The sequence below is a fragment of the Nyctereutes procyonoides genome, unplaced genomic scaffold (genome assembly GCF_905146905.1).
Source record: "Nyctereutes procyonoides isolate TBG_1078 unplaced genomic scaffold, NYPRO_anot_genome, whole genome shotgun sequence".
Lineage (NCBI taxonomy): Eukaryota > Metazoa > Chordata > Mammalia > Carnivora > Canidae > Nyctereutes > Nyctereutes procyonoides.
In genome coordinates this window covers 38,863,055-39,007,233 of record NW_026575142.1, presented here as the reverse complement: position 1 = coordinate 39,007,233, position 144,179 = coordinate 38,863,055, and positions in this window count along the sequence as shown.

Genomic DNA, 144,179 nt, shown 5'->3' with positions numbered 1-144,179 from the left:
CAAGGTCAAACGGACAAACAGAAGAGCAGAGAGTCGTGTCCCAGGAGAGTCAGAAGCACAGAATTCGTGTGGGATGGAGCTTGAGCAGCGTCCATTCTAGCAAAGAACCAGCGAGCGCAGGGCGGAAAGGTCACCATCAGGGTCGACAGCTACAAGTCCCCCATGACTTCACTGGAGGGCCACTCCAGTGCCACAATGGAGTCAGAAGCTGGCCATGGACGGAGGAGGGCGCAGAGGTGCTGGGAAGAGAGAGAGAGATCTGACAATGGAGGAATGGGAACCAGGAGGAAAGACAGAAATGTACTTTCTATTAACTTGGCACTACATCACAGTGACATTTAATGGTGTCTTCTGTATCTTCCTGGTGGCTTCCCCTCCATGATCCTGAAGATTGGGTGGGGTAGACAGAGCCCAGGGCACTGTATGGATGAGCAGTGAAGTCTGAGGGTCAGCCGGGAGACAGAGACACCAGCAAACAGGGTTGCTTCTCCTTCTTTATCGCTGCCTGAGGTCAGATCCCCTAGGACAAGGGACTGTCATCTGGGTTGTCCCAAGGGCATCCCCTCCTCCACCCTACAAATCAGCGTTGGCTCATTTTTTTGTCTCTGGTTCTGGGGAGTGTGGATACCATCATTCGTGGTCAGCACCCTGCCAACACCTTGGATTCAGTTCTTACAGGCATCTTATGTTTATTCGGGGCTCTGCTTGAAATAAAAGTCCTTCCCTTCCTTTCTCGGGTTGACAGAGGCAGGGCAATCAAATCTGATTTTCAGTAAGACACTCAGATATAAAAAGTCAAAGGGGAACAGTCAGGTATTGTGCCAAAGCGGAAAATCAGAATCCCTGAGAAGATTTTGTGATAAAAGATATTATGTTTCGTACCACTTCATTTTTATACCACTGGAATCCAATTTTAATTCAGTAGTATTAGGATTTATGTGGGCTTTCACTGCACAAATTTAGAATAAGTGGGATCTAGATTTTCTTTCTTTAGGACATGATTAATTATAGTCCAGGCAAAATGAGGGATCAGTGGGTGTCCTGAAGCATCTCCTTTAGGAAGGCTTCATAAAGAAGGACGTCAGAGTCTGACTCGGTCCTCTAAAGCCCCAGGGACAATTCATTACCTCTTGATTCCCATTCCCCATCCCCAAGTCCACTCCTAGCCTCCCCTCTGCAACACAGGATGCATCAGGCATCCAAAGCATGGGTCTCTTGCCAGAGGTGGTGACAAATTGTTGTATGCATGCCCCGAAAGCAATAGCCTGTGGCACTTAGGAGAGCAAATTAATGCAAGAAGCAAATGATCGACCCCGTGGCGGAATCAGAATGTGATGCAATTTTCAAATGCTAATTCTAAGTGCAACAGAAGCCATCTATAAATTTCCCTTTATGACTTTTACATTCATAATTTATGTCCTGCCAGGAATCGGGTACCTGGCTATGTAGTTAGCATATAATGTAGAGGCTTCGAGAATGGAATTAAAAGGCAGAGTGCACATACTTGACTTTTCCACCTCCAGAGCCTTTGGGATTTGGAGATTCAGTTTATAGTTCCTGAGACCAGGAATTCCAGGCTCTGGGGTTAGCAATGGAAGCCCAGCAATGGCCCCTTCTAGAAGTGTTTTTAAGCGCATGTGTGGCCTAGTGTGTTCTATGTACTGAAGCTGACTGCTCCAGAGAGAGCAAGACGCCTAACAGGGAGCTCATTAGTTTTAGGTCCTGAGCCAGGAGCAGAGACGAGTAAGGGCAGCCCCTTGGGGACCCTACCTGCTGGTGGAGAAAGATAAGCATTTTTGGTAGAAGGAGACACTACCTGAGTGGCGTGTGACTTCCTTATTACAGTAAAACAAAGCAGCAGAAAGAGCAACCGCCAGTATTTGATGCTTGCTCCTGGCGGTGAGATGTGCAGAGCAGCAGCTCTAGCCTCTCCTGGGGGCTTGTGAGAGGCGCCCTCGGGCCGCAGCCCGGACTAACTGAATCACAGTCTGCATTTCAGAGGACTCACATGCATGTTAAACTTTGAGGAGCCCTTGGTCACAGAGTCTAAGACTGAGACCAGGGTCCCTTGTGACAGAGGCCAGCAGCCCTGGGTGACGCTCCCCTCCAGCCACCTCTTATGCCTGGTTTCTGTTTTTTTCACTAGCCTGCCTCAGTTTCTCCTTGTGGATCTCCCCTCCAAGCACTGGACTCATCCCCAGTTTCTTTCTTTCCCTTTGGTTGTTGGCACTGACTTCTCTTGCCAGTACAAAGTCCTGTGAAATCACGAGTACACTCGGGAGCTGATTTTGGCTGGAACTGTGTGAAGAAGCGTTGCATCACTGTTGGCTGTCATTAAACATAACTGAGCACTTCCCTGTACCAGCCCCTGTTCTAGATGCTTTCGCTGGGTCAGCATCTAAGTCACCCTTCAAGACAACCCCTTTATTTTCATCCCTTTACAAATTCTGAGCCTGTAGAAAAGAGAGGTTAAAAGGCCCGCTCAGGTCCAGTAGGTAGCATGTGGAGGAGGGAGGCATCAGAGCCATATTCCAGGACTCTGCGGCCTGTGCCAGAGCCACCAGACACCAGAGCGACCACACCGTCCTGTCTCCCCACAGGGAATCCCAGAGTGGCCTCCATCGCAGACCGCCAGGAGCCCCAGGCTCACCACACAGCTTTCTGACACACAGCTCAGGCACCTGACCCTATTCCCACCTGCCTGTCCCTCTCTCAAGGGACCCTGAAGCCATGCTTAACCATCCTCTTCCTCCCTTCCCCACTCCTACATCAAACATGTACTGCTTATTGCACTCCCTGTCGAGGTGCTTACAGGGGATCCCCTGTGTGTGTCCTCCCCTCCATTATGCTCCCACAGCCCTAGGCCAGCTCCATGTTTCATCACCAACCACTTCAATGGCTACTCATTTGTTCCGCATGTTTATAGTCTTATTTTCAAGTCCAGACAGAGCCACATAGTTAACACTGAGCCATCTCAAATGTGAATTAATGTAGTCCCTCACATGTCTAATGTAATACCATTTGCTACAAGGCAGGTCCAAGTTCAGCAATAACAGCCATTATGGGACTCTTGAGTGAACTTAACATACGTGCTTCCCATGGACACAGGCAAAGCTCCCCCTATATGCATACATCCCAGATGTCTATTGCCATACGTACAGACATATACACATACATGTACCCATGTAAACACATGTATACATCTCCAGTATCACACACCTATATCTCTATATACACACAGGCGTAGATTCCCATGTAGACACAGACTTATAACCCCGTGTATACGCATATGCATATCCCATATAGACACATGCATATATCTGCACATAGCATGTGCAGCCATAAAGTCCCAAATACATAAACATACGTATCTATATGATCTCTATCTCTATCTACACTTATATAAGCTATATTTAGATCTATATCATCTTTATGCAAATATTACCATATATACACATACATGTATCTTCATATATATGTGTGTGTGTATATATATATATAACTATGTTTCTATGTATACAGAGCCATACGTCCCAGTACATTCACAAGTTTCACTGTCTATAAAGCACATAAGTCACAATTTTGCACACATGTATATATCTGTTTACACACAGACATCCACTCTGATGTATTACGTACACATATGTATATCCTCCATATATGTACATGCACTTATCTCCATACATACGTGTATGTGTGTGAATATATATATATATATATATATATATGTCTATCAGAGAAGGACAAACATTATATGGTCTCATTCATTTGGGGAATATAAAAAATAGTGAAAGGGAATAAAGGGGAAAGGAGAGAAAATGAGTGGAAAATATCAGAGAGGGAGACAAACCATGAGAGACACCTAATTCTGGGAAACAAACAAGGGGTAGTGGAAGGGGAGGTGGGCGGGGGGATGAGGTAACTGGGTGACGGGCACTGAGGGGGGCACTTGACGGGATGGGCACTGGGTGTTATGCTATATGTTGGCAAATCAAACTCCAATAAAAAAATATACAAAAGAAATCATTTATGTATCCTCAGAGACTAGGGTGCTCTGGTTTGCTGGGCTAGATCCTAAAACGTCCAGGTGCATTCCTATGTTCCCAGAGAGGAGGCTCCTCTGGCCCTGGGGAAGGAGCCCCAGAACTGATCACCCCCTCCCCTCAGGAGGATGTCCCAGGTGTATAAAATCTGACATTTGCCTGGAAAAGTCAGTGGAAGAGAAGCCACAGCTTGTCCCTTATTGCTACAGTCCTAGAAACTTGAATGACCCTTTCTTTAGGCAGCCGCTTGTTGCCCACGACTCTGATTCATGGAAACAATCAGCAGGTTTAGAGAAGATCACCTGGGTAAGTCAACCTCAGGTAGGTCAGCAGTCCCCCCTCTCAGTGCTGACTGAAGGACAGGGTAATCCTTGCTTCTCACTCCTAGCATCTAAGCCCATTTGGTGCTCAGTAGTTTTGTTATGTAAAGCCTGTGAAATTCATGGAATAATGTATATATAAACAAATACAAGCTGTATATAGATTATATAAGTAAATGGCTTTTATTAATTCCTACGCTGGATACATACTTTGACCTTCAGAAAACATTATATGTGAACTATGTTTGGAAATCTTGGGGCTGAATTATCTACGTGTGTACATAGGATGCAATCACGGAAGGAACCTGCCCATCACCTGAGCCATATCCATGGTTAGGGTCAAGTCACAGGTCCCTCCCACACTCGAAGGGGGATTACACAAAGGTGTGAGCACCAGGAAACAGGGATCGGGGTCTCCCCAACACCACATTGCTCAATAAAGGGTAGCCATTGTTGTTGATATTTGTGTTATTAGTATTTCAAATGTCTGAGTTGATAGTGAACCATGCTATGCAGTTACCCAGTCACACATTATATAAGTGTGGCCAGGAAATGCGTCGCCAAGACTCACTGGCAAGATCTTTCAGAGAAAGGCTATGTGCGTGTAAACATGGGTCCAGTAAGTTATGCAACATATACAATTGTGTGGTGGTGTGTGTGTGTTTCGGCCTCACGTCATATGTTAGGACCCGTCTAAGGATGCTGTGCTTGCTGGGTCATGTCACCACCTTTCTGGAGGAAGCCGGGTTGTCCCCATTTTGAAGATGATCAGACTGAAACTCAGAGGTGCTCAGCAACTTGTCCAGGCCCTCGAAGCTGAGACATGATGAGGCATAAGCAGGGCTGGTGGGGCTCAGGCCTGGGAGCTTAGCTTCTGCTATCACCTCAGAATGGAGCTCTCTCTGTTTCATGCAGGTCTCCCTGGGGTTGCGTGAGTCTGTGCAGCTAATCCCACATTTATGCGGGGTGGAAGGTACCAGGACGTCTGGTTGTCCCAGCCACGTCCCTGCTTCAGCCCCTCAATCCACTGAAGTGCAAAGCTCCAGAGGGTGGTGCTGGGGTGTGGTGGGGGCCCCACAACTTCATGCTCTGTAACTGCCTGGTATTTTATTTACATCCTAAGTGGAGCAGTCCTTCTGTCTCCTAAAGCTCCTCTGTATCCGTGAGCCCATTTGTTCAAGGGAAGAATGAGACCTAGACTTTGGCAAAAATGAACCAAAATAAATATGAGTTCTCTGCATGTGAGAATCTAGCAGTTAATACCAGGGAATGATGAAGACGCAGAAGCTACATGCAGCATCAATGTCAAAGTCAAATATCTACCATTGTGTCCCTTGCCAAGTGCAGCAGCCACACCCTTCCAAATCACCACACTGCCCACTCCCCCGCTTTCCACCTGCCCACCCACACCAGTCTGGGCTGTGCTCTCCTGGCCAGAAACATTGAGTGGCCCCTGACATCCACAGCCAGGGCATGCTGCCTTGAACCTCTATTAACTCTTGAGGCAATTTTTTTTTTTTTTGCCTTTGTGTTGTTCAGATTACCTGAATCATGTAAGAATAGGAGAAAATGTAATGATTATGATGTGTGTCAAGGGCCCTTGGCCTAGCTTGTCTGTTTATGTAATTCGGGACAAAAACAACCTAGCTTTCAATTATAATGATCTGTGTCATGAAAGAGAGCAAATTTGGGAGGCCTCATTCTCAGATAATGCTATTTTGTTCCAAGGAAAAAATTAATACAGGACTCTCTTGTTTTTTTAAAACAAAACAGTATACTGAAGATACTGTTTTTTAAAAACTTTTTAAAAGATTTTATTTATTTATTTGAGAGGGAGAGAGCACAAACAAGATGAGGGATGGAGGGAGAAGCAGAGTCCCCCTGAGCAAGGAGCCCAATGTGGGACTCCATCCTAGGACCCTGGGATCATGACCCGCTGCTAAAGGTAGACGGTTCGCCAACTGAGCCACCGAGGCACTCCTGAAAATACTGTTTTGCTACAAGTCATCTTTCAGGGGTGTACAACCCAAGACTAAATATTTGAAATTTTAGCATAATGATAACTCTGAATACCAAGGTTTTAGAGAGGGGGTGGTAGGAACCTTGAGTGCATGATACAAGAAACATGCAGCTCTTCCAAACAGACTCCACAAATCCTTCAGGCTGGGCAGTGGAGAGACAGTGGCTCAGACACGGCAAAGAAGGAACAGTCTATGAATCCATGAAGAGTCCAGATTTTTATCCTCAGTGTAAATCAGAAGCTTGTACTTTCTTGACTACCCCATGCTCATTTTCTCCAAGTGATTTGCCGTCGACATATTATAATACAAAACACTCATGTAATAATTTTATTTTATTTTTCTTTTATGCATTCTTTATTCAACTTAGAAGCCTTGTAGGGATGCCTTGTAGTTCAAATAGATTATCTTGGCAAGTAAGCTGCTTTCAAGGAATAAAATGGTTCATTTTAGATCCTGGTGTCCCGTCAAGCACAGTTGTTTATTGCATTCTCAATAAATACTGGATGAAGGAGATGGTTGCTGAGTCTCACATATTTAAGAGCACAGAGCTGTCTTATACTTTTGTGCTCTGTTCCCTCTGCTCTCGTCTCTTGGACAGAACCCAGTCATGGACCACGTCTTACTGTACCCAAGTTGGAAGTTGTAGATGTGGTATATGCCACCAATGAAGATGGATCTTGGTGAACAGCAAGCAGCCACCACCACAGTTACCCATCTGAATATATGTTCAGGATTTGGGGAAGAAACAGAGCTCAGTATAAAATCATCCCAAGTCCTAGAAAGATGGCTCCAACTTCCAAGTCCTTCTGTGCGGTCTGAGGGGCATTGTATCTGAAACACTACAGGTGCTAGGTGATTATTACAAGTCCAGCTATTTCATTATGTCTCCAGCCAGATGACTGACTCTGGAGCTCAGAGATGAGGTCCAGACAGGACTTAGAAACATGAGATGATTGACAGGTGATATTTAAAGTCAGGGAGATAGATGAACTCGTTTAGGCAAGAATTGCAGAGACAAGATTAGAAGGTGGAGGGCAAACCCCAGAGGCATTTCAACATTTAGAAGCCTGGCAGGGGAGGAAAATTCAGCAAAAAATGGTTGTAAAGGAGCTGCCATTGAGGAAGAATGCAAAGTAAGGGTGTGTGTCTAAGAAGGAGACACTACTGTTCACTCAAGCCCAGTGCTGCAGGGGTTAAATAGTATGTGTGGATTTTGTGACTTGGAGACCATCGTTGACCTTGGAAAGGCTGCGAAGGAAACTTATTTGAAGTATGACCAGGAGTTGAGAAAGCTCTTCTTATTCCTATATAATAGATCTTGCTCTCAAGAGTCTACTTCATGATTCAATGGTAGTTCACCAGCTTATTCCCTCAAAACAGCAGTTGTATACTGGAAATTTCTTAAAAAGCTTTGTCACCCATGTGAGAGGTGGTCAGAACTTTTAAGTTCTGGAAGCCAACATTTGGCAGCTTTTCTTTATTCCCATCCTACATTACCATTTACACTAACCAAAACACTCATCTTGCCAGAGAAATAAATTGCCACTTTGGAACATGAAAAACAGGCAGACATATAAAAATGTGAATAATCATCATTAGGAGTGTGGTGAGTACTATGTGATTGGGTGAATAAGGCAATTTGCATCCTTTTATGCCTCCCTCTCTTTTGCTTTCCTAATTATCAAAACATTTTTTAGATTATTAACGCTGCCAAGTATAAATTAAAGTAAAAAACTCTACCAGTTGACATGGACTTTAGCTAATCCCTATATCCATGCTCCAAATCACAGAATTTTCTAGATGAAAATAGACTTTTTCTTTTTACTTTGCCCCTCAACTTTCTTTCAAGTTCATCCTAACTTCTATATATTCATAAATTCCACTAAATGCATATGTTTGAGACAAATAAACAAATTTAATTTACCCTGAATTCCTTGATTGTAGAGTAACTAAACATATTTCTTTCTTGGTGATAGTGCAAAATGATTCCAAAGATGGAAGATTACTACAATGATACGGGACTGACATACCATGTGATATTTGGATCATTTAAGGGTTCTTCTTCATTTTCATTAATAAACTGAGGATAATTTAGAGTCTCCTAGAAGACATCAGAGAGCTTCCTAGCCTTTGAAGACATCAGAACACAAGCTCAGAGAAAGGTGGAAAACACAGGAGTAACTCCCAACACTTGGGATTGTGTTCGCACCAAGATATTTGCCGACTAGTGAAAGTGGGCTGGTGATTTGAGCCCAAGGAACAGAAAAGCCAAATGGTGGGAAATAGTGGAAGGGCCCCAAAGTCGGCATTGTTTTAGGTGGCCCCCATGGCCAACAAGGACCCATGCTGGAGTTGGAGCTTGTCGAGGAGGAGCATCCTTGCCTAAAGCGCCCAGATCTTCAGTCGGGAATCTGAAGTGGTGTGGCTAAGGAGTAAGGGTGAAGCATAGTAGACCAATGTTTTCAAAGATCTAGGGAACAAACTAATATCAAGAAAGAAAAACTTGGCTTATCCCAAGGTTAAACAACAAAGCATTATAGTAATATTTTTTGCCCATTTAATATAAATTTTCAAGAGTATTTGCATATATTTTTAAATGTATAAGAAATAACACAAGAAGAAACAGAAATAAGAATAGTCTTCTATCATTTAATCCATAATTAAAACCTCTTCTCAAAAAGTTCAAGGCCCAGTTGACTTGATCAGTATATTCTAAAAGCATTACAAGTGTTAATAACACCAACTTTGAACAAAAAGAATCTTCCAGAGAAGAGGAAAAGAGGAAATGCTATCCAATCAATGTAGGAGGCTAGCCTAAACTTGATAATAAAATCTGAAAAGGACATTTCAAGAAAGGAGAATGACAGATCAATTATAAACATAGGCGAAAACCCCTCACATAGCTAGCTAACTAGTTGGATAGATATGAATAAGTAGAGAGATATATCAGATTAATGCATTAGAAAATTCAATATTAGAAAAACAGCAATTTTCTCCAAATTGATCTATAAATGTAATGGTCTCCCAATCAAAATCTTACAGACAAGACTTTTTGTATGTAGATTGACCCAATCTCTGGGACTGTGACTGGGCAGTGGAGGCAACATGGAGGACATGCCTGGGAACAGTTACTGCCTTGGTAAGTTCTCTGGATGGTCCCCAGCAGTGACCAGCCATCAGTTTATATTAATGGAAAAGAAATGTACTTGGCAATGAATGTAATGACTTTATGCCCTTTCCCAGCCTTTGGATCACAGGGACCCCTTCTAAAAGTGTCACATGAAGGGGGCTTTGATTATCCTGGGGCAAGAGAATTGGCCCATTTGGGGCTGCACTATCCAGTGGCCACTTCTACTTCAACCCCAGCCCTGCTGCAACTCCCCAGCCTCAGATAAGGAAGTGGCATCGCTGACTCCCCATCACCGAAGCAGCATGTGGGAGGGGCCATCCCATTCCTGGAGCTAGACTTAGTGAGCCTTCTGTCATCTGCTTCATTCTCTCTGGTTGTGTAGCTGGCCAGAGTCAGGCCCACCACATAGAGTCAAGGACTCCCTCTCAGATTGAATCCCTACTAAATCCAGCTATACTAAGCAAATCCAAAATAGATTCTATAGTATTTTAGCATATTTTTTTTAAGATTTTATTTTATTAACTCATGAGAGACACAGAGCGAGCGAGAGAGAGGCAGAGGGAGAAGCAGGCTCCACGCAGGGAGCCCGATGTGGGACTGGATCCCGGGTCTCCAGGATCAGGCCCTGGGCTGCAGGCAGCACTAAACCGCTGCGCCACCGGGGCTGCCCAGCATTTTAGCATATTTAAATCTTACTTCCTAGTACTTAAGGTAAAAAAAAAAAAAAAAAAAAAAAAAAAACTTGAAAAATGTGGAAATACATAGAAACTCCTCTCAATAAATAGTTCCTAAGCAAATCCCCTGCACAAAGTCTTGAAGATTCCATGTGGAATCAGACACATCCCTCTCTGAGGGAGATGTCCATAGGGAGGTCTGTTTGTTCTATATACACAGTAAATATTTACGTGAAAGTCACATGTATGTATATATAAATATGTGAATATGTATAATATTTATATATCGCCCCATTATTTCAATTATGCTATTTTTATAAGTTTCTGATCAGAATTTGGTCTCTGAACATGTAATCCTCATTCAACTCAATCCACCAGAAGCCTCTGGATGGGGATCCCTGGGTGGCTCAGTGGTTTGGTGTCTGCCTTCGGCCCAGGGCGTGGTCCTGAGGTCCCAGGATGGAGTCCCCCATCAGGCTCCCTGAATGGAGCCTGCTTCTCCCTCTGATTGTGTCTCTGCCTCTCTGTGTCTCTCATGAATAAATAAATAAATAAATAAATAAATAAATAAATAAATAAATAAATAAAACAGAAGCCTCTGGAAACATTCAAAACAAGACTGCTATTCTCTATTTTGTTTGTTTTAAATATATAGCATCAGAAAACTCTTAGCTTTATATGTTTAGAAGCCAAAATGCAACATTAACTTTCTTTTATAAATGCGTGATTTTTTTTAAAAAGAAGCATATACTGAATGCCATGAAAATCTATGAAATCGCCATTCTCACTAACCTATTTTTTATGCTTAGATGCTAGCTAAGATGCCATCCTGCTCATATCTCTCTGCATTTATCTCACTGTACTGCTGTATTACTTCAGAGTTGTGACTGCACTAGGCCTATCACTGCATTTTGTAAGGACTCCTGAATTACACAGGCGATGAGACACATGAGAATTACTGATGGATAAGAATAGACAGTGTTTTCTGATTTTTTTTTCCCAAGTGAAGGTGCTGAGTTAGTCAGTGGTCTCCAGAGAAACAACACAAATAAGATGTGTGTGTAATGTAATGTTATATGTAAATAACATATATTTTATATGTTATATGTAAAAAATGTATGTTATTTATATATAACATCTATAAATAATATAATTAATTAATTAGTTAGTTAGGATTTGGCTAATGTGATCATAGAGACTGGCAGATCCAAAATCTGCAGAATGAGCCAGCAGGCTAGAGACCCAGCAAAGCTGATACCAAAGTTCCAACTCAGTCTTATTGGCTGGAGACAGGAGATCCAAAGTTCTAGCTCTGGTCCAAAGGCAATCTGCTGTAGAACCAGGAAGAGCCAGTGTTGTAGATCAAGTCCAGAGGCATTCTGCTGGGTAATTCACTCTTGCCCAGGGGAGACCAATCTTTTCCTTCCATTCAGGCCTTCAACTGATCAGAGGAGGCCACTCACATTACGGACAGCAACCTACTTTACTCAAAGTTAATCTCAACCACAACACCCTCACAGACACTCCCAGAATAATGTTTGATAAATATTTGAGCATCCCATATCCCAGAGAAGCTGACAGGTAAAATCAAAAGTCAACAAGTACATAGCTTCATCTCCAATAGTTTTTAATATAAAAATCCTATGCATTATAGTTCTGCTGCATATTAGCCATGGTTTCCTGCCTATTAAAATGAAGAATGAAAGAGGAAAGCCATCAGAGAAAGCAAAGTTCTCCTCTCATATCTTACAAAAAGAAAAAAAAAAAAACTACAGTGGATTTAGGGAGATGAGCTTAGTACTTAACATTTAATCAAAATCCAGTGGTGAAATTAAACTATGTCTTCATGGAAAACTCTGTACAAAGTTGTTTCCTTAGTAAGAAATTCTATAATCATACAAAGACAGCACTTTGTTTGCCTTCACGGAAGGGTTGTTTGTGAAAGCGTGAATGTCACGTGAAAGATAAAATGGGTGTATCAGTTGACTCTAATTTTGAATCGCTGTGAACCGTCAACTGTTGTGACAAACACCACATTTTCAGTACAATACCGTAAGGCAAATATTATCATACACTTTATATATTTACAGATTGATAAATGACTAACTAGAAATCAAAGAACACCAGCCCCGGGGTCTGACTGAGGCCTGTTCTCCTCATTCATCTGAGCATCTCAGTTGAAGAACTGAGTCTCCACACAGCTGAAAGAAATAGAAAGAAACAACCAGGGTCACCTGGAAGCTCAATGGGTTCAGTGTCTGCCTTCGGCTCAGGTCATGATCCCAGGGTCCTAGGATCGAACCCTGCATTCGCCTCCCTTCTTAGCAGGGGGTCTGCCTCTGACCCTCCCCCCGGGTTCATTCCCTCTCTCTCTCTCTCTCTCTCTGCTCCCCCCCAATAAATAAATAAAATATTTTTAAAAATCAGTGGGATCAAGAATGGTAGGGAAACAGGACTTTGGGTTATTCCGCAAACCAGGCTAAGTCATCATACAGGGGTTAGGTTGACACATATCTCCCCGTGTCTTGAATCATACTTGAGGACAACAGACCATCTCTGAAGCTGCCCCCTGGTTATCCCTGGACCAAAGCTCTTCTAATAGGGAGCGGGTGGAGCTCATCAGCTGGAGTGAAAATACAGAGAAATTCAGTAACGTGTGCAAGATCACAGCACACAGCCAAAAATAAAATACGGTTCTTGAGTTTCACACCTCAGCGTGGTCCCCTCCACGTGATGTGGGCGTGGGTGCACCCGGGTGCTGCTGGACCTACCACCTTCCATCCAGCAAGAAACATTTATTTATTACCATCCTCCTGTGGCAGGGGACCCACTTCCTTCCTGTGCACTGAAAATGAGACTCCTGGCATTTCAGCAAATGCCTTTTGCCACCGTAGATAGCTCAGCCTTCCTCTGGCACTTCCTCAGCCTCACAAAACAGCCCTCCCTGGTCCCTTCCTAATCCTTAGCTGAGTGCAGCCTCCGAGCTCTACTACAAGATGGAGATGGTAGTGAGGAGAGAGGGAGCAGACTCCCCCCATGTTATTCATAATCCACTTTCCTCTGATGCAGCGTAAGTGGCTTTGAATTCTGAGTCCCATGTAGAATGACATTGATGGATAGCTAAGAAAGTTGACTATTGTTTTAGTGAAAAGTAAAACTCCAGGTTCCTTCATGTTTTCTGAAAAGTCATTTTAAGGGAGTGAGAGGTGAGGGGGTAATAGAATGACTTTTCAAATTACGTGCAAAGCTGGAAATGGCTTTGTACTGCCAAGATCCAGAAGTGATGTATGACACGGAAGGCATGAAGTCGAATTTTCCATGGTTTAAAGGTGGAAATATTCTCTGAGTGTCTCAGTTTCATAAAAGGGAATCGTACTTTTTGTAAGATAGACTATATTTTGAGGTTTTTTTTTATATTTGGTCTTTTGATCTAGCACTTTGCTGTTTAGAATTGCAATTGGACATGTGGTTGTGCAATATTGTTCTCCTTTTAAGGAGAGGAAGACTCCTCCCACTTTAGTTACATTCTCAAGGGTCCAAATAGCCTTCATGCTTATTAATCAATCATTGCAGCTCCTAGGATCAAAACACTGACAAAAAGGTTAATGCCTGGGGAAGAATATCAATCCTAGAAGGACAGAGCCCTACGGAATAGAATGACTTTCCAAGCAAGGAAATAGGGTGAGCAAAGAGAAGAGGGTCATGGAGACAAAGTCCTTCTGCCATGACACATCCTGGCGTCTGGATGAGAAGCGGAAAGTTGACAGGATTCTGCTGAATGAATGCTGCCCAGGGTGGGTGAAGACGGACGTGGGTGGGCCTTACGGCCCCAGGACTGTGGAGGAGGGAGCCGAGACCCCTGTCTACTTGGCTCTCCTGCCTCCATATGCTACTGAGCCTCATGGCCAGCTAGTCCATGACAAAGTCGTCCTAAACTGGTGAATGTCTGCTTTGGTGCTCAAAGCTTAATAAATGTTTGTGGGCTGAATGAATGAATGAATGAAAAAAAAATACTCTGGTTGAGTACCCCAGACTATTTCAGTAAGAGGACCAAGGCTGTTTGATGGGAAAGGAACCCAACCAGATACACTGGGTCACAGGCCAACAAGCAATCCATGTCAGCAAAAGGACAGAAGGGGACATGCAAGTGACAGGTGCTCTGATCCTCGCTGGGACTCAGAGGGAAGAAGTGTGAAGCCTATCCTGAGTGCTTGGCATTGTGGGCACCTCAAGGGACTCCAGCGATTTCCCAAAACACCCACTACAGGTAAGAGAGGAAATGAGGGCACACCTGAGATCTCAAAATTGTGCATTTGCCCTTTGACCTTGGCCTGACTCTGGGCCTTTGTCAGTAGGACTAGAGGAGACAGGACAGGGGTGAAGGAATCATACAGGGAGTTGGCAGGACCGGGAATATTTTTGTTGAACTTGCCCTGGAACTTAGCCAATCATTGTACTTGTAGACAACCGTTCTTGAAGAATCTGTCTGTCCCAAAGCCCACACCCTAGTCACCATGTTCACGGTATCCTGGCCTACTGTTCAGGGGGGGCACCCGAGGCCCAGAGGAGCAAAGCACCTGCCTAGGCCAGGAGGGGTGAGGGGCAATCTGCAGGTGGGCACCATGCCCACCCCCCAAGCATTGTGAAACCCCAAATGCCCCCCAAGGAGCATCCGGAACACAGGGCCTCAGAAGGGCTCGAGCTACACCAGTCCCAGCATTTAGCTGTGCTCCCCAAAGGGATGCTGACTTCGAAGTCAGAGAAGACAGGCCAGCAGCAGGCCTCGGGGGCTGATGGAGATTCTGGGATGCTTCCTGGGATGTAGGATGAGAATGAGAAGAAATCCTCTCATATGACCACCAACTGTTTCACGAACATCCCCTCAATAATGCTTGCGCTTTGGTGGGGTGTGCATTTTCCTTACCCCTACTCAGTGGCAGGAAACCAAGGTGAGGCAGCTCTCCTGAGGTCACGCAGCTAGTCTGCAGAGCTCACCATCCCAGCCATGGCTGGACATGTCCCCGATGTCATCAGCAGCCGTGATGGGAAAACCACACTGTGAGTGTGTGTCGGGGGCACGCCTGCCCTATTGCGTTGGCTCTCTGAATGTCTTAGATTCTGATAATGATTTTTTTATATTATTCATTTTATGTTTACTTTTCATTATTGATTTTACTATTGTTCGAGTTATTATTAATTTGGTCCCATCTCTATTTGGCAGAGTATTTTTGTAAGCATTTGCTTATATTGGATTTTTACTCTTAACTTCCTTGGGGGGATATATGTTTTCGTTATAGGTCACATCCTGACTTATTGTCCCCTCAGACTGCTTTGGGTCCTGCATCTGAGACCACCAGGGATGTGCCCAACCACACCAGCTTCCTCCTCCTTCCCTCCTGCGGTCTTTGGGTGCAGAGGGGAGCTCTCACTACAGGTGGGACCCATTCTCCAGCCCACCCTCATGCAAATGCTTCCTATTTAGTGTCCTGGGAGTCCCTGGCACATGGGCATAGAGCAGTGCACAGTTTGCCATGAATGTCCAAGGTGAGAGAAGTCACCGTGTTTATACCACATGTAGCTGCACTCTGGAACCCAGGGAAAGGTGTCTGAGGAACAGAGGTGATGGATGGGTGGCTTCCTGGAGGAGGTATGGGGAGAAAGTAAGGTTTTCTGCAGCCTGTCTCACAGGAAGTCTCCAGGAGCTGTTTGCACACAGACTGTCATCAGAAGGAAGCATCCAGAAAGGTGCCTGGACCTTGCCCCTGCTTGCCCCTCCAGCCATGATTGCGTGTCTGGACCTCTCCCCTGGACCGGGGACCGCAGTGGGGCGGCGGATGGAGGCCCGTGAAATCCGGTGTCACATTTCAGGCATGTATTTCCCTAACAACAAACAAACATGAAAACAAAGTAATTTTTTTTTAAAGGAGACTATTTCTGCTGGAAACTGCTTTTCAACAATCGTGGGGAGAGGCTCCGGAGCTCGTGCCCGGCGTTTCTTCGCAGGGAGGGATGTGCGCTCCTGCCCGGCGGGCGGAAGGGCAACGGGCAGGTGCACCCGCCGGGAGCCGGGAGCCGGGAGCCGGGAGCTGCAGGCTGCTCAGAGGGGGCGAGGGCCCCCCAGTCGCCCCAGGAGCCGGGGTCTGGGCCCTGGGGCTCACAGGCGTGAAGACGCTGGCAGCAAGGCAGCCCAGGCGGGAGGTAGCCTAATGGATCTCCTGTCTTCGCTTCCACCCCACCGTCAGCGTGAAAAGGGCCTCTAGCTTCGAAGTGATTAGGATGTGAGCCTGGAGAAATTTCTTTTTCTGTTCTGTTGCTGGATTTAAAAAGCCAAGTAACCCTGCCTTGTGCCTGCAGGGTGTCAAGGCTTCCACCGCAACCTCCCTTCCCCTTCTGGATTGCTCTGCGCTTCCCTCTGTCCACCCTGTCCTGTCTCCTTTCCTCCGGCCTCCAGCAGGTCTGGTCCTCCTGCAGTAGGGGGTCTGTGCCCAGTGTGGGTCCCCCTCCCCCGGGGCGGGCCCCTGGCGGGCTCCTGCGCCCAAATCCTGCGTGCAGAGGACCACAGCCTGGGCGCCGCTTCGCTCCCCAGCTGTCCCCTGCCCTGCCTGCCCCCGCCCGGGTCTCTGCACTCCAGGTTGAAGCCGCTTTGTCACCCTGTGCTTCCTTGGGATGTTATTTGGCTTCTGGGACAGACGCCGGAACAGCTTCTCATGAACTGCAGACAGAGCTGCCTCGGAGAGCCTGTGGTCACTCCCCGGGGCCCAGTTCCTGCACCAGCCGGCCCGGTGCCCGGGGCCAGGCTGCTCTGCCTGCTGGACACACTGCACTCTGAGCTCCCAGCGTGGGGGGGGGGGGTCCTTCTGGGTCCTGCCCTTCCCCAGAGCAGAGTCTACAGTGTCAACAGCATGCAAGAAACATTTGCAAAGTGGCTGAACTAATAAGTCACCTTCTAGAGGAGGGCACCTCTGCCCACACGCCCTCAGCCACAGTGTTTGGTCGTTGGTGGTGTGGCTCTTGGAAGTGCTGAAAGTTTGGCTGGGATCTCAGAGTGTTCCAGAGGCTTCAGTGCCTTGTCTGTGGGTTTGGTGATTACCTGCTCCCCTCACGTGCCTTCCCAGGCACCACCTGGTGAGGGCGCCCTGCCCTCGCCACACAGTCTGCATGGACAGCGTTGGGCAGTGGTGTTTGGTGACTGTGTCCTGGACATGAATCTTGCTCTTGGCAATTGCATGAGGTTGAGCAAATTGTGTCATCACTAAGCCCCAACTGCAAACTGTAAAAAGGTACAACCATAAAATAGAGAGCATCATGGAACCGAGTAAGATAACCGCGTTAAAGCCGCAGAGCAGAGCCAGCACACGGTGCCCGCTCATGCTGCCTTGACTGATTTTATCACTGCTGCTGTAGTTGTTACCATTACTGTTACTCCGCCCTCCCCACTGCCATGAGCACATCTTATTCTTGCTCATGTGGACTTCGGTCTCCGGACAGGGTTGAACTTTGGGAGGGTGTGCCCACCCTTGTCCAGCCTTAACTTTGCAAGAGCTAAATGCAAACATAAGTAACTCAGACCTGCAAAAGAAAGCTCTGCCCTCTGAAAGTTCTGGACTGCGCACTCACCATCAGTCTCCCTACTGCATTCTCTTCACCCTTCAAGCATCATCTCAATATTAGGGGACACTGGGACCCACTTTAAGAGGACATCTACTCAGATCTTGCTCAAGCGAGGGGTGATGGGCCTCACAATGGCTTCACCTTGTCCTTTTGTAAAGGGATCACCTCTCTCATCCCTTTTCCTCCCTCTGGCTAACTCAGGCTTATCTCCTGAACTCGACTTCCCCCACCACTTCCCTCTGGTTGCCACCTGACCCCTAGGCTGACCAGGTGACCCCTGCCAGGCTCAACACCTCCATGCATTCTCCTGCCATGAATATCAGCTCATACCTATCTCCTTCCCAACTACTGAAAATCATACTTTCCCTGCAGTGAACACCTGTCATGTGTGAGTGCATGAGCCCACTCTACCTCGTTTGATTCTACAACCAAACAATTGATCACAGTATTGCTATCCCCCCAATTATTCACTCTTTACAGATTAAGAACCCTAAGAATGCATGGAATTCCCTTTCTATTATGCAGCTGAGAGGCACGGGGCAAAGTCTGAACCCAGGGCAAGATGACTCTCAAGATTTTGACAGCCTCTCACTGTGTACTATTGACTGCGAGCTCCTGAAGGTGAGAGACTACATTTTATTTGAATTTTAATTGTGAGTACCTAGCGCGATGCTCAGCGCAGAGCCTGGCATAAGGCGGGTTGTTAATTGCATTATTTAACAGCTATGCACAGATGCTCACTATTCTAGAAAATCAATAGGTGAAATAGGCAATCTCAGGCTCCCCATTTCTCCCATTTCTGCGGATGGCCTAGTGCCTGTACCCACAGATTGGGTGAACACAGGATGAGAGTCAAATTTAATTGAAATGGGTCCTGAAAAGAAGGATTAAGAGCTAGAAATTATAGGGACGCCTGGGTGGTTCAGTGGTTGAGTGTCTGCCTCTGGCTCAGGTCATGATCCGGAGGTCCTGGGATTAAGTCCCACATCCCATCCCCCCCCCCTCCCGCCAAGGAGCCTGCTTCTCCCTCTCCCTGGGTCTCTGCCTCTCTCTCTGTATCTCTCATGAATAAATAAATTAAATAAAATCTTTTTTTTTTAAAAAAAAGCTAGAAATTATTCAAGAAAAGTGAAAACCTAGTGATGGGTTTTAGAGTTTCCTTGCATTAAGGGAATTTGCAAAGGGAATAAAGTGCTGAAGCCCTGCCATAGACATGTGGGCTAATTTGAACCTCCTAGTGGGTCGTGAAATTTCAGGCTCCCCCCAGAGGAGATCATTTTAGAGAAGAGTGCCATCTGTTTCCTGCAGACTCTCATTGATGCAGCAACTGACAGAACCCCAAGACCTCAGTGACCTAACCCAAGAGGAGGTGATTCCCGCTCATGTGAAGTCCAATCACATGTTTCTGTGAGCTGGCACACAGCTTCCTTCTATCTGGGGCTCTGCCCTCCTTGGGGCACCTAGGGACAGAGATTTATGGGTGAGTCCTGGAAGTGGCACTTATACTTCCAGCACTCTATGGCCAGGACGTTGTCACCTGATCACACCTAAATGCAGTGGAGGCTGGAAACACAGTCTAGCTGGTGCCCTGGAGGCATGGAGAGAGGCTCCAGGAAGCATAAGGCAATCTCCCCTGATCAAAACTAACTTTTCCTGTCTTTTTCCTTCTTTCTTTCTTTCTTCTTTCTTTCTTTGTTTCTTTCTTTCTTTCTTTCTTTCTTTCTTTCTTTCTCTCTCTCTCTCTCTCTCTTTCTTTCTTTCTCTCTTTCTTTCTTTCTTTCTTTCTTTCTTTCTTTCTTCTTTCTTTTCTTTCTTCAAAGATTTTATTTATTTATTCATGAGGGACCCAAAGAGAGAGGCAGAGATATAGGCAGAGGGAGAAGCAGGCTCCTCCCTGTGAGGAGCCTGATGAGGGACTCGATCCCAGGACCCTGGGATCGTGACCCGAGCCAAAGGCAGATGCTCACCCACTGAGCCACCCAGGCGTCGCTCTCCTGACCCCTTCAAGACAGTAGACACATTTAATCAGTGCAAAAAAAAAAAAAGCATTTTTGCTGCAACGGACGATGTGCCCTTTCATGGTGCATCTGCATCCTGCAGGGTAAGTTTGGGGACATGGGGCGAAGAGGCACACGTGCCTGACAGTGAAGGCACACGTCTACACCCTGCTAGCCACAGAGACATTGTGATTCTAAATACACCCCACAACTCATCTGGCTGAGACCATAGAAGAGCAGGTGTCGGAGGGTAAGCTGATCTCCTGGAAGGGCGCCTTCAGCCGGTAGGACAGCCAAGGGGTCACAGGGTAGCTGTGGGTGCACCCATGTTTCTGCAGAGGGGTGGGGTGACATTTGACTGTGGAGGAGACTTTCTCATATTCCTTCTGTTTGTTTTTGGGTTTTGTTTTTCAGGGTTTGTTTCTTTTTTTTTAATGCAGAAGTTCTCCAAGAGCGGGAACACAAATTCTGCCCTTGGAAAGTGTGGCAGACACGGAGCCCAGAGAGCCAGAGAAGAGCACCAGGAAGAGATACATCATGTTAAATGGACTGTCACAACAGTTCAGAGGTGGAAGGACTGTGTGGCTCTTCCCCTGAGAAAGCTGTGGCCCTGGAAGTGTGGGGATTGGCCTGTCGCCCCCACATCTAAGGGAGGAGGTGGGAGAGGCAAGGTGGCCAGCTTTCCCCAGGCCTGGTGCATGGTAGCCATGCAGCCAATGCTTTCCAGGGCCCTCCCGTCCCCAGACTACACTCACACTGTGCACATCTGGATGCCCCAGAGCTCCTTCCAAATGGAGGGACAGTCACTCTGCACACAGACAGCAGAGTGCAAGGGATTAACATGCCTCAAATCATGGCTGCTAGGAATCCCTGGATACCCAGAAGGTCTCTTCCCCCTGCTGGGTGGGATCACCCCTGGCTGTCTGTTCCACAGCTTTTCCTGGGACACCTCCGTGGGGTTAAGTACGTTTGATGACGCACAGTTTGCTGAGTGGCTTCCTTTACCTCCTCTCAGTCGCCCAAGCGCTAGCAGTGATTCCTGCTTTGTTCAAATAGACTGTTCTGCTGGAATTCTTGACTCAAGCCCTGCCTCCAGGGAACTTAAAATAGAGCAAACGCCAACATCTTCTGGACATTTCTATATTTCACCATTTATTCTTACCATATAGCTCTTTTTTGGATACAGTACGTGTTTCTGGATAAGCCAGCAACCCCTTCTTCTTTTGTATGTTCTGTAACAGGTGCAGAACAAATACCTGTGAAGGTGATAAAGAACTGAATTGAAAAGACCCGATGCAATTGCAGGCCGAAGAATGAGAAGAGGAATTTGGGCCATTTGTCAATGAGATGATAATGAGCTAGGAAAGAAAGAAATGAAGGATTGCTTTTCTGAGCAGAGAAGTGGCAGCTGGGAAACAGTGCTAATAAAATCTGCTAGAGAACCTGAGCTTCGGGAATAAAGGGAAGGGCCACAGCATCCAGTGAAGAAGCTGCTGCAGGGGAAGGGAGCAACATCTAGAACTCGTCACCCCCAGGGGCCAGTGGGTCCACTGGGCAGGGATCAGGAGCCCCAAGTCCACTCTACATGGAAATTGGTGAACAGAAACCACAGCAGGAGAGAAAACTGGAAGCCCAGATCCTTTCGGGCACCCCAGGCTGGAATGAAATCATGCCTGTCAGTTGCTATCGTGAGATATCTAAGAGATTAGAATATTAACCTATTAACTGGTGTAAACGCCATCCCGCCTCCCAACATCCAGCGGTCCAGTTTTGGCTTTGGCACTGCCGTGTGCTCCAGGTTCTGTGGCCTCTTCCTCAGCACACCATGCTCGCCACTCTGTGCCCACTGGACTTTATCTCTTTGCATTCATTTATCAAAATGCTCCCAAGAAAATGAGTGTTCGGGTCATTTGCTGGGGATGTCACTGCAAAGGCCGAGTGTTGCCTTCCTGGGGCACCAGCGGCAGGGCCCTGGTTGAGAGGAGAATCTGAGGCATCAACCACCCCAGAGAAGGGAGGGCTAGGTTTCACTTACTCTTAGCACCCAAGGGATCCCTTCCTCCCCCCTATTTCTGACCTGGTAAGGCACTGCTTCTAGGGGTTCCTTGGGATCCTGCCCTCAGCTCTGTCATAGCTCTGAAGACACCTGCTGTCACCTGTGTGTTCCTCTAGACTGGGAACACCCAGAGGGCACGGGCTTATTTTTGTAACATGCATTTGTATTTTACTGCTTCATGCAATGTTCGGTGCTCAACAAGGCTGAGTGAGCGAATGAATCCATGGCTCGTTGTCCATCCGCAAACTCCAGCCATGTCGCCAGCAACCTACAAGCCTTTCTAGGTCCTCAGAGAAGGTCACTGTTGTATCCTGGATCCTTGGGTGACTTCTTGGTGTCCTTAACCCATCACACTTGGCTCTATTTGTCAATTATTTGATTGTTTATTTTTGAACTTCTTCTGTCTGTGTCCTCTTTCATGGCCAATTCTTCTCTCCCCAGGTCCCATCTCCTACCAGTTGCCAGACAGACTTTGCAAACCCTTTCCTGTTTCTCATATTTCAGAGCCCCGGTTGACATAGCAAAGACAGAAAGAATTATCTTCAACAGGCCTCATCTTGATCTTGACTTCTTTTGACAGGGTCTCGCACTATCTCAGTACTGCCTCTAAAATTTAATAAAACCCCAGCTCTTGGCTATGAGTTGGCTTATTAACTGACCCTCCGTTACTTACGCTAAAATCTTCTGTTAAATGCAATTAAAGTGATTTGATTCCAGCACAGAAACCTGCTGTGTAATCCTGTCGTCTCTGTCTCTCTCTCCCATCTGCATGTCTTGCACATCCCTCTGCAGATTTCCCCACAGGCTTGCCTTCCCTTTTCCAAAACTCACTTCTGTAAAGATTCAAAGATAGACCACGTCTCCCCCGCTGGATTCATTCTAAGCTCTGTCCCCAATTACTCTAAGTCCCTCCCACACTCATCCTTTGTCTTCTCCTCCTTCCAAGAGTTTGTCCTTGGGAAGATGTGTGTTGTTTCGTTTCTCTGAACAGACTCACAAGTGGGTTTCTGCCCTTTGGTTTTCTGGATTTTCCACTCCCTTTAACAAAGAAGCATGGATTTACCTCCTGTGGCAATTCCCTCAGAGCCTTCCAGAGTCATGTGCACACCCAGCGTGTGCTAGTGGGGAGGAGGAAATGATGACTGGATCTGTCTGATGGGCCTTTGAGGTCTCATTTGCCCACTGCGTCCACCTGCCCCACATGCAGGAAGATGTCCTTTGCCCAGGAAACATGACAATACTAAAAAATCCAAGTAGGTTTTACCCAAATACATACCAAAGTATCCAGGATGGCTTAAAAAATCAGCTATATGGGACAGCATAGTGATGTCATCAGGATTCACAGTAGTTCTTCACTGGGACATGTCTTATAGTTTAGTTGTGAAAGACACAGTGCAAATGCTCACTTATATGTGGAGCCTCCTGATGTGGGGGAGATGAAGCTCTTGAGGAAGGACAAGCCTTCTCTAAACCATCTCTTTGGGGTCTGCGGGGAGAAGAACCATCTCTCCTGTGGAATTGAAGTCCAAGTAGTTAACCTAAGAGAAATAGCACTCCTTGCTTTGGAAAGGAAATAATGACTCTGGGTGTGTGCACATGCATGTTTATTAGGGTGATATGGGGAGGATATCTCCCTAATCCCATAAAGTGTAAGATATATTGGTGTCACTTGAGGGCCTTGAGGAGAAATTGCTCTGGCCTGATTTTAGGGTCAGGATATAGTGCCCCTGTCCAAGCACCGTTTCCAAACCTTCTCAGAGCTCTCCATGGTCATTAGGGTGCTACTAGCACCCTAATCTGGGGGATTTCTGTGATTAATCAATTTGGGAAATGTTACATCTTTTTTCCATTTTCTTATTGTTATAAAATGCACATAACATAAAATTTACCATGTTAACCATTTTTAAATTCATAATGTTGTTACGATCATCACTGACATCTCTAAAACTCTTTCTTCCTTGTAAAGCTGAAACTGCACACCCGTTAAACAATAATTTCCCATTTCTCTCCACAGCCCCAATCAATCTATTTTCTGTATCCATGATTTTGGCTAATGCGGTTATGTCATGTAAGCAGGGTCATACAGTATTTGTCTGTTTGTGACTGGCTTATATCACCTGGCATAATGTCCTCAGTGTTCATGCATGTTGTAGCCTGTGCCAGAATCACCTTCATTTTAAGGCTGAATTATATTACACTGGATGTAGGTGGATACCATATTTTGCTTATCTAGTTGTCTGTCATTGGGCATTTGGGTTGCTTCCATATTTTAACTATTATAAATAGTACTATATGAACGTTGATGTATAAAAATCTCTTTGAAACCCAGCTGTCAATTCTTTGGGGTATATATCCAGAAGTAGAATTGCTGAATCATATGGTAATTCTATTTTTATTTTTTGAGGAAACATCGTACCATTTTCCACAGCAACTGGACCATTTTACATTCTCACCAACAGTCTGCAAGGGTACCAGCTCTTCCATATCCTGGCTGATACTTGCTACTTTGTGTTTCCTTTTTTCTGAGTGGTCATCCCAATGGATGCGAGGTGGCCTCTCATAGTATTTTTGATATGCATTTCCCTAGTGATTGGTGATGTCAAACATCTTTTCACAGGCTTATTTGTATATTTTCCACGGAGAAAGTTCTGTTCAAATTCTGTACCTACATTTGAATGAGGTAAAACACAGCTGTTGAAAGTACAAGGACAGACAAAGTTAAACCAAGTTTAACCAAAGCAAAGGAAATATTAAGCAAAGCAAATGTGTTAACATAGGACAGGGTAGACTTTGAGACAAAATTATCATCAAAGATAAAAATATCAATATAATGACAATAGTAAGTTTCTTGAGGAAATTCTAAATATCAACACATAAAATTCAATGTGCACATCCCTACGTCAGAGCTTTAGGACATACAAAGACAAAAATTGACAGAACTACAGGTGGAAAATTAAATTTTGGGAGATTATTGTGGGAGATTATTAAGACAATATCTTCCTATAATTGAGACATAAGTATTTAGAATATAAATAGGATATAGGCTAGCTTAATGTTGCAATTATAAAACATCATGACTTAATAAAACATCTATAGAACATTGACTAATACTGGAACCTTTGTTAATATTGATTTTGTTATCTACACCATAAAACAAATCACATCAGGCTTCACAGACTATTTCTTCTGACCACAGTGCAAGTATATTGTAATTTATTAAAACAATAATGCATGTTAGGGTATTTCAAAACAAATTTGGGCAGAACCTATGACTCAAAGGAAATGGTATAATAAAAATTAGACTATATCTAGAAATAATAATAAAAATATGACTTCTCAAAAAAAGCCTATACACTTAGAATTATACTAGCATTAACAAAGAAAATTGACAGAAAATACATTATCATTGAAATCAATACATTAGAGAAAAAAGCAAATGAATAAGCACCAATAAAGTAGAAGGAATAATATAAGATAGCAGCAATTAATAAAACAAATAACATTTTTTAAAAAGAGACAGAAACTCAGAAGATAGTTATTTGAGAAAAATAAGATAAAACATCTGGGGAAACATATAAAGCAGAAAGTTTTTAGAAAACATAAATTCTTAAGGCTTTTAAAAATGAAAAATTACAAGGTACTGTATGAAAACAAAATTTAAGGAAAGAAACCAAGAAGACAATGTCCGGACATAAAGCACAATTGTAACAGGGTAATTTAGGAGGGAGCAGAGCAACCTGAGTAGAAATATAACTGTCAATAAATAGAATAGAACCAGTATTTAAAATTTTTACCTAAAACCAAGGCCAATCAAAACAAAACAAAAAAAAAAGTCCTCAGATAAAAATTCTACCAATAATTAAAAACACAGATATTCTAACATTGTAGAAATTATCCCAAAGACTAGGGATACAAAAGCTGGGCTCAAATTTAATAATAAATTTGTTCAAAGGAAGGACAAGGACACTGTAAGAGAAGGATGTTGTAGACTAGTTTCACTCTTGATCATGGAAGCAATATTCAATATATTAGCAAACTAAATCCAGTGGTACGTTAAAAATATAATACATCATGAACATAGTGGTTTTATGTCAAGAGCACAAGGATAATAAACATTATAAAATCTATTGTGATTCAAAGCGTAGATGGAAAACAATTAATTTAAGACATACAGTAATTATACTTAATTAAATTCAATTATATTCAAAATAAAGCTTTTTTAAAATCTAAAAAGAAGAGAACTTTCCTTATTATAATAATAAGTATTTGCTAAAATCTACAGTGAATCTCATATTTGATTGTAAAATGATGACATAATTTTCTCTAATGTCAGGAACAAGAACAGAATGCCTATTCTCACTATTTTTTTTATTCTTTTTCTGGCTGTCCGAGACAAAATGATTAAGCAAGAATAAGGAAATAAACACTAAAGACCAGAAGAGTCAATATATTTATATTCATAGAAAATCCTAGAGCATCTAGAGCTAGATTATCAGAATTAAAGAAAATTCAGAAGATTGCTAGATGTAAAACCAATCTATGAAAATAGGTTGCATTCTAAATAACCATCAAACAAATGTAAAATCTAATTATATAAAATACTATCTACAAAACAACAAACACAAAGATTAAGTCTGGCAATAGATATGCAATAACTTCGCAGGTAAAAATATGAAACATTATTAAAAGATATAAAATAAGAAATAACTAGATGAAGAGAGAGAGTATGTCATGGCTAGAAACACTTAGATATCAAGTTTCTTTTATAAAATAAAAGTGACTGAGAGTGTGATGTTAGCACTGGGGTAGAAAAAGAGAGGAAGAGAGCATGATGGAGAGCCCAGAAATAGACCCTCACACACGTATAGAAAACTGGTATATGGCAGAGGCAGCTTTGCAAGTCAGTAGAGAAATGTTGGCATATTTGGTAAAAAGTATGAGGAAGAGTAGTCATCCAAAAAAAGAAAAAGTATATATAAAATTTAAATACTATATTATACCTTATACAAAGACCAGTGCTAAGTAGGACAAAAACTCTAAAGATAAAATATAAAACTAAAAATTTGCAAAGGAGTGTGGGCTTTCAACTGTATAAAGTTAACTGGTGTAGGATGTACCCATCCACCACAAACAACTAGAAATAAGAACTAGACAAAATACATCCAAGGTATTGGACCATGGGCAGCACAACTGTGAACCCTAACAGGAGGAAACAACCAAGAGATCCCTGTCATCGTTTTCTGCCTGCAGGAAACTTCTAGACTTGTCTGGGGAAAAGGGTCAAGCAGAACATCATAGTCTTACTGAGTTCAAGAGAGAGGGTTAGCACCTGAAGGAGGCAAAGTTCCTGGTATATGCAGGGTAAGTACCAGAGTAGAGGGAGAGAGTGTCCCCTTGAGTCTTTGGCTGAATCTCATCTCCTCAAGCAAGAGAAGAAACTCCATGTGGGGGGGTGGTGAAGAACTACCTCCAGGTTCAGATCAGTTCCAGGTAAGCTGAAGAATACCCATGCAGAGGCGAGAATTATTTGTGTCCCTACCAGCTGGTATGGAGCTCTCTTGTTGAATGCACTGGACATTTTGTAGAGATCCCAGAAAATCCGTAAACATACAAAAGTCACCCAAAGAGGAGTGGGGATAAAAAGGCCCTGGAGTTGGGACACCTGGGTGGCTCAGTGGTTTGGCACCTCCCTTCGGCCCAGGGCGTGATCCTGGAGACCGGGGATCGAGTCCCGCATCGGGTTCCCTGCATGGAGCCTGCTTCTCTCTCTGCCTATGTCTCTGCCTCTCTCTCTGTCTCTCATGAATAAATAAATAAAATATTTTTTAAAAAGGCCCTGGAGTGAAAGCTACTCTAGACATTTCCAAATAAATTCCTGAAACCAAGATTCAAAAAGTTCAAGCTGCCCCATAAGTTGTGAAGTGACTGGTTACATTCCTACTCAAGCCCAACACATGAAATGGTCCCACCCATTACCAGGAGACAAGTAAACCCAAAAGCAGACTCTGAAACAAGAGAGATTATAAATTCACAAAAAGACTTTAAAACAGTATTCATATTATGCTCAGAAAACATGAATACAATGAGAAGAACAATTGAGGCTATAAAGAAGAACAATTGAGGCTATAAAGAAGAACATCACATAACTTGTAGAAATGAGTACAAGTCATAGCCATGAAAAGTCCCATGTTTTAAAAAATTCTCTACTTTGAGTATTGGGAAAATTTCTTTGGGTGATATTAACAAAAAAGTAAACACTGTAAAAAAAAACAATGAATTTGAACATAAAAATAGTAACTATACAAAATGAAACATAAGGAAAAATAAAGTCTAGAAAAACACGAGCTTACTAAAATTTATTGATAACTTCCAAATCAATACTTACAGCACTCTTGTGGCTGAATAAGACAACATTCTGTCCTTGGTTTTAGCTTTCCTACTGACAACAGGTGTACTCTTTGTAACATATTTTGTGTCATGATTGTGATTTTGTGCTTTTTGTTGGTGATTTTGCTGTTTAAAATCACCCCCCAAGCATAATGCAGAAGTGCTGTCTGCACTCTTAAGCTCAAAGAGGCTGTGATGTGCCTGATGGAGAAAATACATACATTGGGTAGGCTTCATTCAGGCATGAGTTATGGTGTAGTTGGCCATGTTAATGTTAAAGAATCAACATTGTATATCAAATAAGAAGTCTTTATTAGAGACACAAAAGGATTGTGTATTGATTGATTGCTGAAAATATAGGCTCACAGGAACCTAACTCTATATGTGTCAAGGAAGCAGCATTCCATATTCACTAATTCAGTATTTATGGCCACTTCACAGAGTGTAACTATTGAGAACAATGAGAATTGACTGTATTTTTCATATTAATCCAATGGTTACATTTTTAAAATACAAGTATGATAGAAACTATATTAAGAAGATGTGCCAATCTTGGTTTCAGCTCAGGCCATGATCTCAAGGTCATGAGACCGAATCCTGCATCAGACTCTGTGCTGGGCATGGGGCCTACTTGGGATTCTGTGTCCTTATCCTCCTGCCTCTCTCCCCACTCATACAAGCTCTCTAAATAAATACATACATTCATATCTTCTAAAACATATATGCCTTCTCAATTCCTTCTTAGAACTCCTTCCTAAAGGACTTCCTTTCCAGTGAGAGCAATTATAAACTTTGTGTAAAATGTGATAGGCAACTTTTGAAAGCACTGGGAAGTGACTACAGGTTGACATAAACAGAGGGGATTTGACCCTTGGAAAAAGAAAACTACACTTAGTGAAATCCACACTCATGTCTTTCACTTCCAATAGGAAAGACAGAATAAACATCACTAGAAGAACCTTAAAAATAGAGGAGCACATCCTAAGATAACATTTGATGTCTGGGGAAGATTAGCTGCAGTCTGGTCTGTGGAAATAAGTTTAAAATATGATGCAGAGCACAATAAGCAATCATTGAAATCTTGCTAAGTATCTTTTATGAAGAAAAATTAAATTCCTGGCATAAAAGATTTTTAAAATTATAATTCGTCCCCTGAAGAGTTCTAGAAGAACAAGTAAGTAAATGGGGACAAGGTCAGATCCCAGCCATAAAGACTACTAGCCAAAACTAGTAGTCACTAGTTTTAGTAACTAATTAATAGTCATTAAAACTCAGAGGAGCAACCTCATATGTTGGCTTTTTGTTTTTTGGGTTTTGACAGGCTTGCTGGAATGGAATATCCTGAGAAAGCTGTTGATACACAGTGTCTTGACTTCAGCAAGGCATTTTGAACTCAGTGGATAAACAAAAGGATGAAACAGGAATAAACGTAAATCCCCGTGCACCCTACGGAGGCTCTGTCTGGAACCCTGTGCTAGTCTCTGGTGGACAAGAAGCAACTCCATCACATCCTCATTTTTGCTGAAGAGCTGATTGTCATCCCAAAGTACTCACGAGAACTCGAGAGTACACAAGGGCAGACGTTGCAGACGTGTTGTGTCATAGCCACTTTCGGAAGGAAAAGTGATCATCAGTAAACAGCAAGTATTTCTATTCTGCTGGGTTTAGGCTTTATTTGCTGTTCTTCTTCCAGCTCCTTTAGGTGTAAGGTTAGGTTGTGTATTTGAGATGGAATGGGAGAAGATATTTGCAAATGTCTTATCAGATAAAGGGCTGATATCCAAAACCTATAAGGAACTTATCAAACTCAACACCCAAAAAAGCAAAAATTCCAGTTAAGAAATGGGCAGAGGACATGAACAGACATTTCTCCAAAGAAGACAGACACATGGCCAACAAGCTCATGAAGAAATGCTCAACATCACTTGGCCTCAGGGAAATACAAATCAAAACCACAATGAGATCCCACCTCACACCTGTCAGAATGGCTAAATTTAACAAGTCAGGAAACAACAGATGTTGGTAAGCATGTAAAGAAAGGGACACCCTCTTGCACTGTTGGGAATGCAAACTAGTGCAGCCACTCTGGAAAACAGTATGGAAGCTCTTCAAAAAGTTAAAAATACAGCTACCCTACTATCCAGCAGTTGTCCTACTAGGTATTTATCTAAAGGATAAAAACATAGTGATTGAAAGGGCACTTGCACTCTAATGTTTATAGCAGCAATGTCCACAATAGCCAAACTATGGAAAGAGCCCAGATGTCCATTGACGGATGGATAAAAAAGATAGGGTGTACACACACACACACACACACACACACACATGCACACATGCACAGTGGAATATTACTCAGCCATCATAAAGAATGAAATTTTGCCATTTTCAATGACATGGATGAAACTAGAGGATATTATGCTAAGTGAAATAAATCAGTCAGAAAAAAATATCATATGATTTCACTCATATGTGGAATTTAAGAAACAAAACAGATGAACATAGGGAAAGAAAAAGAAACACAAAATAAGATAAAAACAGAGAGAGAGATAAACCATAAGAGTCTCTTGACTGTAGGAACCAAACGAGGGTTGCTGGAGGGGAGATGGGTGGGGTAACCGGGTGATGGGCATTAAGGAGGCATATGATGTGATGAGCACTGGGTGTTACACGCAGCTGATGATGAATCACTAAATTCTATCCTTGAAACTAGTATATTATATGTTATTATAATAGCCTAATTATTATATAATATATTATATGTTAATTAAATTGGATTTAAATTTAAAAATAAACAAGTGTACTCCTTTCATTTTTAAACTTGAATATGCTTTCGTTTTTAAAATTGAATTTCTGAAATTACATTTTCCAAGGAAATCTAAGTAGCATATCTCCATCTCTATAATATGAGGTTTATTTTTGTTTGCTTTCAATTTTTATTTTAAAAAATAATTATGAAAAGTTGGATTTACAGAAATAGGGGATGTGATCCACACCTTCATGATATCTAAGTTCTGGTTAAAAGATGAACAGGAAGTGTTAACACTATGTCCTTTTCATATAACTATATTGATGCACGTGGTGCACATCCATGGTACACATGAAGGAATAAAAAAAAAAGGTCAGATGTAAAAATGTAAAAGTGTCCCCACCAGTCCAGGAGATTTGTGGTAAGAGGTTTCATTGACTGGGCTGTCTTCACTTTCCAGAAATAGCTGCTAGGTCTTGTTATCCAAGAACCAGATGGGACTGTGCTGTGCACAGGCTGCCTTCTCTCTGAGGCTGCCACTGCTCGCAAGCTAACCATGTGACAGATTCTCCAGCTCCTCCCTTGCACATCGAGGGCTCAGGTCACAGCACAGCAGGGCCCTCCAGTGCTACTTGTTTGAGCTTCTGCTTTGCTTTAGATGTTCCAATTCTGTAAGCAAAGGGATGAAGGAGCTAGAGCATCTTGAACACAAGGTTACAAAAATTAACATCCTAGGAAACATTGTTAAAGAGCACTTTTAATAGCCATAAAGATAATATAAATGTATTTTAGAAAATGTGAATTACAGAAATAATTATTTATTGCTTGTGGTAATAGTCAAAATTATCTAACATTCGTTAAGTACTTATCACAATCTGGAAACTAAGTACTTCTTATACATTTAAAATTTATCTCTCCCCAAGCCTCATGAATTAAATAATATTATATAAGTTACATTATATAGATGAGTAAAATGAGGATTCGAGATTTTTATTTATACAACCATAATATGATTGCACAAGTAGTAAGTGGGAGTCAATCTCAGACCAACTGATAAAGGATAATTTTTCTTACCATTGTAAAAATCTCATCAAGTACTAATTACTCTTTTCCTTCATTTTTTTTTCTTTGTATAGATTTATATTTTAAAAAGAAATTGAGATAACACTACATATATTGGTCAGTTTGTGTTATTAGAAATACTGTGAATATCTCTCCATATCATAGAATAATCTTATGAAATATTGTTTTCAGTAGCTTCATGGCATTCTGTTGAGTGGAATGTTGTAAAATTTATCAGTTATCTATTGGAGTATCACAAATTATTCTTAAAAAAATAGAGCTTAAAACAAATATTTACTATCTCACACAGTTTCTGAAAATTAAGACTCTGAGAGTAGCTTTGCTGAGTGATTCTGGCTTATAATCTCCATAGAGGAGATGGAATATTGCAGTCACATTGCAGATGGGGGCAATGGTCATGAAGACTTGATTGAGCCTGGAGAATCCATTTCTAAGAGAGCTCCTTTACATGGCTTAGCATATAGACCTCTCATCATAATATGACAGGCAACTTCCTGCAAAGTGAGAGATCTAGTAGAGAAAGCAAAGAGTAAGCAAGAAGTAAGTCTCAGTGACTTTGATGTTACAGTTTCCAAAGTCACACTGATGACATTGATATACCAAGTGCAAATGACTCATTAGACCCATGACACACTCAAAGGAAGGGGCATTAGGTTCCATCTCTGGTAAGGAAGAGCATCAAAGAGATTGTAGGAATAGAATACTTAGGCTACAACATAAAATAACTATATTTTCATTTATATGTTTTCTAATTGATTTCTGTAACCATTGTAAATCTATGAGTCTTTTGGTCTTAATTCCTTTAGGATACTATCCAAGTGAGATGATTGAAAGAAAGGATATAAATAGGTATTTTTGAGTTTGGGGGTATATATTGCCTTATAGAAGGAGAATATCTCTTGAGGCTTTATGGCAGACTGTATTTTCCAAAGATGATCAACAAAATATACCACGTTCCACATAGTATTCCTACAAGATTTTGACTATAATCCCATTGACTATAGGATCTAAGTCCTAGCCCTCCTATCCTTGAACCTGGGTGAAACTGTGACTGTCTCAACCAATAGAGTATGGTAGAAATGACACTATGTGATTTCTGAGTAGGTCATAAAAATACCATACACTTGTGCCTTAACCTCCTGAATGCTTGTTACTGGAACCAGCCAGCATGTTGTGAGGAAGCATCCTTAAGGAGACACCACACATAAGTGTTCTGGACATCAGCTGCAGCTAAGGTCCAGGATACCAGCCAAAGTCACCCACCAGATAAAAAGTGAGCCAATGAGCCTTCTGATGATGTCAGCCCCGAGACGCAAGGCAATCCAGGTTTCAGGATGTCCCAGCTGACACTGCATGGAGCAGAGCTGAGCTTGCAGACTGAACCGGGTCCAAATTGGAGATTCATGAGCAAAATAAGACTGTTAATTCCATTCCAATGCATTTACCTGAGAAAAAAAATGAAAGCCTATGTCCATGGGAAGATTTATATAAAAATTAGCTACAAAAATTGGAGGAAGAAGCCCATATGCCCATTGACATAAAAACAGATAACCAATTGTGCTATACCCATAAAATGGAGATGCAGTAATAATATATGTGCAACAATTGACAAATCTCACAAAAAAAGACATACTGTCTTCAGAGGCATAATTTCACAGGCATGAAATACAAATTAACTTAAAAGCAAAATATGGTGATTAAAATAAGATTGTGGTTCTAGGGTACAACTGAGAAGGAGGTCACCTGGGAAGGAGTACAGTGGAATTTTCTGGAAAGATGGAGATATTGTGTATCTTGTTTTGGATATACTTAGGTGTATGCAGTTGTCAAAATTCACCACACTGAGCCCTTGAAATCTGTCTATTTTAGTGGGTACTGATCATATCTCACTTTTTAAAGATGCTACCTGTATACCAGGTCTATCTACTAATGTACTTTTGTTCGGTCTGTCCAACCAGCACATTTAATAACATAGGGCAGGAGGCAACAGGAAGCACTTCTCATTAAAGTACAAGAGGATGGAAAATGAGAAACCATATTTATTGGAGGTCATTTTCCCCAGCGGAGGTTTCATTAATTCAAAATGGGGCAGAGGATGCCAACAAGTAAAGCTAACTGCTTGGTGAAAAATGGGATCTGAAGATAGGAACTCAAGCATTAAAAATTCTAGGAGATGAAGATTGAGTTGGGCACTCCTGCTGCTAATAGTCCCACATGAATTTATTAAGAGGAAATTAGCACAGGCATTGGACTTATTACCTAGCCAACACTACTTTTGACAAGTTGTAAGAAATAATTTTGGTAGAAGAATGGCTATATTAACACAATCAGTATTTGCATTCAAGGCCCTGAAATTCAGTTCTGATTGAGACAAAAGTAAAATCTTTGTTGTGTAGTGGTGCTTTTGAGGAGAGTTAATACTCAATCTTGAGTCAAGGGGAAATCATGAATGAAAATGAATCCTATAGTCTGTCATACCTTTGTCTAGAAAAGTTTAGAAATGGTGTGTGTCCTGCTCCAGGGGGAAACTGAGCAAATGCCCTCTCTACTTCCCTTATGTCCAGTCAGAATGAGAAACAGGACACTATATCTCAGAATGTATGAACATGGGTATAATACTGACCAGAACACTGAAGAGCTACCAGTGGTTCCTATGAGTCCTATGTCATTTCTGATGGTTTTATCAATTATATATTAGTAAGTTCAGAAAATGTGATTGTGGTACCAGTATCAGATAAAGATCACAGTTGGGGGTCATCCACCGAAATGCATTCAAAGTGAAACGTATGGCCCTGAGGAAGGTCCAGGGAGCAAGGTGAGCCATGGGGCATGAGAAGAAAATTTAAGAGCTCCTCTTTGCATTAAATTGCAGTTAGAAAGGAAGTAGGCACCCCTAATGTTTAATAACACTCTAATCAAGCCCTTGATCTGTGTACATGTCACTGCTGATGGACGTGCACATCCAGGGAAGAGCCACAACCAAACCATAGGCAATGTCACCTCACTCAGTTATCTGCTTTATTGTTGTGCTTCCAGCTTAAATAAGTAGATTTAAAAACTGTCTTACCTAATTTTACTTAGCTGTATTTTATAAAATAAGAAACTGGCTTCAAAAATCCATACACAGAATTGGATATCACTAGTTACCAGTCTGGAGAGAAGGACAGTCCTGTTCAGTGGGAAAGCAGGACTCCACACCTTACATCCACACTTCCCTAAGGACACAGGTTCCTGATCTCCACTTTTGGTCAATGTGGAATCAATCTCAGGGACTGAATACACCCTTTCCCTTGAAAGGAACTAAATGGATAAATTTTAGGAAATGATGATTTTCAAGACATGACTGGAAGTCAAGCAATGAAGGACAGTGAGCCTTGGTTGGCAGGAAACAAGCGAAGTGAGCCCTGCAGCAGCCACAGCTTACCAACTTGAGAGAGAAATAGGTGGAGCACAGCTAACAACCTCAAGTGAAAGACAGAGCAGGGAGTCTGGGGAAGAGGTCATAAGAATTTGCATGGAGAGGGATCCCTGGGTGGCGCAGCGGTTTGGCGCCTGCCTTTGGCTCAGGGCGCGATCCTGGAGACCCGGGATCAAATCCCATATCGGGCTCCCGGTGCATGGAGCCTGCTTCTCCCTCTGCCTGTGTCTCTGCCTCTCTCTCTCTCTCTCTCTCTGTGTGACTATCATAAATAAATAAAATTAAAAAAAAATTCCAATTTAAAAAAAAAAAAAAAAGAATTTGCATGGAGGAGAAAGGGACAGGATAGAGCTGTGGAAGAGACAGACCACAGAGGACATCCCTCAAATATTGGGCTGTGTACTGGTCAATTCACATGTCTGTCTGAGACAACTACCAATAACCAACAGGATTAGAAAACACTGCCCAGTGCTCACACGGAGTTGGGACAGTGCCCATTCCCACCAGCCAGACCAGAAACCCTCATGGTTCATGAGGTGCATGGTTTATGAGATGCTGAGTTGAGTACTCAGCTGGCTCATGTCTCCACAGACAGGATAATCCCTGAACTGACCACTGTTGCCTATCCTGCCTAACAAATATTAAAAGCAAGACCCAAAAGGATCAAACCATTTGTAAGTGGCTTAAGTATGCCTCAGAACAAAGCTCAAGAACACTTCTGGAAATGCAAAAATATCCAAGGACCAACAAAGTAGAATTCAAAATGCCTGTCATCCAGGAAAAGATTACGAGGCATGCAATGAATCAGGAAAATACCACCTTACCAAAAAATGGGAGAAAAAGATAAATCCACCATTATATTCAAGTATTGTAATATATCTCTCTCAATAATTGGTAAAGTGGACAGAAAAGCAGTTAGGCTATAAAAGATTTAAATACACTACCAACCAACTTGACCTCATTGGCATTTATAGAAAAACCCACCCCATAAAGAGGAGAATATATGCTTTTTCCAAGTGCCCACAAAATTTTTACCAGCATAAACTATATTGAATGCCATAAAACAAATCTCACTAAATTTAAAAGAATTGAAGTCCTACAAAGTATGTTCCCTGACTACAATTAATTAAATTAGAAATCAAAAACAGAGAGCTCTTTGGAAAATCCCTGGACATTTGGAAAGTGCATAATATGAATGCATCAGAGGAAAAATCAAAAGGAAAACTGGGGAACATTTTAAACTAGGGAAAAATAAATACACTCTATGATAAAATTTGTGGAATGCTGCCAAAGCAGCACTTGGAAGAGGACATATTTAGCTCTACATGTCAGTACCTGAAAAAATACATACTCTCAAATAAATGACTTAAGTTTCCACCTTGAGAAATGAAAAGGAAGAGCAAATGAAATATTCAAAAAAAGCATAAGAAAAGCAACAATAAAACGCCCACCTTTGGCCCAGGGCATGATCCTGGAGTCCTGGGATCGAGTCCCACATCAGGTTCTCTGCATGGAGCCTGCTTCTCCTCTGGCTGTGTCTCTGCCTCTCTCTCTCTCTCTCTCTCTCTCTCTCTCTCATGAATAAATAAATAAAATCTTAAAAAAAAAAAAGATCAGAGGAAAATTGTGGAAGTAGAAAACGTATAAGAAAGAAAGATAAAATCAATGAAATCAATAGCTAGTTCTTTGAGAATATCAGCAAAACTGATCAACTTGAAAGCAGATTGATTAAAGAATGAGAGAAAGTAGATTTTACCCGTAGCAGAAATTTATGGCAATGAGTTTGTAAACATAGATGAAATGGACAAATCCCTTGAAAAACATGGTGAGTGTTCACTCAAGAAGAAATCAGTCATCTGAATAGAGCTGTATCCATTATTTTTTTTTAATGTCTCATAAACTTGAGGTACCTGAGCGGCTCAGTTGGTTGGGTGTCCCACTCTTAGTTTTGGCTCAGGTCATGACCTTAGAGTACTGGAATCCAGCTCCCCATCAAGCTCCACAATCAGCACTGAGTCTGCTAATCCCTCTCTCTCTGCTCCTCTGCCAGCTCATGCTCTCCTTTCATTCTCTGTAAAATAAATAAAATCTTTTTAAATTTTTCTCATAAACCTTCACATAAAGGAAATTCTGGGTCTGGATGGTTTTATTGGTAAATTCCACCAAAAATGTATAGTACCAGTTCCACATAGACTCTTCCAGAAATTGAAAATGAGAGGTGTGTTCCCAAGTCATTTTATGAGGCCAGCATTCCCTTGACACTGAAACCAGACAACGACATCAGAAAAAAGAAAATTATAGACCAATACTCTCTCTGTGAACATAGTTGCATAATTCTAAATAGAATATTAGGGAAAAGAATCCAAATTACATATTAAACACTCATCATGACTAAGTTGGAGTTTTCTCAAGAAGGTGAAGTTGACTGGACATTCCAAAACCACTCAATATCATTTAGTCATATTAACAACCATAAAAAAAAAAGAAATCATTTGGGGGCACCTGGGTGGCTTAGTCAATTAAACGTCTGCCTTCGGCTCAGGTCATGATCCCGGGGTCCTGGGATTGAGTCCTGTGTTGGGCTCCCTGCTCATCGGGAAATTCTCCCTCTCCCCCTGTTCCTCTTCTGTTCATTCTCTCTCTCTCTCTCTTTCTCTCTAATAAATAAATAAAATCTTTTTAAAAAGTCATTTGATTTTCTAAACAAATACAGGAAAACATTTGATTAAATCCAGCAAACTTTTGATAAAAACTCTCAACACACTAAAATAAAAAGAAATTCCTTCTAACTGAAAAAGGTCACCCATGAAAAACTATGGTTAGCATCGTACTTGAAGGTAAAAGGCTGAAATCTTTCCTCCAAAGATCAGGAACAAGATGAGGGGATCACTGTCACCACTTCTGTTGAACTTTGTGTTGGAGGTTTTCACCAGTACGACCTTGTAAAGAAAATGTCTCTGTCTCAAATGATATGATCATCCATGTAGAAAATCCAAAAAATTCTTAAAACAAAAGAACCTACTAGAACCAGTAAGTAGTTTCACAAGTCTGCAGCATACAAATCAACATACTAAAGTCAACTGTATTTTTATCGATTTCCAACATATAACTGGAAATTGAAATTAAACTAGCAAAAACATTGGCAATAGCAACAAAAAATTGAAAAATTAAGAATAAATCTGTCCAAAGATACAAAAGAACAGCACACTGAAGATAACAAAACATTGCTGACATAAATTAAAGGAGAACTAAATAAATGGAGAGTTATATCATGCACAAGTTTAGAACACTCAATATTATGAAGATGTTGATTTGCCTGAAATTAAATCAAAGCAATCTTAATCAAAATACCAGCTGATTTTTGTCTATTCTTTTTTTTTTTTTTTGATTATTGACAAATTGATTCTAAAACTCTTACAGAAGGGGCATCTATGTGGCTCAGGTGGTTAAATGTCTGCCTTTGGCTCAGGTCATGATCCCAGGGTCCTGATATCAAGTCCATGTCTGGTTCTCTGCTCAGCGGACAGCCTGCTTCTCCCTCTCTCTTCCTGTGCCTTCCTCGTGCACATGTTCATGCTCATGCTTGTGCTCTCTATCTCTCTTTCTAAAATAAATACACTCTTAAAAAATAAAATAAAACTCGTATGGAAAAGCAAATGGCTAGAAGTGGACAAAATAACTTTAAAAAAGAATAGATCTGAAGGATTAATACTACCTGATTTCACGACTTCTTATAAAGCTGTAATAACCAAGAGAGTACAGTATTGGTATAAAAATAGACAAATTGATCAAGGAACAAAATAGAAGGCACACACATGTAGATGTACAATTGATGTGAAAATGGTACAAATGCAATTAATGGATAAAGAGCAGTCTTTCTACAACTAGTGCTGAAGCATTTGAATATCTAAGTAGTAAAAAAAAAGACATTAAAACTATACACTTTTCACAATGTACAGAAATGAACTCAAAACGGACTATAGACCTAAGTGTAAAACTGAAAACTCAGAAACTTCTGCAAGACAATGGGAAGAGCAAATTTTCACAACCTTGAGTTAGGCAAGGATTTTTTAATACAGCATCAAAAATACAACTCACAGAGGAAACTCTTGCTAAGTTGGGCTTCATCAAAATGAACAATGTGTGCTTTGGGGAAGACTGTTTAGAGAACGAAAAGACAAGCCCCAGTCTGTGAGAAAATCACATACCTGAAAAAGGACATCTGTCCAGGATTCATAAAGAGCACTCAGAACTAATGGTGAGTGTCTTGGTCTGTTCAGGCTGCTATAACAAGATAGCACAGAAGACGTGGCTCATAAACAACAGAAATTCATTTCTCAGTTTGAAGCCTGGGAGACCAAGATGAAGACACTGGGGGACTTTGTGGTCTGTGATGCTGCTTCCTGGCTCAGAGGTGGTCGTGTTCTTGCTGTGTCCTCACCTGGTGGAAGGCGTGAGAGAGCTCCCTGGGGCCTCTTTTATGGTGGAATTAATCGCATCCAAGAGGCTCCACTCTTATGACTTCAACACCAACCGAAGTTCCCAGCTACTATTACCATCTCCTTTGAGGGTTGTGAATTTTGAGGAGACACGAGCATTCAGGTCATAATGAGAAATATACAAACAAACCAATTAAAAAGTTGGCAGAAGATTCGAACACCTCATTTGGTCAAAGTTTGACCAAAAAAGAAATATTGGTGGCCAGCAAGCACTTTTGATTATTGACAAATTGATTCTAAAACTCTTGAATTTTGATTCAATAATCAAAAGATGCTTAGCATCACCATTCCTGGGAGTAATGTACATTAAACTCACCATGAGATACTGCTAATAAATGCTGATCATTTTAAAAGCTGCCCATAACAAGTGTTGGGGAATGTGGGGGGCGGGGGGTGCTGAAACCGCACAACATCCAGGCACAAAGCCACCTTGGGAAACCCTGGTAGATCTCTTAAGAAATTAAACTTACAGCTCTCACATTCAGCATGGCAGCCCTAGGTAGTTCCCCCAAAGAAGTGAGCACATAAGTTAACAGGAACAATGAACAGAACCGATGCTTACTCTTAAAGTGAGACTTTTGTCACGTGAGCTCTTCTGTAAAAATCTTATGCACTAACTGTTCTCTCTCTGCCCCAAAGCCTCGTCAACTGCCTGTCTGCATAGTTCCATCTGTCCTGGCCCCTGACACTAGACACAAATACCACCCTCTTATTGAAACCTTCCCTGGCACAATTAACTAGAAGAACACCTTATTCCTTTACATCTTACACACCTCTTAGTTGTGTACAATTTGCAACACGGATGCAGTTCTCTGCCCTTATAGAACCTACTTTTAACTGAGAGAAGACAATCATTAAACAAATATTCACTGAGGGACACCTGGGTGGCTCAGTGGTAGAGCATCCGCCTTTGGCTCTGACCATGATACCCAGGGTCCTGGGATCCAGTCCCACATGGGGCTCCCTGCAGGGAGCCTGCTTCTCCCTCTGTCTGTGTCTCTGCCTCTCTCTGTGTATCTCTCATGAATGAAAGAAAGAAAAAAAGAAAGAAAGAAAGAAAGAAAGAAAGAAAGAAAGAAAGAAAGAATAAATACTCATTGAATTAAATAACCTAACCACCTATACAGCTGCAATGTTGACCAAAGCATTTGAATTTATCAAGAAGTCTATTTTAAAAGTGAATTTCTTGGGATCCCTGGGTGGCGCAGCGGTTTGGCGCCTGCCTTTGGCCCAGGGCACGATCCTGGAGACCCAGGATTGAATCCCACATCGGGCTCCCAGTGCATGGAGCCTGCTTCTCCCTCTGCCTATGTCTCTGCGTCTCTCTCTCTCTCTCTCTCTCTCTATCATAAATAAATAAAAATTAAAAAAAAAAATAAATAAAAGTGAATTTCTTTCCAATATTGTTAATTAATGACCCTGCTCAGAGTCTATATACTGCCTTAAAACTGATGACAGTGCAATGGATTAGAAACCCTAAGTTCATGAATATACCTACACGTGGCACGTGTTCAGAAATGCAGAGTTGAAGAAATGTGCCATCATAGAGGTTCATAGACCACTGATCCTGGTTGAGGCCACATGTGGGAGTGGGGGTATCTAGTGAGCCATCTTCCCACCTCAAGGAGAGGGAGAAACTGACCCCCTCAAATGTTGGTTTGAAAGCTGGCTTAAAGAATGAGCTGATTTGTTTTAATATGTTTCTTTTCTTTTTTTAGATTTTATTTATTTGTTCATGAGTGACACACAGAGAGAAGCAGAGACACAGGCAGAGGGAGAAGCAGGCTCTCTGTGGGGAACCTGATGTGGGACTCCATCCCAGGACCCCAAGATCACAACCTGAGCTGAAGGCAGATGTTCAACCACTGAGCTACCCAGGCGCCCAACACTTGTTCTCCTGAAATATTTTGTTTGACAATCGTCCTGTGATAGGGAAAGGGAAGAGGAAGGAGGAAGAGCAACACCAATAATTTAAAAGCATCTCTGAGTGTCCCAGTGCTTCCTTCTGTGTTCAGACTCTGCTTTCCCAGCCACCTCTGAGCCTCAGCAGCAAGAATAGCCATGAATACAGAGTCTGGCTGAGTGCCCTGGCATGGGACTTTTTTCCCTTAAATTGCATACATCATTTACAGCCTGCCGCAGTCACAGCACAGAGCAGCACATCACCTCGAGACAGAGGAAAGTTGAAAGAACAGCGTGCCTATGCGTGGGCTCGGCTGCACTTTTGGCTGCAAAAAACCTGTGCTACCGGCCCATATATTCTCTACTAATAAAGGGAAAAAACATACCTGAATCAAGGACCTTCCTTTTTCTTCCTGGTTTTGTTTATTTCAGTATTTCAATAAGTTAACCGACTGTGGGAGTATGTTTAAATCTTTGCTTTATATCTAGACAAGGAAAATAATTTTCTTTTGATGTCAGTGATTGGCAGACACAAGCCTAAGGGAGACCTTGTCTTGTCAGCTTGCATAAAATTAGTTTTGATAAAAAAAATATATGCACATACACACACACACACACACACGCACATTGACAGTAGAATAGGGCCATCACATTTCCTTCTGAATTCCAGATTAGGGGGAAATAGAGGTCACATCAGATTAAGAAATGTCATTTTTTTCTTCTAAATCAACTGTTCTTCATCCTATATGGGTCACAGACCCCCTCTGATAATCTGAGAAAGTTATGGAAACCCTTTTGAGGATGTGAGTAGGATGGAGAACATAAACTATTTTCCATACAATTTCCAGGGACATATGGCCCCTGGAGGGGGGGGGGGGGGAATGCTTGCTCCACATCTGAAATTCGGTGTGTGCTTGCAATGCCCATTATTTATAATTCAACAGCAGAGACTATAGAAGAAAAGGGACCTTCATCCTTGAAACAAAAAGAGTGGTTGCTGCCTCACCTAGAAACTCCCCAAGGCCAGAGGCCCTTTCTTTGATTTCAGTTCTGTTTTCACATGGCCCGGAGCTATAACATCCCTACCTACAGCAGTCTCAGGAAATGAAAGGACTGAGCAGTAGTTTTAAGAACCTCCCGGGTTGTTCTTTGATGTAGGGCTGATTCTAACCTGGAGTCCAACCGGGAGGAAGTCACAGTGGGTGACCACCATCCACAGCTGCTCACACCACCTCTTGATGACTGTGGTCACCAAGCTCTCCATTCTTGTCTCTCTTCTGATGAGAGCAGCCTGGCCTCTTGGGCGCGATCCCAGACAGAAAATCTTTGATCTCTCAATAGATGCTTGGCAGCCTTCATTCTCCCCGCCAACTCTTACAAGGAGAGTTTAACATCATGTCCAACCCACCTTCCTCTAGGGAGGCAATGTGCACGAACATAAACCACATGTCCATGTTCACATGCCTCACTTCTTACCCACAAGCTATTGCTTGGATCCAAGCTCAAGAATGTGCAAATATTAAGCAGTGGTGAAGCCCATCTGGAAATTCCTAGCCATCGTGAGGATCATAAATCCCCATGGATAAAGTGTTTGCCATTATCTGACTGGGGTGTCCCTGTGAACGTTGATGCTGGGATGAGGCCACGTATCCCCTGTGCATCAGAAAACATGCTGGCCCCATGGGAGACAGTGAGATTATCTGCCTTCTCAGCAGTCAACTGAGCCCAGCCCCTTCATGGGCCTCATAAAGAGGGTGAAGGTGCCCATCCCTTCTGTCCATGCAGGTGGGATGGACATGAAGGACCCCACTCTCAGACTCCCAGTCTGCTCCATTTGACTTCCTGGGTGCTGACATTTACTTGTACATCTAAACTTGGCTTCTGATCCTTTTCCGTGAAGTCCTTCTAGTCTTCCCAGTGATAATTAACCATCTTCTCCTCTATATCCCCAGCATCCTTTTGTTGTTTTGTCTTTGTGTCTCCATTTAACATCATCTTTTGAAAAGGGTGCACAGAGGGCTTGGACAGCAGAGCCTGAGACAAAGGGGCTCGGTGTCACTACTTAATCACAAGTGCCAGAAAGCAGAAGCAGGGCGATATAAAGAGGTGTCATCAAACCAACCGCCATTTTTATTTATTAAATAGAGCCATTTACTGGAACTATGGGTCCATCCTCCCAGAGACTATATAAATGACTTATACTCAGAACATCTTTCTGGGGAAGAAAAGAGAGATAATACATTCTCCAGCTTGCTCCTTCATTGGTGACAAATTCTCTCCATAAGGCATTACTTACTCTGTACTTTCAGGTTGGGCACATGTGGCCACTCAGCACATCCCAGGAAATTCTGAGGTGGGAGGCAGATGAGACTATGTGGCCCTCACATGACGCATGGGACTACTGGGTTGTGTCCACAAGGAGCTGGCTGGAGACCACACAAGATGAAGCAGCATAGTGATAAGGGCCAGGATGAAACAACTGGCCAAGAGCCCTTGAACAGATCCGTGATGGCCTCATGTGGCACATAAGGAGTGTCTAATATTCACAGATGCACACATTCTCCCATCACATGAGTGGATGGGCTAGAAAAGTGTTCTATGTGGAAAATTCTTGAATCTTCAAGTTTGGGGGGAACTTAGGAGTCTAATCTATACCCTGCCCTGGAAGTCTCTTTTGCAGCATCCTTGGCAAGTTCATCTAAACCAGGTGTGAAGAATATGAGCTCTTCCTGAGACCAACTAGCTGCTGCTTGGTGCTGTAATCACAGGAATGCCCTCACCTACTGAGCCGAGAGCCATCTCCCCCAAGCCGCTCCATAGACCTGACTGCAGTTTACAGAACAGGGGATCCCATAGCTGTCCTTCAGGTGTTCGCAGTATTCTTTTCAAGGTTGAACATGTGCAGGTTTTAGAATAAATGAGCCACTACTACCCACAACAACAGGGTGAATCTGTAAACATGATGCTGACAACAAGAATCCAGATGCAAAAAAGTACAAACTGTGTGATGCCATTTGTTTTGAGCACACACAGCTACGGCTGCTGTACACTGAGAAGCCTCTGAGAGGGTCACAATGGGACACGCACAAGTGCAGGAAGGGGCTTCCAGCTGCTGGCAACGTCCCAATCCTGTTCCAGGTGCTTGTGTTCATTGCAAAATTCATCAAGCCATCTGCTTAAGCTGTGTGGTCTTTTCTGTACACATATTTCACTTCGATACTTTTCCTTATTGTCCAGTCTTGTTAACCTTTACTCTTATGAAAAGGTGTCCGGATCTCCTCTGGTCGCTGCGCCTTCTGTATATCTTTATTGCATGGTGCTTACCTGAAAGCAGGGCCTTCTGGGCAGCACCCAATACTGATGATGCTGTCTTATGAGGCCCAAACATTATTGTAAAATAATTTTCATGAACAGACACTCAGCTGCCATTAATAAAACGCTCAATGGCTTTGGAAGATCGACCATTTTTCAAAATGACAGGCTCCTAACTTTTGACAACTATTTTTTTCTAGTATTCCCCTAGAGTTATCAAGAAACTAAGCACGTGGTTAAAATTATTCTGTAAACAACAACCAGAAATTCCGTGGCTAATACACAAATATTTCAGGGTGATGTGAAATGGAGCACAAGGCCTCAAGCATCTGTGTCCACCTTAAAACTTTCTGATATAAGCATTATCTGTCCACCTCCACTGTACTCTAAAATGACAGATTAAATCTAAATACTCTCAGGTGATGGGATTTTAGCCAAGTGTTAAAATGACATGTGAAAAGTTTGCAATCCTAATAGCATATTCATGTCACTGAACACCGTGTGGAGTATGAAATCCTGCACGGACACAGACAAATGAGCAGGTGATTTCTCTATCGTGTTTGTTGCTGGGGGTAGGGGGGGGGTTTCATTCCGTGGGCTGGGAAGGTGGCACCTGACATGTTAGATGATGACCAGTCCAGGGAGGGGGCCCTAGGAGAGCCTGCTCTCACCTGTAGAAATCTCTGAAGGTAAAGGAGCAAAAGGAATTATTTCAAGGGATCTGGAAATGGGTTAAATGTGGGCAGGTGGAGAAGAAAGGCTGGGAAGAGAAGGGAGAGCCAATGCTTGAAGGCTGCGGGGCAGCAATGGAAAGCTGTTTGTAGAAGCATGTTTTCCATAGAACGTGCAGGGTGCACTGTTGCGGTGGCTGGAGAAGGCCAGGTGGAGGCAGAGAGGCCACTTGGGGAGACTCTGCAATACTCAGGGTGGAATCTGTGTCCACCCCACAGCTGCAGGTCTTGCTGAAACCTGGATGCCAGCACGACATGGTGCATGGTTCCTGCATTCTCTGGGCATCCCAGGAGCATGCTTGGGCCAGGGGACGTCAGAAGGTACCAGAAGGCTGTGTCACAGGCAAGAACTGCACTGATTGCAGGTACAGGTCTTACGGGTACAGGTGCTACAGGATGCGGAGCGTGGGCACCGCACATCCTGCTGGGGAAGGGGAGGGCCCTGTGTGCAGCTCTCTCCTCACCAGGCAACCCCAACAAAGCTCGCCACCATATGGGGTTTATATTAAATATGATAGAATTAATAGGGCTTTTAGCACAGTTTCTGGCATAGAATAATTTCTCATTACCTACCAGAATTATTATTTTAGCCTCTCTGCAGTTTATTCCAATTTTGCTTACCTGAAAGATTCAGTAATTTACTGTCCATTTCTCAGATGAAGGGACTGAGGTCTGGAGAGGCTGTGGGATTTTCTCAGCCCTCCTGAGAGTTCTGATGTGGTAGTGGACACGTGGTGTGCTCAATAAATAGTCATTGCAGTGAGTTAGTAGTTTAGCTGTTCAGCCAGTAAGTGGCAAACGAGGTGGGCAAGTCTTGACTCTGACTCCACGTTGAAGCTGCCTTAACTTCCTTCCTCCAATCCTACGTGGCTCCTCCTTTGACTCAGAATAAGACCTCGACCTCGGAAGGCCCTCTCAGCCCTGCTCTTGACCACCAAGATGGAGAGGAGTGGTGTGTATGATGCTTCACAATTTAAAACACAATATGGTCTTGCAGAAAATCTCACCAGTAACCATGATATGCTGTTGAGAAACACTAGAAAAGTACCAACCCTACCGAGCTCACCCTTTGCCACACACTTTCCTCCAATTTGTACTGCTCGGGCTCACAAGGGTCCTCCCCTTTTTTTAAGTAACCAAGAAAAGTGCCAGCTGCTATCCCTCATGGTACATCTCGTTGTGGAAACTTTCTCCTTTTTATAGCATGTGCTTCTCTCTGGTCCTCTTGCCAGCTGTCCTCTGCTCTTTATGTCATTGCATGCACTTTTAGCTTTTCAACTTTTGTTGGCTCTTAACCTTAAGCATCTGGGTCACAGCTAGTTAGTCTTCAGATCACTAGTACCCGTCCCCTAAAGCTCAGTCTTCTGTTTACATAATAGGAAGCTCCTGGCTTATTCCTTTTTGTGAAAATCAGGAGTCAAGGGTCTGCCTTCACCTCGAAAATAGCCCCAAACCATTGAACTATCTTAAAAGGCAAATGGGCAAAGCCAGGATGGCCATTTCAAGCTGCAGAAAGATTCCTCAGCAAACAGTTTGAGCTTCAAGAAAGTGTTTTCCCACACTATTGAGAATGAAGATTAAGTAGGAAGTTAATTTGCCTTTGTAAAGCTGTGTGGTTGCCTTCTGGCTACCTTGCATTTAAGTGATGCCCTTGTCACAGGGAAGTTTCCCTACCTCAGTTGGAAACCACAGGACCTTCCAGTGATACACCTGCTCCAAAGATTCTGTCTTTCACTGGTGTTTTTTTTCAAATTGTATCCTGAATTCTATCCCCATGTCAAATCCAAAGCTCTAACTGCATTGAGGTATAGAAATAAAGCAGAGATTCACCTCTGATATGTCAAAAAAAAATTCCATATTAAAGAACATTTGTATCCTATAACCAAACAATAGCTACGGGACATTCTACCCAAAGCAAAAAGCAGAGGAATTTTAAAAAGTGAAAAGAAAAAATAACATAATTGTTCAAGTTGAGACCAGTGTGTCCTTCAAGCTAGAGGTTTGAGAAGTCACCCTGCTGGTGGATTGCACACCTGTGTGTAGGTGTAAGCATGTGTACATGTGTGTAAGTCGATGATAGTCAGCAAGATCTCGTTAAAGAAATTAATGGAGAGTTTGAACTATTGAATGTTTTTAAAGAAATGTAAATTACACTGGTTGATATTTTAACAAAGAGCTTTGATTTATTTTTTAATTAGCATATATCAGTTGTTGACAAGCAATTGGGTAATTTGAATATGCTTGAGAGAGTCTGAAAAAAATTGCTATCTTAAGCCTGCAAATTTATATGCATAGTTATTTTGTTAGTAATGTCTTTCTTCCCTGGCAGTGCTTCCATTAATCCTGTTGAATAATCAAAAGTTATAAATTAGCATACAATGGCCAAGATGTTACTGCATTTGTGAAGATGTTAAAATTTCATCATATGACTGCATTATCTTTTTTTCAGCACAAGTAAAGTGTGTACGCATGTGTGCATGCATGCATCAGAGCCTAAACCTCTCTATGGCATCAAAAAAATTAAATGTAAACACAAAAGAGGATGAAGAGAAGTCAACACCTGCCTACACATTCCCTCTGCCAGCTCCAATATTCATCATCTCCTTCCTTCCTTGTATCATTTTCTAACTTTCTAATTCATGTCAAAATTCTCCTTTTTAATAAATGTTAATCAGCATCTATAATTATTCCTGGTAGGCATACAGTGTTTAGGATTCTTTTGAAAGTGGGAAGGCTGCACTGAATATATTGTTTCGTTTAAGCCTCAGAAAGCAAGGTTAGCCTGTCATTGTTTCATCACCAACACCGGGTGAGCTCCATGTCAGGCCTGGGAGCTGATAAGGGAAGAGGAGTATGTGGTGCAAGGAGCCCAGGTAAAGTGGTGCCGGCAAGTCACCTGTGCGCTGGGAGATCACACTGCCATGTCACCAGGGGCGGAGGGAGATGCAGTGTACTCAAACTGATCGAAAGGAGACGGGCACTGATTTAGCTTCCTTGAGAGCCCGGCCCCTTCGCTGCAAACTTCTCCTCCTCCTGATACGCATGGTGCTGGGTATCAGCCTCCAGACCCTTGGCTTTGGAGGTGTGGCTCATTTTACTGAATAAACTTTGTCTAGAAACCTTCTGGACAGTACCTGGGTGGCTCAGGGTTGAGCATCTGCCTTTGGCTCAAGCCCCACATCAGGCTCCCTGCAGGGAGCCTGCTTCTCCCTCTACTTATGTCTCTGCCTCTCTCTGTCTCTGTCTCTGTCTCTGATGAATACATAAATAAAATCTTAAAAAAAAAAGAAAGAAAGAAACCTTAGGACATGTGGCTCTGATACCATGCATGAGGAGGGTTGGTGTCGAAAGCAGCCTTGCAGGTAACGTTTTAATCCTGCGAGGACTCCACCCAGACTGCTGTTAGATGACAGGTTTTCTTAAAGCGAGGCCTCTGTGCCATTTACTGGGCTGGGTTCTCTTCCAGCTGGTACGAGTCGGGGCTCCCCGAGAACTGGACAGCACCAAGTCCCCGCCTTCCAGGGACTCAGGGGCGGACACCGTGCACTGTCCCATTGCTCACAGATGCTTCTAGCAGCCGGTTCGCTCATTCTGAATTCAATTTTCTCATCACTGATTTCCTTCAATTACTAAAAGCCACTCGGTGAGAGTCTGTTAGTGATCATTTCTCTGGATCATGACTTTTCTGGTTCCTAATGTGGCAGCTCCATGCCCTTCGCCCTTCATCACGGGTGAAGACCCTGAGGCCAGTTAAATCATCCTTCCCTTATATGCAATCTCTCCTTTTCTCTCTGTCCTGTGGGCTTTTCTCCTGACATCTGATGTCAAGAAATTGCAAAGTGACATGTTTATGTGTGTGTTCATTCCATTACTCTCCTTGGGATTTGGTATTGGTCCTCAACCTGCCCCCCTTCACGTCTGAAAATTTCTTTGCAACTACTCCTTGGAAAACGGACTCTGACACCAAACTCTGTTAGTAATGTGATAAACCTCCTTCTCCCATTAACTGGAGTTGTTTTCATAAAATATCCATCTCTCCTTCCCTCTGTGTCTAATTTGAGCTGATTTCTGTATATCTATTGTCCAATCAATTCCTATCACTTCAAGTATATCAAACATGCTGTTTGATAGTTCTTCATTTTCTTGGGTGGTCATATTTTTCATTTCTAGAAGTGTTGTTTATTTCCTCTTTAAAATCCTCTTTTTTTCCTTCATGGCCTGACCTTAAATCATGAACTGTGTATCTACTTTTCAAAATATCAGTAAATTTAAGCCTTTTATATTTTATAATCTCTTTCTGAAGGTGAAGTTCTTGGGATGTAGCTCTGCCGTTTGCTGTGTCTGTCTGTTCTGACTCATAGAGAACTGACTGTGTGGTTAATTTTATTTTCATCTTGAGTGCATTTCGAGTGCAGATTTTCTTCCAATTTTTATTCAAGTAGTGTTGAACTTACAAATCCTATTTACATTTTTCTGGCCTTAAATGTTGGTTCCATAAATGCATTTTATCCATGTCTGGCTTCCACCTCCTCCGTCTGACGAGGCCAGAGCCAGCTCATGCTGCTCTTTCTTCTCTGTTTCCATTGTCTCTCCCATGTAACCCTTCGCAAACTTCTTGCCAAATATGCATTGATTGCCTTGTTTTACTCAGCCAGAAGTACGTCATTGTTTCTCGCGTCTGAAGTTCTCTCATTGTATTGTATTTGCTTTGTATTTTGCTACAGTAAATTTTGAGGGACTCGTCCAGACAGGGTGTGTGGCTCGTGAAGCTTCTGCAGGTTTGTCTTATGCTCCAAAGTGCTTAGCTCTTACGCTGGAATGTGATTTTAGCAGGATGTAGGATTCTAAAATCAAAGTAATTATTCCCCAGGACTTTGAGGATCTTACTCTCATTACTCTAGCATCATCCTTGCTAGGAAAGTTTGGTGCTGATCTAATTTTACTCCTTCGTAAGCAACCCGGGTCTCACCATCTGAATCTTTCTTTTTGTCCCTGTCTGTGTTTCACAATTTTTTCAAAAATTTTCCCCTGAGACTTGTTATTCTAAAATGTCTATTATCTTATTTTTTAAAAAATGTCTATTATCTTTATATGTCTTCTTTAGGATAGACATCTTTTAGCATTTGATGACATTCAGTCATCATTAGGAGGTCAGTTTTTACAATGGTTCTATATGTGTTTGAAACAGTTATAAATGAGGACAGGATTTCATGTATATTTCATTCAATTAAACTAGTCCATCTTAATATATATAATTACCGTGTCATCCTTATAATTAAGAAGAGTGTTTAAATCTCCCATTATTTCTGTGAATTCATCCTCTGTTCTCCTTTTCTTCCTATTGTACTGATCAAATATTCTTTACCCCTCTTGACTCCTTTAATCATTACGAGTTTTGTGATCACATTTAAGATTTTACTACATATAACTGACTTAACCAAAAGAGTAAGGTTAATCGTGATCTCTATATTCTTTCTCATTCATGGTCTAATAACATTTTAGACCACTGCCCTCCGGTCTTAACTGTTCTTCATCATAATGCACAAATAATCAAGTCATTATTGTTTCTATTGCATTAGAATGATGAGGCTCATTTGGATTGACCACCTGACTATTCTCCCTGCAGCTTATTCTGGCTTTAGTTTTCTTGTTTCAAAAGTGTTTTTATCTTACTCTTTTATAGAGCTTTTGAGCACCAAAATTCCTCAAACTTTGAGAATAGCATTATCTAACACTCATTATTAAAGAATACTAATACTTTTAGGTGGATATAGAATTTTCTTTTAATACTTTATAGATTATTTCGTTATCATGTGATTTCTATTGTTAATATTGAACAGTCTTTTGTCAGGCATATGTTCACTCTGTAAGTAACTTCTTTCATTGGATACATTTAAGATTTTTTTTCTTTTTGGAGTTTGTAGCTTCTTTATGGTGTGTCTAGGTGTGTTCATCTTTTACTTACCACTTGGACTCACTGATATTTCTGCTTAGAAAAATTCAGATTTTCCTCTGATTTCTGAGAAATTTCCACCATTAGATTCTGATTTTCTTCTCTTTCATGCTCTCCTTTTTTCTCATTTTGGAGTCCTTTTGGAATATATAAGAAAGATTTGGTCTCCCATTTCTGCTAAGAAATCTTTATCTTTCCTTTTGGAAGTTATATACATAGTTATTATATGTCTTACATATAATACCAAATGTATATATAATTATACATAGTTACACACACGTATATATGTAAAATTCTATCTGATTATTTAGGAGTCTAATTAAAAGGAGTTATTCAGTGTTTATAATTTTTTAAGCATTTTGTAAATACCATTTCATTTGGTCTCTAAAACAAGCTTGAGATGATGTTGAGTAAATCCCTAGTGCAATTCTGTACTTCCCTATGTCTCCTGCTTTGTATAACCTCCCTTTTTCTACAATTTTCCATTTCAATTATTGGGTGATGTTCATGTCTGACCACTGTTCAGTTTTATCTTGTACCATCCTTACATGTTGAGTCCTTCTCATTGTGCCTTGGACTATGTTTAATGTTCTTGTCTACTAGGTTCTTCCTTGCAGTTTTCTCAACTTATGTTCTTGGATATCTTACGTGATCGACTGTCTTCTAACTCCTGTCACAGCAGGTTCTCCTTTGGTGTGCTGGTGTATGGATTCATCTTGGGTGGATGTTGGAGCTGGTAATTCTTGGTAGACTGGGTGGAAAATAAGGCCATAAAACCTGGTTTTAGTGCTTCCTTTTGGTTGTTGCTGGGGTAATCTGGCTATGTGCCACTTACATGCCAACTCATGACCTTCTAGATAGAGGTAGTGTAAATTTCAACTGGTAGCCTGGCGCACATTACATATTCTTTGAAGGCACTTTCATTCCTCTCAAAGCCCAGGTCAAGACAAGCAAGCTCACTTGTTTGCTTTCTGAACTAATCAGCAGGCTCTTCCTCCTCCACCTTTTACTGAATATGTGATTCTGTGAGGTTCCTAATTTGATGTCCTAGACCTCATGTAGATCCATGGCTTTTCTTACACACATTTGCCACTCCTACCCACAGCCTGGTCTCCTCATTTCTCATCGCTTCCAGAAGCCTTTAGCAACAGATGCTTCTTGTACCTTTCTTCTCAGGGCCCATACTTAGGCATTGCTGGAAATTTCTGTTGCTTTTCTGATAGCTTATGTACAGATTTCAACATGTATCACTATAGTATATCCAGCATTTCTACCTGCTTCCTAGTTGATTAGCAAGACAATATAACATAGCAGCTAACAGGGTGAACTCTGAAGCCTTATAGCCTTGGTTTCACCCCCAATCTCACCCCTTAGCAGAGGTAGAAAGCTTCAAAAGTTTGATCAATTCTCTGTATCAGTTACATCATTTGTAAACTGTGATTATGGCATTCCCTTTCTCATTTCATATGTAAGAAATGAGTAAGTTAGCTTATGCAAAGTATTTAGAGTTGTTTTTAGGCTCTCTGTAAGTGGCAACTATCATTATAATTGTTACATGTTTGGGTTTAGAAGATAAGATTGTCAGACATAAAAGTCCCCTTCAGTGCAATTTTAATATAATAGGTACTATTTTAATTGTGTCTAAAATAATTTTTCTTGATAAAAGTTTCATTTTACACTGGTTTATTATGTATATATATTTCTTATAATACCCTAGTGCCACCTAAGAGAGGCAAATAAAGAAAGTGGACACACAGTTACCTCACAGAGCCTCAGCAGAGATCAAGGATGCAAATCCCAGCCTCTACAGCCCTGCATTCCTTGGTTTTCCCACTTGTTTTGAAAACAGGTGTCCTTATCTTTAGCTACAGTGACAGTCTCTGATAATAATGTCATTTTTTGTACCATAAGACACTAGGCACGCCTCCCACAGTACTCTCTTCTCAGAGTACCTGACTTGCTGTGTACACGAAAGGGGAAAGGGGCTATATGAGTATGGAAATTGCAAACCTTAGCTTCTAACAAGATGCAAAATCTAATGCCCATGGGCAGGTGGATGGAATAGGCCGTGGTTTCAGGGGTAAGTGCGTAGGATGGAGAAAAGCGTAGGCAGGAGCAGAGATTGTTCTGTACCGTCTACTACCACACTCTGCCCTCCTGGTGTTCCTTGCCTTACCAGTATTTAATCAATGAACACCAATCTTTTCAACAGGCATCAGGAAAACCCAACCCAAAACTTCCTGCCTTGTCCCATGTCCCAATTCAGAGTGCCTTCAGGGAGAGAATTGGATTCACCCAGACAGCCAGCCCAGTGTTGGCTCAAACATACAGGTTTCCCTGCAAAACCCGGTCAAGAACGTATGTGTTCCTGGGCCTGGGCACAGAGCATTTCAAACACCATGCTAGAACAAGACACGGACCATTATTTCACCTGACTCAGCTATGATGTATTGATTTGTTTGGTTTCTGAATAAGTGGTCAACGCTCCTCACAAATGGCTTAAAATGAGGTTTTGGAATTCCATCTGTTTCTTTTTTCTTTTTTTCTTTTTTACATTTGTTTTTATTTAAGTTTGATTTGCCAACATACAGTATAACGCCCAGCGCTCATCCCATCAAATGCCCTCCTCATTCCATCCCTTTCTTTTTTTTTTTTTATTCCATCCCTTTCTGAGTTAGAACTGGTTGTATTAACATTTGTTTTGATTTGTTGCTCTGTTTTGTTCTGTGAGCCAAAAGCAATTGAGTATTTTCCTTTGAAGTCTTCTGTGAAGGAATACAAGTTAATTCCGTTTTGTTTGCGGGAATGTAAAGGTTCATTAAGAATTAATCACAGGATTGAAAAACATCTCACCATCTGTAAGCCCTCCTTCTTATTATTCCCCAAAGTTCTCGAGACTTCTATTTCTGGCCCTGTTCTCTCTCCTCAGCCACCGAAGAACTTCAGCCAAATTGGAGGGGTTCCTTGTCACAGGGAAGAATCCAGGGTTTGGTGCCTACTGAGGTGTGAAGCTGCCCCGCTGCCGGAGCCTGGGGGTGGGGGCGGCAAAGGCACAGATGGGAGGCAGCGTGTGGCCGAGGGGGCGATGCTTGTCAGACTGGAGACTGTGTGCGGGTGTATCCATTTGTGGCTTTTATGTTTGTCCTCGGGGCTTTTCTTAGAGAAAACTTTTTCTCTTTGAATAAAAATATCCAGGAAGGAGGTAAATGTGGTCCTGTCTGTGGGACCAGGAGTCATCTCGTTGCTAGGCCATCAACATCTCTCACCGAGGGCGTTTCCAGGGACCCAGCGAGCTCCAAGTGTCTTCCATGTGGCTCCGTCTTTGCTTCCTGTGCCCTGGTAGCTCGTTCTATTTTGCAGGAAATAGAACGTGTCGTATAGCATGCCCTTGAAATCACTGCTCAGCTTCAGGGCATGTCCCCCTTCCAGGTCTTAGCATGTCCCATGGTGCAGCGTTTTAGGGATGGGCTGTCAAGAGACGAGAGAAAGAAGCCATCCTTGGTAAGGGGGGCCCAGAGGAAGAGATTTTTGCACCTGTCTGGAACAACCTGGCTGACGGGAAGACAGCCTTTAAATCCTTGGAGGAGTCGGCTCTGACATGGTAGTGTACTCACAAGAGCCAGCTCTGATAAGCAGAGAAAACAAGAGCCTGCAAGCCCTTGCGCTTGGCGTCGTGGCTCTCGTTAGGGCAAATCAAGAGGAAAAATGCAGCAGAGAGCACAGAACCACCCAGCACCGATCCTGGGAGCCGGAGGCATCTGTGTTTCCTCTCTGGTTGTTTAAATATGCTGTCTAGACACATGTCTCTAATCTCATTTTTGCTGCTCTGCAGTATCACAAGCTGTGGCTCTTGCTGAGAAACTGTCTGCCATTGTCTCCATCCTGAATAGAGATTGGATAAGACACATGGAAAGTGATATGAAACACTGGGCTCTGCCACAGAGATATCGCCTTGCGGAAGATTCTGGAAACTGGTGTGTAAGGATTTGCATGGAGGTGGAGGGCAGTTAAATGGGGGCAGAGAGAAGAGGACGGTGGGCTGCTCCTCCCTCTCTCCATTGCCTTTGCTGATTCACGGCAGGCAGCAAGTAGGTCGCTGTGGGGAGGGGCACACAGGTGACCTGTCCTGGCCTCTGACACCTCCAGGCTCACCTCTCCTGACCCCCGCCTCCCTTCGGCTGTGATGCGCCCTCACAGCAAGTGAATTGCAGCTGCTTCAAGCCAAAGTGCAGAATTTAGCTGTGCAATCAATGCCACGCTGATGGGGACACTGCACTCTGCCTGTGTGACATCATTGTCCCCAGTGCCCCCGGGGCCACCTGCCCAGCCATCCCTGCAAGCCCAGGCTGACCCCCAAGGGGACCTGGGGACTTTGTGGCCCTACGGCCAGCACCCCTCCCCCAGCACCTTGAGATCAAAGCTTCAAAAGGAAGCTCTTATTTGAAAACTGTTTTGTGGGTTACAGCATGTGTAAATCTATAACCTGTCATTTTCGTCTTTACCTGAAAATCTTATCCAGTAACATGTTTTCCTGAAAAGGTTGAAAAAAAACCTCACGTTTATGTATCCATCTCCATCCTAAAGGCATAAGGGATTTTGAGTCAACAGTCTCCCGCTTGTTTGCCACACTACCTGGAGCTGAGTTTGTAAGGAGAAAGGAAAGAGAATGGATATAAAACAATATTTGTCCTCTATCCTTACAATGTTCTTCTGGAAAAAATAATCATGGCGGACAGCACTGAAACTTAGGAGTTTACCCTCAAACCCTCTGCAGAGCTGCGGCTTGGCTCCCCAGCCTGTGACCTGACATGGCTCTTCTCTTAGGGGTATACTCCTCCTGGAGATGCTCTCGGCCCCCAGCCCCAGCCTCCAGCCACTGTGACCTCAGAAAGGGCAGTGATGCTGTGCACCCCCTCCCGGGTCCTCCAGGCAAGACCACCTCCCCGCACCGGTAGCTGGGGCTACACCGGGCTTTCATTTTCAGGTGTGATTGACACACAGCAACATAAAAGTCATACTAGATGGGCTAAAATTGCAAATATAATCAACTTCGGAGTTTCCACATGTTCCTTGGAAAACAGCCTCCCCTCCACACATACTCCTTTCTTTATTGTATTTATTTTCTACAGTCCTGGGGGGATAAGAAACAAACGTTTGCAAAAGGAATGCAATTCTCTATGTGCAGAAAAGCACATGTAATATTGCCCTGGAACTGTCTGGATTTTCATCTCAGTGGACTTTCTTTTTTATTAGGCTTTAAGACAAAATCTCCCAGCCCTGCAGTGTTTTTGCGCTGGTCCCATTTCCAACACTGCCAATCTCCAGGGCTCCGGAGAGCCGGGCTCATGGGAAGCGATCCACTGTCCTCTGCGGTGTCAACTCAGAATCCAAGCCGGACCTCCTGACAATGGCTCGAAGGCTTTGAGGTGCCTGTTTCTGACTCTGAGGTGTGGAAATGTGCTGTTAATCTTTGTACATGAGACACTAACTCTGTGCACTGCTACCAAAGGACCAGGCAGGAAAAGGCCCAGATAGGACTCGTGTGCGGGCACCTGAGCTGGCAGTGGGCTTGCAGGGCAGGTGCCAACTCTGGAGCAGCTGGGAATCTAGTGGAGGAGGAAGGAATGAAAGCGGTCACCCCATTGGACAAGGGCCTGCATGGAGGGCTGTGGCCTCGGAGGAGTGAGTGCCTGCGAGCTGAGGTATGAGGGGGTATGGGGGCTCCAGGTGCCTGGGCCAGGCCGACTCAGCAATCCCAGAGTCCCATCTTCTTCTGCCAGCCGTGGGGAAGCAGCCAGCACCTGTGGCAGAGGCTCAAGCCATGTGGTAGTGGCCAAGGCCAAGGTCTGGTGAGGGCAGCAGTGTATGTGGCAGGAGGGAGAAGGGGCTACAAGGCAGGGCCAGCAGGGCTGAATGTGGTGCTGTCCCCACGTGGAGACTGGGACCTGGGGGGCTTCAGGGAGCATGATCCCATGCTGTAGGGTCTTTTGCTTCACCTGGAGTGCATGTCCAAGCTCTGAATCTTACGGACTGAATTTCTACCCTCCCACTTCATATGGGGAACCTCCAGGCCCCATGTGATGGTACCAGGAAGCAGGCTTTGGGGACATGTTAGGGTTAGATGAGCTCATGAGGGTGGGGGTACCATGGTGGGGTCAGTAAGAAGAGACTGGAGCCCTGGCTCCCTCCCTGTGCACACTCTCAGGAAAGGCCTAGGATGGCACCAGGAGAGAGCAGCCATCTGCAAGCCAGGAACAGGGTTTACACCTGCCGGGTGCCCTGATCTTGGACTTGCAGCCTCCAGGATGGTGAGATTAAGCCTCATGATGTGTGGTCTTTTGTGATGGGGGCCCCTGCCGACGAGGTAGGGCATTAGTGAGGGCAAGATAGGAGCAGGCAGGGAGGGGCAAGGACTGTTCAGGCATATTCCTTTTGATCTGCTTGGGAACCTTCAGGGAGACTTGCCAAGTTAGCAGGTGAATAAAGTCTGCAGCTGGCGAGGAAGGCTGGACGTAGACACACACTTTTGGTACGAGCTGCCTTCAAGGAGCTGCTCACTGCTCTCGGTGGTCTACCTACCCCGTGTCTATCGATCCCCGTCTCTATCGATCCCCATCTCTATCTATCACGGGGCCAGGCTGTGGCCATGGCCTGCCTCCAGCTCACAAAACCAGACAGCGAAGCTCGGGAAGTTATGTGATGTGCAGAGGCCAGGACCCCATCAGCCTCTGATTCAGAGCAGGGGAATGAATGGTCCACGTGGTCACCAGAGGACCCTTCAGCCTGGCCAGGGAGACAACCCGGGAGGAGGGAGGAGAGAGTCACCCGTGAAACCGTGCTACAGCCATCTGCCTGGCCAGGGGAGCTCCATGGGCTTCTCTACCTTTGTTTCGCTATTGATGTGAAGACAGGCACACCCTGGACCGCGGGGACCCCACCAGGCCCACAAGGGAAGGGCGTATGGAGGCCTTGCTGGAAATGATGGACGCATGCCTTGCACAAAAAGCATTAAACATTTGAGAAAATGTGGAACGCCAGGCAAATCCATCCTGTTACAGCTCTACCCATGCAAATTAAATTTGGAATTACTAATTCCCAGGCAGTTATGAAGAAAGAAGTCAAGAAACCTAGCTTATTGATGAAGCCAACCACACATCCTAGAAATGAAAAACCACCATAAGCAATATGATAATGAAGCCCTCCCGAGTGCAGGGTCCCCTCATGTGCCCGTCCCTCCGCCGCCCACTCCCGCCAGGGAAACACAGCTCACTGGGCACAAAAGGCCTCCCTTCCCCTTTCTTGCCTCCCCTTCCTGAGGCCTAATAGACTGTTTCCCAGCCAGTGGGCTGTGGGCTGGAGGCTTGCGGGGTGCCTGCGGCTGCACCTGCCCAGCGCTCTTCCCTAACAGGACCGACCAGCGTTTCCTGCCGCCCTGTGCGCACCTGTCGTCCTGGATGGAAGCCCCATGTCCAGCGCTGATCCTGGCTTTTGTTTTCATTTATCAACACGGATGTGCCTCTCTTGCACTCAGAATCACACCCGTGTTCACACTCCATGTTTTGCCCTTCACGCCATCACAGCATCTGAAATGTGGGCTCGGGACTGAGGGCACACACAGAGCCTGATGCTGGGAAGGGAGTTGGGAGGAGGAGCTGAGAAGGTGCCTCTGATGCTGGTGTGCTCCTCTGGTCCTGACAGCCTCCGAGGATGTGGTGGGCCCCCCGACGGATGCCCTGGCTGTCCCAGACTCGGGGGCAGTGCAGCTCACTCGGGGGCAGGAAGTGAGAAGGGATCTGCTCACTCTGGGCCTGCCAAGGCTTTGGGGGACCCGGCATCATGCTGCCAGCACTCACTCCCGGGAACACCTGAGACAGAAAGGAGTTGCCCCCTATGGCCTGCCCATACTCCCAGGGGATGTGTGCCTCCGACTGGGCTTTCCCAGTGAGAACAGGTGCTGGCTGGCAGCAGGAGGGAGAGGTACGGGGGTTCAGAAGGTCTGCTCCAATCCTGCACCTGCGGAGGCCCTGATTTCCATCTGCTACTCTACCCTCCTGAATTACATCTTGTTGCCTTTCGCAAGTGGCTCTGAAGGCAAATGAAGTGGGCATGGCCTGGTCACAGCAGCATCCTCAGTTCTCCAGCCCTTCCCTCCCCTCCCCCAGCTCTACACCACCTCAAGCACACAGGAAACTCCAAAGTAAAACTTTCATGCTAATGCATTCCAAGCTAGTACAAGTACAAGGCATAAATTCATTAGGGAGGATTTAGAAGTGATTTATTATGTGATAAAAACTCAAGGATATAATCTCTCTGGGCTACCTGTATTTTCAATTTGCATATTATATTCAAATTCAAATTGATTTGCAAATAAAATCAATATAAGCTTAAAGCCCTGGTACTTATTTATAAAAGGACACGTACCTCCCTTGTCCCTGACTTTACTAATTTTCTGAAACGTCATAAAATTACTATTTTGTGTATTTTGCTTATTATATTGAGATTCTTAGAAATTGAAACTGGCCCAAATATGTCTTTAATTAATCTGTCCAACTCAGTTTCAAAGTATAATTTTAACCATTCTCATTCTTCAACTTACGTCAGTGATCAAGGTCCACCACCTTGTAAAAGCTATCTTTAAAAAATATTTTTTTTCTTCTGGTTATAGAAGTTAAACATGTTTTCATAGAAGCTTTGGGGGAAGGAGAAGAAAATAAAACTTACTCCTCTTGATCCCATAATTCAAATGTAGACTCGAGAAAAACACACAAAACTGTTTACAGTTATAAGAGGCAGAAGGTGAGGCAGCTGGGTGGTTCAGTGGTTGAACATCTGCCTTCAGCTCCAGGCATGATCCTGGGGTCCTGGTATGGAGTCCTGCATTGGGCTCCCCACAGGGAGCCTGCTTCTCCCTCTGCCTGTGTCTCTGCCTCTCTGTGTGTGTCTCTCATGAATAAATAAATAACATATTTAAAAAAAATCAGAAAGTGAGCTGCCCACAGATTCACTGCCCCCGATGATGTGCAGATAATGGGCTGTGTTGTAGCTTGAAAGTCAATTTGTCCCAGAAAAGTAAGACAAACACAACTCAGCTCCCTTCCGGAATAGACATGGAGAAAAACACCTGGATTAATTGTTTAAAAGAGGCTATTACCTGCCTTTTTCTTGACTGGATTCTTTGGTTTTTGGGTGTTGAATTTGATAAGTTCTTTATAGATCTTGGACACTAGCCTTCTATCTGATGTGTCATTTGCAAATATCTTCTACCTTTCTGTAGGTTGCCTCTTAGTTTTGTTGACCATTTCCTTTGCTCTGCAGAAGCTTTTTATCTTAATGAAGTTCCAATAGTTTATTTTTATTTTTGTTGCCCTTGCCTTTGAAGATGTGTCCAGCAAGAAGTTGCTGAAGCTAAGGTCAAAGAGGTTGTTGTAGAGAAAGGGGAACCCTCTTACATTATTGGTGGGAATGCAAGCTGGTGCAGTCACTCTGGAAAACAGTTGGAGGTTCAAGAAGTTAAAAATAGAGCTGCCCTATGATTCAGCAATTGCACTACTGGGTATTCATCTCAAAGATACAGATGCAGTGATCTGAAGGGGCACCTGCACCCAATGTTCATAGCAGCAATGTCCACAATAGCCAAACTATGGAAAGAGCCCACATGTCCACTGACACATGAATGGATAAAGAAGATGCAGTGTATATACAATCGAATATAAATCAGCTATTAAAAAGGATGAAATCTTACTATTTACATCAATGTGGATGGAACTGGAGGGTATTATGCTGAGTGAAATAAACCAGTTGGAGAAAGACAATTATCATATGGCTTCATTCATATGAGGAATATAAGAAATAGCACAGAGGATCGTAGGGGAAGGGAGGGAAAACTGAAAGGGAAGAAATCAGAGAAGGAGACAAACCATGAGAGGCCCTTAACTCTGGGAAACACACTGAGGGTTGCTGAAGGGGAGGTGGGTAGGGGGATGGGATAACTAGGTGACGGGCATTAAGGAGGGTACGTGGTGTGACGAGCTCCAGGTGTTATACACAACTAATGAATTATTCATCTACATCTGAAACTAATGATAGACTATATGTTGGCTAATTGAATTTAAATGAATAAAAAATAAGTAAATAAATAAATAAAAGAGGCTATCACCTGTCTGATAGATGGGAAACTTGCAAATACACTCCTCATAGAAGTTTTTTTTTTTATCACCTGAAGAAATATTATAAAAGACTTGATCAAAAGGTAAGTTTCCTTATGAGGTTCAAGCTGCAAAGACATAAAATCATAAGTCTAAAAGAAGAAATAACAGCCCTTGAGAGGTGGCATTACTGGCCACTTTGTACCCGAAGCAGTCCTGAGCAGGGAAACCTTCTTTCCACAAGCACACAGTAGAGGCAGCTCATCAGACATGTGGGAAAACAATTTTCTTCTAAAGATGACTGTCAGTAGCTCCAGAGGTGAAAGTAGAGCGAGATTTAGTTCATGCTTAAAATAATAGGTATATTCAAATATTTGCTTTCTGCTCAAAATGGCTGAGCAGATAAAAGTGAAATAGGGTGTTTTGGATATTTAGTCTAATTGACACATGAACGGATTGCTACCTTTTTTACCTTACTGTGTGTTTGTCAGGTAGATACAACTCTACCCAGCCTTTTAGGGCATGAATCCCATGAGCATGAAAGCTTTGCAGCCCAGGAAGCTTGTGCATATATGTGATGAGCAGTTGGCAAATACCACAATGGTGCGTGCACACACCCACATGCAGACCCCTGAACCAGGCACTGTACCAGGCGCCCTGCAAGACGCATCGCTTATTCTTGTGAACAAGGTACTGTGACTCCCTTTTAATGAGTGAGGAACTCAGACAGAAGTTACGCCATTTCATTTAGAATCACACAATGGTGAAACTATGATTGGATGTGGCTCTGCTTCATTTTACAACTATTACACAGTACAGATTGCTTAAAATTTGTTGATGGACTATTAGCCCAATTGAGGAGAAAATGGAGGGGAGGTCTTCATGACATAGGGTTTGTCATCAGTTCCCAGTGTCAGGCTAAAAGCTCACAGAGCAACTGCAGTGTATGGACTCAATGTCTTAGAAGTAGAAGACGGTAAATCATGCACATTATTTTGCTCTTGTTTTGGCAAAATCACAGGATTTTTTAAAAAGCCCTCATTCATATGCTAAACAGATTTTTTGTTGCAGAGTAAGGATGCACAGGGCATTGGGATGAGCACTGAAAACCACCTTTGTGAAGATACAAATGTGTTCATCAATCTCATGTAGGCTAATGGGAAATAAACAAGTAATCATTAAAAATACTTTTCGTGAAATGGCACATAGATGCCAAGAATTTAAGGGCAGCAGATGTGTCTTTCCTCCAACCTAGAGTAGTACACACATCCTCCAAGTGCTTCACAAGGCTGGGCTGGCACGTGTGTCCTCACCTAGAGCGCTTGCTGTACAATGGGAGTCCGCGTCTCCTGCACGGGCTGCTGACTGCCTGTGATGGTTGCCATTCTATAACTGTGATTGTGGCAAAAGCCATCCCTCATCTGGCCCTCGTCATGAATATCTTTACACAGCTTCGTGGGAGTATGTTTTATATGAAAAGAAGTTTAGCCCATGTAAGTGCACAGTGAGACGAGTTGTAAGCACACAGGGGTAACTGGGTGGTTCATTCGGTTAAGCGACAGACTCTCCGTCTCAGCTCAGGTCTCCATCTCCTGGCTGTGAGTTCTAGTCCCACACAGGGCACAGTTATGCAACTACCTCAAAACCACACTTTCTAGCAGCCACATTATCCCCCCAAGTTCCCTCAGGTGCTTTTGCAGGAAAACATTTCACAGAATTCCTACTATTTGTGATGAAGACTCTCAGGAACTAAGGAATGGTGGAACTTCTTCAGCCCGAGAGAGAGCATCAACCATCAATGGAGAGCCTCCATCTCACCACATATTTGGTGGAGAAAGACTGGTGCTTTATTCTTACAACACACATAAGGCAGCAGTGTCTGCTTTCACCACTTCTTTCCAACATTGTGTAGAATGGGCAATACGGCAAGAAACTTTTGCCATGCATGCAGATTGGAAAGGAATAAATACACCTGTATTGGCAGCTACCATAATTCTGTACCTAAAGAGTCCAGAGGAGGGGAAAACTACTAAAAAGCTACTAAAACAAATAAGTGAGTTCAACAAGACTGTAGGACACAAGGCTGATATATAAAAGGTAATTATAGTTATCTGTACTAGTAGCTAACAAATCTAAAATTAAAATTAACAAAAATAATTGTATTTGCAGTAACATTAAAAAAATCCAAGAATAAATATAACAAGATTTGCAAAACCTCTTTACTAAAATCCATAAAACTGCTATCAGAAATGAAAAAAATAGAGATGTATTAATTTCTTTGATTGGAAGACTTTTCTCCAAGTTAATGTATACCTATGAGGTCATCACTACCAAAATCTCAGGAGCCATTTCATAGAAATTGACAACCTGATTCCAGACGTGTATGGAAATGCAAAAAAATAAAAATAAAAAAATAAAAAATAAAAATAAAACAAAAAAAACAGACAAAAAAAAACCCCACAACAACCTAGCATAACAAATAAAATAAAAGAAACAGTGAACCTGTATTACTTGATTTCAAAATTTGCTATATAATTACAGTGATCAAGCAAGTCAAGTATTAGCATAACAATAGACATATAGATCAATTCATGGAGACAGGATTTGTGACCCAGTTTAAGGTCTATCTGGAGAAAGTTCCAGTTGAACTTGACAAGTATGCACATACAGCTGTTTTGTACTTACAAAACAGTGTATTTATAGCATTTGGGGGCTGTTACAGTGTTTGAAAGTGCTGTTCAAGTCTACAAACTTAGGGATTTATTAAGGGAATGAGTTTGCTACAATCTCCAACTATGAACACTGATATTTCTATCTTTCAGTTGTGCCGGGTTTTGCTCTACATATTAAGATCCGTTGTGGGTTCATAAGTGTTTATAATTTTTATATGTTCTTTCTCTAGTTTCCCTTTTATTTTTTCTTTAGTTTTTGCCATAAGTATGTTTCTTCTGACAGTTAAATAGCCATTCTAGTTCCCTTAAAGTTAGTGTCTGCCAAGAATATATTTCTGCATCCTTTGCTTTCATACTAGCTATGTACTTGGGTTTAAAGTACATCTCTTTTAGGCAGCACACACTCATGCTATACTATCTCATTCAGTGTGATTCAATTGTTTGATTCAATTTGACTGAATTCAGTTTGATTCAATTGTTTATTCCCTTCATATTTAATGTAATTCTTGACACGGCTGAATTTATATCTGCCATTCTGTCCATATTTTCTTAGCTCCTTTGATTCATCTGTCTCTATTGCTAATTTCTTTTGTTTTAAACAAATATTTTTAGTATTATTCTAATGTTTCTTTTTACTTTTTATCTATTTTACTATATATGGTTTTTTAGTGGTTGTTCTAGGTATTACAGTATAAATCTTTACTTTTGCAAATTCTATTAAGTTAATTAATATTAACTTCTGGTTAAATATAGAAACTTAGCAACATTACAACTCCATACATCCTCTCCTCCTTGTCATAGGTATCTTATGCATTTATATTATAATTCCAAAAATACAATGTTTTGAGTTTACTTCAAACAACTGTTTCCAATCTTTTAAAGAAATTGAGAAGAAAAAAATTATATTTATTTTGCTTTGCCTACATATGTACTCTTTCTGGAATATTTTTTTTAATTTTATTTATTTATTTATTTATTCATGATAGACATAAAAAGAGAGAGGCAGAGACACAGGCAGAGGGAGAAGCAGGCCCCAGGCCAGGAGCCGGACAGGACTCGATCCCGGGACTCCAGGACCATGCCCTGGGCGGTCCGGGGCCAAAGGTAGGTGCCAAACCACTGAGCCACCCAGGGATCCCCAATATTTTGTTTTATCTTTCATATCTAAAATGTTCCTCATTATTCTCCACTTTTAGTCATTTCTCAGTACCCCGAAATTGTTGCTTTTAATATTTTGTCCAGTTTTGTTCTTTTTTTCTGCAGGGCAAATTTCCCACCCTCTTTGCACCATTATTACTGGAAGCTCCAAACTCACAATTCACAATAATTATCATGAGAAAAAAATCCTGATTATTGATAATTAATGTTTTCCACATCTTATCTTCCCATCACAAAAAGTAACAAATGTGTAATAAATTGAAATGATTCTCCCCCAAGGAATGGTCTAGCTTGGAATAATTATAGCTAAATGTAGAACTTGCATGTCAGTTAATGTTCTAAGTACTAGACACTTCATAACACTCAATCCCCATATAAGGAAACCAGATGAGAAAAACAGTATCGTGAGGCATAGAGATAGAAATTATTTTGACTAAAGCTATACAACTCGTGAGTAACGAGGCCAGCATTCAAATCAACAGATTCTGCACCCTGAGTCTATGCTTGAATCATTGAACACTTCCACCTCTTGAGTTCCTGAGATGCTTGCACGGGAAGACTCAGGGCTGGACCTCCGGGTACCCCACAGTGCTATACCCACACCTGCCCTCTGCCAGTGTCCTTCCCCATGCTGGCCTCTTCCCTGACCATGTCTTCAGGCCTAGCCTGATGTGACAAGGAATGAGAAGACTGTGGTTTTGTGCTGTTTATGATTTGCAATGTACTACATTTCAACTCTGAGAATGCAACAAAAATAATTATCTGTGTTAAGTGAAAGCATGACATCCATTCACGAGGTACAAAAAGAACCTCCCTACATGATAATGTCATGGAAATATCACATCTGAATTTTTTCGAGCAGTCCTTACACCAAGGCTCAGAACATCAGAGTAGATTCACTGAATCAGAAATGTGTCCCATTTGTGTCCATCCTACCTAGCATGGCTGCGAGACGTTGGCCAAGAGAGGGAAGGAGTGGGGGGTAGGAATGTGTGAGGTGTACTGGGGAGGTACAGGGAGAGCAGAGGATGAGACTGAATATTTTTAAACTAAAAGTAGACAAAGGGAACTTATTTATTCCACAATATTCAAATGCCCAATACTTTTGAAACAAATGGTCTCTCTAACCTGTGGTGTGATTACATCATATTTGTATTCAGATCATCTAAAATGTATCTAGTCAGTTTCTTAGGTCATTTTGAGAGTAGAGAGATGCTCTAAGATCACATACACTTAGCTGCCAACCTTCTTGCTCATTCATTTTGTGTAATGGATATTTTTCCCTGATGGGTTCATGCTTATGATTCAGTTATGTGTTTAATGAAGCTTATGAAATGTTTATCTATAGTGCTGATTTTTTTTTAAAACAGATCTGGATTTGTTTTCTTATTTCAGTTGTTTTTATTGTTTTGAACTGTATTATTTTTAACATCTTTTAAATTTATTGTTCCTTAATTTTTGTTGGTTTTTTTTTTTTTTTGCTTTTTCTCTTAATGGATTCAAATGAGCACAAGTATGCTTTATATATAGTTTTTCTTCTTGAATTATAATAGCAATCTTCATATAAAGCATTTATTTTGCTCCACAGCTTTTGATAGAATCCATGAGTTATCTAAGACAATGCTTCTCAGTAACTGACAGGTCAAAGGTTTTTGTTATCTCTTATCAATTATTCCTAACTTTCATTAGCTCAAATTCAGATTGTGAACTAAAAAAAGGAAAAAACAAAAGCAAAAATAAACAACAACAACAAAAAACTCTACCTTTAAAAATGAGTTTAGCTTTTGTAGCTAAGTCCATACCAATTTTTGTAAAAAATCCACAAAGCACTCTTTTAAAAAATGTACATCTCTCTATACATCTATTATTTATTTATACATTTACAAATTTTAATTCACTTTTAAAATTAACCTATGTTCTTATTTTTTTCTAGGGAAAATGTCTGATTGAGTGATATTTATAAAAGTCTTTCATCATACCATTAATGCTTGTGCATCTATCTTCACAGGTTAAAGATATTATGTTGTTGGGTGTATTAAGGTTTATTACCGATGCATTTTGTTCATAAGTTGGGACTTTTGATATACATGTAATATCCCTCTATATTTTTTAGAGTTTTCCACATTGAATTATGTCCTGTCTGATATTAATATTGCTTCAAGGGGCTCCTTGGGTGGCTCAGTTGGTTAAGCATGTGTCTTTGGCTCAGGTCATGATCTCTGGAATGGAGCCTCTACATCAGGATCCCAGCTCGGTAATGAGTCGGCTTCTCCCTCGGCCCTTCCCCGCTGCAAATGCTCTCTTTCTCTCTCTCAAATGAATAAATAAAAAAAATCTTTTAAAAAAATTGCTTCTGCAGCTTTCCTGTTTCCTGTTCTTGCTCTTTATATCATTGCCACTAGATGAAAGTTTGACAAAGAACAGGACCTGTTCGTGGTCCCAAAGCTTCTCTCTATGAGGGGCTTAATAACAATTGGAAAAATGATAATTTTGTGATGGAAAAACCTGGTGGACACAACTTTGATGAGATAATCAAGGATAATTTTATGAGCAAAGATACAAAGAAGCATCCCGTGGCTCATGATATGCTGCACAGAAAAGGATACAACATCACCGCTGTAATGTTGCTGTAGACACATAAATAATAAACTAAATTTGATGATTTATTTGCAGAAATATTAAGCAAACCCAAACTCTAGGTCTTTCTACAAACTACAAAACAACTGGTCTGCACTTACCCTCAGACTGACCCTCAGGCAGGGCTTCTTATCACCTTTCTTTTCTTTTCTTTTTTTTTTTTTTTTGATATATTTTTTTTCTTGGAGTTCGATTTGCCAACATACAGTATAACATCCAGTGCTCATCCCGTCAAGTGCCCCCCTCAGTGCCCGTCTTATCACCTTTCAGTCATTTCATTCACATTGAAAAATGGGACGAAAGGGGCTACTTTCTTTGTGTCCATAATATTTGTCTTCCTTTCAAAACAGTCACTTGAGGAAAAGATTACAACTGTTGTTCATGGCAAATACCAAGGCTGCTCAGTTAGGGTGGGGGCTGCAAAGAGACAACTGAAAAAGAACCTGGACTTGTGGGTTCTGCCAACAAGTTACCCCTACCAGGGAGAAAAAGAGAACTCTTTGAGAAAGAGCCCATGGATGAAGGCAGCCCACAGGATGAGTTTCATGAACATAACAAGTCAACAACAATTTCTGATACTTATTCCAGCATAGGCTTTGCTGAGCTTGTTGTATAACCTGGGGTATCTTTCAAACTCAAGTCAAAGAAAACAACAGATTCTATTTCAATAAATTAAATGGGATTAAAACAACAACAACAAAACACACAGAATGATATAGTGATTTCTAATTTGAGGGGATAAAGGAAGAAGGAGAGGGGGCATGTTCTTAATGGAACTCCTGATAGCCATTAAATGCAGGAAAAAGCCATTTCCATAAATTATGGAAATATGTGCTGGTCTCAAGTGCATCCCATTTTCATATTGTTTTTCTGCCTTAATGACAGAGGCTATTTTTGTAACATCTGTTTTTGGGGACCCTCCCTTTCTCCTGTGCTTCATTAGAAATTCAGTGGCTCTCTTTTATAATGAGTGTTGGTGTTGTCTGGAAATGGATTGTGTGTTACTCGTTATTATACGGGTCATTACGTCTGAGTTGAAATGGTTTGTCCATGGGACATGTGCTGATGTGACCCCGGAAAAATATCTGGAAGGTGTGACAGCAGATGCAATGTGTCACACAGATGGGCACACATTCGCAAAAGGCCAGAGCCTGGGGCCTGGCAAGGATTCCTGGGAGCAGGATCTGACCAGGTGAGGTAGACACTACATTAACTACCCCTAAATCCCAGTGTGAATTCAAATAGTCTGCCACGTGTTGCATGAAACTTTAAGACAAAATCTAAACTCATTACCCACAGCTATTAATACTGTGGTTTTGCCGGCTACTGCACATCCTGAAATGAAGCCCCAGCCATCAAATACTGAAGTTTGATCATCAGCTGTAGTGAATGACAAGCTTCTCTGTTCCAGCTGCCGTGAGGGTCAGGATACAGAGCTGCTCTTTATGACGCTAGCGGGGGTGCAGCTCCGCACTGGTCCTAGGCCGAAGGTGAGCAAGAAAAAGAGAAGGAGGAAGAGCAATGAGAGAGTTAGAGAGAAGGAAGCTGGGAGAGCAGCCCAGAGAGCAGGTGGAAAGTGCCACGGCCCTGGCCTCAGCTCTAACCTACACCAGGGCTGGCAAAGTCCCACAGTTACTCACCCTGGTCTCCCCTGCTCACAAGGAGCCCCAAAGACAAGAGCAAAGACGGATTCCTTTGGTGACAGAGCCCAGACTTGCTTGTGTTCTGCATCTCCTGGCTTCTTTTTTGCCAATTTGAGTTCTGCATTTTAGTATGAATTTTGTAAGTCTTCACATCCTTAAGTTATTTTTCCAGGATGTAATGGAAAGGAAAAAGATTGGAGGATCATAACATTTTTGTTTTTTGAGGAGGTGAGGCCCTCAGGTTACAAACTAGCCAGGCTGCTGGCTGTCAAACATCTAAAATAGACTGGGCCGGGGATGTGGGGAGCACTGGGTGTTATATAAGATTGATGAATTACTGACCTCGACCTCTGAGACCAACAACACATTATATGCTAATGAATTGAATTTAAGTAAAAATTTTAAAAATGAAAAAATGTATAGAAATCCTTGAATATTTGGATTGTTAGTTTCATTTTAAAAATGAGATAATATATAGCTTTTTAAAAAGATTTTATTTATTTATTGATGAGAGACACAGAGAGAGAGAGAGTCAGAGACATAGGCAGAGGGAGAAGCAGGCTTCACGCAGGGAGCCGGACGTGGGACTCGATCCCAGGACTCCAGAATCATGCCTCGGGCTGAAGGCAGGCGCTTAAGCGCTGAGCCACCCAGGGATCCCCAGCTTTATATATATATATATATATATATATATATATATATATATATATATATAATATATATATATAATAACTAAATAAATGGATAAATGAATAAACAAATCAATCAATTGCTTAGTGGTGAAAAAAATAAAAGAAAATAGACTGGGGATAAGTCTTTCATTTGCTTCGTTTCCTGACCCATCCTCTTTCCTGACCCGCCCCATCCCGACCCGCCTCCTGCTTTCCCCACACCCCTCCTCCGTCTCCAGCCTGTTCCCCTCCCCTGCGCACAGGGCGCACACGCTGGCACCTGTTCCCTCCCGGCCCTCCTGCCCCACGGGTCCCGGAGCCTCCCCTTCGCCAGGCTTCTCGGGTGGCCGGACTGGGGACTAATAATGTCGGAGGTTAACTTCCACAGCTTTGATTCTGGGCAGGTCATCTTGTCCCTCTGCCTTGGCCTGCAAATCTGTTTCTCCTTGGAGACCACCTGAACTGCAGCCCCCGGCAGCTCTGCAATGCGGCAGCGGCTTCCAGCCCGAGACAGAGACCAGAGCATGAACTGCGCCGCCGCCTCATTTAGCGCATTTTACCCGGACGCGCGGCCCAATTAAGCGACTCCGTCCGACTCCCCCGCCAGCTCAGCCAGAAAGGCCACTCAGGGCAGCAGCACAGGGGCGGCGGGAGTCTCGAGCCCCTGATGCAGTGGGTGACGGAGGAGGCGAGCTGACCCCCGCCCCCGTCCTGCTAAACAAGAACGGGGGTGCATGCCCCCGAGCTGGGAGCTGCACGCATCCGCATCCGCAGAGCCAGCACCGCGGCCAAAGGGCTGACCGGCGGGCTGCATCACAGGTAAGCGCCCCAGGGTCACAGAACCTGCTCTTCAGGGTATTTAAATGAGGAACGTGAAGGGCCCTGCCGAAGCCTGGCCGGCGAGCGAGGGACCACGCCTTCAATGGCCCAGGCCCTGTGCGCTGCGGGGCCTGCTCACCGCTCCTCTGACCCCTTGTCTGTCTTTAAATAACCTTCGGCTCACGTTTCCTCCCTAGGAGGTCTGTGCATCCCCTGGGGGCAGCCAGGTCTGAGCATCTCACCGTAGGACCTGCGTGCTGCGTCCGGGGACAGGAGGACCGTCCACACCACAGCCACGTCCACACCAGGGGCAGAGCCTTGGAAGAAGGGCAGCATCTAGCTCCCCGCACGAACCCCGGAGCCGTAATGGCTCTGCCATTTGGAGGCTACCTGGTTCAAAGGTGCCTTTCCAGTCTGGCTTCCTTCTTCACAGCCAAGATGCCCATGGGGCTGTCCTGAGGCGCCCGTGGGTCCCACCCCTACACTCAGCTATTGGAGATCGTCCATGCCGACCTGGTTCCCTCTGTGCAGTCCCTACTCCCAGCTTCCTCTCACTGCTCCTCCAAAAGCTCATGAGCCACAGAATAGTCCTCCTTGGGGAGTTCCAGGAAGCCGGGACTTTGAGGCTCCAGGCGCTTTTCCTCTGTTGTTAGGGTAGGGAAGGCAGCCCGGTTCCAAAGATTCGGACCCGCCTCAGCTCACTCGCTCCCTGGCCCATCTGAAGTACCCTGGTGATTGTGTGCATTACAGAAATCCTTCCTCAGCATCAGGTTTGGGACGAATTGGAAGGAATACAATGCAGACAGAAGAAATGGCCCTGGGCCTCTGCACTCAGCTCCAGACCCCTGCTGCCAACATCCCACCTTGGGGCACAGACTCCACTCATAACATTCCCTGTGGGTGTTTGCTCCTCGCACTAGTGGTTTCCACAACCTGAGATCGGCTTCATATTGGATGGCATAGGCCATGTGTAGGTCATCACCCAAGACAGTGAGGTGCGCATAGAGATTATTGACATAACTGTGAGTCCATGTAGGCGGCACACATGGTTTCTGTTGCTCCTAGCACCTCCTGGTTCCATGGCCTTGGTCACTTCCAGCCAGCTGTGCAGGGACTGAAGCTATGTGGTTGCCAGCTAGACTTGCAGGTGCAATCTGACCCCATTGCAGGTGACCCCACTTCCCTTATGCATAGCCCCTGCCCCTCTTCCCACCCCAGAATTTCCCCCTGTCAAACATGAACTGGAATTCCCAAGGGGAGAGCCTTTGAGATGTGAGATGGAGGCTAAAATCCCACTTCTCCAGGATGAGATCCCTGGAGACACAGTTGTATTATACAGGGAAAAATCAACCCTCAACATTGAGTGGCAGCCCCTCTCTGGCTCTCCTTCTGTCCTTATCTCACGCCACTCTGTCCTTCCCCTAGCAGTCCTATTAATGCCTTTGACCGTGCCTCCTGGACATAAGCCTGGTGGCAAAGTGGACAGTGTTGTCAGTATTACCTGCAGCCTTGACTTTGAGTCTTACCTCCAAGAAATCCATAACAAGATTATTCTACTACAAAATTCTTGGTTACTAAAAAGTCCTGCGCTTTATTTTCTAGAACACTTACAAGAGCTGAGAGCATGAGGTTCTCATACAGTCATTCTTACTTAATTCTCTTGGCGGAGTGTCTGACGTCTCGCACCCAAGGTGTCCAGATAGGAGCAAGTAGTACACAGGGAAGCACAGCGAGTTCTTTCCCTGGTTTGGGACTCCGACTTTGGTGAAAGTGGCACAGGACTGTGTTCAGCTTGAGGATGGACACGGTCCCCTGGATTCTTGTTGGTTGCTTATGTGCCTTGCTCTTTCCCCTACCTGTGCTTCTGTAGTTTTAGCTTCTTTGTTTGTACCTGTACATTTCAGTTTACTTGTTAATGCTTGCAATGACCAAATTATTCTGGAGTGGCTTTTATTATACCAACAAGCCCTTCTCCTATGGCCAGGGACCCGAGGAAAAGAAGGAACAGGAATGTTCCTCCTTCACTGCAGGTCTTTGCTCTGTAGTGTTTGTCACAGGTGTGGTGTTCCTCAGATGTACAAGAAGAGAAAGAAGGTTCACTAAACTATTTTAGAATTCTGCGTGTTGCTACCAATCACTATCAAAATGTGAAGATGTCTTGAGAGCTGAAAATTTCAAGCTGCGTTTATTTCTCTTATGAGTTCTTCACATCCATTAAGTCACCATTGCCCAATACCTTTATATAGTATTAATATAGTATTATATTTAATATAATTATAATATTATATTATAGATAATATAATATATATTATATATAATATATATAATTAATTAATAATATATAATATTATTATAATTATATAATATATTATATTATATATTAATATAATATCTTTAATTTTATTATATTTATATAGTATTTCTCTGGAGGATTTGCAAATTATGCAATCCCAGCAATCTTGGCTTATGTGTTGGAATAAGCCAAAGCAGGGGATATGTTTTACTAAAGCCCTTCTGGCCCAATCTGACTGGTACATCTACATAAGACATACATATGTATATGTAAGACATGTGCATATAGAACGTGTACATTCTATGCAAGATGTGTGCACACATATGCAGACACAATGTATGAGATGTATACATGTGTGTCTAAGACATGTATGGTATCTGCATGATTTGTATACATAAAGTGGGTGCACCTGCAGTGTGCACACTCCCTCAGTAGCTCCCTTGCATGTGGCATGCCCAAGGGTAACACCTGGCTGCATAGGTAGCCATAGAGGGGGTTTTCTGAATGAATGACCTCCATGAACCCAACCCCAAGATCAGCTGATCATGAATCCCAACAGATCCTCCCAGGAAAGCCCCTAGAATTTCAGAAGAGAGGAGCCATGCACAAGAGGAGCCAAGCATACTGCACAGAGGCTGTCTCTGTTCTAGTCTAGAATGCCTTCCACCTGCTGCTGTCAATGCCATCCACCTGAAAACGACTCCCCTTGGCAATCCTACTTACATCATAAAGTTGGAAGTAGGATGAATGTCTGAGCACTGAGATCAGGGTATTGTCAAAGACAAACTCACCAACCTGAGACCAAAGACAACAATTAGTGTGTTCTGCTAATTGTGTAAATAAATTTTACCTTATTTTACAAATAAGATAGAAGAGTTATTTCATAAAAATACCATTTTCGTTGAGTATTATCAGGAAATGAAAAGTGTCATGGGAATCAAATATTCAGTTAACTGAAGTGCACCACTTCCAGGACTAATCTTTCCTTTTATCTCTTTTTTATATTTCTCTCCAAAAAAGTAGTATTTTCCTGCCTTCTTAGCCAGCAGCTGTTAAACTGGCTTTAATCCCCTAATACTCCAAGTCCTGATGATGAAAATGTTCATGCAGCACCATGCCTGCTGTTAGGCCCCCTGGCCTCTCCTCCTCAGGCCAGTTGTCACTTATCCCTTCCTTGCTCATCCTCACACTTCAGGATTCCAGGGCATTGGTGCTTCCAGTCTGCTCTGAGCCAGGATTCCAGACCAAGTTGCATAGTAAGCATGGCATACTGAGTAAGATTTGATCAGAATCCAAGTGAGGACTCAGGCTTTTGGAAGCTGATTTAGGGACATCAGAGCTCTTTTTGATAACTTTTTAATAGTGAACATGTCCCACAGGGATGAGGCTGGGAAGATCTCTGGTTGACAGGATTAGTCTAAATGAGTTGCCATCAACCCGTTCACTATACATTTGAGAAACTTTTAAGAAATGCTTCAAGAAATAGCACCTTGCTGGGCACCTGGGTGGCTCAGTTGGTTAAGCGTCTGCCTTCAGCCCGAGTCATGGTTCTGGGGTCCTGAGATTGAGTCCCACAAATAAGACTCCCTGCTCAGCAGGCAGTCTATTTTTCCATCTCTCTCTACCTGCCACTCCCCCTGCTTGTGCTCTCTCTCTGTCTCTGTTAATAAATAAATAAAATCTTAAAAAAAAAAAGAAAGAAACACCACCTTGAATGATCATAATTTAATTAGTTTAAGATGCAACCTGAGAGCAGCACCTGGTTAGGGATTGAGCATCTGCCTTCAGCTCAGGTCATGATCCTGGGATCCTGCGATCAAGTCCCACATTGGGCTCCCTAAAGGGATCCTGCTTCTCCCTCTCCCTATGTCTTTGCCTCTCTCTCTTTGTCTCTCATGAAAAAATAAATAAAATCTTAAAAAAAAAAAAAAAAGATGCCACCTGAGAATCAAGACTTTTTAAAGCCCACCAGGCAAATGTAACATGCAGTCAATGTTGAGAACCTCATTTCTAAAACAGGTCTTCTGTGGAAAACAGGCTCTACTGATAGGGTCGATTTGGTCTGCGGTAGTGGTTGTTCTTCATAGGTATTATGAGCTGAACTGTGTCCCCGCCTCTACAAATACATAGAAATTTTTTAAAGAGATTTATTTATTTATTAATGAGACACACACACACACACACAGAGAGAGAGAGAGAGAGAGAGAGAGAGAGGCAGAGACACAGGCAGAGGGAGAAGCAGGTTCCATGCAGGGAGCCTGACATGGGACTTGATCCTGGGTCTCCAGGATCACACTCTGGGCTAAAGGCATCGTTAAACCACTGAGCCACCCGGGCTGCCCAAATATGTAGAAATTTTAACTCACTGCTTCAGAATGTGACCTTATTTGGACATGATGTATCTATAGATGTAGTTAAGATAAGGTTGTATTGGAGTAGATGGGCCTCTAACCCGATGACCTACATTCTTATATAAAGGGGAAATTTGGACACAGACACACAGAGAGAAAGAAAGGTGAGGATGAAGACAGAGATCAGAGTGATGCTTCCACAAGCTAAGGAAAGCCAAGGATGGCCAACAGACCTCAGAAGCCATGAGTGCTTGAGCCTGGAGCTGATTCTGTCTCACAGCCACAGAAGGAACCAGCACTACCAACTTAGCCTTGGCTCTTCTAGCCTCTAGAGCTGTGAGACAATAAATTTCTGTCATTGAGGGACCTGGTTTGTAGTATTTGCTTTGGTAACCCTAAAACCTAATACATTAGACATGACTATAAATCCTCAGAACTTACATCTTGAGTGTGCATGAAAAATACTCTTCCCAAGCATCTGCTATAGCTCAGACCCAATGAGGCATTGAGAGAAGATGCTGGGCATTCAGGAATGAGAGAGGAAGCTTGGCTCTTAAACCTACCTGGTAATTTTTATCTTACATAATCAAGTCAGATTGCTCTTCAGGAAGGCAGGCAACTCGCAGTGAGAGTGAGGGCCCCAAACACAGATCACTGTAGTAACATTCCTCCCTGATTTGCATGTGCAAATAGCATGGGGATCTGTGTGTTTAACTGATTCACAGGCATAAATGTAAAATGCACAAAAATTTGCATTGCAAAATATTCTTGCTCCAGATGCTGAGTTTACAAGAATTTCCCCTGCTTTATAAATTATACCACTGCAAAGATTTTATGAGATCAAATACTTTGGGGAATTTTAAAGGATCAATTCAAAACAGTATTTCTTATCTATGAAAGAAAGATAATTGCATGTAGTTTCTAATATAACCACTGGCCTTTAGTAAAATGTATTTTGCATGGATGCCTCTGCTTATTAATCTTTTCTGGAAGTCAGTATATAGATACAATTCTCAAGAGTCTTTGAAAACAGGAACTGCTTTGGGGAAATTAAAATAAAATATCTTTTCTCAAGAAAAGAAAAAAGATGACATTTCATAGGCAGTAATACTTTTACTATTTTCTCTAGACATTTTATGTTACTGATATAAAATAAACAAAATATGTTGCTGAAATACAAATGACTTTATTTTATAAAATTTGCTGCTCAAACTTTTCCAGATCATACATACCATTTGAATGAAGGAAGATCTTCAGCTTATTAAGAAAAGACAAGATGAGGAACTTTTTCATATATTGATCCCTGGGCTGGTCTCTGAAGGCTGAGACTGTCTGGACAGTGGGGACAGAAGAGAGGAAGGAGGAGATGGGGATGTGATGCTTTTGGACGTCACAAGGAATAGTCTGACTTCTTGTAAAGCAGAGAGAAGATGAATCCTTGGACATGGAGTCAGGTATCAGAGTGAAGTGGGCCATGTGGTGCCGTGGAGAAGAAGTGGACTTTGAGGTCTGACTCACCTGCTTTCAATAGCTGTCCCTACTACCACCTACCATGTCCATGTGAGCACGAATCTCTATTTGCTTCACTCATTAATTGGGATAAAAAAAAAAAAAAAAAAAAAACAAATACATATCCCCTGAGAGATAAGAAATGCCAACATGTTTTCTAGAGAGTAAATGCTCCGTGAATATTAGTTCCTATCTGTCCATCTGCCTTGCTTTATTTTCTTCCTTCTTTCAAGATTCATTTCTCCTCCCTTCTTACCTTTTCCTTCCCTCTTCCTCCTTCCTCAGAAAGGAAAGGTTTGGAACAGACACTGGTAGGAGTATCAGAGAGTCAGCATTCTCCTTTGTGTTTTCCTGCAAGCCCTGCCCTCCCAACCAAAGCCACACAAGCAACTGAGCTGTCCTGCCCGCCATTTCTTTATATTTCCCATGTATTTATCCACAGCCTTCCTGCTAGCTCAGCTTCGTAAATAAAATTCCAGAATCTAAAGGATACGTTAAGGATGCACTTTTGTACAAAAGCTTAACTATGCAACTGCAGGCACACCTTGTTGCCTTTGGGAAGACTCCCAATAAAATGTTCTAAGCAAATTAAAATCCATTCTCCTTTCAGAGACTTCCAGAAAATGTTAATTAAGAATGTATTCTGGTGTTTAATAACTTTGTGTGAAGAAATCTTCCCGGTAAATCCTCTAAATCCCGTGTGCTGAGGTGGGTGGGAGTGGGTCCTTCTGAGGAGCTTCTATTACCTAGATCATCTGCTTCTACCTACATCCCTTTAGCCAAGTGCTACCTATGAAATGTGTGACCAGGGCGCACATACCAAGTTCATGAGTCCTCTCCCGCATTTTGTTCCACCTCTTCGACAAACGAAAATGACACAGCATCCCACAAGGCATCCTCACGCTGTGCAGGTCTGCATGACATCTTGACACACACCTCAAACTCTGCACACTGTGGGGGACATTCCCCGAGCTTGTGGAGAGCAAGCGGCATCATTCAGCATGAAGAAAAGTCAAAATGCGAGTTTTTTAGATTCACTCAACCGATACCAATCTGCCAAGTCTTCCACTCTGCGGTAGGGCCTCCACCACCTATAAAGCAGTGACTGTAACAGGGGCATGAATCATTTCATAAAATGCCACCCAGCTTGTGGCAGCATCAGTTCTTAGCTCAGAAGGTGATGCATTAGAGGTATGTTTCTTTAACTTGATCAGTTATCTCAAGCTACCATCTGGGGGACCTGGGGACACAGGCCTAGTCTGTGATGAGTGCATCAGGATGAACTCCAACCAAATCTGGGGTTTTTGCTTGGGTCTTCCACAATGAGCACTGGGTTTGGGCTGACCAGGCTCGTATTGTAAAACATGTTTGGAAACACCAGCCACAGGCTTCCTTTGTTTGCTACATTCTGTAGCATTTTTGGAATGGCCACGGCAACAAGGTCCAAGTACAGAACCCCCCAACGTTTTCCTGAACATGCCCCATCTGCTGTGTGCCATGCAATCCTGCAGATGCTCACTTTTTAGCTCACTGCTGCCTGTGTGTGCGCTTGTCCCCACTGGCTTCACCTCTCTCTTCAGATTCTGCATTTCTTTTTCTTTATTATTTGGTACTAGGAAACATCTTAATAGAATTATTTACACTAGGAGACAAAGGGGAAAATTTTGAAATGATCAAAGGATTTCTTTTTCTGATGAACTCCCAGGTAATGACAATGCTAGCAGGCTTGACCCACATGCTGAATAGCAAGGCTCTAGACAAACAATTAGCCTAAGCAAAATGAAAAATGCATTTATGAATAGGCCCTTGAAACACATTTTAAGGGATACTGGACATGTTCATATAAAATTGGACTTTCATGCTGCAAAGTTAGCATCAAATAAACCATACGTATATGAACATCCAAGACCCCATAGGAAAGCTAGCTGACTGTTGCAGGCACCAGTAGCTGGGAGGAGAGAAAAGACTTGAAAATATGAATGCCCTGGGGCAGCCCGGGTGGCTCAGCTGTTTAGCACCGCCTTCAGCCCAGGGCCTGATCCTGGGGACCCCGGATTGGGTCCAGTGTTGGGCTCCCTGCATGGAGCCTGCTTCTCCCTCTGCCTATGTCTCTGCCCCCCCCCCTCGTGTGTGTGTATGTGTGTGTGTGTGTCTCATGAATAAAAAAATAAAATCTTAAAAAAAAAATACGGATGCCCTGGCCACACTCCTGGATGAATTCAGGTAGAGTATCTGGGGTGGGACACAGGCTTCAGCAGGTGTGACTCCCCAGGTGACCTCTGCGTGCCACCAAGCTGGGCACCACCTGGCACATGTTACCACTATACACTCCATGTGAGATAGTAAGACCAAAGCAACTTGCCAGTGCTAACTCCCCAAAACACTTAGGAATTGGAAAACTTTTTCTTAATAATTCCCAGTGGCCACTATTTCTGAAAACTCCATCTCCACTAACAGCCAAAGGTGGAGAAATCTTGCCTGGGAGTCCCAATATCTAGTTTTGGTCCCAAAGCATCAGATAAAATAAATAAATGGAGTTTCAATTTCCAGGCCTGCATCCTTATTTTAGTCTTGCAATTTCCTATTTCTTAACATGATTTGAATGTACTTTCCTCTACTTAGAAGACAGGCGCTCATTTTAAAAGGACCTCACTGGTAACAAGCTTGAGTCTATCCATCAAAGAACTTCTATAAGTGGTCCCAGGAGAAAGTCTGATGGATGACTAAGTGCATTGAGCCCTGCGATCTTCATGAGTTCAGCCAGTATCCTTTGGAAGTGAAATGTAGCCTAGACAAGTACAGTTCAAATGAGAGGGTGAGTCACCATTCAGCCACCAGGGCTTTGGAGCAAGAGCAACATTTTGCTTTTTTGATGCAGAAGGAACAAGGGGAGCCAGAGAAGTGGAGAGCTGATGGACAGAAGCTCACTATACCACTCCTATGCATACACCCCAGAGAAACAAAAGCCCAAGCACATGGACATGCACACTTATAACAGCACTTTTCACAAAAGCCAAAAGGTGGAAACACTCCAAATGTCCAGCAACTCATGAGTGAATAAACAAATTTTGGGCTCACCACACGATGGAATATCATTCAGCTTTACGAAGGAATAAAATCTTGGGCATGCTACAATGTGGATGAACCTCAAAACCATTATATTAAGTGAAAGAAACCAGAACCAAAAGCCATGTATGTATGGTCCCGTGCATATGAAATACCCAGAATAGAGGAACTCACAGAGATAGAATGTACCCTGGAGCTTGCCAGGAGCATGAGAGGAGGAGCAAATGGGGGAAAACTGCTTAACCGGGAAGGGGTCTTACTAGGAGTGACAAAAATGCTTTGAAACAAGATAGAGGTGGTGGTTGCACATTACGAGTGCGCTAAATGACACTGAATTGTTCATTGTAAAATGGTTGATTATGTGAATGTCGATAGGTTATTTTTTAAATATGGGAATTGTTTGGTTTATCTGAGGACAGTAGGGCTATGAAGACAAAAAAGCTGGAACATCAGGTGGAGAATGGTGGTGACGGTGACACTTTTAAGTGCAGTCACTGAGGAAGCACCTCTAAAACCTGGATTTGGACAGGTCCTAAGGGACAAGGGAATGAACCACATGGGCATGTCTGAAAAGACCAATCGAGGCAGGAAACCCCAGCAGAGGGCTCTAGAGTGTGGAATAGCAGGGCAACGGGCTGGCTGGGTGCACACACCTGGAGTCCAATCCTAGGAGCCTCAGGGGAGTTACCAGGGCTGCTGGGAACCCCAAGAAGTCCAGAAGGAATCAGACAGAGGCTGGAAACAGTGGGGAAATGAGAAATATAGCAAATCACATGCAAAGCATTAAACTTAAGACTGGTTTTTAAAAGCCTTGTTCTTTTTTTTTTAAATTTATTTTATTTATGATAGTCACACACACAGAGAGAGAGAGAGAGAGAGAGAGAGAGAGAGAGAGAGAGGCAGAGACATAGGCAGAGGGAGAAGCAGGCTCCATGCACCAGGAGCCTGACATGGGATTCGATCCCGGGTCTCCAGGATCGTGCCCTGGGCCAAAGGCAGGCGCCAAACCGCTGCGCCACCCAGGGATCCCTAAAAGCCTTGTTCTTAAGAGTGTGACAGTGCTTTCACCGCTGGATTAAAACTTATTACCTATTTTAGTAATGACCTAATAATTATAGAAACATCATAATTAGGTTAGAAGCACTTTATTCTATGTTGTTAACTTACTGTGTTTATTAGAAATCAATCTCTTCAGGTCCCGGCCACCCCTCTGGGCCGTGACAACCAGGAAGCCCAGACTCTGTGCAGCCAGCCCCGCAGAGGAGTGGCTCAGTGCACAATCCTGGGGTTGTGTGGCCAGGCTTTCTGAGAGAGGAGCCGGACAGGCCTCCCAGGGGAAGGGGGTATGCTTTGAAGCTAGGAGTCCAGGTTCAACAACGGGTGTGGCATCCACTACCTGTGCTGCCTTGGGCATGTGGCCACACCTCACTGAGCCCCAGATACCTTGTCTGTAAAATCAAGCCATGCTAAACCCCACGCATGCAGACTGAGTGTGCCCAGCAGCAAACCTCATGCACGGTGAGCACCGGCTTTTCCACTCCTGCTCCTTCCCTTACCTCAGCCCCTCTGCCAAGGTTATCCTCCGTCACTTCAGCACCTGCCTCTGCATCTCCTGCTCACTCCCCTCCTTGTCTCAGGTGCCCCCCACCCAGGTCCCCGGTCCTTCTTCCATTGACCTGTCCAGTTGTCCCAGCTGCTCCCTCTGCCGGGGGGCCAATTCTGGGTGGAGGCCATTCTCCCACTGCCCTGCCAGTTTGCAGACCCCTAGGAGCAGGTAGTGGGATGGCTGGAATGACGGGATGGCCCTACAACTGGTCTGATTCGACCCCAGATGGTCCAGATAGGTGAGGAGATGTATTTAGGGAACAGTTAGATTCAAGATAGCTTTAAAAATGGAACACTGGAATTTTGTTTTTTCAAAAACAAAACAAAAAGCTGATTAGATGGTAGTTCCCACTCTTAGCTAGACATTTTTGTTTTGTCTTAGAACTGTTTAATCACTTTGCATACTTTTCTCAGAACAATGCTTCCCCTGCTGCTCTGATGGTGAGCATGTGTAAGCTCTATGCCCACAGAGCTTCTGAGAGCCGGAGACACAAGGGGTTTACTAGGCTGATGTCCAGTCCTGGGGGCTTCTCATGTGTGGCTCAGCCTGGGGGGCTGGAGCAGAGTGGGTCTGCTGGCCTGTCGGTACAGACTGTCCTATGGCCCCAAATCCCAACCATAGGCTCACTCACCGGGCTTTGGTTACACAAAGAACCTTCCGATGAGCCTCCTAGAAACTTGCTCTTCATGACAACAGCAGCATCACAGAGCAACGTGCAGGAAGTTTCACATCGGCCTCCACCTTTGGAGGTGGTGAGCACACTTGCATCTCCTGCCCTGTCCACAGCCGGGAGTCCCCTTTCCGCAGCTCTCCCCAGGGCTCCTCCTTCGCTGCCCTCAGGCTCTGCTGGGAACAAATCTGGGCAGACTCATCCCACCCCTCTCACCCAGCCCTGCTCGGATCATAGCACTGGGCACCGCAGGACATGTCACGGCATCGGAGTCTGCTTGAACCTCCATCTGTGTGTGCGTCCAGGTCCTTGTCTGTGTGACTCATACACATGCATGTGCATTTACTACAGTAGACAGTAGACCCCTGAACAACATAGAGGTGAGGGGCACCGACCCCTCCACTCCCAGCACAGTCGAAAATCCACCTGCAATTTTGACTTCCCAAACTTAATCACTGTAAGGTAAAAAAATAAATAAAAAGAATACAGTAAAAAAAAGTATTATATTCTTTTTTTTTCATTCAAAATTTCATTTTTATGAGCCAATTATACTCATAGAGAGAAGCCTGAAAACTAGTCTAAAGAGTAGATAATAGATAACAATAGCCAGGGCAAAGCAAAACAAACCACACACAAAATATCTCTATTATATAATAAAATAGCATCTCATTGTTATCAGTCATTCACCTTGGTTCATCAAATTATTTCATGATTTTCTAGCAGATATTTTATTTTTTTAAAGTATTATATTCTTACAACAAAGTAAGCTACAGAAAAGAAAATGTTATTAAGAAAAATCATAAAGAAGAGAAATATATTTACAGCTCTGTACTGTATTTACTGGGAAAAGTCTGGATGGCTACTGGATCTGTGCAGTTCAAACCAGTGTTGTCAAGGATCGACTGTTGGACAATGTCATATAAGATGCATGTCATTTATATACATACATGGCCAGTTACTGTACTCTATGTCCCTACACATGAGGTTAAGGTAGGCACAAATATATGTGTACATGTGTACATATGTGTTTATTGCTTTTCTCCCGCCTTTAAATGCAAGTTCCCTGAGGAAACTTCTCTTTTGTTCATTGCCGAGCTCCCAGCACATAGAATAGGTCCTGAGACAGCAGACCTTCAGTCAATATTTGAAGAAAGAAACAGAAAGGAAGAAGGAGGATGGGAGAGAGAGAGAGAGATTTGTTCTTGTTTCCAGCCTGTGGTACTTCGGCTCCCCAGTGATTAGCACCAAAACGCATTTCTGTAATGTCAGAAAAAAAGATATCTCCGACAGACAGCCAAGATAAAAAGATACCTCAAATGGATAGCCAGGTTTCTAAATAGTGACAATTAGGGGGAAATGTTAGGAAGCAATTCAGAGGGGCTTTCAATTGGATGGGAGAGATTTTAGTTAGAACAGATGGATGTGAAATGTCTGAAGCTACAAACCACAGAAGACCAAGGGACAATTAGCAAGTGCATAAGTGGTAAATGGCTTGAATCCCCATGATAGACGTTCATAAATGGGCACGCGTGAAAACATAAAGAATGCCCTGTGAAGAGAGTGAAAACAGCTCCTTGCACCCGTCCTATTAAAAGCCATCACCCAAAGCCAGCGAGGATGCTGTTGTGTTAAGACAGGCGGCTGTAATTGCATTATTGTGTGCAGCCCATTGTAAAGCTTCCGGAGCAGAAGCAGGAGGCTAATTTGGAGCAGCGAATGGGTTAGCATTCATTTCAGAAAGTCCTCTCCCTGACACATGCTACGTCAAAATGGACAGCCTTGTTCTAGCCCCTCTATTCTATTAGATAAATTACCCGCATTTGCATGCGTCCTTTTTAGCTCCAGGCAGGGAAATATTTGCAAGTAGCACCTGGTGCCCTGAAAGACACACACTGCCTACTATATCTTACGAACTTTATATTTTCTTTGCCCCCAAGTTCAATTAAAACACTCTCCAATGAAGTTTCATTGATTTACTATAATATATGCCTAAAACTCAGCCAGGGCATAACTGATTTCTAAAGCACAATATCCCATCAATGAACAAAAGATGCCACAAAGTAACTGCCAGGTCTGCTGACAGATCATTTTCCACATGTTCTGGGGGACTTTTCTTTTTTGTGATCTTCTCCCCACGTGTCTTTAAGACTGCTGGTATTGTGGTGTAATCGATTATGTAATGTGTGCCATCAAAAGAATTGTGGGAAAATACATCCTTTTGAAAAATGGCATTGAAATTTAAAATCTGTACAGTTTTCCTTCAAAGAAACTAATACCTCTACCCTTCCAGGATAAAGTTCTTTCTGCAAGTTGTCAGGGTGGGAACGTGTCCTTTACAGATCTGGTCATATCAGTGAGGACATCAAAGATCCCCTCCTCTGACCCATGACTCCAGAACCATGGACAGAACCTCCACCTCCAGGGAGCCATGAGCCTTGATAGTCGGGCAGGTGAGGAACACCCGGCACCTGGGCGGTCACATCGAAACTCAGAACCCACAGCCGATACCTTATGGAGGTGTTTACAGTCAACACACCACATGGGCATTCCATCCAACCAACGGGAGGGATTTTCTTTTCTTTTAGAGAAATCAGAAAGTCAGAGGACTTTCAGGATGAATCCTGCACTAAGTGATTCTGAGAGCTTTGCACTGGTTCAGAGCCTTGCTGTGTGTTTGTTTTTGATTAGCAAGCACAGACACCAGCCTCAAAGAAAGGGCAACAACTCGCCCTGCAAGTTAGAAGTCGTCCAGCAAAGATTAGCCACCTACTGTGAATGTCAGGGGCACAGAAGGAAGGATGGCTCGCTCATAGAAAAAGCCCAAGAAGAAGCTTCTTGGGTCCCCATGGACAGACCCCTTCTCCTCCCTGGAGAGCTGGACCACATGGTCTTCTGACTAGCAAAATGTCCCCCAACTTTTCTCCACACTGCATGTATGTTTGCTCCATTCCATGATCTCGAAGGACTGTCATGCCGACTAACACAATAACCGGGTTGTGGGGTGTGGACTGTGTGAGGGAGCATGCACCACACAGGTCTCTAACACACCGTGCTTGTAGCGATCAGTGTGGGCATGGGGAGCAGACTGTCCCCTACTGAAGCAGGCTGTTCAGGCTGGTGGCAGGAGTGTGTGCACCCTCAGTTGGGCTCCCTGAGAGGCACCTAGTGAAAATGGTCAGCGACATTGTACATGCTTCTGCTGTGGCCACCCCAGCCTGGACCTCAGGTCCTGCCATCCCCGCTCTGTCCCTGACTGGGCTGGGAGGTCTAGAGGCTCCGGCAGGACTCGCTCTGCTGTTTTTTTGCGTGCGATCTCGCATCCCCCTTGGAAAACAAGCTCCTGCCTGCCCCAAGCCTCAAGCATCTCCTCGAGCCAGACTTGTTCTTTAGCTTCCATCTGCTCTGTGAGGCTGAATTTACAGTTCTGGGCAGGAGTGTTCTCCAGTTTCTTCCTCATCAGCTGGGGCTTGTCTGTGCATCACTGCTTACTCAATAGTGGGGGTCTCCAGCCCATCATCTGACACCCCTTCTCTGGAGCTGACCAGTAGCACCAGGCTCCCCTCCTCACTGTACCCTGGATTTGTCAGAATTGCCCACCACTATCCTATCTTGGACCCTCTCAGCTCACCAGGTGTGCACCCCATCATTGCCACCATGCTCCCCTGACCATCCATGAGTCTCCTGGCCCCTCTCTCATTCTTTTGGATAAACCTCACTGAGTTGAGCTTGCTCCAGCTACTTCCCACATAGCACACAAGACTCAAAACTCTTAGAATTTCTGTGTCCCATGTGAAAAAACAAAGCAAGCAAATAGAAATCGATAAAACAATCCAAATACTTGCCCTGGTGATCTTCTCATGGACAACGGGACCTGCTATATACAGATTGGGTTGGACTCTGTGGGCCATTTATGCCCTGGACGCTTTGCTCCCCCAGAGATAACCAAAAGCCTTTGCTGTTAGAATCACACTAGATAAAAAGTATATTATTTTTAATGTATTATATTTCATGAATAACCATTTATATTAACATTTTAATGTATGTTATATTTCGTCACAGATCTCATTTATTGTGGAATTATAAAAATCTCTCCTTGACCAAGTCCTTCACACAATGCATCCCTTTCCCAGCTCACTTGCACGCACACCCTTCCCTTGTCCTGTGCACTCCTGGTTCGTGACAAATGAGACATCCAGTGGGGCACATACACATGGCCTCTCTACCATGATAGATGTGACTTCGAGGAAACATCATAGCAACAAATGGTATGATCACAGAAAGGACACTGGACCAAAAAAGACAATTCAGTACAAGAAGGTAATGGAGAATAAAAATCCAACTCAGACACAACCCAGGAGTTACCAGGGGAGTAACACGAAGTGAACTCCCCAAAGAAAAGAAAGGATAATCATTTGGATTTTCACATGGACTCTACCATTCCACTGTCAACCTATGACCTCTGTGACACTATTTGCCTTGATCCTGTTCTCCAATGCCTGGTTTATCCAGTGTTTGATGTGAGAAGCATCTCTAACTTCAACAAAACCTGGTATCTATAGAAATATTCTATTGAAACTAAGACAGAGCATACATGTCCTTAATATATGGGCTGTCGTGTCTATAGGAAAATAAAAGAAGGAGAAAATAGTTGGGAACCATCCATGTAGCCAAGCTCAAAATTCAGAAAGCACACATGGGAGCTAAAAATTGGAACTACCCTACCCTAATGACCCTCTGTCCTCTGTGCCTGGGACTCTGAGCATCTTCTGGCAATGACAGTGCCATTGCCTGATCACAGGAAGTGATATCTCAGACATGGGACACTTGCTAAGGCATTAGACACTATTCCATCTGCTAGTACACTTGACTCTGTTCTACCCTCATCTTGCCCTCTGGGTGTGGAGTGAGCAAGGAGACACACCTCTTTCCAGAAACGGCTCTGGTGGGAACCATCGATGATTGATATTAATTAGCCTTCTTTCTCCACATCTGCATAGGGAAGAACTCACCCTTCCTTTCACCTCTATCCCCTTCACCTGTCTCCACAAAGGAGAGTGACCTGTCCAGTCAGCTGATCTGGAGTAGTTACCGCAACGCCTGGCCCTGTCATGTTAGCACAGACTTCTCTAGAGCTGTATGCCTGAGAGAGACTGGCATTCTCCTCTCCTTCTCCAGGAAGCCTCAGGATATGCCCTGCCTTGTTCTGAGAGACCTGCCTCCTCCAGCTGCTCAGTCGATAGCTGGCTGGGCCACAGCAATGGCCACAGCAAAAGAAGAGAGCAAACTCTGACCTTGAGCTCCAGGGTCATTCCACATTGTAGCTCTCAGCTCTACCTATGTGGATTTGTATGGGCCACTCACCTGTTCAAACCTGGATATATATCCACCTTGGCAAAATGGGTTCCGGAACTGTATCCACTCCATGCAGTGAGTGACTTCTCCATGCCCTGGTGTTCTCATCGGTAATATGGGGTCACGGACCATATCTAATTCATGGGATTGCTGCGATGTGGACATGAGTCTGTAAAGCCCTTTGAGGAATACCTGACCTTTGCAAGCTCTGCATAAGTATTTGCCATTATTATTGTCTTAAATAATGATGTATTCATTTCCTTTCTGGCTCCTGAGACTATTTATCAATAAGTTCATAACACAGAGGGGAAGGGACACTGTTGCTTAAGCCCCCTGCATCCAGCTGGCATGTCTAATAACCAGTCAAAGGGCATGTGAGCCCCATTGGGCAAGGAAGTCAATAAGGAGTAGCTGTAGTGTACACAGAGATGGGAAGGGACCAGGGTTCAAGAAGTTAAAACTGAAGGGTGAGTAGTTGCAACACTGTGTGGTTTGCAAAGCCTCAACTATTTACTGTCTGGCCCTTTGCAGAAAATGTTTGCTGATTCCCATTCTAATTAGGCAACACCTTGTAGGCCCCCGTACTCCTCAGAAGACTTCCCTCCCTGTCTACCGATAGAGATGTCCTCTCTTTCAATGCCTGGGGCTATCAGCCACCTTCTCTCTGAAGCCTTGGCTGCCTGCTGCCCCTTCTGTACCTAGCACACTGTCTGCCTGACCTCTACAAGGTCACGGTAAATGTCCGTGAGCTACCAAAAATGGATGAGTGAATGTACCACATTGGTCCATTGGTTCAGATCTTCATTCAAGTGGAACTCTCTGAAAGGTATTATCATTAGTATTAATGATCTAATTCCAGCTAGCATTTCAACGGAAATGTAAAAGAACAACAGTATGCCAACTCTTCGTTAGATGGGAAATCTGGTCACTCTTAGTGTGTGAATTGCCAGCCTTGTCTGTGCTGACCATGCTGATACAAGTGTGCATAAATGCTGTGCACTTCAGGGAAGCCTGGGAGAAAAAAATAAAAATAAATAAAAAAGAAGCCTGGGAGCATCTGACTCTTGGCTTTGTCTCAGGTCCTGATCTCAGTGGCTTGTGAGATCAAGCGTTGCAGCGTGCTCCAAACTCAATGGGAGTCAGCTTGGATATTCTCTCCCTCTGCCCCTTCCTTTGCTCGTGCTCTCTCTCTTTCTCTCTCAAACAAATAATATTTGTTATAAAATGGAGTGCACTACAGGTAGAACCTTCCTCAGCACTTCTATACTTAGTTACTGTCTCTATAGACCTGGTCCCTGAGAAGAATACTATATAGATTCCCAGATCTACTCACAAATGACCATAGCATACACAAATAAAATGGAATTTGGTAGTTCCCTATGTCAACTTTATCTGCAATCTACAGACAGACTTAAAAGCAAGTCGGTGGTAAACAAATTTAAATAAAAAATGGGACGAATCCGTGACAACAATAAAACAACAATAAACTACTCTGGGCACATTTCAAAGCCTTCACAAATTAGTGGGAGGAAAAGATTAACCCAGCTACGGATAATCCTTACAAGATCTGACTTCCATTTGTGACCTAAATGACAAGCTTCTTCTGAAAGTGACAGCAGACATTCCAAGACACCCTCAGTTCTCCTACTTGTTTTTCATTTTGATAATAAAAATGTGGTATTTAGTTAAAAATAATCCTTCTGTATCTAAAAGCTCTCCATTCAATGATACACCTGTCATTTTACCTTCTGTAAAGTGTACCCTGGTCTTCCCCTAAAGGCTTAATTCATCACTGTTTTCCCCGAATCCAAGTGATTACAAGTTGTGGTAGCTGATCTCCAAAGATGAAGCCAGACGAACCCAGATCAACCATTTTCCCTTCATTTACACCCTTGTGTAGCCTTCTCCCCGTGAATCTAGGCTGGCCTATAATGCATTTCATCCAAAATAAAGTTTTTGAAGTCGTGTCACAAATGTGTGCCTAAAATTTAGGGAGGCTTGGTGGCTTCTCCTTTATGCCTTTGGGAGTTCTGAACAGTCATAAAGGAGGGTTAACTCCTAGCTGGTGCTAGAGGTAGAGGTACCCTGGGCTGCATGGAGAGCTGAGAGGCCCATTAGTCTCAGCATCAGGGGTGAGTCTCCCTAAGATTCCAGCCCTGGCCACTACCAAACTGCAACTATAGGAAAGACCAAAGTGAGACCAGTGGTAAAACTATCCCCTAATCAACATGTACAACTACAAGAGATAATAAAAAATAGGTATAGTTTTAGTCTTTGCACTAAAAGTTTGTTACACAGCAATAAAAGAACAAAACAGCAGCAGGTGACCACAACAGTGTGGGTTGCACCTGACAAAGAATTTTGTTCCAGATTCTCTGAAAAAGAACATTCCTGAATGCTCCAGGAGAGCATAGCATTACTAACTACAGACACTTTTCTGCTTGTGAGAAGTAAGTTAAGAAAGACATCTAGTGAGCAATGAGTAAAGATAAAGTATCTACAGAGCTAGTAGCTGTGAAGGTGAAGGTTCTGGTTCTCTCAAGCCAACCCCTCAGGTACAGGTACCCCAGGGGGATCACCACTGCCCAGAGTTTGGTCCTCAGCTTTGACAGGCTGTCTTCCCAGCATCAAGGAATGTACAAAATCCCAAGTGTACCAGCAGTCACAGGATCAGAACACAGATCTAATGAACGTGAGTTGGATTTCATTCCATTTGCTACTCCTGTCTGTCACCACCCTGCCCTCACTTCCCTGGCCTACTGCCCTCATGCTGACTCGGTGTGGAATAGAGAAAGCAAGAAGAGCCTTCTCTTTCAAGAAACTGCTCTGTTCTGAGTAACCAGTTATTGAAACTATTGAGACCAGTTATTGAGACCAGTTAGTCTAATGGGGTTACTAATTAACCCCATTCCTTCTTGTCCATAGAAGGGAAAGAACTCACTGTCCCTTCCCAGGAGCACTGGGGTTTAGCATCCTGAAGCAAAGACATTCTTAGTGAAACTTATATGTGTTAGACTTTATCAAAATTAACAACTTTTGCACTTCAAGAAACACCATTAAGAAAACACAAAGCCACAGACCAGGAAAACACGTTTCAAAAGTATATATTCAGGCATACCCGGTAGCTCCATGGGTTAAGCACCTGAGTCTTAATTTCAGCTCAGGTCATGATTCTAGGGTTGTGAGATTGAGCCCTGTTGGGCTCCACAATGGGTGTGGAGCCTGCTTGGGATTGTCTCCCTGCCTCCCTCTCTGCCTCCTGCCTCCTTGCTTGCAGGCATGTGAGCTCTCTCTCTAAAATATATATTAGATATATTCAGTAAAGTAGTTCTATGCAGTTCTCTCTCTCTCTCTCTCTCTCTCTCTCTCTCTCTCTTCTTTCTCTTACTCTCATACACAATTCAAAAATTAGGGAGAAAATCTAATTTTTTAATTTGGGCAAAAGATTTGGACATTTTGCCAAAGAATGTATACAAATAGCAACTACATAGGTGAAAAAATTTCTATCATTTTGAATAATTAGGGAAATGCAAATTAAACTAGAGAATGGTTAAAATTTAAAACACTGACAATACCAAGTGATATCAAGGACTTGAAGCAGTTGGAACTCTCCTCTGCTGGTAGTGGATGGAAATGGCACAGTCGTTTTGGTGAACAGTTTGGAAGTATCTTACTTACCGAGTTAAACATACAACTACCATAAGACATAGAAATTCTACTCCTAGGTAGTTCTCCAAGAGAAATAAAAGCACAGGTCTGCAAACAACTTTATATATCTTCCTATCAAAATTAGGAATTAGCCATAGAAATAAAAACCAGATCAGTGTTTGCCAGGTGTTGGAGGTTGGAGACGGATTGATCAATCACTAAGCGGCACAGAGAAATGTTTTGGGGGGAAGAAAATGTTCTCCATACCATGATTGTGGCAGTAGCTAAATAACTGTATGCTTTCATCAAAACTCACCAAACTGTACACTCAACACTGGTGATTTTATTATATATACTTCCCCTAAGCTGACAATATTGATAATAATAATACTAAGACAGCAAGTAGAATTTGATCTATTTTTTATCACATTTTTAAAAAGCTTAGAAAATAAACTTCAGACTATCAACAGTAATTATCTCCAGTGGATTTTCGTTTGCTCTTGGTTTTCTTTTATGTTTTTGTCCTTTGGTTAAATGTGTTCCCCTCACCCCGATTTCCAGACAATTAATATTTAATCTTAAATATTATTATGGTTTTTAATCTATCATAAATACTAATTAATTATATTTTGGATTGAAAGTGAGCAAGAAGGTTGTCCCATTTTCCCTGACCACCTTTCTCTGTCAATAAATGTGTTCCCTAGTGACCAGGATAATGGAAACAGATCACAACTCTGCCCTCCCGCCTTCTACATACTAGCTGGCACCTGCCAAAACCCTCTTTCTTCCTCCAAGTCTCCTTGCTTGGAGCTTTAGAAAACACAAAGAATTAGATAGAGTGTCAGCAAAGAATCATCCCATCTCATGGCCTTCCTACCACACCAACCACTCCACCATATGGACCTCCCTAATCATGGTTCGCTTCCATCCCAGGAACCTCCCTACACAAGGACCACCCCCATTCCGTGGACCTCCCTACCACATGCATGACCCCATTCCACAGACCTCCCCATCCATGGACCTCCCTGCTGCATGGCCATTTAAAGTCTCAGTCCATGCAGGATTTATATTTTCTTGACTCTTCATGAGTTTTGCCTCTCCCTTATTATTCCAAATGCCAACACGTAAAAGCTAATCTCTAGACCAAGCAGTGACCCAATTTATTACTCTTTATGTTGTGAACAGTACCATATAAAAAGTTCTTTCACAGAATCCTATTTAGGAAAATAAGGTTGGGGGTGAACAGAGAGAGATTTCTCTTGTGAGGCAGCAGGTGGACACTTGCTATTAAAGAGCTCCCAGGGTGTAGGGTTTTCAGTGGAACTGGCAGCTCCACTAATGAGCTCCATGCTTGCTCTGAGTTGATATCTCCGTGGTCTGATGCCACATTACCCTGGGAGTTGAAGTCCCAGGGAGAAGTGAGGAGGTAACCCAGATATGAAGGTTCAAAGTTACCTTCTTCCTGGACTTTGATCCAGACCCAAAGTTATACTGTGGAACACGGGGACTACAGGTGGTGGTTCCCCCTGCCCATCTGGGTTCCCCAGCAAGTGCATTTCACCCCACCCAAGATTCACATTTCTCATCTCATACTTAAGGAAGAAAATGCTATTATCTTCACTTGAAATACAGAAAATCTATGGCTGTGATAAATTATAGAACTAGCCTCGTTCATACAATAATGAATTAATTTTGATTCAGCATTCACTGTGTACTCTACATGAAATACAGCCTATTATTGAAGGTGTGGAGAATTTAGAAGGAATGGAGAGACTCTTAGAACACACACTCACAGATACACACACAGATGCACGCTCACTCACAGACACATATAGTCATGCAGATAAGCTCACCCATTCACGCATAGTTGCACACTCACGTGGATGCATACTCATCAACGCACAGAATCACAGACTCACACAGACTCACACCCACTCACAGACACACATTCACAGCTGCACATACTGGTGCACACTCACTCACCAGAGCAGAGCCTGAAGCTCTGTCCTAAGCCCCCTGCAGACTTTCTGGAAACATACAGCTCTGAGGCTATGTGAGGATATGGTAGGAGTGTGGGCTCAGGAGCTGGCCACCTGGGGTTGCATCCTGGCTCACCTACTTATCGGCTCTGTGACTGACCCAGGGCAAACTTCATGAGCTCCCTGGACCTCAACTTTCTCATATGTCAAGTGGGGCAGTGGATGTAGGAGGATTGCAGTTACAGAGGCCAACCCCACAGAACCAACCCGAGTGTCTGGGCATGGCCAGCTGTGATATGATGCTGAGATGAGGCTCTGGACCCTCCTTAGCAGGACACACACCCAGTAATTGTCATGGGAAGTTGACCTCAAGACCCAGAGGAAAGGATGGGCCTCTGCAGGTGCAAGTTCAGCCATTCTCCTATCCCCCCTCCCAAAACAAGAAAGCCTACCAACAGAGCTAGGAGCCTTGTGTGTGGGACCAGTTTTATATCCCTCTTCACCCCTACTCCTGTCTTGGGTCCCCAGTTTGTAAAGCAGAAGCCCTGTGCATTTTGGACTGCTGGCCTCCAGAGCTGTGAGAGAATTTAGGTCTTTTGCTTAAAGTCACCACATCTTTGGTTATTTGTTATGGCAGCCTCGGGAAGAAATGCTCCAGAGGACATGCTGTGCTCCCCAGTGTGGCCCATCTGGGGCAAGGACATTGCAGCCTAACGTAAAAGCAGGTGGGGGTCGGGCAGCCCCGATGGCCCAGCAGTTTAGCATCGCCTTTGGCCTGGGGTATGATCCTGGAGACCCGCAATCGAGTCCCACGTCGGGCTCCCTGTGTGGAGCCTGCTTCTCCCTCTGCCTGCTTCTCCCTCTGCCTGCGTCTCTGCCTCTCTCTCTCTCTCTCTCTCAATCTCCTCTCTCTCTCTCTCTCTCTCTCTCTCTCTGTGTGGGTCTGTCATGAATAAATAAATAAAATCTAAAAAAAAAAAAAAAGGCAGGTGGGGGCCACTATGCACTACACCACATGCTAATAGTCCCGGGAAATCACGGGCACTGCAGCCGCCTTTGCTCCTGGGGGTGGGGAGAGCTACCTCCCTCCGTCCCTGCCGTGTCATCTGGGCATGGTGCCCTCAGAGGCAGCAGCCCCAGCAGTGCAGCAGGAGGGAGGGGGCTCCTTAGTGGGAGCCAATCTGGGCGTTCAGAACCCTGCCTCTGAAGGCTCCTGAGCACTGGCTCTATGTGTAGGTCAGCGTGCCATCAACCATCCCGTGATCCCATTTCCAACTCACTCCCCACCTCTTTGCTCTGTCACCCACACCTCGTGGCTCTCACGCCTAGCCATCACCCTCTCTTGCAGTGTACTCTCTTGTCGGCTTGGGTCACGGCTTTCTGCCCCTGCAACTGCAGTGCCCTTATGTCCCACAGAGCAGGCAGGTCAAACCACAAGCTGAGCTGGGACGTCATTACAGTGCCAGAGGAGCCCTACGGTGGCCCCAGACTTACCGGCTCATTGCTGACTGTGAATCTATACAGACTGACAACATCTCCGCGAAGGTCTTCTGTTAACTGTCTCCTTGCCCAGCCTGGTCCACCTGCACTTGTCCAAGTCCTCAACCTCACCTGCAGCCCACCTAAAGATAAAAGCTTTTCTCTGCAAAAGCTGAAGGTGAGAGTCAGGCATGTTGAACCAGTTGCTTATTTCAGGGAGAGAAACATGCCATCCAAACCTGCAGCAAGGCCTGGATTCAGTCCATCCAGGCAAGGGCTAGTGTTCCCTAAGCACAGCTAGTAATTAGGTAGCCAATCTGTAGAAGCAACAAAGGAATAAAAATTAAGTTGCTAGCAGGTGATTCTAATGAAATAACACAGACGTTAAAGAAATAAAGAACGAAACACATCTAATGGTTTTGTGGAACTAGGTTTTAGAAGGTTTCATGCCCTTCTAGTGCTGTGGCCACCCCAGTGCCTAGCAGCCTAGTGCCACAGCCTCAGGATCACCTTTTCACTCTTGGAGGACTTGGTTTGTCCATCCATATGATGGGCACGCTCATGGCAACCATCTCAGACCCGAGTTGGGCTAAGAAAGTTGCTTGGACAATAACCAAAATACTCTGATTTAGGAATCATAATAATTTGTTAAATACTTTCAAATCACCAAAGATAAGTTTAAGTGTTGCTCTTAAAATCCCATTGACAGGAGTCCTGGACCCATGAAAAGAGGGGGCATTTGCAAGAAGAGGGGCACTCTGTCCTCCATCCCACCATCAACATTAACCCCTGCATATAATTGAAGTAGTTGTTTACAACTGGCCATTATTTCAACCCCAGGGACATTGGACAATATCTGGAGGCATTTTTTTAAGGATTTTATTCATTTATTTAGGGACAGAGAGTGGGAGACAAGGTAGTGGCAGAGGGAAAGAGAGAATCCTCAAGCAGACTCAGAGCTGAGCATGGAGCCTGATGCAGGGCTCAATCCCAGGACCCTGAGACCATGACCTGAGCCAAAATCGAGAGGTGGCCACCTAACTGACTGAGCCACCCAGGTGCTCCTGGAGACATTTTTAATTGTCATTTGCTTTGGAGGTGGCCACTAGTAGCCTATACTGGCAGAGGCCTGGGATGTTGCTAAATGTTCTACAACACATAGGATGGTCCCACAGCAAATATTTCTCTGGCTCAGAATAGCAATAGTGCCACAGAGGAGAAACTCTGCTAGACTAGAATGACCTAATATCTCATTAGGCTTCAGTCCCTCAAGGTGCCAGCTCAAACAACCTGGAGTTGTATTTGAGGCCATGCCCCTAGGCTGGGCCAAGAGAAATAACAGACCCACCTCGTACAAGAGAGATGACACCCTGTCAGCCTTTATGTTAAGAGACCCCATATTCGTGTTACATCAGCTGTAACCTATAGAGAAATTTCTTGGGGAATACTGAGCAAGGAGGGGAATAGCATGGAATACTCTTCCCAGACACTAACTGTCTCATATCCTGGAACTGTGTTCCAGCAAGGGACACCCGCTCCATCTGTGTGGTCATGCAGACGGAAGGAAGAGGAGGAGATTGAAGACTGGAGCCTCTGTGACCCCGACAAAATGGCAGCTAAGGAAAGATCTGGAATTTTGTAGATGACTTGGGACGTCCTTTACTCAACCTTCATTTATCAAGCACCAGCGTGAGCTAGATCCTGCAGAAGAATCAGTTGTGATACCCCTCTGCCAGGAAACTGGCAGGCTAGTGGGGAGCAATCACAAACCACCCATGTACAATAAAGGCTTCGAGAAACCAAGCTGGGTGAGGAGCCCAAGGGAGGGATGTGTGAGGTTGTGCTGTCCCTTCAGATATGGTGAAATTCAGCTTGCAGGGGACTGAATTGCATCAATTTGTAGGGTCAGCCTGAAGAAAGGTCCAATGACAAGCTACTTGCATGAAGCACCCCATCATTCAATTAACCCGGGTCCACTTCCCACTCTAGTTGTGCCCACCTCCACGTTGTGTAAAGCTGATGCACACCCACAATATCTCCCAGCCTTCTGCTCAGTGCCGGGGCCTGGTTGGCCTCTTCCCACTGTGAGGACTCAGTCCACCATCACCCAGCAGCCGCATGGCAGGGCCAAGACAGCTCTTTGCAAACAGTGACATTTAGTTTATGGCTTCTCCTGCTCCCCAAAAGCAATGCTGCATTTAGAGCCCAGCCAGATCACTTAACTAGAAAACACACACACACACACACACACAGAGCTAAAAGAAAAGAAAAGAATTAAAAATTGAGAAGTTAAACTAGGCAGCCATCCATGGTGCCGTGCCTATTTCAAGACAGCTTTATCTCTGCAGTTCACGCCCTTTGCTTGTGAGCAATTTCAAGGTTGATAGGGTCGCAACTGCCAGACATTCTTCCTGGCTGGTGTTGATCACTCCCTCTGTTGTAACAGGGCCGCACCGTTGCTTTGGGAGGGAGACAGCTTATGTTCATCTCCCACCTTATTAGGTCAAATCAAGCTTTTCCAGGGCCAGGACCTGGATCCTAGCTGAAAGTAAGCACGTCCTCCGCATCAGTATGCTATGCTCTTTTTTCCAAGGAACCCACTAGAAAAGAGCATCTCTACTGAGGAGAGAGAGCGCTGAAGTTGCCAGACTGTTGCCAACCCTCTCTAACCTTGCTCGAATATGAGGCATTTCTTCTTCTCACCTCTGTACTGTCTCCTTTCCAAGCCTTCAAGGCCTGAGACTAAAAGGTGTCAGTGACTCTGGGCAGGGAGAGCAGTGAGTGAGTGAGCCTGGTTCTTGCCTCTGCCCCAATGTGGGGCCTTACATGATCTCCCAGCCTCCCTGGCTCCCTCTTGCCCATCTGCCACCCCCAGGTGATTGATGGGGAGGGCCCACTTCAGGTCACGGAGCTCTAGAGATACATAAAGTCCTTTGATCATAAATTCCAACTCCTCCCTCAAAGCTGGCAGCAAGGGACCCTCTACGTGTGGGCCTGCCCCCAAGGCCCCCAAGTCCAGATGGTTAATGACTGCGTATTTTAGATTTCCAACATAACCACCTCTTTGTAATAACCATGTGCCCGTATCGAGTCCTGCTGCACACACGCCGTGGACTCAGCTGGTGTCCTTACAATATATTGTGATCTGCCATTTATCGGGCACTTCCCGGGGCTATCTAAGTTTTTACTGAGAGAAATTCCAGTGACGGAAATTGTACACGTAGAGAAAAAAGGTCTCTGAGGAGGCACCAGTGCGAGGACGGTTTCCCTCTGGGCCCGAGCAGTGAGGATAAAGAGCAGTTTTAAGTTGATATTCCCCTTGCAGATTGGACTTTCTGTAGGAAGACAGCGTTCACGTGTTATTGTGCATGTGTATGATACACACACGTGTATATTTTATATGCCATTGCATTTATGGCATAGATGCTTAAAAGAAAGAATAGAAGCAGCTCTGCCACTCAGACTGCTCCACCATTAGAAATAAGTGAGGAGACAGGGCCTCATCCCAGGAAGCCACATCTAGATTTTAAATAGGCCTGAAGATTAGTGACAGATGAGATGTCAGAGGCCCTTTCTTACATATGTAAATGGCACAAGGGATCATTTCTTTGGCTTCCCCTTGGGTCCTCCAGGGAAGTCAGAGGATGGTCAGTGGCTGATGCTTCACCGCCTGCTGGACAGCTAGGCCCCGGGACCTCAGAGAGGGGGAGGTCAGCTCCCCTGGGACCCTGCCTCCAGCCTGGTGTGGACCCCACCCCAAGCTCCCACAGCGGGCTCTCTGCTGCACCCTGTGTGCAGGACTCTGAGTCCCTGACAACCTGCCTAGTACTCGGCCTTTCTCTTCTCCCTGAACCCAAGACCTATTCCCTCTCCCTGCCCTCCAGGCTCCAGGAGGACCTTCTCTGAGGGCCTTATCCACCCTTAATACTGTGTATTCCAAGCCTGTCTTTGTCACCAGCTGGCTGGGGGCTTCAGGCCACCCCAGGGACCTCTCTGAGCCACATCCCTCGGTGAGAAACCACGGCCACGTACCATGTCCTCTGCCTCCCTCAGCAACAGCTAACAGCCAAGAGCTAACCAGGCGAAGGCAGTTCCAGAACCCTCGGGACGACGGCACGGAGTCTTAGATAATCATCTGCCACATTTATCTACACCTACTTTTCAAAGGACATCTACAATCTCTTCTTAATCCTGCTATAGGTTTGTTCCCTGGATGGATTTATCTCCACGTCCTCCGTCCGGACCCTAACATCATGGGAGCCAATTGGAAATGCCCCTTCTCTGTTCTTTTTCAAGGACAAAATAAATGCAGACCAGGGCCTGAATGAGCCCAAAATCCCGAAGGAGATGATAAATATTTGCAGAAGGAACCGATTAATAAGAGAGGGAATCAAAATGCCCAATACTGGTCGGCTTGTGTTTTATCATCAAGCTGCTTCTCGGGCACAAGGGCTCTGAGGTGGTCAGGACAGACCTCGGGGAACACTTAGAATTCCAGACCACGTCTAGACTTCATCGTCCACTTGAGGATATGAAACTGCCCTCACCCAGGGCCTAAAGCACAGATCCATCTGCTCATCTGACATTTACCAAATCCTTCTGGGCTGGGTGCTGGAGACACAGAGTGCAGGCACAGATAAAGGCAGAAGCACATAAACACAGGGCATTTCACATCAGGTAACTTTTGAAGAGCCTGTGGGCATTGATTGATTGAGTCATTCATTCATTCATTCATTCATTCACTCATAGGGGAATATTCATTTAGCGCCTCTGGACCAAGCATCAGCTCCCCTTTTATTATGCTGTGTTTCTGTCTTTTTCCAAGGACTGATCATCTTCTCAAATACAAACTAACTTTTTCACCTATTGTGTCTCCTTTAATTGTCCGTGTTTCTCCACTGGAGCATAAAACCCCAGAAGATGGGGACCTTTGTTGGACTCATTCATTGACATTTCCCAAGCCCCCGGAGTGTGACACGTGGAGGGTGTGGGTAAATATTTTCTGATAAATCGAGTCCCTCTCCAAGACTGGAGCCACAGACATGGCCTTCAGTGCACCTGGATTGCTGGGGTCCCTTTCTTCCTACTCTGGCCAAGGCTCTTGGGTCCAGAGGCTTTGCTCCTGAGTCCTGCAGCTCTGCTCAGCCCTTTGGACAGACAGCTAGGGTGGACACTTCCTGAACGTGATCCACCCTCAAGGCACTGCCTTTGCCCATGGTCTCCTGGGGCCCATGTATCCCCACTGCCAGTCTGGGACGGACGCTCACACACCTCCGTGGCTGTCTGTCTAAACCTGCTCTCCACTTCCCGCCAACTTCCCTGAAAGCTTTGGGCCCCTGGAAGAGAGAAGCAGGGCAGGGAATTGGAAAGAAAGGTAATGGGAGGACCAGGAGCAGCATTTGTGGAGAGTCCACCCGGGTCGTGGGCAGGCAGTGAACCGTAGGCTCACAGAGGGCGGGGATCCTCTTGGCTGGTGTCAGCAAGGAGCACCCCCCTCTGTCTTTAAAGGCACTTAGAACACAAAACCACTTTGTCTCCTGTCACCAGCCCCTTGCTGACTTCTTCCACTGGCCACAGTTCTGCTTTGCTGATACCCCGTGTGTGCTAGGCTCCGGGCAGAGAAGGGAGCTGCAGAAATACAAGGCACTGACTGTGCTATTCTGACCCTCCAGGCCTAGAAAGGGCCACAGATGGAAACCGAGAGCCACACCTGGAAGGAAGGCACCCGATGAAGCCAAGTTCTGGGCAGGCACCTGGCCAGACGGTGGGGTGGGGAAGGCATACGGGGGAGGTGTAGCTGAGCTGTGTTTTGAAGACTGAAGAAGACAAAAGAACAAAGTAACTTGCACAAAGGCCACTCGTGGTGGAGGAATGAAGGACACCAGGTCTTGATCTGGGACCAGAGCCCCACCGAGCTGAGCTCGTCCAAGATGAAGCTCCCAAGAGGATCAGGGAGAGAGAAGCCTCCCAGAGGCCAAGGGAGCCCATCATGAAGAGTGCTCAGCCCCTTCCTGAGGAGTTTGAATTTTATCCTGGAAAGACTTTCAGGTTTAGAGGCACATGATCAGAGTGGGCTTTAGAATATCACAGAGGCCTGGAGCAAGGAGGCCTCAGGAGACATCTTGTGTCTTGTTACCTTCCTGCCATAGATGGACATCCACCTACTTTCAGGGTCAAGAGACACTGGTCATGCTGTTCACTGTAATGTTGTAGGAAAAAGGATGAGATGTACAGATATATTCTAGTCCCTCGTTTCATGTTGTTTAGCCCAATTCGTAAAGAACATTTTTTTTAGGATTTTATTTATTTATTTGTGAGAGAGAACAGAGTGAGTGAGAGAGCACAAGGAGGGGAGCAGCAGAGGGAAAAGGAGAAGCAGATCTCCCCAGGCAGGGAGCCTGACACAGGGCTCAATCCCAGGACCCCGAGATCATGACCTGAGCCAAAGGCAGATGCTTAACAATCTGAGTCACACAGGTACCCCATAAAGAGCATTTTTGATAAATGTATGAGTCAGGTATGTCTGATGTCTGAGAGCCAAGAAATAATCTGGACCCTCAATGGCCTCTTGAAACACGTCTCCCCACCTCATTGCCTTGCACATGGATGAGGCAAATTTTAAATTATGCAAGAAGGAAGCTGCTGAATTAATAAAGCCCTGTATTTTGTGGACTGTTATGTTATGATTACACCTTTGAATTGGCCTATTTTTTCCTTCCTTAATGCAGCTCAAATTCTGCCAAAGGTTCTATCAGACTGTTACTCTAAAACCTACCCTTGACGCAGTAAAGATTAAAAAAAATTCTACAAATTAAATCCTAGCATGGACCTTTCACACTAACTTGCCTGGTCTCATTTCAAATAACAATGACAAAAAAATGTAAAACCCACCACAAGCATACTTATGTTATAAATTCCCAGGGTGATTCGTTTAATCGTCTCAGAAACTTGGGAGGTAGCTGCAGCCTGGAGTGGTGCACACAGTGGGATGAAATCCTTTGTTAATATTATATCGTGAGTTCACAGCTGGGATTGACCTTGGGGCCTGATACCGAGAGCTGACCAGTGTCTCCAGCAGATTGGTGGTTCCATTGGTGACACAGTCTTATTCCCCTCATCAATGCGTTCTGTTGAATTTATATTTAATAAGATGTATGCACATTTCAACCATTCTTTTCTCCTTCTTCTCTTATCATTTATCACATAATTTTAAAACCAGATTTTACAGAATTAACTCGGGTGAAAGCTGACTTCTGAGTAATGGGCTTCAGGTCCAGCATTCAGAAAAAATATATATTCAGCCTCAGAAGGGAAATTCAAAAGCAACATATCTATAATTTGGTACAAAGAAAGTGTTGGTAGCTAGAGCATTTCGGCCCAAACAAAAACCTCCTCTGCTAGGTTTCTGAGCATTCTGGGAATTAGGCTGAGGCGGATTTGCTCCACCAATGCTTATCCTGTGCACAGATGGAGGTGGGGTGGGGGAGAATCAGCCCATCTTAGGGCAGCCTGAGGAACCTTGCTCCCCATACTACCCTAGACTTGAAGACGGAGTGGAGGGCTTCATCAGTCAAGCCCAACAATAGGATGCTTCTCATAACAAATCAACCTTGACTGGTTATCGAGGGCCATCTGAAGGCCAACTGGATGGATGGAGTTTCCAGAGGTCCCAGGTGTGAGTCATAATGACAGTACTATGGAGCATAGTTCAAAACATTACCTCAACATCCTTGAACTTGTTTGTGTGTTCAGTGTGTGCTCAGGTGATGTGTTGTAGAGGACCAGGTGGTATTAGGGTCAGCAGCACGATCCTCAGCAGCTAGGTTGCCCAGGATAAGTCCTATATTGCCACTGTCATGTGACCTCGGGCAAGTTACTTCACCTCCATTTGCCTCATTTTCTCATCTGTAAAATGGAACACATAGTAGTACCTACTTCCTAGGTTGCTTTGAGGATTTGAGTTTATGACAATGTCTCGCACACAGCGAACACTGTCCACATTTGCAGTTCTTAGGATGAAGGAAACATGGGAAGACATTTGAACAGTCCTTTAATTTTTGAAAGTATGTTATTAAAAAAAAAAAAGACGGTTGCCGAGAAGGTGATAAGGAATCAGGTAATGACAGAATAATGTCCACGGGATCAGATGTTTAACCTGCATGGGGGGTACAGAGACTTTTCTGGATTCCCCAGAATAACCAGCATCATGATAATGAGCCAGCACATCAACAACTGAACATGATCAATCACCGTTGATTGATTATCCCAAGAAGTCAAACTTGGGAAAAATCCACTTTGGATAAACAATTGGGTCTTGGGGTTACAAATCACTAACAACGGTGTTAGGTGAAGTGCCTCATGACAACAATGGCTCTCATGCCAGCTCCTGCTTCATGGACTTTGCATTCACCTTCCAGCACCCAGCCATACGATATCCACATACAACCTTCAACCGACATTCTGTTTTCAGGATCTTCACCCTTGCCAGCCCTCCTGCTGGGGAACCACTACCCTGCACTATTTGTCTAGCTAGCACCTACCCATACGTAAGTCTCGGAAATGACGTCACTTTCTCTGAGAGCTCTCATAGACCAGCTCAGTCCCATTGTTGCCGCCCCTTCTGCTCCTCTGCTTGTTCCCTCTGCAGATACTTTTCAGTAGCCTGTGAGCCAACAATGATGGGATTGTGTCAGGCCAAGATGGTGCACTAGACACAATGTGTGACATGCAACAGATGCCACGTGAACATTTGTGAAGTGAATTGTAAGTCCTCTTCAGCCAATTTCACCAGGAATGAGCAGAATTGGGTTTACTGACTTGTTGCAACAAGGGAGAACATGTGCCATGGGGAAGTGTGGGGTTTCTCAAAGAATGTTTGAAAGGACTTATAGGATTTGAGCTTTTGTTGGGTGATTCTGGGGATGTTTCAAGAAAGTGTGACCTTGTTCTATACTGAATGCTGTCAGGATGGAGTAATTCTACGATGGTGCCTTAATAAAGCTTAGGCAGATGGTAGAAGGGATGCAACACATCTAGCCCTACAATTGTTCAAGCTCACTCACATCCATCAATCAGGGCTGGGGGCTCTGTGGTCACATCCATGGTTGGACAGTATTCATGTTGGTGTCTATGCTCAGGCATGGTAATGGAGTGGTCTGGTTAGTTCTGGCACCATCATGGTCACAAAGCAGCCTTCTGTAATGCTGCTGTTCTGGAAGATTCACATCCAGCCGGGGAACAGCAAGGCCCAGCTGGCCGATCAGGCCAGCATCAGGTGCACGGAGCTGCTTCTCTTTCTCGGAACAAAGCACCAAAGGTCTGAGCCGTCTTTCTTGTTCTGTTTCCTTCCCATCTTCAGTCCGCGGCAAGTTCGTCTGCAGACCTCAGGCCACTGATGCTCCTTTGAGTTTCTGAATTCTTGCTCCAGTAGAAACTGAGCTGTCTACTCGACTCCCTTGGAGGCTGAGCTTACCTTCTGCTGTTCTGACCTTTTCTGTCCTTCGGTTACTGCCTTTTGCAGTGTGGAAACCTACCTCGTTGGTATCAAAGGGCAACTTGTAGAGATCTTCCTTGTGAACAGTTCTACTGCCTCTTAAGTGATATGACACAATAGTCCCTATGTTAGGAAAAACCGGGCTCTCCTCAGCCATCTAGGGTGGCTTTTCTAATGTGGCAAGAGCACAGAGGGACCTCTCTAAGCCCTGAAGTGTTATAAGGGCTTTCGCAGCACTTATTTGCTCTTTATCTCTTGTAGAAGTTCATTGAATTCAAGAAAAGTAATTTATTTCTTAAAAATGAAGGGCTGCCCACTGACTGGCTGATGCTGAATCGAGCAGCCCGCTCCACACCCAGGGCCCCCAGCCATGCACCAAGATGTCAGGGATGCTGGTGTGACTCCCAGGAGATCTTAGAAGGAGAGAAATCAGAACAGAGTGTGCAGTGCAAACCCGTGCTGTGACACGCACTGTCTTCTCTACCAGATACCGAACAATGGACACAAGCCCTCCAGCTAGAGAGCGAGGGAGTCCATGAAAGGGTTACCTTGTTGATGTCGGGCAAACGTGTGTGTATCAAATGAGGGGAGGCCAGAGAGGATTTGACTGGGCATCTTTTCTCCACAGTAGCCACGAATCTGGGCCCCTGAAAGGGGGGCTTTATGCCTCCAAACACCTTGTCTCTAATTTCCCTTCATTGGCACCAGCAATAATCTCATAAATGAGCAAAGAAGTTAGGAAGTCACCCCTAGTGACTCATGGGCACAGCCTCATCCATGTCACCAATCAGGGTTGTCGAGGATTAGCAATGCTTCACATGGAAGGCAGGAAGGATAGTACAGAGAAGGCAAGAAGGATGGCACAGGGAAGGCGGGGTCTGCTCACTTTGGAAGCAAATTTAGGTTTGCTGCCTAGAGGCAATTCCATTCCGGAAGTGGAGTCAAGTGAAGGCACACCCTGCTCAGTTTTCATTGGAATCTCACTCCTCTGTGAGGCACACAATACACAGGAGGATGCCAGCGTCTTCTTCAATCTTGCTACTTCTCTGTCCAGACTAGATGAGGCTGGAGAGGGTGGAGGAGGCCAAGCAGAGGTAGAGGGAGCAGGGGCGCTGCAGTATCCCAGGACCCTCTCCTGCCCAGCTGAAACGCACAAATGGACTCCCCACAAATCGTCTTCCCAAGTGACTTGAGGCCATGGCCCCAAGGGGGTGTCTGTGAAGTGGGGCCCTGACTAGGACAGAGAGGGCCACAAAACTGAATACCATTACAAAAAAAAAAAAAAAAGAAGCTGGACAACCAGCGCTGGCTCTGCTAGGATTGTCCAGAAGGAAACAACTGTAGCAATGACATTATGCCCATTTAGAATCTTAGTGGGCCAAGCACATTAGTTTGAGGATGTCCCTTTTCAGTTTTCTGAGTTTGACAAGCAAGAATAAACTATTTTTTTTAATCTGAATGACTTCACGATTTGCAAGAGAATAGAGTACATTAACAGGAGCACTTTGAGACACAGGGAATGCTTCTCTTCCCAGACTCATTAAGATGTCAAATGAGTTTCTCCGCACATTAGCACCCTATCCACACCCTGCAATGCAAAGATAAAATTAATTTATGGAGGTTTGTTCCCACTGTTGAAATTCAGAGCAGCCGGTGTTTCTCTGCAAACCTTCCAGAAGGTCTTCACTTATTTAGATTGGAAAACATCTTTGATGTGGCTGTTGCCTGACCTAGAGGGGAGGGAAGTGATTTGGCTTTAGAATCCTACATACACTCCTGGTGTAGAGGAGATGAAGCTATTCTGTCCAAGCTACTTGTTTCAAATGTAAAAGATGGAATTTCCCTACATACTGACCCTGGCATGATGCTTCTGCTTCTGGCCAGTATTACACTGCTTGGTACTGACTTCACAGAAAACAAAACCACTTTCCATAATTAGATGGGACTCGCATCCAGGCTCCTGCTCATCCCTCAAGTGCAGTTGGTTTCACCAGAATTTCTGTTCATCAAATTGGCTTCAGCAAAATATCTTGATTTCAATAACCACAACACAGTTAGTTACATTTAGGCAACTAATTCACGCGACATTTGTAGGTTCTATCAATTTTTATTATCGATTACTGCATTGATAGGGTGCCTAGGAAAAATAAAATGACAAGACCAGCATTGTGTTACCATGTTGATACTCAAACATGATGGGATTTTATAGCGAAATGGACATTTCAGTAACTTGGAATGTACCCTCCAGTGTTTTGTTCTGTTTTGTCTTTTGATTTGGACACAGGTCTTTGAATTCTCAAGGGGGCATTCGGCACCTGTCCTGCCTACATCAGTGTGGCTGACCTTGTCTGCTTTTCAGGAAAGAGTTAGTTATTTGGTTCATAACCATTTTCATTAATTAAACACACCAAGCTCTGGGGAAAAATCCACATCCTTTTCATAAAAAACAGTCCAAAATGTCAAGACAAAAGGACTCTGGATTTATGCCCTAACCATCCACTCAAGCACAACAGAGCATCCTCATTAAATAAATCCTTTGAGATCATTAAAAAACATTTAACGCTAAAGGTCTATGATGTTAAGCAAAACCAAACAAAAAAATAGACACATTCTGTGGTAAACTAAAGTCAAATTCTGTTCAGAAGTATTGATTTATATACAACTCTTGCCATAACGTATTTTAAATGCAGTAATGCACCACTACTTTCCTGCTAATTGGAGACAGTCCTATTTTGAAATAGATGTTACATAAAGGCTGCTTTGAGAACATACCAAAAACAAACAAACAAACAAAAAGGAGCTACATCTCCCCTCATAGACTATCTGTATATTTAACCTGTTTCTTGAAGAAAATCCATTTTTCTTCATATGTTCAGAGCTCTAATCCCAAACGCCAGGACTTTTCTGAGCCCAAGGGGGAAGAAATGTGCATCACCCCTCACCTTCGTCTTTGGGATGGAGCCTGTCCTCCTGCCTCATTCTGTGATCCTGCATCCCAGCTTCCAGAAGACAGAACAGAATGTCTCCCTGGCTCCGTTCAGCCATGGGATCCTCTGACCAACCCTTGAGAGCATGCTTTTCAAAGAACGCAGTGACTTGAACTAGCCATTGACATTACCACGTGCAGGGAAAGGTCCAGGACATCCTCTGTCCCAGAGTCTGATCATCTCTCCCTAAAGATTTAATCCAATTTGGTGAAGGAAGCTGGAACTTTAATCCATCCCCAGCGTTTTCTATTGCTCAACAGAGGCACTTCGAGAAGATTTCAGGTCATGTGATGGTATGAACTGGGGTACTGTCCCTGTTTTACCTGGGAGAGTTAGGGTCACTTATGGGTTGGAGGATGAGGCTGGGTGAGAAGTGCATCTCTTTGGAGAGAAAGTCCAAAACACAGCAATAATCCAAGGCCTGAAGGTGGAAGTGGCCTATGAGGAGTCCCTTGAGGTCATTTGGACCAAGGCTGCTTTGAGGCCGGTCTAACTTGTTTGCTGGATTGTGCAGCCTTTTCTTCCTTAATTAAATCTAACATTTAGGGGACACCTGGCTGGCTCAGTGGCTGAGCATCTCCCTTTGGCTCAGGTCATGATCCTGAGATCCTGAGATCAAGTCCCACATTGGGCTTCCTGCAGGGAGCCTGCTTCTCCCTCATCCTGTGTCTCTGCCTCTCTCCGTGTATCTCATGAATAAATACATAAATTATTTCTTAAAAATAAATCTAACATTTATTTTAAATCTTATCAAAACTCACATTCTTATAAGATTCAGGGAATGTGTGGGGTTTTCTAGCTACATGCACAATCAAGAGCACACAGCAAACATGGGAACACACTGTATACAACATAGTGGACACACACACACAAGAACACACAACACAGACATTCACACTCACTACATATCCCATAAGCACCACCGCACACATTTACTCTCACAAATGTGCACTCATTCTCATACATTCAGACACACATATGTTCAGACACACACCAACAAAACCCATTCACACACTCATGCAGTTCACACTCACATGCACACACATACATGCATACCAGTTAATATTATCATCGTATCATCGTATCGTCCTAACCTCATACAAAACACCCGGAACCCCTGGTCGTGCTTGACGAGAGCTGTTGTCATATCCATCTCACAGGACAGAACCTGAGACCAAGGGAGAGGAAAAGTCTCACTTGAGATTAGGCAGCAGGTCAGGAAGGATCTGGAACCTGCCCCCGTCCTGCTCCACCCTATCGGGCCTGCCTCCGAATCACATGTAAGGCAAGTGTGATTGTACTGTGTGAGTATACAGCTAATAAAGAGAAGGGCAGAAACCACAATGTGATGTGCCACCAAATAAAGAGAAGGCTTCTTACAAATTCTCGAATGCTCGGTGGCAGCAAGACCCTGTTTTGCACTTTGCCTCTGCCTCAGAAACAAAACTCTGTGCCTGGGAATGATGGGACATGTGGCCATCATTGCCCAAAGGACAACGAGGACAAGGGGCTGAGTGTCACCTGAGATCGCACAAAGGCAGAAACTTCCCAAGAGAATCCAGATGGTCAGCTCTGAGCTAGTGGGGGTGCCTCTGGTGCACTTGGGGACAAGGCAGCACCTGGAGGAGTTGACAATGGGATCCCTGGATGGCTTAGAGGTTTAGCACCTGCCTTCGGCCCAAGGAGTGATCCTGGAGTCCCAGGATCAAGTCCCAGGATTGAGTCCCAGGATTGAGTCCCACATCAGGCTCCGCAGAGGGAGCTGTTTTTCCCTCTGCCTGTGTCTCTGCCTCTGTGTGTGTGTGTGTGTCTCATGAATAAATAAATAAAATCTTTAAAAAAAAAAAAAGGGAGCTGACCATGATGGGCAGCTCTCCCCCCCCACCCGCACTCCAACCCCCCATCTCCACCCCCAACCCCTCATAGCCCCACCCCTGACGCCCCCAACACTCCACACCCCCAGCTCTCCCTACCTACCATACCCCCAATGCCCACACCTCTAATCCCCCATGCTCCCAACCCCACGAGTCTCCCAACCCCCCCACCCAGACTGCTGGCCTCATGGGCTGCGCTGAGACTGCATCAAAATGCCAAGGCAACAACCTTCCATCCTACTGACTCAAATTAAAGATGAGAAGATTAGCGAGTCTCTGCCCATAATTACCTGTAAATCATTTTTATTCCTCTGATTCTCATTACCGTAATATCATGCAGGGTAAATCCAGAGTGATCAATAAGTAGAGGGATAGCCCTGCCTCCCGTGCACCACGGAAAGGCCCCAGCTTTAGAATTCATCATCGTTGTCCCGTGATTCTCCTTCACTTCTCACTGCCTCGCCTGGGAAGGAAGAAAACCATTTCTCCCCGAGGGGTCCCTTCTCAATCACCTGCTCAGTCACCTCGTGAGCCACCCAGGTGCATCTCCTCCAGGAGCTGCAAGTCTCTCTGGTGGCATCTCCCTGGCATTCCTTTGGAAGCCAGATCTCATCTCTAACCCTCTAAGTTCCCTCCGGGTGTGCCAAGCACTGGGCACACTGCCAGTAGCAGAGCTTCCTGTGTGGCCTCTCCAAGGAGGGTCGAGGAAAAGATCCAGGTCTATAAGTGTCAGGTGCCTGGCATAGAGGGATCATTGCTGCCACCTCCCAGACTCAGAGAGGGTGAGTCATCCCCCCAGGCCACACAGAGTTGCGATCTGATGTCTGTCTTCGTACCTCTGGTTCACAAAGCAGCTGAGAGGAAGCATGTGTGTAGCAGAGCCCCGGGCTCCTGCATTCATGATTTGTGACAAGCAACTGGGAGAAGCCAATGGCCAAGTACCTTAGGGCACCAGGCCACCCTTCTCCATCAGCTGTCCGCCCCGGGAAGCAATATTCCGGGGAGGGCGGAGTTCCCTGGTTGAAAGTCACTGTCACAGACACCTTGTCAATTTAACAGCAGAATCAGAACAAAAGTGCACAATAATTGAAAGAATCCCTCTCTTTTTCAAAATGTTGAGATGAGACTTAATAAAGTTCTAGTGCAGTTTTGTGCAAGATGGACACCCCTTGGGAGAACTGCAGGAGGCTCTTGTGGCTCTTCTAAAAGGTTTAGCTCAACAAGAGAAAGTTCAGCCTTGCCCAGAGGTGGCAAGTTTGTGATGTATTTCAAGAGGTGGGAGGAAATGTGAGGCTGTTTTCACTATAATTAGATAGTTTTTGGGTGGAACAGCCAACTTCCAATCCAACCTCACTGCTCTGGAATGAAGAAATGAATTGGAAGGATCTCAGCCAGCATGGCCATGCCCTGGATGGTCTTCCAGACCGACTGCACCTTCCTCATGATGCTGAGGCTGGGAAGTTCGATCCAAAACAGGTGTGTACATGTAAGTGTGTGTGTGTGTGTGTGTGTGTGTGTGAGAGAGAGAGAGAGAGAGCAGCAGACACAGTGAGCATGTGTATGTGTGTGGAGGGTGACTTTTCAAGTTTCCATTAGACTCCATAGCTCATTAGACAGATTCTCCTGAACATCTTCCCTGGGACCCAATTTGGCAGCTTCTGGACTCCGACTGTCAAGGGCACTAGAGCTCACTCGGTATCCACAGTGTGCCAGGCATCAGGCTAGGATCTGGAGACATGATGGGAACGAAACTGAACCTTCATTCTCAGGAGGTCCAAAGCATTCAAACTGAAAAACACTCTAACACCTAGAGTTTTCTGAATTAGATTCTTGACAAATCAGATACCCTTTTGATACAAAGTGTAAGAGAAAAAAATCAGACATTCTTAGAATAGCTATTATAATTCGTCTATAGAATAATTTTGTTGGTATCATTTTGTCTAATGATGTCTAAAACTGCATCTTGAGCAGTCATAATCATAACTCCTTGTTCTGTCCTGCTTGTGAAGACCTTATTTCTAGGGGCAAATTACTATCCTGTCTGCCCTGAGTCAGTGTGTAGGGACTGGGCTGTCCCTGGTTGTCTGCTACCCAGCCCTGGGGGGTGATTCAGCAGAGGAATATTGCCTCCTGAGTATGAACCTCCAGGAAAGAAGATAATTAGGAATATGGGCTCTGGATTGTGTGGTTTGCATATGGCAAGCATGCTCCCTGGGGAGCAATTGGCTATTTCTAAGAATTAGCTAACCCTGGGGGTGTTCCATCATAAAAAGCATCATAAAAATGAAAATATAGTTCACACAGCTAAGAAATGAATGTGTGGGGAGCTAAAGAGGAACTGGCGGGGACACATGATTGAACCCTTTGTAGAGGACACAGTATTCAAACTGAGTCTCAAAGACCGAGTCAACCTCAAGAAAGCAAACACCAGGAGGAAGAGAATTCTAGATTTGGGGAACAGGTTATAGGATTTCCATGGTAGACTAGAGCGGGTAAAGAGGTTTTATGGAGGGGCTGCAGGCTGGTTGTTCTGGGGGACTTGTGGCAAGTGAATGCTCCTCACATGTTTTATTTGCTTATATTTTCATGTCATTTCTTGGTGCTTAGTAATAAAAATTTTACTGAAGTACAAAGTGCATGCTGAAGAGTGAGCAGATCATAGATGTGCACTGGATAAGCTTTTACACAGTGACCATACCCATTGTGACTGCCACCGCAGTCAAGATACTCAACACAGCCAGGCGTTCCTGCCATGACTTACTCCTCTCCAAAGGTCACCATCCACTGCCTTCCAGCCCATAGATTCACTTTACTTATTTTTTTTTTATTAGAACCAATCAGTTCATGCACTATGTGTACTTTGTGTCTACCTGTGTCACCCAAAGCTCTGTGTCTGGAGTGGTGCTCTTCTCCTTTGCTTTGCTGTTTTAGATTACATTGTGTGAATATGCACCAATGTATCCAAACTGTCATTGGTGGACTTCTACAGTGTTTCCAATTTCTAGCTGGTATAGATAAGACTACTATGATCATTCCTTTGTCCATCTTCTGTGCATAGAGATTCTCATTTCTGCCATGCTGATTGCCCTACGGTTCAGATGTTTCTGGGTCATGGGGCATGTGCAGGTAGATGCCCCAACAACACTGGAAAGATGCTGCCAAGAGGCCAGCGTTCAAATTCTTGTGACAATTTCCACTCCCATCACAAGTATCTGAGGAAGGATATAGTTTTCCACATGCTTGCCAACACTTAGTATTGTCTCATTGTTTTATTTTCATTTTTAGTCATTTCTGGGAAGTGTGGTGTAGCACCATATTGCAGGTCTATGCTGAAATTCTTAACAGCACGATGGTCATTTAGATATCTTTCACTCCTTCATAAAGTGCCTGCAAGACTTGAACCCAATTAACTTGAGTTATTGGTCTTTGGCTTATTACTTTGTAAGATTTCTTTATATATTCTGGATCTGAGTCTTATAAATATCTTCTCCCTGTGTCTTTCTGTCCTACTCCCTCACTGGTGTCTTTTGGTCCACAAAATTTCCTAATCCTTACATAGTACTATCTATTGATCCTTCATGTATTAGTTAGTATTACTGTATCTGGTTTAAGAAACTTCACCTGCCCTAAGGACAGCTATTTCCTTGTATTATTTCTCAGGATTTATTATTTTACCTTTCACATTTAGGTCTTTGAACCATATGTAATTTTTTTTCTATAAGGTTTGATTTAGTGGTCAGGCTTCATTTCTTTCCATGTGGATATCCAGGGGATCCACACCACTTACTGAAAGACTATTCTTTCCCAGATCATATTTCATGAAGTAAGTCTGTCCACACATGTGGGTCTGTCTCTGCTCTCTGGTCCATTGGACCACATGATCTGCATTACTCAGGCTTTAAGATAGTTCCCACCATGTAATACACGGTGCATCACTCTTCTTCAAGATGTTTTCCACTGGGATTGGCCCTTTGCACTTGTTTCTCAAGTACAACCAACAATTTAAAACATACATACACACACAAATAAAATATGCATATTAGCTTTCAAGCACACCTGGAACATTTACCAGAGTTGGGCATACATTGAATCATAAGGCAGATTTCAGTACATTCTAAAGGAAGAATCCAGAACATGTTGGCTGATGACTTTGGAATAAAACTGGAATATAACAACAAAAACATGGCTAGAAAATTTCTCATGTCTGTAATTTGAGCAATGCTTGATATAATCCACAAGTCAAAGAAGAAATCAAAATGAAAATCAGGAATATTTTTAACAAAATGATATTAAATTCACAACATACCAAAACTTGAGAGATGTATAAGAGGCTGTATGGAGAAATTTATGGGCTTAAATACATGGTTTGGGACATAAAACCAGATGAAGATCAGTGATGTAATTATCTATTTGAAGATCTTAAAAAATGAACAAATTAAATGCCCAAACATAGAGGCAAATTAGTATTTAGATAAGGTAAATACTAAATATACATATAAATCAATATGATAGAATCACAAAAGCAAAAGTTGATTCATTTCAGAACAATAAAAATTAATTTTTGGCAAGAATATTAAGAAAAAGAAAATATATGAGAGCAAATATATTTGTTTTAGGGAAACTATATACTTTGATATCAAACTCTGACCAGGACATGGCAAAAAATAAAATAACAGAACAATTGTTCTTGAACATAAATGCAAAAAGTCCTAAATAAAATATCAACAAATAAATGATGGTGATGTATTAAGCTCTCAATACATCACCATGAAGTTTGGGTTATTCCAAGAACACTGGGTTATTTCACCCTAAGAAAATGTGTTTGATGAATTTTACAAAATTCATCAGAATACAGTGAAAAAAATGAACTATCACCTCAGTGGTTGCAGAAAAAAATATTTGTTAGAAATCAATATATGTTTATGATAAAACTACCAGCATTTTAAAGATAGAAGAGTGATTCTTTAACTTGATAAGATTTATCTACAACAAGCCTCCAGCAAACACTCATTCTTTGTGGTGAAAAACTGAAAGATATATCCTGGAGATCAGATATAGGACACTCATGTTCACTGTACATTGTATATTAAATACTTTATTATAATTTTAACTAGCTAAGTAAAAAACAAATAAATATAAGGTTTGAAGAAGAAGAAATAAGCTGTCATTTCATTATTCAAAGAGGATGTATTTTTTAAATAGAAAATCTAAAAGGCTCTGTAGAAAAAGTGTCAAAATTAGTAGACAAATTGAATAAATTTGCTGGATACAATACCAGAAGCAGATGATCAGAATTTTTTTTTAAGTTTAAGATATTATTTTCAATAGTCTCAAAACCCTAAGACCTCAAGGCAGAAAACCATAAAATTGTTACTGGAAAGAAAGCAAGAAAGAAAAGAAAGAAAGAGAAGGAAAGAAAAAAAAACAAATAGTAGGCTCTACCTTTTTAAGGACTAAAAGACTCAATATAGTATGATGTCAACTCTCCCCAAAACTCTAAGAATTTGATATAATTACAATTAAGATTAAATAAGTTTATGTATTTTATTATTTATTTATCCTGCTGAAATTTTGGTTGAGATATTACAAACTCTATGAATCAGTTTGGAGAGAACTAACATCCTAGAGATCCTTAATTTCATGCCCCACAAATCTAGTTTACATCTTCATTGTAAATGAACCTTTAATTTTTTTGAACAAATGTCTTTAGAATATTTAGTATACAGTTCCTCCCCATATTTGTTAAACTTGCCTTAGATGTTTCACATCTCTCTATGCTATTTTAAAGATTATTGTATATATATATTTTAAATTTTCTAGATGTGCCTAGAAGAATGTGAAGAGTTGAATTCATAACAAAATTACCCACACCTGGTCAATGAGGAAATTGTTTAATTCCTAAGAAGGCTCACTAAAAATTTTCTTTTTTGTTGGCAAAAAGAAAATTGCACAAAATTTATTTCACTCAATTTATAATTATTGTTTCTATCATTATTACTATTAGTAGTATTTATAAAAATTACATCTCTAACATGGAACTTGGCAGTGATAATGGCGACAAACCATAACTCTCAATGACAGAAGGCTAATCGGGTAAATATCATATATACAATAAATTATTGATGGATCAAACCTTCAATATAAAATTTTCACAGAATAAAATTTATCCTAGCATAAATAATTTTGTTTAAAAGTATCCTGCAGGGGATCTCTGGGTGGCGCAGCAGTTTGGTGCCTGCCTTTGGCCCAGGGCGCGATCCTGGAGACCCGGGATCGAATCCCACGTCGGGCTCCCGGTGCATGGAGCCTGCTTCTCCCTCTGCCTGTGTCTCTGCCTCTCTCTCTCTCATTCTATGTGACTATCATAAATAAATAAAAATTAAAAAAAATTAAAAAAAATAAATAAAAGTATCCTGCAATTTAATTAAAAAAATACAATTGGAAAAATTCAGAAATTGCACTACTCCAGATTTGATCAAGGTTTAGGAGTTGAACTCTAGGGAACACTTCACCAATAAGACTTCTTCAGTGTTGGCGTGAACCTAATAAGAATGTTTTATACTGAACAGGAAGTCCAGATATTCTTAAGAGAATACCTTGGATTGGAAGTGTCTATAATCCTCCTCCTGCCATGATTGCTGATTCCACAGAGGAGTTGCAGCCACAAGCCAGCAATCAAGGGGAGCGGGGACAGTTGACCTTGTTCTAAAACAGGAAAATCACATCTCTGACTCAAATGAGGTGCAATTTTGATGGTCAAATGCATACACGTTGCAGAGAGAAAATCAGAAATAGAACACAAGACTGTGGGTTCCCAGAGGAGGTCTAAAATGAGCCGCCATAGATGGATGATTAATGGCCTCATCAGTGACCACCAGCCCAGCCAAGGAATTGAGGATCCTCCTGGGGACCAGGCACTAGCCATTACTGCCACGTGGACAGAAGCTTCCTTGGTTAATTGAATGTTCACAGGAGCTCCTGATCCCTGCTGGTATGTTCATTAGTTATCCTGGGGCAGAGAGGAGGGTGGTCAGCGGTTTATTCACACAGCAGGTAGAAGCAGCGCCTCGACATTGGGAAATTGCTTCCTCCAAAAGGCCATGCACCTGACTCTTATGAGAGACCACAGGGGGTCTCACTGAGAAGAACAGATCTGGTCAAGTCAGAGCTCTGTATTGCAGGAGAGGAAGGAGTAACAAGTGAAAGGTGGGATTGTCCAAGTCACCTGCCTCGCCAGTGAGTGGGAGCCAGGACAGGGGACAGCAGAGGTCCCTCCTCCTTTGCCATCCTGAGGCCTCAGAATCCCAGGCAGTGCAGGAGTTCTTGCATCAACTCTACACTTGCAATGAACTGAACATACGCACACACGCACACACACACACGAGCGCACACGCACACGCGTGCTATATTTTTCAACTATATAGATGCTACTGTGATTAACAAAATATAAACCCATTTCAAGGTGTTATTGAACTCCTATCTTGACATATTGTGATTCCTCAGTTAGTGTTTATTAAAAGGACAACCATCTCCTGAGTTTCCCCCAAATGGATAATGTTCCAAAAGGGTTCTGCTGGAAAGGTTTGGTAGCCACTGCCCCGCATGATGCTTGTAACTCTACACACTTCTAGCATCATATTCTGAAAGAAACAAGACCCAAGGGGAGGTGGGCGGGGGATGGGGGTGACTGGATGATGGGTGGGTACTTGATGGGATGAGCACTGGGTGTTATTCTGTATGTTGGCAAATTGAACACCAATAAAAAATAAATTTATAAAAATTTTTTTTAAAAAAAGAAAAGAAACAAGACCCAGCTGGGTGAGAAGCACGAGTACGTGAGAATTCCTTGCTTTTCTCACTCCTGGGTGATAAGGATGCGAATTTTGTTCACTAGCTCATCTGTATGGTAAACAGTGAACGCCTCACACTTCTTCCTGAAAGGTAGCATTGCTACACTGACATGTAACCACCAGGATTGTCCCTGCGAATTACAGTGTATAAAAGAGGAGGAAGATGCGCAGGAGAAAGCAGTCAGTCTATTAGGGATGAAATCTGGAACTCTAAACTATTCAAAAGCTTTTTCAAATCACAAACTACTTCAATTAAACACGTCTTTAAAATAGAACAAATAAAAGGACAAAACCATGGGTGTTTTCAGCATTTGCCACTTAGATTCTGTTGTCTTCTACGACAACCAGAGGGACACTTGGCATGCAGCCAGAACGTCATCTGTATTTTCAACAAATAATATTTAGCCCTGTTGCATCACAGACTCTCCTTGGATTGCGCAGTCTTAGGTGGGTGGCTACGTATGCTGGCTGAGACCCTCCCCAGGCAAGTTTGCCACGGAGAACATAACCTTATATGAGCCAAGAACCACAGCCAGAGAATCTGCTGTTTCTTAAGTAGAATTTATAAACGCTTCCGGAATCAGGGCCGAGCAGGCAAGGGAAGCAGCAATTTGTTCACATTGCTGAACAAACTGTGTGGAGCCATTAGGTGAACTAACCATTTCATAAAATCACAAGAGTTTCTGTAGAATCAGTTCACCCCGCATGGACCCTATACTTGTGCAAATTTCACTTTGTAAAACCTAAACACAGGCTTCATAGGTACTTTAAGGGACCATGTTCACGTGGGAGACGGACTTTGAGACAGGGTCATGTGCAGTTTTGGGGAGAGTGAGGGAGGGGGGACTGTGCAGAGGGAGAAAGTGAAGTGCCAGTGTCGTTGTCACAGTGGCCTCAAATGATGCTCAGGAAACTCAGGAGCCAGAATGGCCCTTTGGAGAGGTCCGTCTGCTTATTCATCATTAAGAAGCAGCCCACAGATAACCCCCAAAGCCTGCTCCTGCCTTGAGGATCCTCAGCAACTGAATCAAATGATGAAAAGCAAGCCAACAACAGCCTGCAAGGATAAGCTATACCAGTCACATCCATGGTGATGGGAACAGCTGCCTTGTCATGGGAATGGTCTCCCATCAGGCACGGAGCCTGGCACTTGACAGTGATTATTTCTCCTCCACGAGTGCTCTGTAAGGTGGGCATATTCCCAGGGCTGCTGTAACACAGGACCACTAACTAGGGGTGCAAGGGGAGCTCAAAACCACAGAAATCTCTCATCTTGCTGTTCTGGAGGCTGGAATTCCAAAATCAGGGTGTGGGTAGGACTGGTTCCTTCTGAGCACCTCGAGGGAGAATTGCTCCATGCCTCTCTCCTGCTTCTGCTGACATCTGGCAATGCTTGGCAGCCCTTGCCTTGCAGACACAGCATTCCAGTCCCCACTCTGTTGTCAGATGATGTCCTCAACTCCTCTTCGTATAAGGACATCAGTCATATCAGATTATGGCCCACTCAAACCCTTTGTTGATGACATCTGCAATGACACTGTTGCCAAGTAAGTCCACACTCTGAGGTACTGGTGGTTAGGACGTCATGTGAATTCGGAGGTGATGCAATTCAGTAGGTATTCAAAGAGCTTGGCACAATTAGCCAGAGTTCCTGCAGAAATATAGAAACCATATCAGTTATTTTAACAGAATTTCACATGCAGAATGAGTTAGGTAGATATTCATCTTTGAGAAGGTACAAGGAGATCCTATCACAGAGTATGTGCAGGAAGCAGCTAGCTCTCAGGGATCGGGGAGCTAAGGACACTCTGTGAGATCATTAGAATTTAGAGACTCAGATAAGGATGCAAAGAACCTGGACCCACAGGTGGGCATAGCTCTGGAGTTTGAAGGTGGGGCCTCATGACACTGACACTCAAAGCTTAGGAGTCGAGGGTTTCTATCTGCGGATGCACTGGGTCTAGCTTGGAGAAAGTAGGTAGAAACTGGAACCAACAGGCAGAGCCACATGAAGGTGTGCTGCCAGGACCGGTACCCTGAGAAGCCTGAGCCCCTCAGTCTTCCAGCCTGGCGGTCTCCCCCGACTCCCACCATTCCCTTTGGCAGAGTTTCGCAGGGACCCACTGGTAGAGCAGAGGTGTGGTTTGCAGAGCTCTGGCCTGCAAAGTCCAGAGGGTGAGACCATAGCTCGATCACAACAACCCACAATATTCAGGAAGTCTCAGCAGGTGGTGAGGGTCAAGGTCTATACCCAGAGGCAAAGTCTATACCTAGGTCTACACCCAGGTCTGGCCCACTCCAGACTCAGATCTTAGCCATTGGATATGCTTCCCCTTAAGACAGATATTTAAGAATGGGTACATGTGAACTGCTTTTATTAATTAAATCATAATCCAAGAACTAATCCTGGAAGAAAAGGCATCCACTCAGTGACCAGGCTCATTAGCCAACCTTGGATCACAAGTGAAAAGTTGACTATGCTCTGTCACAGGGACTATGTTCAATTGTAGGGCCGGGGGGAAGAAATGCTAGAAACCTGCTGGCCTCAGAATTAGGAGGGGACACGGTGTACAGAACCCTAGTAAAGTCAATTCGCTATTTTCAATCAAATAAAGATCATAAAAATAGGATTTAGATTGCAATATGTGAAATTATGTTAATAATCTAGATGGAGATGAATTGTTCCTCTGATAGAAAGCCAACTAAATAAGTCCTTTTGTAAAAAGGGACTTTTTACAGGGCACCAGCATCCCAAGTCACAAGTGGGGCTTCTTCACGTCAAGTACACAGCTGTCTTTCCAGAACAGCCTTACCTTTGATCTGTTAGCAGATATTTTCTTGAAATCTTTAAGCTTTAATGTTTGTAAATCAAATAATATTTTGCTTCCACTTCTGTTCTGTCGCCCAGGCTTTCTAGTTTATGATAAATGAACTAGTAATGAAGCCATCCTTCATATCTATGCAAGCATGAATTTAAAGAAACACCAGAATTATTTACTCTTTTTTGTACTGGTGACCTTAAGATAGGACTGCCACACATTCCATTGTTTTCTACATGTTGCAAGTCTTAGAGACGCTTCAGCCTTCTTTTCTGAGATTGTAGGACCGTGACAGAGGCTACCTGGGACCTGCGCGTTTATAGAAATTACACCACAGCAGTGAAACAGTGCTATCTTTGCACAAAGGACATGCGAGGCAGTAGCAGAGGCTCAAAAGGAGGCAGGCCCTCTGCTTGATTCCCTGCCTTCTGTGAGGACAACTCACAAAATTTCCAACTTCTGCTTCACTCTGTCTCAGGACATAAACCCAGAGCATCAACCATTCATGTGCTTCCTTCACCCACCTCCCCAGGGGGCTCTCACCTGCAACTTTCCTCCCCACGGTGTGCTAACTTGGTAACTCTGAGCACACTTGAGAAGAAGGACATTGGCTTCAGAATTAGGCAGAAAAGGGCTCAAACTCCTGCTCTACCTCTTTCTCCTCATGAGCTCTCTCTTCACTGTGTTCATCTGCACAGAGAGAATTTGATCACATCTGCCTTGGAGGGTTTTTGATTAGGTGGAGGACTATGATCAGATGAGGCTGCATGAAAATGTGCAGCCAAACAGCCCCTCCTTCAGCTCATCATCCGGTGTCAGTGACTGTTGTGACTTGGGGTACTGGAGATCAATGTCTCAAATGGATGGAGGGAAGAAGCCCTCAGACAGCTTGGCTACCACCTCTCTGTCTTCTGAGCTTCCTTTGAGATATTGAAGGAAATTTTGAGGTAAAAATCCAGGTATATTTGTACAGGCCCTGTTGGTAAGTACACATGTGTGAACTCCAACTCAATAGTGTTAAAGTCATATTGTGTAAGCTTGAAAGAAAAATGTGGAGGCCACCTGCACCAGCAACCTTATTTCCCAGCTAGGAAGACAGCTCCCTCACATTACACCATGACCATGTTGCTAGTCCATGCAGGCTACTGGGACACAGGAGCACAGCTGGGGGGTGTGTAATAACACACACGTGTCTCTCACAGCTCCAGAAGCTGTGGGGTCTGGTGGTCTAGGGTCAGGTGAGGGCCCTCTTCTGGCTGCAGACTTCTCATTGTCTTCATGTGGTTGGAAGAGCAGAGCAAGAGTATTCTCTCCTCTCCTCTTATCAGGGCACTGATCCCACCAATAGGGGGCCCACTCTCATGACCCCATCACCTCCCAAAGGCCCCACCCCCTAGTAGTAATCCTACCATCACACTGGGATTTGAAGGTCAACATATGGATTTAAGGGACACAGTTAGTCCATGGCATCATGAGCTGGGCAAGTACTGAGCAGACATGATCTGGTTCTTGCAGCAACTCTGAAAGAGAAGAACCATCTTCAATGTGCATGTGGTAAAACTGCTCCAGATCATCTAATCAGTTGATAGCAAAGCCAAGACCAGGGTGATCCAGGGCTCATTTCCCCTTATTGCACTGAATCCTTCAAGCCTTCCATGAGCTCCAGACAGAGCTGCCCTCATCATTATTCTCCATGGCTAGAAATGGAGTACCTAAGCCTGCTTGGTGTTTCTGGTCATCTAACAGAGGATCAAGTGACAAAGTGAGGCCAATCCTATGCACATCAGCTGCCTGGCTGCAAAACAGACAGCCAGACAAATGCAGGCATGCACATATGCACATAAGCATGCAGACATATACGCACACTCACATGCATGCACCCACATATTTGCATGCATGCATACACACAGACATACATCCAGAGGTAAATCTGTGTCAGAGGTAAACCCGTGGGTAGCCGATCCTGTGAAATATCTTGTGTCAAGAAAGCCTTATAATGTAATTTCTGTTGAGGGGGGTTCTACACAGACCTCCCTTGTTAGCCAGTATCAGGGACACTAGACATCATCTCTGACAGCAAATATAATTTCAGGAGAAAGAGATCAACCCAAGGAAGAGTAAGAAAACAGGAAGAAAGGTTACTGCAAGCCTGGTTTGCTGAGCCAACCTAGGGGTCTGTGGGGTGAAAGGGTCACCAAGCTCCCCCTGCTGCTAGAGAATGAGCTTTGAGAACATTTGTCTGTCTGAGAGCTAATGGTTTCAGTGAATTTTTCTCTTAGTGACCTGGGAAATATAAGTGAATGAAGAGATAAGGATAGTCAACAGGGAGAAACTTGACAGACTGTGAAAGCCCCAAGCCTCTTATTTCTTCCAGATTAAATAGGAAAATAGTCAATCACCAGAATGCAGACAAATGGAACACAGGTCAGAATGCCAACATTCTGGGAAGTCAAATACAGGTTGGCTGCATCTACAGGGTCGGTATAGATTGATGTATTAAAATTGCTCCCCGTGGGTGTACTTTCACCGCCTTGTATCCATCCTGGAGATCGATGGCACAATGCCGCTCACCAGGCTGCCTTTAAGCATAATTAATTAATCAGGGCAGTAAGCTACTGAATGAAATCTACTTTTCATTACCTGTATTCTTTAAAAAATTATGACTCAAAGGTATTTAACAATCATAAGAGTTTTAAGGTGACTGCAGTTTATGACATATGAAGAAAATTGATTTCATTTATCTGCAGTTCTCATTTTTATACGAATTTCCAGAAAACATGCTCAGATCATGTGATAAAAACTAAAAAGCCAAATTCTTTTTAATTTCAAGAAAAATTCAGATTGCAGTTGTGACATCACAGACTTATCTTTCAGAGTTCTGACCATGGTAATAAACTTGAAGAATTTTATTAGAAATTTCATACTGTGGGGTTCTCCTTTATAACCTCTGTACTCAGCATTCAGTGAGATGTTGAGAAGAAAGGTTGCTTACTCACATTTCATGGAGCATCCAGGCTCCATTCAGGTGTGACCACCATCAGGCCCAAATCTGCCCCAACCCTCACCAAGGCTCCTTCTCTAAGCATCTGGCCCTGACAGCATGTTTCTATCTTCTGCCTCTCCCTCCCACACCTTCTGAATCCACTCCTTTTTTTGTGACGTCTTTTCCCCTAAATCTCCCTAGCTTCACAAGTGGTTTTGTCATAATTTTCCTAACTATTCAGGCTCAAAAGTGTCACCAATTTCAAGCAGGGAAGATTTATATAAATCCACACTAAGACAGTTTATAATAAAAGCTTAAAAAATCCCAAAGAAGGTAAAATCCTAAAAGCAGCTAGGAAAAATACATATATACACAGTGTATGTAGAGAGACACAGAAAACCCTTCCAGTGAATGAGAGAAATAGTTGACTGCTTGCTAAAAACCACAAAAGCCAGAAGACATAGAACTGACATCTGCAATGAGTGGGGGAGAAATAATTCTAGACACAGTGAACATATCTCTCAAGAATAAAGACTAAATAAATAATCTATATACAACAACAAAAAGTGAAAGCACTTTTAGCCCAGTAAAAGGAATTAAGGGTGTAGTTCAAGAAGAGTCAAAATTTTCCCAGATGAAAGGCTTGAAATACAAGAAGGAAGTTAAGTGCAGATAAAGTGGCAAAATATGTATAAACCTAATAAAATTTACTATATAAATATAGTATATCTGAAGAATTAAGACAAAATAAAACCTTAAAAAGCAACAGTGATATTAAATAAAGCAGGAGAGGATAAAAAGTTAAAGAGCTAATAATTCCTTCCATTGTTTAAAAAGAAGGTAAATATAATTATTTTAGAAGTGGTTAAGTTCAGTAGACTTGGTGCAATTTCTGGGATAAGTATTAAGACACAAAAGCAACATGCATGATTTTAAACCAGTTAAGAGGAAAGATAGATTTGAAAAAAACTCAGTTAATCTAAAGGAAGTCATAAAAAGAGAGAAACTATATGTGGAACAGGTGGGAAAAATCCAAATCACAAAGTAAGATATTACATTTAAACTCAAGTGTGCCAGTTAACCCAGTAAATTAATTAAATGTCAACAGAATTTTTCCATACAAAAGAACTCAAAAATATCCTCCTAAGTAAAATGCCTGGTTCAAGTGTCTTAACTAGTAATTTTTTTCTCTAACATTAAAAAAATCAAAGTGTAAATAAATTCATTTGGAGAACAGGAAATGTTTCATGTCATTTTATAGCATTAATGTAAAATCTGACAAGAAAAATAGGCAAAAGAAAATCACAGGCCAATCTCTCTTGAACATATATGCAAAAAATCTAAACAGAATATGAACAAACTGAATCCAGCAAAAAGTATAGATATCATTACTAAATTAGGCTTAACTAATTTGCCAGGTTGGTTTGATTGTGGAAAGTCAGTCAATGTAATCCAAAACATTAACAGAACAAATGAAAAGTCACAGATATTGATACACAGCACTTGATAAAGCTTTTCATGATAAAAATGATAAATTGCCTAATAAATTAAGAATAGAAGAGATCCTCCTTAGTCTCATAAAGAGATTCTACCAAAAAATATGCAGAACATATTTAATGGTTAAAAAGTTGAAATCTGAGCACCTGGGTGGCTCAGCAGTTGAGCGTCTGCCTTTGGCTTAGGTCGTGATCCTAGGTTCCCAAGGTCAAGTCCCGCACTGGGCTCCCTACAGAGAGCCTGCTTCTCCCTCTGCTTATGTCTCTGCCTCTCTCTTTCTGTCTCTCATGAATAAATAAATAAAACCTTATTAAACTCAACACCAAAGAAACAAACAACCCAATCATGAAATGGGCAAAAGACATGAACAGAAATCTCACAGAGGAAGACGTAGACATGGCCAACGTGCACATGAGAAAATGCTCTGCATCACTTGCCATCAGGGAAATACAAATCAAAACCACAATGAGATACCACCTCACACCAGTGAGAATGGGGGAAATTAACAAGGCAGGAAACCACAAATGTGGGAGAGGATACAGAGAAAAGGGAACCCTCTTGCACTGTTGGTGGGAATGTGAACTGGTGCAGCCACTCTGGAAAACTGTGTGGAGGTTCCTCAAAGAGTTGAAAATAGATCTGCCCTACGACCCAGCAATTGCACTGCTGGGGATTTACCCCAAAGATACAGGTGCAATGAAACGCCGGGACACCTGCACCCCGCTGTTTATAGCAGCAATGGCCACAATAGCCAAACTGTGGAAGGAGCCTCGGTGTCCATCGAAAGATGATGGATAAAGAAGATGTGGTCTATGTATACAATGGAATATTACTCAGCCATTAGAAACGACAAGTACCCACCATTTGCTTCAACGTGGATGGAACTGGAGGGTATTATGTTGAGTGAAGTAAGTCAATCGGAGAAGGACAAACAGTGTATGTTCTCATTCATTTGGGGAATATGAATAATAGTGAAAGGGAATATAAGGGAAGGGAGAAGAAATGTGTGGGAAATATCAGAAAGGGAGACAGAACATAAAGACTCCTAACTCTGGGAAACGAACTAGGGGAGGTAGAAGGGGAGGAGGGTGGAGGCTGGGAGTGAATGGGTGAAGGGCACTGGGGGTTATTCTGTATGTTGGTAAATTGAACACCAATAAAAAATAAATTTAAAAAAATAAATTAAATAAAAATATAAATAAATATAAATAAATAAATATTTTAAAAATAAATTAAAAATTGAATCTTTTGAGACTAGGAACAAGACAAAAATGCCTTATACTACACATTGCTTTCAACATTGTAGTGGAGGACTAGCCATCAGTGAAACGAGAATTACAAAGAAAGGGAAAATATAAGAGCTGGAAATGGAGGTGATTTTGGAGATGATACAAAGTCTTTATGTAGAAAGAACCCATAAAATTTCATTAAAATAAAAAGGAAAATTTAGCAAAATTGAAAGTTTATTAAAATTCAACATATAAAATAAATTTCATTTCTATATGTCAACAATAAAAGTCTAGAAAACAAATATTTAAAATGTCAATTATAATATCAGTTAGGAAAACTGGAGAGCTACATGGAAAAGAATGAAACTGGAAAAAAAAAGACTGAAACTGGATTACTTTCTTAAACTACACACAAAAAATAAAAACTCAAAATGGATTAAAGAAAGACTCACATATAAGACCTGAAACCATGAAACTCCTCAAAGAAAACTTTGGCAGTGAACTCTTAGACATAAGTCTTAGCAATAAGCAAAAGTGAAACATAGTCCCTCCCCACCAAAAAACCTTAAAAATATGTAAGGTTTTTTAGAGAAAACATAAAATGTTAGTAGAAGATATTGAAGAAGACCCAAATGAGTGGACATTGATTAATAGACTCAATTTTATAAAGATTTCAATTCTTCCCAAATGTACAGTTAACAAAATCTCAAGCAACAGTACAGCAGGATTGGGGAACTTGACAAATTGGTTACAAAATTTATTTGGAAATACAGAGGGACTTGAATATCCAAGTTGTTCCTTAATCATAATTGGAAATGGGAAAAATGTTCACCATATCTGAAGCATTATTATCAAGTGTAGCAACCAAGACAGTATGATACTGGTTCATACAGAGACTAAATGAGTGAAAAACAACAAGATAGGACCTAGAAGCAAATCTATACCTGCATGAACTCTTTAAAAAAAAAATTAATGACTCCATTTCCTTTAAGTTTTTAATTTGATGGGTGAAAATTTCTTTTTTTATTATTCAAGTATGATTAACATATGTTAATTAGTTTCAGGTGTACAATATAACAATTGTATACATTACACAGTGTCCATCATAAGTGCACTGCTTAATCCCCATCACCTATTTCACCCATCCCTCTACCACCTCCCTTCTGGTAAATCATCAGTTTGTTCTCTGTATTTAAGAGTCTGTTTTTTAGTTTGTCTCTTTTTTTCTTTGTTCATTTATTTTGCTTCTTCAGTTTTACATGTGAGAGAAATCATATGGCATTTGTCTTTCTCTTACCAATTTATTTCTCTTAGTATTAGCATCTCTAGATCCATCCATGGTCTTACAAGATTATGTTCTTCCTGGGAATGCAAACTGATGAAGCCACTGTGGAAAACATGTATGGAGGTTCTTCAAAATATTAAAAATAGAATTACATATGAACCAGTAATTCCACCAAATGGCTGTTTACCCAAAGAAAACAAAACACTAATTTGAAAAGATGTATATACACTTATATTCACTGCAGCATTATTTACAATAGCCAAGATATGAGAGTAACCCAAATGTCCCTTCATAGAATGCATAAAAAAGATAGGGTTTATTTATTTATTTATTTATTTATTTATTTATTTATTTCATTAGATGTATATTTGAGAAAAATTGAAATCTTTACAAAATTGAGTCTATTAACCAATGCTGTCCGTTCAGCATTATATATATAGTATTTATTATATTTTATAGATCATATATATTATCTAACATATTTATACATGTGATATATACAATATATTATATATTTATATGTGATATATAATATAGCAAACAATGTTTACTTTTGACTTTTATATGAAATATATTTATATAAATGTATATTTATATACATGTAAATTTAATATTTATATATGAATACTATATTTATAAATACTACTCAGTCATAAAAAAGAATAAACTCTTGTACATGCTCGGATTCTTGGCAGAAATCTAAATTTGACACTTCAGACTAATGCAAATGTCCTTTTGATAAATATAGTTGAGATATTTATCAATATGGAAAAGCAGAGATGAAATCAGAGTACTTCACATACCGTATATCAGAAACATTTGCAGGTAGATTAGTGTTATGAGTGTTAAAAGTAAATGATAAAGCATGTAGACAGTTATATAGAACGTATTCATGACCTCGGGTAGAGAAGAGTTTCCTTAACAAGACAAAAAAAAAAATCCCCACTAATCCTAAATTTAACTATATTACATTTAAGTCCTTACAATTTACTAAAGACAACATAAACACAGTGAATAGAGGGTTTCTGTTTCCCATTTGCTGGCTCACTTGTTATTGGTACCACAACTGAGATAAGGCCAGAAAATGACAAAAAAGAGGAGACCAAGTGGACATGGATGAATTTGGTTTGAAGGTATTGAACTGGAGGTGCATGAGATGCAACTGCAGAAAGGCAACTCCCTAAATCCACTTTTGCTCGTTACCCATCTCTCACCATGCACCCTCTGCATCTGCTTTTTGGAACTTTAGCTCCTGAAAGCCATCATCTGTAAATACACACAATAATTTTCTCTCCCAAGCCATATCCTTCTCCTGATTTCACATTTAATCATGTTTCTAATCATGCAGACAGACCCTCAAATTCTTTTTGGTTTTTTTCCTCTCCTTTCCTTCCTCTCTCTATAGCAAATCAATCATCAAGCCTTAGAAAATTTTCTTTGTGTGGTTAAGTTTGCATTTTCTATCATTTTCTTTCCACTACCACCATCCACCTTCTGAGCAGTCACATCTTTACTCTCTCACTCCTGCCAGAAGATGCTTCTAAGCATCACTCTGCCTCTGGTTCATCCATTTGCAGACCATTTCTCCCATGACTGTATCACTTCAGTGCTTAGAAATGATCAAGGGCAGCCATTGCCCAGAGCAAACACTGGGGAGTCTGGCTGCATCCTCCTATGCATCCGGTACGTTCTGTGTTCTGTGCTGCCATCAATCATCATTGGATGCTGTTCCCCCTCCTTTTCCTGCCTCCCTATGTCTTTGGATGTACACTTCCTGAATGTTCTCCCTTATTTCTGTTTTTTTAAATTCTGTTCTTTTTTTTACTGTTCATTTTTTAAAATAATCTCATTTAAATGTGAATGAGAATCACGAAGCACGAATCACTTAAGCTAAACTAGCCCACATCTGAAATGCTAGACTATGTCATCTCTCCTTACAAAACTGATGTCACAGTGATTTGGTTGCAGTTTCTTGTGCATGTTTTGATCCTGACTCACTAGATACTCAGCTGTCTGTGATCAGAGGCACAAGGCCATGTTACTCTGTAGCCTTAGTAATACTTAACAAAGTATTTTCCACATAATAGGTAAGTAATTATTTACTTATTTAATGAAGAGTCCATACTTCTAACTATTATCTCACACAAAATATTCACTTAATCTGGAATAGTAACTTTCCTAAAGTTACTTTGCAACTTGTCTTCCATGGGAGAAAAAGAGAGTAAATATGTTATGAGTTCCTGTGAGCACCTCCTCTGACACATATAGAAGATGACACATATAGAGACAACTAGTTTTAAAGCATCCTTACTATGGATTTCCATATCTTGTGCATGTATACCTCCCTGGTAAGCATATGTCCTTCTCTCCATAATTAAAGGTTTTAAGAAATTATTTAAGAAAACCTCACTTAAAAAAAAAAGAAAACCCCACTTATTCTCAATGTGCAGAGAGATTCAAAACTGAGATATTTGTTGCCAAAAAAGTTACTGACTCCAACAAGAAAATATGATTTACAATGGGTTTGAGGCCATTAATCTTTAAATTTTCTCTACTTGAGAATAATTCCACTTTTTAAATTAAGAAATAAAGTATTATTTGGTATAACCAAGAGGAAGAGGAGGAGAAGGGGATAGGGAAGGAGGAGAGGATAAAGCCATGAAACATGAGTTCTAACCACACCTTACATCCAATTTTGCTTGTTTTCTTCCTCCTTTGGAGACAAAATGCTTCCTGCAGCAGAGCAGGCTTTGCAATGACAGGCTACTTGAGACAGCCATGTTTATTTACCTGAGGAATGGAGTTAGGGAGATAACACACAGAGAGTCATACATGATCCAGAACACTCATTTCAGCTATTGGCTCAAATTTGGTCATATCTCAGACTGTCACCTAGCAACATCCAAGTGTATATGTGTCTATAATCAACTCAGCAGAAGTTATTTCTGTCTTGTGTCTATGATCAATTCAACAGAAGTTACTTCTTGCACAGTGAACAAAACCATGTACAAAAATCAGGAGTCCTACATGTTTAAGCTCCTCCTATCCATTCCCAAGAGAGGGGCCTAGGTATATGCACTTTACTTCTAGAAATCAGTGCATACCTGGGTCATCTTGGGATTTCAGACTCTTCTACCAAGGTGATGACCTCAGCTTTTTATGAGATCTCGGAGTCCGTGAGAGGAGGCTCCAAGAACACTAAGACAATCAGGACATCTCAAGATTCTTCTGGAAGAGTTCATATTTCCTGGGTCATTTACCAGGGCAACCCCACAGCCCAATTCCAGAACAACTCTACACCGTTCACTAAGTAAAGAACAGGTTCTTGAGCTTCTGGGCAGTCCAGACTTGCCAGTACTCACAGTGTGATATGGCTGCTCTCAGGAGATATACTATTGTCCACATAAGGCTACTCTTATCCCAGTGAGTCAGCATCACCCAGGGTACTGTTCTAGAATCTGCTGGGAGAAGACCAGCATGCTGTCCTTGAAGTTCTGGAGTTTCTCAGAAAAGTCCTGCAAGCTAGCTGTCCTGGGTTTGGATGTGGCTTGAAGGCCCATTGCCAGCTGGGGCAATGAGTATGAATGGATGCACCAGATCAGATCCCACTGGGTGCAGACCATCTAATGCCCTGTCTTTGGTGGACACTCCATAAAGACATCTGCATCTTTTATTCCAGCTTCCTTTTGTGTTAGGCTCTTACTAAGGCCTTCTAAGGATCCTGAGCACCAAGTACATGAATGACTAACTCCATTATCTACTCCCACTAATGCTCTCAACCATTCCCATCCTAGAGGAAAAAATCAAGTGAGATACCCAATAATGGAGTCTGTGGAAGTTATTGGAGAGAGAGAAGGAAGAAAAGTACTTAATCTCTGAAGAAGATAAAAGGAGCCCCCCCCCCATAAGCCCTGTCCCTTAAGTAATCCCCAGTCTCATGACCCCTTGAACCAAGTCCATAAGGACAGATATTAGAGGTGAGGGTTCATAGCACTGGATATGATTTTAGTTCATAGACATTATAGGAGAATGCAGAGCAAAAATAAAGTTTCATCATTACAGAAATGAGGCACTTTGGAGCCCTAAATGAAGTGACAGTTACCTTCTAGAGTTTATATATATCCATCAGCCTCTCTCCTAAAAAATTTTCTAAGAATACCAAAAAGACCTAGTTGAACCATACTCTCCTCCCCCAAGATGTCAGTGCTGATTTGGGGTCATTGCTTCTAGGAGAGGGTAGAGCTGACTCTCAAGGCTGACCTTTGGCCCAGATTGCTCATCATAGTATACTAGTGAGTCACCCGGAGTGGCTACACCTTCACATCCCACTGGGTCACCTTCCTTACTGGCCTGGGCTCTTCCCAGATTCCATGAGGACCATTTCTTCTTAACTTGCCTCATACAGTTCATCCACCACATGGAGGTCCCCAGGACTCCTCATCACTCACCTGACTTTCTGTTTACAACCTCCAGAAAACCCACATGTCTGATGCTAACTATAACTAGGTTGGTCCTGCCCTCTGCTTTTCTCCCTTTAAGTCACCTAGCTTCTACACTAGTGTGGTTTCCAACACTTTGGGAAAACACTATTTGTCCTGATTCCAGCCCAAGTGCCCAGAACCTATTCCAGATATATGACACCTTTGTCACTATTGTGTCAAACTAGCTCAAGACAGCAGGTAACCCCAACTCCATGACTGTCACCTATATGTGACCAGTGACACATAGCAAAATAAAACCATCAGGAAGTTATTCTAACAAAGCACATGCCTCACTTCTTTTAGATGAAGAAACACAAATGTCAAGGAATCAGTAGGTGTTGAATCCATGCTGGTACACAACACCAGGCCAGATTTTGCAAAGGAATAAAAAAGTCTTCAAGACATTGTCAGGAAGCTTCAAATCAAGTTGGAGGAAGTAAGATTTATGTTGATATTCCAAGTGTTTATTCAGTGCCCATAACATGCATTACGTGAACGTATAAGCAAGCCAGGACTAGCAGATAGAAACTGAGCTATAAACCCAGACTGTATGATTAGGCAATAAATTGTGTAAATCGAACAATTGCTGGAAATGTTCCGAGTCACTGTTAGCAGTCCGAGGTCCAAGTCTGCACAGGGCGGAAAGAATAAAACCATTGGTGCCTTTATTTTCAATCTGTAAAGGTTTAGCTGAGAAAGATCACATATGGCCTATGGAGATGGAGAATGTCCCTGGGCTAGAACAGGGTCTGGAGCACCCAAGCAAGTGCAGACAGTGGGCTCAGGTCTCTTTCCCAGCCTCATCCAAGTTTAGGTAAAGAGCAATAGCTCTGATAGCAATAGCAATAGCTCATTCCTGCAATAGCTCTGATAGCAATAGCTCATTCCTGTATACTCAGTGGAACTGGGGTAGCAGTGATGCTCCCCAAGCGAACAACTGATTGTTGGGGGAAAATAAATTTTTTCTTTTAAAGATTTCATTTACTTACTTGACAGAGCAAGAGAGAGAGCACAGAGGGAAAGGGAGAAGCAGACTCCCAGCTGAAGGGAGAGACTGATGCAGGACTCGATCCCATGACCCTGGGATCATTACCTGAGCCGAGGCAGGTGCTAACCAACTGAGCCATCCAGGTGCCCCTGGAGGAAAATAAGTCTTATATATTGCAATGGTTTGTGGCCCTTCAAAGCTCAATGCTGCTTAATGAAAATTCACCCCTTAATATTTAATTTATCTCATTCAACAAATTAGAATTTTCTTCTTAGTGGTTTGATATTGAAAACAAGTTGGGAAACACAGACCTTAGTGTTTTGATTAACATAAACCAAGCTTTCATCAAAATTAAAAACTTATGTACACCAAAGGCCACTATGAAGGAAGTAAAAAGATAATCTAGGGGATGGGGGAAATTATTCGCAAATCATGTGTCTGGGCTAAATAACGCTGTGGGTCTTGTATCCTACGTATGTAAAGAACATTTAAAACTCTGATAAAAAAGACAAGTGGCCCAATAAAAACATGGGCAAAAATTATGAATGAACATTTTTCCAAAGGAGACATTTGTCCCAAATGGCCAACAAGTACACACATACAAAAATAAGTTCAACATCATTAATAGTTAAGGAACTGCACATCAAAACTGAAATGAGGTGTGATTTTACACCCACCTAGGGTGGTCAGAATCTGAGAAGGGGAAAGATAAGTGTTGGCAAGGATGTAGAGAAATAAGAACCCTCACAATTGCTGCTGGGAGCACAGAGTGACACACAATTTGGAAAGCATCAGGTAGTTCTTCTATAGTTAGACACAGAATTACCATAAGACCCCACAATTCCACCCTTAAACAGACATCTGAGAGAGTTGAAAACGTGTTCACCTAAAATCTTGTATACATAAGTTCAAAACAATATTATTCATAACAAACAAATGGTGGCAAACAATAGAAACAACCTACATTTCCGCAAATTGGTGGATGGATGTGGTCTAGCCATAAAATGGAGTGTTATTCAGCCATTTAAAAAAGCTCAAAGGCATTATGCTAACTGGAAGATGCCAGACACAAGAGGTTTTTATATTGTACAATTGCACTTACATGAAATGCCCTGCGTAGGTTGATCTACAGAGACATCATAAATAGATGGGTGAGAGCCAGGGGCTGGGGAGGAAGGAAGTGAAGAGTAACTGCTAAGGGGTATTGGATTTCTTTTTGGAGTGGTGAAAACATTCTAGAATTAAATAACAGTTATATTGCACAACCTTGTGGATATACTAAAAAAAAATAATAATAATGCTTTAAGTGGTGAATTTAATGATTTGTAAATTGTATCTTAATTTTTTAATTGACCAAAGTGCTTTTCCTGGACAAACTTGTAGGTACACACAACACATTTAAGATGTAGGAGAAGCAGAGCAGTGACCTCCTCCCTCCTCAACTCAGCTCTTGGACCATAGACTCATCTCTCTCCAGACACCACACCACCCTAGACCTTGCAACTTTTCCACTGAAACAAAATAATTTCAAGCCAATAAAGCATGTGGCTGGCGAGAGCGTTGTGTGTGTCAGCTAATTGCACACGGCTCAGAGATGAAGCTATTGATCATTGCCATCCCCTCTGTGAAGCTGCACGACCATGCCTGGGAGAATCACTGAGTGGGTCTCGGTCTCATGCTGTTATCGACGAAAGCAGAGAAGAGATGGACTCAGATTTATAGGACTCAGATTTGCAGAAGAAAAACAAGCGCTGGCCATATTTATTCTCTGCCCATCCTCAGCAAAGGCTCAGTAAGTGAAGTTTCATTTTCCATGACATTGCTCCAAAGCAAGCAGCACTCCGAGACAGGAAAAGTGCTGGGAGAAAATGGTAGCTCTCAAAACCCAGGAGGGACCCTCAGCTGATTACAGCCTCTCCGAGGCCGAGACTGCAGCATTCCGGGAGCTGGATTTACAGCCTCCGTTCTCAAAAGCCTTGAAAGAGATTGTTCCAAACATGATCAGTAAATATCACCTCTGGAATCAGGGAACTCCACACTTGCTCCTTCAAAAGTGGTCCTGAAAATGGGTCTGTGGCTCCATTTTTTCCCACTATAACTAAGGTATTTGGTTTGCCATAGGCTGCTGACATTACAGACTTAGCAAGAAGTGTGTTCGCAGGGAGCTGGGCTGGTGGAAACAGGGGGCTGAATTGAACTGGACATTGTCCTGGAAGTGGGGCCGGAAGGAGGTGGAAAGGCAGGGGAACACCTCAGTGTTAGGTCAGGGCTTCACCTGTAATGGGGCGTGGGGAGGTCTGCGCTGTGCATCTGGCTGCCCCAGCTGCACCAGCCCTGGGGGCTCTGAGAGCCACCGCCCGCCCTGGGTCCTGCATCCTGAGAGCAGTGCACATCTTGCCCTGCCCCCTGCCGCGAGCCTCTGGTTCCCCAGGGAGCCCTCCAGGAGGGCACCGGGCAGGTGTTTGCTAAGATCAGTCAGGCTATTTTGCAGGCCCACCCTGGGAACTCTCTCCTGGGGCCTGTGACTTTTATAGCTGGCACGTTCGCCCAAGACACAGTCCCACCCCCGCCCCTACGTGCCACCCCTCCTGCTGGCCCCTCTGCTCACTGCCTTTGTTCCTGTCTCGCTGGAAGGAAGGGACAGCTGGTCGCCATCCTCAGCATCGCAGCCCCCTTTTATTCTCGAAAATGGTTATTCCATCACTTGACTAAAGCTTCCTATTCCATCTTTCCCTCAAATTCACAGTTTCTTCAAGCGCTAAAGCCTTGTCACTGCTCTCTGCAGGACCCTCTCCACCTAAATTGCCCCTCGCACTCCATTTGTGGACCCTTGGGGGGCGGGGAATTTTTATTTGTTGGCCTCTCTTTATGGGACCGAGTACAATGATTTAGCTGAAGCCTTTCTGTCTGCATGTTAATAACAATTCGTCACTAATTCCTTGTCTCTTCCCTTTAAAGGGGCTGCTGCCTGCTTGGCTTCCCAGCAGACGCCCCTCACCACTAACGAGCTGGCTCTTTGTGCTAATTAAGCCCCACCTGCTCCTTCCCTGCCATCTGACTCCTGGCCTGGGAGACGCTGGCGGGTCCCTACAGATGCTCGGAGGTCGTTGCCACACCCAGGGGAGTCAGCCGGCCACCTCACCGAGGTCCCTAGACAGAATGATGGCTAAAGGTGACAGCAAACTCTCATCTTCAAACCACCCTCTTCCCCACTCCCCTGAAACCTCCCCAAAACAGAAGAAAAGCGAAAATCAGCAGGAACCATCCACCCACATTCAAACGAGGTTTAACCATAAGAATAGATTTACAAGAGTTGTAAGGGATAAAAAAAAAAATCTTGAATGTTTTCACAATCATTAGAATTATTTCTCCTGGTATTATCGGAGAGTGTGTGCCATCTATTCTGGTCCCCCTTACCCCCAGCAAAGTCATCCGGTTCATTCTATCCACCACCGATGCACCAAGGACTCTGCACCTGCTATGAGCATCCTGTTCTGACCAGTACCTCATCTTGCTCACAGTGACTTCCAGCACACGTTCCTTACCACAACACACAAGGAGCCTCTTCACACTCAGCCGATATTGATATTTTGCCGTGTAATCTAATGCTTTCCCCAATGATGTACTGTTTTATTTGGGGCTCATAACTTTTTTCTGATGTTTATCTAAATCTATGTAATGACAGTTCCATGTAATGTGACCAATCTGTGTAATGTGTCTTTAGGTCTTCAGAAGAACATTCCCTACCTTTTCTGTATTTATTCTATTACCAATAAGAGCTGTGAGCTGGCATGTCCTATCAGAATCTATTTTTCTGAAGACCTGAGTATTGCATCCCTTTCCTTCATGAAGTCTTCTGCTCAGGGCTTTCCTAAGTATATAGATGTGGTCACCAGCATGATACATCCATCATTCACAAGGACGCAGCCCTGGGGTATAGTCTGCCTGAAAGGGGTAATTAATTTGGGTTGGTTTTCATACATTCACTTGCTTTACTGAAACCAAACACATCGACTGACAATAAACTGGCCAGGGGTGAAGAGCTTTCTTTGGACTGAAGGCAAAAAGAAAATATAACTGACCCCAAAATGTTGGTACCGGATGGCCCACACTCCAGCCAATTAGCAGAACTGGCATTCAGCCCGGCTTTGTCTCAGATGCTAGAAAAGGCGTTACAATTAGATTTTCCTGTCCTTGTGGCAAAATAAGGGTCAATTGTCTTGCATGCCCAATCATGAGCATGCCACCCTTATTGCAGGCTTAATCCATATGCCAAGAAATTATATGGGGATCAAATGCATGCTGGCATTAGAGAATGACTCCAGATTGTTCTCAATGGTAGGATTTCATCTGAAAATAAGTGCTGATTTACATGAATTTACATCTAAAATGCAAATTACAGGATTCCCCAATGGAGAGCAGAAGGAAAGTTACAGGCAGCTAGCTTCCCCCTTTATCTCAAAAGCAGAGGTCCCATTGGTCTTTAGAGTAGAAAACCCCCAAAGATGTCTCCATAGGCAGCCCCGTATGCAAAGTGTGAAATACTTGATTATGTGCACTTGGGCTCCTCTCTGTTCCCCAGTGATGATTCTGGGCCTGCCTTCCATCTGCACCCCATTTACATGGCAGGTGCAATTGGCGCCCTCTCCACTGCCTGGTGACAGCATGACAGAAAAAGGAGGGCTAGGAGCGCCCGCTCCATTTTTAAAGAAAGGATGACTATGGGGGGCAAATGTTAACAGTAGGCCAGGGGCATCTGGTCACTCATGGGAGGGGACCCCGTGATGTCTGTTGGGTGTGTTTAGTTCAACATTCACATAGCAGCGTGGAACAGGCTCTGGTATCTGGAATTGGAATTGGCATGCAAAGTAAGAAGAGTGTGTGTGTGTGTGTGTGTGTGTGTGTGTGTGTGTGTGTGTGTGAATGTAGGTACACGCGTGCATGCATGTGGCACTCAGTCTTCTGTATACTAAGTAACATGCTGAACTTCTCATGCCAAGAGAAAAGAAAATCTAGTTACAAAATATTTGCTTGTTTTTCTTATTAAAGAAGATAGTCCATATATATGAATAGGTAAGAGGTTGCATTCAGTACTTCCTGCCTTGGGCCTATTCATTATGGGCCTCTGGACACAGAACACAGGCTCACTGGTTAAGTCAGCTGTGCCTCACTGGGTGACACAAGAAGCAGAAAGTGGGGGTGCTAGGGTGCCTTCATCGATCCCACAGCCACATAGGGGAATGGAAGGCATCTTATTAATTAGGCATCATTTCTTCTTCAATACAAACATAATATTTAGACTGAACATCTCTACCTGACCTTGAAAGATTGTGCGTGGGCTTGTTCCTGCAGGCTGCAGAGGTACAACCAGATGGGCTGTGGTCACGGCGACAGGAGCTGTCCAGAGGCTGCACCACTTGCTGTGTGAACAGGTGGGTCTGCCCTTCTCACATGGTCCCTCTCTGGGTTGTGTCCACCCTGGGGGTCTCCAGAGCTGGGAGGCCGAGAATTTTTCCGGCTTTGCCCAAATTTCAGAGACAAGGAAGAAGGAATCAGATGTTTGGAATGTAGGTGCCTAAGAAAAGGACAGGAGGACCTGCAGCAAAATTTCATTTTTTAGGAGTTATAGTGTTTCCACAATTTCCTGGTTGGAGCTTCTGTTATTAATAAGTAAACCTATATCTTTAAAACTATCGATGTTCTTCTGGCACTTTAAGTCATCAGAAGCACATTGTCTTTCTTCCCACATGCTCTGGCAAAGCAGCTAGCCCAGGTGCATCCCAGAAGGCCAACTCTTCTAATTTGGCGCCTTTCCTGGGCGAGGGGGCCTCTGTCCTTTCTGGTCAGGTCGTCTCCTGAGCCCCGTGAGACGAGACAGCCCGCCATGGCCACGTGGGGCTCTTGCTGTCACAGAGTCATATGGGGCATCCTTCTGGGGGCCCCAAAACTATGGACTTTGGCCAGGAGAGCCTTAGGGGTGTCTATCTGCAGTTATCCCAGATCGCCAAGGAGCATTGAGCTGATTCACGGGGGGGGGGGGGCATGGACTCATATGACATGTGTCATACGCAGAGATGCAGGCATTGACTTTTCCTTTCTTTTGAAATGTGCCTTTCATTTTTTGAAATTGCAAACGAACACCCCTGCACTCCCGGTGGGATAATACCACGAAAAGCTGGACTCCTGCCTCACCTGCCGTCGTCTGGTCCTGGGGCCCCAGCCTCCAGCCTCCAGCCTCCCGCCCAGCGGATGCGCCCGCGGATGGTGAAGCGGTGTTTCCCGCCCACAAAACATGATCCAGTTGTGGGCGTTCACCCACCTGGTGGGCACCCCTGGCAGTCAGTGCACCGAGAAGGGGGGAGATGGAGAGCCGACACTCTGGTCTTCACATCTCTTCACAGAGTCACAGATTTATGTAAATTGGCTTACATTATTATTCTATTTCGAAGCGCAGGCTCTTTCTTTCCCCTGGCATTTTCCTCTTTTCTTTCCTCGCCTCCCCACTCCAGGGCTTGGAAGCCCTCTCTCCGCGTCCCACCTAAGGACCCCTGTCGCCACACTGTACGCGTTCTCACTTAGTCACGCAAGCGTGTACACACTCACACGCACACACGGTTTGTTTTACAGAAATAAGGATGCCACGGGTGCTGCTCTGCAGCTCACCTTCTAGCTCAGCTGGCGCATCACGGGTTACCCGGCCATCCAGCGATTTCCCGACTGATGGGCAATTAAATGGTTATCATTGATGCCATCTGGAAATTATATATTTGTCCAGATGTGCGTGCAAAAGTCTTACATTCCTCTCAGTGAAATGGGTTCCCACGAGGGAAACGGTGAGGGTGGTATTGCCCAAGGAGATCCCGGCTCCCATCCTGCCAGGAATGCCCCTTCCCGCATTCTTTCCCCACAGCCCTGCAGCCGGTGCCTGGCTCCCTGCAGTTCCCCTGCAAAGTTAGTCCCTTTACCTTAATTTGCATTCCCTGATGCTCTGAATTTGATCTTTCAAATGTTTATGAATCATTTGGGTTTGCTCTTCTCTGGATTTGCTATTCAAATTTTTGCCATTTGTCTTTTGAATTGTCTTTCTTCCGTGATTTATAAAGCTCATTATTTCTTGAACAGTGTACTGCTTAAACGCCCGGCTCAGGAGCCCCACCGGGAGGGTGTGGGTCTCAGCTCTGCTGCTCCGTAGCCAGACAACAACCTACCTCCCCAAAGCCACCATTTTCTCATCTGTCAGCTGGGGATAGGCATCCCTATCTCACAGGGATATGGAAAGACATGTTAGGTACATGACGATATTTATAACATGAGGGTTGGTCAGTTAAAAACCATCATTCTGTTTATATGGTTTGTGATTCTTAGAATTGACTTAAGTTTTTGATTTTTATGTTAAAAATGTGTGTTTATTTTTAACGTTAAAGGCTTCATTTTTTTTTTCTGCCTTGGTTAGGAAAGTGCCCAGTTCCTTTCAATCTGTGGCTCACCTGTCCCACGGGTCACAGATTTCTTAACTCCACCAGTGCAATTTCCTCCTCCAGCTCCCACCTGCTTGTGGTTCTGCCCTACAATCAGTTTCCATATTTTGTCCAGAGATGACCACACTTACTTGTGGTTGGGTTCACAGAATCCAGTGCTACCCCTTCACAGCACGACGAAGCCCTGAGACCCAAGGCCCCCTTCATGTGCAACACAGTAACTTCCTTCCTATGATGTGGGTGGCTTACAGTGTAAAGTGTGTGCAATTGGGAGTAATTTAAATGATAATTTTGATTTAATACTGCCAATAGTTTTCTCTTGGTTTAAAGTTTTGCTTTCAGAAACAGTAAGTGATCATTGTTACTTTTTCAAGTGTTTAAATGGAAGATTGAATTTGTACAGAGCTTTCCAATTATTATCATGAGCTATTCTTTCTAGTATTTGCATGAGATAGGCGGTATGAGAACCCTTGTTTTGCCATAAAATAAATTACTTGAACGTTACTATCAATAATTTGCCTCTTAGCAGGGATTTTGTCATATCCTTCGTTGCTGCCACTCATACTTTGATTTGTATCAATTTCTGACTAATCTTTGTAATTAACTGCTTTGGTAAGTAAAAGCAATGCAAATTAATGGAGTTTCTTTGTATTTAATTGCTGGATTACTGTTTTCACTGAGATTGCAAATCATTTTGGCAAATATACATTGTTATGCTTTTTATTGCCAATGACTCAAGAAATTAATGATTTAATTGATTAACTGTAATTAATGATGGTAATTGATATTGGCTGCCTCAGTCTACAGATGAATGGAAAGTACATCTTTCCATCTCATTGGGTTTCATCATATTCTCTTCCATATTCAATGTGAAAAAAAATACGAGTCTCCAAAACAAAAGCCACTAATCAGTCATTCTGCCAAGACTGCATTGCCAATTCTTTTTAGGCCAGTCATATTTATCTGCAATCCACACCTATTTTGTATATAATTCTTCATGACTTCAGCAGATACAGTGAGAACACTTTATAAAATGGCATTTGCTGTGAGGCCAGGGTCTGGGATACATCCTTTAAGACCCTCACGGCACTCCAGCGGAGGCTTAAAAAGCAGTTGTTGATCTGTAGTTAGAATAGTGCTAGAGCCTTCTGACCAGCTTGTTTTGATGGGTGTTGACACTCCCACACCATTTTCGGTCATGCTTTCTTGGGGCACTCCAGATCCCAGAACCTAGACCAGTGCTCCTTGGGGGTCAAATAAACTCCACACCGCTCAGTCTGGCACTTGAGATTCTCCGCCATGGAGAGCACTTCCCCCTGACCCAGTTGATCCAGCTTTATCTTACCCTGGTCTCAGCCTGGCTTTCCACGACTGTCACTCACTTTTCCAGGTCTCTTCACTCCTACTTTCCAAACAGACAGAACTGCTCCTCACTTTTACCCAAACTTGTCCCATATGCCTTCGAGGCTCTGACATCTGCAGCTGGTCACACGCCCCCAGGGCAAGAGTTTCCATGGTCCTAGGCCCATTTCAGAAGCTAGGCCTCATTGAGACTTTCCTGGGACATTCTCTTCTGGCTTTGAGGTCCCCTAGAGCTTCTCCCGTGGACCCTATAGTACTCATGCATGCGCCATAACAGAATGGACTGCAGTGAACAGCTCAGCCCTCACCCCTGTGTTCCGGCAGCTGGCAGCTCTCAGCTGAGTACCACTTTGGAATTTGCTCTTGGTTGAAGAGAGCCACCTTGCCCAAGGTCATAAGTTATTCAAAGGCCCCCTCACACCAGGAGGGGAACACTCAAAGGGACCTTCCTGAAACCAGAGCATCCCCCAACTCACCACCGCCCGGGAGCCAGGATGGTCTGAGGCTGTTCTTGTGCCAGCATCACGGCTCAGCTCCCCAGTGTGACCCTTCCTGCAGCCCTTCCTCCCCATCAGGTGTGGATTCCAAAAGCAATTCCCAATTAGTTTTTTGCACACACATCTCCTTCTCAGAATTGCTTCCTGGGAAACTCAACCTGGAACGTAGGACTCAGGGTAGCCCCGCAAGATCAGGAGCATCTCATGGTCTATGTTGCATGCTATAGAGAAAGTTTTGCCTTAAATATTGGAAGATTCTATCGATGCCATTAAATTGAGTTGATACATGTGTAATGAACGAGGATAGACTACTTTATGAAGCAAACACTGACTGTGTTCTCTCTTCACGTTGATAAACCAACAAAGAGTCAACAACGAGGTAAAAAGATCTAGTGACCCTAAATGATGTTTCCACTTCCCACACTCAGAGTGTTTATGGTTTATAGATATTGCCAATGTCACCATAAGGCAAGGTGGTTTCTTCAAAATACACAGATAAACCAGAAACCCTCATTAAGAGATAGAGCTCATGCACTGGCTGCTGCACGCTCATCTCATTTTCTACTTTGATGTCTGAAAGACAGTAGGTGGTCTATACAAGTTCATTTTCATTTCATCCTGAGACACAGGCTGGACTGAATCATAGTATTCCCCGGGGCTAACTATCCTCCATGTAACAGGGCTAAAACAAACAAACAAAAAAACAACAAAACAAAACAAAAAAAAAACAAAAAACGCATGCTGGCTCCAGACTCCTGTAACAAAATATTATATGTGCAGGATCCAAGGGCAGTTGTGGAATTCGCCCACACAGACTCTGGGGGTTCAGGGGATCATGCCATAGATAGAGCTGCCATCACACAAGAAAACATTGGACGTCTCCACAGAGGACAAGGAACAAAATACCCAACTCTCTGTGGCTTCAGTGATTCCAAGGATCAGGCTCCCTGCTTTCCATAAAGTGGGCAGGTGCACACACTTGGCCTGTCCCCTCCACCAGTGGCAATGTGTTCTGTTGCAGTGATTTACCAGCTGCCATGCCCAGCACTTTCTGAGGGCCAGGAACAGCGCTGACTGCTTCACATGCATCTACCTTGGCTAATTTAATTCTCACAAAAGCCCTGCGAGATTAGTATAATTATTGCTATTTTACAGAAAAGAAAATTGGGGCTTAGAGATATCAAGTAATTGACTCCAGTCCACGCTGCCAACAGGTGGAGCAGGGTGATGCTCGTTTGATACCTGGATGCTCAGCTGCACTGCCTGCCTTGCTTACTGAGTCCCTTCCAACTCCAGGTCCCAACATCCAGCAAGACTATTCCTCATGGCAGAAGTATCCTACCAGTCGTTTTCATGACCTGACCTCTATACCAGGCACCTATAGCACTGGAAGAAAGCTGGGGACATGCAGGCGTGAGGAAGGAGTAAAGAAAAGGAAGATGATGAGGGGTATGTGTCTGTACCCTAGTCTATTTTTAAGAGAAATCCCCATTGAGAGTAGATATTATCAGACATATATGGTTATAATAATACTGTACAACCAGCCAAAAATCAGAACTCATATAACAATAAACATTTATTTAGCTTACACACCTGCAGGTCCCAGCTGGTCAGGGCTCAGGTCTCCACTCCATGTGTCTCTCCTCCTCCTGATCCACCATGTTCCTTTCAATGGCAATGACAGAAGGGCCTGGGAACCAGCCGCATGGCTCAGGCTTTTTCTAAGACTTTGCCCACATCGTGTCTACCAATGTTCCACTGACCAAGACAAAAGT